Consider the following 124,718-nt stretch of genomic DNA (forward strand, 5'->3'; position numbering starts at 1 on the left):
TAGGAAATTATTTAAAGCAAAATTTGAACTATTTAACAAAATATCACAGCTGAAAAGTGAATGTAAAGTTAACAAGACAAGGTGACAAGAGCGTGAAAGGGACTGAACCATAGGGAGTGAAAGACAGATCAGAGTCTAACATGACTCCAAGATAGCGAGGAGTTATGGCAGTGTCACACAGAGATGGATATATCAGGTTTGGGTAGTTTATTTAATGGAGGAAATATTAAAAGTTCTGTTTTAAGAAGATTTTGTTTCAGATCACTGATATTTTGTAGGAGTGCAGGGGTGATGTCGGAGGAAGAGGTATAGAGCCGTGTCATCAGCATAGAAATGGCACTGGTAACCAAATCTCCTGATTGTTTGTTCAAAGGGGGATGTTTAGAGAGAGAAGAGGAGAGAGTCCAGGACTGATCTCTGAGGAACCCAACAGCAAGGGGAAGAGGAGAAGAAGTAGAGCCGGAAAAAGAGACACTGAAAGAACGAAAAACCAGGAACCAAAAACTTTTTTTTATATATCAACTGGCTCCAGAAAGTTAAACAGATTTGTAAATTACTTCTATTAAAAAATCTTAATCCTTTCAGTACTTATGAGCTTCTGAAGTTATGGTTGTTCTTTTCTGTCTAAGTTCTCTCTGATGACACCTGTCTCGGGAACCGCCCATTTTAGAAGCAAATCCCCATAGCAAACCTCTTCTAAACTGGGCGGTTCCAGAGACACCTGTCATCAGAGAGCACTTAGACAGAAAAGAACAACCTTAACTTCAGAAGCTCATAAGTACTGAAAGGATTAGGATTTTTTTTAATTGAAGTAATTTACAAATCTGTTTAACTTTCTGGAGCCAGTTGATATATATAAAAAAAGTTTTTTCCTTGATAACTCCTTTAAGGGTGCCAATAATTTTGTCCAGACCATTTTTGGAGTTTGGTGACATTATGTCCAATTTGTCCTCAGTGTACTCAGAGCCCCGCTTGTCCTCAGTGTACTCAGAGCCCCGCTTGTCCTCAGTGTACTCAGAGCCCCGCTTGTCCTCAGTGTACTCAGAGCCCCGCTTGTCCTCAGTGTACTCAGAGCCCCGCTTGTCCTCAGTGTACTCAGAGCCCCGCTTGTCCTCAGTGTACTCAGAGCCCCGCTTGTCCTCAGTGTACTCAGAGCCCCGCTTGTCCTCAGTGTACTCAGAGCCCCGCTTGTCCTCAGTGTACTCAGAGCCCCGCTTGTCCTCAGTGTACTCAGAGCCCCGCTTGTCCTCAGTGTACTCAGAGCCCCGCTTGTCCTCAGTGTACAGAGCCCCGCTTGTCCTCAGTGTACAGAGCCCCGCTTGTCCTCAGTGTACAGAGCCCCGCTTGTCCTCAGTGTACAGAGCCCCGCTTGTCCTCAGTGTACAGAGCCCCGCTTGTCCTCAGTGTACAGAGAGAGCCCTGCTTGTTCCCGGTGTACAGTGCCCTGCTTGTCCTGTCCTCACTTCCTGTATTTGGACTCCTCATAGAGACACACAGACAATAGCTGCAGGGACAAATATATAGACATTTTTTAACCAATGTATATTAGAAATATACATATAATGGAATTATCTACATTGTTCATGACAAGTACACTTTAGGATCAATGGAGACTACTGAGGAGGATTTAAATGAGTTTGTTTTTTTGTTTTTACTGATTTTGCGTTTATTTTTAGTAACATCGTTTTTCTTATTCTAGAAAATTCACAATTATATTAAGGCAATCACAGTTATACACACAGAGTCAAAGTCACATCCAGTGAAACATCTTATTACAGACACACATGCAGAATACTCACTGCTGGTTTGGAAGCGACATCTATCTCTTGAAGGTTCTAAAATCAACAGAAAAGCTAGAATTAGGAGCTAGAACCCGAAAAATCCATTATAGTAACATAGTTTGTAAGATTGAAAAAAGACAAGAGTCCATCGCGTTCAACCTATCATTGGTTTCATATAAAAGAACATAAAGTACAATAGAATATAGCTAAGGGGGGATGACATGCAGACATAGGCCCGGCCTGTGTGTGGGGCTTAGGGTGGAGCTTGTTCTCACATTTTTTAATTGTTAACCTCCTACCCTATATTTTTGTTCAAATATATAAAGAAAACATTCAGGCCAAATATCTTCTCCATTGGTGAATATTTAATGGTAGCTCAATGTCAGGGGGCATTCACACTAGGTTTTGTCACTACGGGAACCAGCCAGTATCTAATTCATTTCAATCGGTGACTCCGGTAGGCTCATTTTTGCCCCGTATCCGGTTCTCTGACCGGCTCATTAAAATGAATTGATTTTGGCGCTGGTCCGGCTGGGGTACTGGAGCACCCGGTTTTCTCCTCCCCCAGCCGTAGGCTGCAACCGTAATGTGAATGTACCCTCACTGAAGTTTTACAGATTCCAGATAGCAAGGATCAGCATATGGCTTGAACCACAATGTATCCAGTAAAATAATCAGACATTAGTTACATGACATTCCCACAAAATTAACCCCTTAAGGGCACAGAAAACCAAAATGTTGCTACTTTTAGAGGGCTTAAGCTGTACACTTTACAGTAAAACTGACGTGTTCTCTTTATTCTGTGGGAATTAACATTGGAAGAATGGTGCCAGGTGAGCCCAATTTAAGGAAACACTACTAAAAGGTGTGTGTTTCACATTATTAAGAAGACACTCTCTGCTGCCGAAAAGAGTGAAATAGTTTAATGCCTTGGACGAGGTATGAAAACATTGGATATTTCACGAAAAAGTAAGCGTGATCATCGCACTATTAAAAGATTTGTGGCTGATTCAGAGCACAGATGGGTTTGTGCAGATAAAGGCACTTTGAGGCCAAGTTTCCACTTGGTCTTTGTTCTGGCAGTTTTTGGAATACTACCACTGCAGTTTTTGAGCCGAAGTCAGAAATGTATTCAAAAGGAATAGGACATATAAAGGAAGGACTTACACTTCTCCTCCCTTATGGATCCACTTCTGACTTTGGCTCAAAAACTGCAGTGGCAGTTTTCCAAAAAAAAAAAATAAAAATGAAAAAAACAAGTGGAAACTTAGCCTAAGGAAGATCCATGCATCAGATCAAGAGAGCAGCTGCTAAGATACCATTACATAGCAGCAAACAGATATTTGAAGCTGCTGGTGCCTCTGGAGTCCCACGCACATCAATGTGTAAAGTTCTCCAGAGTCTTGCAACTGTGCATAAACCTTCTATTCGGCCACCACTAACCAACGCTCACAAGCAGAAACGGCTGCACTGGGCAGAAAAATACATTAAGACTAATTTTTAAACAGTCCTGTTCACTGATGAGTGCCGTGCAACCCTGGATGGTCCATAGGGATGGAGTAGCGGATGGTTGGTGGACGGCCACCCTGTTCCAACAAGGCTGTGACGTCAGCAAGGTGGTGGCGGAGTCATGTTTTGGGTCGGAACGTTGGGAAGAGAGCTATTCGGCCCTTTAGGGTCCCTGAAGGTGTAAAGATGACCGAAGCAAAGTATGTGGAGTTTCTGACGGACCACTTTCTTCCCTGGTATAGAAGGAAGAACTATGCTTTCCGTAATAAAATCATCTTCATGCAGAACAATGCACCATCTTATGCTGCAAAGAATACCTCTGCATCAATGGCTGCTATGGGGATAAAAAGGAGAGAGAGTCATGGTGTGGCCTCCATCCTCCCCTGACCTCAATCCTATTGAGAACCTTTAGAGCATCTTCCAGCAAAAGATCTATGAGGGTGGGAGGCAGTTTACATCCAAACAGCAGCTCTGGGAGGCTATTCTGACATCTTGCAAACAAATTCAAGCAGAAACTGTCCAAAAACTCACAAGTTCAAAAGACTTGTGAAGCTGCTATCTAATAAGGGGTCCTATGGTAAAATTTTACGTGACCTGTAAAATGTTTAAAAAGTTAAAATGTTAAATGTTTGATTGAAATAGCTTTTGATTTCAGTAAATCTGTTGCAAACACAACAAATGACAATTTTCAGTTCTTTACAATCTATAAAGTGTTTTGAAACTGACTGTGTGTAATAATTTGGAACAGTGCATTGTAAGTTTATGTTAAAAAAAATCCTGTTATCATTAGGAGGTTTGTTCAATAAAATTTGAAATGTTCTCTTAAAGGGGTATTACGGCGCTAAGACATCTTATCCCCTATCTAAAGGATAGGGGATAAGATGCCTGATTGCGGGGGTCACGCCCCCTCCCATAGGCTTGCATTGAGGGGGTGGAGCGTGACGTCACACGGGGGCGGAGCCATGACGTCACTATGCTCCGTCCCCGTGATCGCCAGTAATCAGACCCGGAGCGAGCACACTCCGGGGGCTCATTCTAATTGGGTGCGGTGTGGAAGATCACGGGGGTCCCCAGTGGCGGGACCCCTGCGATCAGGCATCTTATCCCCTATCCTTTGGATAGGGGATAAGATGTCTTAGCGCCGGAGTACCTCTTTAATAGTTGATAACATGAGAATTATGCTGACTGTTATTTCCATCAATTAGTTAGGTAAATGAGAAAAATATCATTTGCATAATCATTTGGAACATGATGAAGTGTGAGTTGGACTGCTGTAACCCGCCATGGCCATTACACAACATTTGGCAGCGTCTGCTTCTAACTGCCTCTCTATGGATGCTGGCACGGTACCTCTGCCAAACAGCTGATCAATGGAAGAACAGGTGCCACTGCCAACCCTCAACAATCACATATTAATGATTTACAATGATGATTAGTTATATTAATGAAATCCCAGTTATACACACAAAGTACAGATATTATTCTCATATACATTTACATACATACACATATACAGAATACTCACTGCTGGGTGACTTGATTTCATTTCTAGAAAACAGAAAACCTAGAATTAGGAACATGAACCTGAAGAATTTATAATAAGCGGTTTCATATAAAGGTATAATGAACGATTGCTAATGGGAGATGACACAGACACGAGCCAGCTTGTTATTGGGTGAAACAAAAATCAGTTGTGTGGGATGATGTATGGAAATCCGTCCCGTCACCCCCCCCCCCATAGACATGAATGGAGGGGGCATGGCGTGATGTCACTAGGGGTGTGTGGCCGTGACATCAGGTCCCCATCTTGGAGGCAGCGCCCGACACAGAATGACGGGGGGCTGCACCGAGATCGCAGGGGGTCCTATAATCATACATCTTATGTATAAAGCTGGAATACCCCTTTAACATTTCCATACATCAACCCGCACAACTGATCTTTGTTTCACCCCCCCTCCTTCCTTTTTATCAAGCATTACTCATCCTTTAGATAGTTCATTAATATCTGATCGAGTCTGACACCCAACTTTCCCCCCGCTGATCAGCTGTTTGTCAGAGCCAAGGCTCCAGCATAAAGTCAGTGAACAAATCCAAAAGCAAACAGCTCCATACATTGCATTGTGGCCATGTTGGGTTACTGCAGCTCTGATTGACAGCAGTAGCCCAGCGAGACCAATACACAATGTTGTTAGTTCTGATCGCTTCTGACTCTATATATGCTGGCAATGCAACTCTGCCAACAGCTGATTGGGGGGGATGTTGACCCTCAACGATCAGACATTAATTACTTATTCTGATTATTAAGCATATTAAAGGAAATCTGTCATCAGCATCACCCACACTAACCTGGATCTTCAGAGTAGACACCCTCCTCTACTGTGCTGATCCTCCATATTTCATTTCATGTCTCCTATCAGTGACAATTGTGTATGTGCTACACCCAGAATCAGCACAGGGGAGGAGGATCGGCACAGGGGAGGAGGAGAATCAGCCCAGGGGAGGAGGAGGAGGAACAGCCCAGGACAGGAGGAGGAGGAGGAACAGCCCAGGACAGGAGGAGGAGGAACAGCCCAGGACAGGAGGAGGAGGAACAGCCCAGGACAGGAGGAGGAGGAACAGCCCAGGACAGGAGGAGGAGGAACAGCCCAGGACAGGAGGAGGAACAGCCCAGGACAGGAGGAGGAACAGCCCAGGACAGGAGGAGGAACAGCCCAGGACAGGAGGAGGAACAGCCCAGGACAGGAGGAGGAACAGCCCAGGACAGGAGGAGGAACAGCACAGGACAGGAGGAGGAACAGCCCAGGACAGGAGGAGGATCAGCACAGGGGGAGGAGGATCAGCACAGGGGGAGGAGGATCAGCACAGGGGGAGGAGGATCAGCACAGGGGGAGGAGGATCAGCACAGGGGGAGGAGGATCAGCACAGGGGGAGGAGGATCAGCACAGGGGGAGGAGGATCAGCACAGGGGGAGGAGGATCAGCACAGGGGGAGGAGGATCAGCACAGGGGGAGGAGGATCAGCACAGGGGGAGGAGGATCAGCACAGGGGGAGGAGGATCAGCACAGGGGAGGAGGATCAGCACAGGGGAGGAGGATCAGCACAGGGGGAGGAGGATCAGCACAGGGGAGGAGTGTGTTTACTCTGAAGATCCAGGCAGGATTTTGGGTCTGGGGAACGCTCTTAGTGCACCAGGCCACATAATTTGCACAACTACAAAAACGGAATAATGGAGAACGCTTCAGAAAATGGTAAATCCTATTGTCACCAGTGTCACCCACACTACAAGTGCGATCCTGATGACAGATTCCCTTTCAGGAAAATACCGTAATACAGAGGAGGGTGGGAGGAAGTTATCAGTCTACATTAATCTCGCGCCAGTCCACAGGCATGACGCACACACCTCTACATGTATCCAGCGTGTCTGTGTGTCCTCGCTAAAATCACCGCCAGCTCTGACATGGCGGATATTTAAACTACAGTTAACATTTGTTACCACGCCCCTCTGCGGCAAGCCCCACTTAACTGGCGAGCACAGCAGAGAATGTGGGGGGGAAAAAAGCTAAAAACTTTTGCGCAAAGCAGGTGCTTGTGCAAAAATGTAGTTATTTTTTTCCACAAATTTTGCCAGATGCACTGCTGATTAATTCCCGACAGTACAAAGAGGACACTATATACATCATAGTCACAGCCTCTTCTTATATACAGTCACATACTATTCACCCCCTCACTAACACAGAACATTAGGCCAGTGTTTCCCAACCAGGGTGCCTCCAGCTGTTGTGAAACTACAACTCCCAGCATGCCCGGACAGCCCTTGGCTGTCCGGGCATGCTGGGAGTTGTAGTTTCGCAACAGCTGGAGGCACCCTGGTTGGGAAACACTGCATTAGGCAATGACACATATACAGAATACTTACTGACGAGCGACAGGTAGTCCTGTTTCTTTACTAAAATAAACAGAGAATCTAGATTTAGAAAACATTTTCATTGATTTCATATAAAAGAACAGAAGGAACATAAGTATAATTAAAGATTGTGGATGAGAGATGACATACAGATGGGTAAAACACAGGAGTGTGTAGGGTTGGTGTATATATGTGTGATAGACGTGCGAACCCTGTTTGACACCGTGGTCAGACTGGAAAGAACTACACAACTTCATCTGGAGCATACAGCAGCTAATAAGTACTGGAAGGATTTAGATTTTTTTTTATATAGAAGTAATTTACAAATCTGTATAACTTTCTGTCACCAGTTGATTTGGAAAAAAAAATTCCCCACCGGAGTACCCCTTTAACTCACACATTGCACTTTTACTAACATAATTGCATCTCATTTGAACATTTATTATTCTTCGTTATAAGTAAAGATTTATTAAAATCTGTTCAAAGGAATAATTGACCAGTTGCTCATAGCAACCAATCAGATTGCTTCTTTCATTTTTCAGAGGCCTTTTTTTAAAGGACATCTGCAGCGTGATTAACACAGGGGATAAGTGTTTGATCTCGGGGGGTCCGACTGCTGGGACCCCCTGTACCGGGTCGAGGCTGTCCCATGCAGGGGGCGTGCCGGCCGCAGCATGACGTTGCGGCCGGCACGCCTCCTCCGTACATCTCTATGGGAGAGGCGGGGAGGCAGCGTTCGTGCCTCCCCGTCTCCCCCATAGAACTGTATGGGGACGGGGAGGAGACGGGGCGTCACCGTCGACCTCTAGGTCGACGCTACGCGCCTTAGCGCTCACTATGAGCGCTTATGGTGGCGCCGCCATTAGGGAGATCTCCGGGGGTCCCAGGGGTCGGACCCCCCGCAATCAAACACTTATCCCCTATCCTGTGGATAGGGGATAAGTGTCATACCGCTGCAGTTGTCCTTTAAGAAGAAGCAATCCGATTGGTTGCTGTGGGCAGCTGCACCACTCTTCATCTACACTGGTTTTTATAAATTCCCCCCAGCGAAACCCTGGGAGAATATAGTGCAGTCAGATGAAATCAGAATGGAACTATTGGTGACATAATACACACCATGTTTAGAGGAGAAATGGCACCGCACATCACCCTAAAAACTCCAACAGTGAAGTTTGGAGGTGGGAACATTATGGTAAGGGGCGGCTTTTCAGCAAATGGAACTGGTAAACTTCACATAACTAAAGGAGGAATGAATGGGCACATTTTTCGAGACATTCTACTGCCACCAGGATGATGAAGATGGAGGGCGGACATTTCAGGAGGACAATGATCCCAAATACACAGCCAAGGAAAGTCTCAAATGGCTTCAAAGAAATATAATGAAGCTGCTTGAATGGTCCGGCCGATCACCTGACCTATATCCTATAGAGAATCTAAGGAGAGAACTAAAGATCATGATTCATAGAAGATGCTATTTACAATTGATCACCGAGTGATCACTAGAACCCTAAATTTACCACCCACTAAATTAATTGTAAAACCTAAAATATAACTTTTATTGCCAATCCATTTAAAATTCCAGTGTATATGTCTCCAGTTAATTGCTGCAATAACATATCTACTGCATGTAGCCACATGCTAGTGTTTGATGTGTGATTCCATTGCCTCGGCTGCAGTCCGACTGGCAATTTGAACTAGGAGCACACTGTAGTTAAAAACGATCACACATAAACCCTCCCCGACGTTTCACCACAAGCAGTGGCTTTATCAAGGACTAAAGGATCAATAAAGGGCCATTGACCCTTTAGTCCTAGTTCAAATTGCCAGTCGGACTGCAATGGAATGCAATGGAATCACACATCAAACACTAGCATGTGGCTACATGCAGTAGATATGTTATTGCAGCAATTAACTGGAGACATATACACTGGAATTTTTAATGGATTGGCAATAAAAGTTATATTTTAGGTTTTACAATTAATTTAGTGGGTGGTAAATTTAGGGTTCTAGTGATCACTCGGTGATCAATTGTAAATAGCATTGAGTAAATTAACCCTCCACCCATTGGTCCCTTTTGTTGTGATTCATAGAAGAGGCCCGCGGAACCTTCAAGATTTGAAGACTGTTTATGTAAAAGAATGGGCCAGAATCCCACCAGAGCAATACATGGGACTTGTTTCTCCATATAGGGGTCTTGAAGCTTCTGTACAAAGTATTAAATACTTATCAGTTAGCGTGTTTAATCCTTTCCCCCTGTGTCATGTCACATTATTACCACCACCTAGTGATATTCATGTCAATAGCACCTTTGGAGATATATTTAGTGAGAATAATAGTGACGTGCTTAAAGGGGGTTCTCCGGTGCTTTTCACATCTTTTCCCCTATCCAAGCTATCACGCCCCCCTTCCATAGGCTTGCATTGAGGGGCGGAGCGTGACGTCATACGGGGGCGGAGGCGTGACGTCACACGCCGCCAGCCCGGTGATCGCCTGTAATCAGACCCAGAGCGAACACGCTCCGGGGACTGATTACAAACGGGGTGCCGCGTGCAAGATCCTGGGGGTCCCCAGCGGCGGGACTCCCGCAATCAGGCATCTTATCCCCTATCCTTTGGATAGGGGAAAAGATGCGAAAGCACCGGAGAGCCCCTTTAATACTTATTTCACCCACTGTGCATGGGTGAAATAGCAGGTATTTTTCATTTTTTAACCCCTTACCAACACATTTATGTTAATTTTAGGGGGTGTTCAAAAAACTTATTTCATTTTATTTTATCTGCTGTATGTGTGGTACAGATAAATTGCGCTTTATAACTGCCCCACAAATATGATAGCTGAAGACTTCATTGCTGAATATCGATTCCTGACATTCATACCCTTACTTCACTGATCTCTGTACTCCTGACTCCAGCTCGCCTAACCACTAGCTTTCTGATCATGCACCACTGTGTATATACAATGTGATTCTGGTGTGGAACTGTCAGCAATACAATTCTGAACAATATACTGTATACAGTGGTCCCTCAAGTTACAATATTAATTGGTTCCAGGACGACCATTGTATGTTGAAACCATTGTATGTTGAGACCAGAACTCTATGGAAACCTGGTAATTGGTTCTGAAGCCCCAAAATATCACCCAAAAATAGGAAAATGTGAGGATTAAAGAAAAATAAGTAGATAACTAATATAGATAAAGCAAATCCTTACATATAAAAGTAATAAAGATCTGCTGGAGCTGTAATCACTGTCTATGTCAGTGTTTCCCAACCAGGATGCCTCCAACTGTTGCAAAACTACAACTCCCAGCATGCCCGGACAGCCGTTGGCTGTCCGGGCATGCTGGGAGTTGTAGTTTTGCAACAGCTGGAGGCACCCTGGTTGGGAAACAATGGTTTATGTAGAGGACAGGAGCTTCTACAGGGTCCTATACAGCACACACAGTGTCCCAAATGGAGCCGCCCTTACTTGGTGTCCAAAGGAGCAGCTAACCCTAGCACAGGTAAGGAGTAGTACAGAACTTGTAGTTCCTCCCTGTACTGCAGGGGGCGCTACCAGACAGCCAGTCAGTGCATACACTTCAGTAATACAGGTAAAGAGTAGTACAGAACATGTAATACCTCCCTGTACTGCAGGGGGCGCTACCAGACACCAGTCAGTGCATACACTTCAGTAATACAGGTAAAGAGTAGTACAGAACATGTAATACCTCCCTGTACTGCAGGGGGCGCTACCAGACACCAGTCAGTGCATACACTTCAGTAATACAGGTAAAGAGTAGTACAGAACATGTAATACCTCCCTGTACTGCAGGGGGCGCTACCAGACACCAGTCAGTGCATACACTTCAGTAATACAGGTGATTTACCAGTGAATGCCCATTCTGATTAGTCAGTTCCTCCAGTTGTGACAGGTATCACAGATCTGGACTGTCTGTAGCATTGTATGTTGAGTCTGGTTTCAAGTTACAATGGTCCAGAAAAGACCATTGTATGTTGAAACTATTGTATGTTGAAACCATTGTAAGTTGAGGGATCACTGTATCTTGGTGGGGATGAGGAGACGGCGCTGCATTACTGACACTTACCTCCATATAGGAGAATTCCAATGATGCCAAGAAGGAGGAGAGCAACAGACAGGAAACCGCACAAATACAGTAACTGGCTTTTCGACTTTTCTGGGTATAGTTAGAAAACAAAAGTAAAAATGTGAGATGAGGATTATCCTATTACAACTCAACATATGTGTGTATGTGCCAGCATCACTTTTAACTCCTTAAGGACCAGACCAATTTTCCTTTTTGCACTTTCGTTTTTTTCCTTCTCCCCTTCTAAAAATCCTAACGCTTTCAATTTTGCACCTACAGACCCATATAAGGGCTTCTTTTATTTTGCGCCACCAATTGTACTTTGTAATGACATCAATCTATCTAATTTAATAACAAAGTCTAATTGGTGGCGCTAAATAGAAGCCCTCATTGTGGTCTGTAAGTGTGAAATTGAAAGTAGTATGACTATAAGAAGGCGAGGACGAAAAAACGAAAGTGAAAAATTTTTAAATCCCTGCGGTTAAACTTTTCCTCATTAAATGACATTTGGTTCAGGTAATCACTTCATCAGTAATGAAGTGAAATGAGTTTTGCCTGTGTTGGAATTGTCCAGATACTGGTATGGAATGGCCGCTATACATGTAGGGGGACATTCATCAATGTTGGTGTGGGGTAGTATAGATTTTAACTGTGTTTGTTTAGTGCATTTTTTTGCGCAGCTGCTCAAAATTTACCAAAAAGGTGAACAGGACTTGATAAATTTGGTGCAACTATAGAAACTAGTGAGCTGAAAAGACTGGCTTAAAGGGGTACTCCGCCCCTAGACATCTTATCCCCTATTTATATTTGTTAACTGTTTTTATACTGTTTCACATTGTTCTTATATGGTCCCATTATTTGCCCTTGTATTGCTGAGTGAGAGGAGATCCATTCACTTACAGAGCCCCGTAGCTTAGTTTTACGTTGAGAACATCCTAGTTTGTTGAAGGGACCTGCTCTATCCCAGCCTCTCTCCCTAGAGATAGGAAATTCAGCTTAGTGCAGCCTTTGTTTCGGAGAGGCTATGAAGAGTTTTTCAGGCTTTGAGGACATGTCATGTTCTCAGGGACTTCTCCTTTGAACCCATTATGTCTCAGAGCATGAAAGCGCTTTAGGTTCATCAGCTCCTGAATCAGGATAATATCCTGAGCGAGAAAGGAAGGAGATAGAGGAGACAGACACTTTGGGGATAAAGGGTGGTATACCCACCCGAAACGCGTCTAGATGTCCATCTGATGGTGTGTCACCGTTTTTGTACCTGCTTTTATGCCAAATAAAGTCGATGTTGGAGTTTCGTATGCTGTACTTTCTCCTTCTTTTCAACTTTGGGGATTGGACATGAACCCCATAGCTATCCTAGGAACCTACAGGGCATCACCTTACAGGGTGTACATCAGGGCTGGCATTCTGCTAACTTACGGAGTTTAGGATTGCCCTGTGAAGCCCTTGTGCCACAATAGCCATGTCTTCTTGTGACAACACAGGTCCTATCCATACCACAGGAGTTTCTTCTGATTCCAAGCCAGCCTGTGAGTCCTTTTTGCGTCCTCCTCTACCAATATGCAAATAGATCATATCCACAGAATATGTTATATATATATGTCTGATAGTCGTGGTGTGACCTCTGGGACCCACATTTGTCTTGAGAAAAAGGGTCCTGAAGATCCGTATGACCTGATTGCAGCAGCCAGAGGTGGTCTGTATGCTGAAAAATGGCCCAGCAGACTGTTTTACACAGTTTATGTGGTTTATGAAATTAATAGTGCCACACTGCTTCTGTAACTTGGGATTTTGGGAAACATCATAACTCGCTGTGCTGGTGATCAGGTTATAGGTTATACAATTATTGTATATGTCATAATTAGAGATGAGCGAATTTACAGTAAATTCGATTCGTCACGAACTTCTCGGCTCGGCAGTTGATGTCTTTTCCTGCATAAATTAGTTCAGCTTTCTGGTGCTCCCGTGGGCTGGAAAAGGTGGATACATTCCTAGGAGACTCTTTCCTAGGACTGTATCCACCTTTTCCAGACCACCGGAGCACCTGAAAGCTGAACTAATTTACGCAGGATAATCCATCAACTGCCGAGCCGAGAAGTTTGTGACGAATCGAATTTACTGTAAGTTCGCTCATCTCTAGTCATAATAGTAGGGCTGGGCGGTATGACCAAATATGTGTATCACGGTATTTTTGTAACTTATGGCGGTTCCACGGTATGTAACAGTATTTCTTTCACCCCCCCCCAAATCATGTTACCCGCCAGCACTGTTCTGCTCCCCCACCCCCCCAATTAATGATCAGCCCAGCGGGGTACTACTCACATGTGTCACCCGCAAGCACTGCCCTCCTCTTTGCTGGGGGCCGCCGGCGCTGGAACTCTATACTGTACGCTAGTGGTCTCCAACCTGCGGACCTCCAGCTGTTGCAAAACTAAAAATCCCAGCATGCCCGGACAGCCAACGGCTGTCCGGGCATGCTGGGAGTTGTAGTTTTGCAACAGCTGGAGGTCCGCAGGTTTGAGACCACTGCTGTACGCTGTAGTCCTAGTCCTATGCCCGAACTGCAAAAGATAAAGAAAATGAACTGTAACTTAACTACGTCGGCCTTACGCTGGGGGCTGGAACGTCGGACAGTCGTCAGCCTATCACCAGCCGGAGCAATGTCCCTTCCCGGCCAGTGATAGGCTGAGCCCACTGTCATGTAAGAAGCCGACCAGAGCTCCTTACATGACAGTGGGCTCAGCGGGACATCGCTCTGGCCGGTGATAGGCTGACGACTGTCCGACGTTCCCGTCCCCAGCGTGTGGCCGACGTAGGTAAGTTAAAGTTTATTTTCTTTATCTTTTGCAGCCCGGGCATAGGTATACAGCGTACAGCAGTGGTCTCAAACCTGCAGAGCTCCAGCTGTTGCAAAACTACAACTCCCAGCATGCCCGGACAGCCGTTGGCTGTCCTGGCATGCTGGGAGTTGTAGTTTTGCAACATCTAGAGGTCCGCAGGTTGGAGACCACTGGCGTACAGTATAGAGTTCCAGCGACGCAGCCCCCAACAAAGAGGAGGAGGGCAGTGCTTGCGGGTGACATATGTGAGTAGTACCCCACTGGGCTGATAATTATTGGGGGGGGGGAGCAGAACAGTGCTGGCGGGTCACATAGGATTAGTTCCCCGATGTGGGGACAGCGCTGCGCTGGGCTGATAATTCATTCCCAAGGGGGAGGGGGCCAACCGGTATTGCGGTATGGGGGAAAATTCATATCGTGCAGCCCAAAAATTTGGGTATTCGGTATGAACCAGTATACCGCCCAGCCCTAATAATAGTGATCACCAGTCATGACATATTCCATAGTATTACTCCATCTACCCAGTATGGATACAACTCACCCCACACAATGCTCAGTGGCTTCCCCAGGCTGCTGTGATCCACATAACAGGAGTAGCTCTCGCCCTCTTTGGGAATCACTTCCGCAGTGACCCTGATCTGATAGGTGCCGTCAGGATTGGGGAGGATGTGTGTGCTCTTATATGTTGGAATGTCATCCATATTGTTCTTCATCCACTTCACATCCACTGGTTTGGGATGAAATCCATACGCCAAGCATTGAAGGGTAAGGATCCCATCTCTTTCCTGACCGGACACCTTCACCTCTGGCCGAACTGAAAGGGAAAAAGCAGAAAACATTAATGGCCTCCCTGTAGCCCAGATCTGTAGACATCTCCATGACTGTGAACACATCACTGCGGTGGGAATACAGATGAGGAGGAGAACCTGCAGGAGTGGACTGGAAAATGGCGGCAAGTATCATCCAAGCAAAATAACCTATTAGATGCCGCAGTTACTAGAGACTCTTGCACTTAAGGGGTACTTAGCAGTTATTCAGGGGGTACTTGCAAAAAAAAAAGTCAGTAATGACAGCCACAGCTCTGACCCCAATAGAGGTCTCTGACCCCAATAGAGGCTGTAGCAGCTCCGCTGTGGTGTGAAGGACGTTTCAGCAAGTGGATGGAGGTGTAGAAGACACAGAGAGAAAACTGCAACAACAATTTCTCAGTTACCGCTTCCCGTCTTGCAAGATAACATTACAGGCTTTTTAGCATATAGTCCAGATCTTAGTACAGCAATAAACTGCACAATCGTGGTCAGTAGCTCACAACTTAAAGAGCACCTGTCACCAAATTAAACTTTTAATCCAGTGTTCCTCGTGTAATTAGCAGACACTTTCCCATTCACTTGCTTTTAAAAGGGTACTCCGGCCCTAAGACATCTTATCCCCTATCCAAAGGGGATATGATGTCTGATCGCGGGGGTCCCGGCGCTGGGGAACCCTGCAATCTCTCATGCAGCACCCACCTGTCTCAGCTGCATGAAGCGATGATCGCTCCGTGTCTGGAGACTCACGACCACGGGGCCAGAGTATTATGATGTCACGACTCTGCCCCGTGTGATGTCACCACTCCCCTCCCATAGACGTGCATTGAGGGGGCGGGGTGCGACGTCACATGGGGGCGGAGTCATGACATCACAATACTCCGGCCCCGTGGTCGTGAGTCTCCAGACATGGAGTGATCATCGTTTCGTGCAGCTGAGACAGGTGGGTGCTGCATAAGAGATTGCAGGGGTCTCCAGCAGTGGGACCCCCCCGATCAGACATCTTATTTCCTTTAAAATTATCTACATAAATATGTTTAAAATGTAATAGAAGAAATGGCCACTAGGTGGCGCTGTTCTGTTCCCTGCCACAATTAATACAGGGAGTTTGGTCTCCTCCTGGCCTGGCAGGAGTCCGATCCTGAGGTCTTCTATTCATCACAGCGCTGCAACCATGTGAGGGTGGAAATGGTCCCCCAGCAGGCTTCAGTGAGGTCATGTCTGCTGGGAAACGCCCACTTTCTCTTGCTGGGAGATTGCACTATGTGAGCAAGAATATTGGTAAGATACACAGCTTTTTAAAGCTCTGAATTTTTTTTTAAAGGTGGGAGGGGTGTTAGGAGTAGTTAGGGAACATAGCCTGAGGTAGTTTAAAAAAGTTTATTTGGTGACAGGTGCCCTTTAAAAGAGAACTCCAGCCAAATGAAATTACTTTATAAAGTTATATTCCTTTTGCATGTGCAGCTGTTTATAAGTGTAATATTTGCTAAACACATGCCCTGTTTCTCTCAGCTTTTCCTTCTGGTAGGAAGTCAAATAGCTCTTAGAGGACACATGATGACTGTTGAGCAACACTTTGCTGGGTTCGGCGGCCATTTTGGGCCAGACACATCACACTCTCTTCTCTTTAGCTCTCAGAGAGCCAAGTGGAGTCAGTTTGTGATCAGCTGTGATTGGCTAAGGCCAAATACACCTCCCTCATCTATATTCACTGCTTCCCTTACCATGGGACCTGCTGAGCTTTCTGAAGGCAGCTTCTCCTTACAGCTACAAGCAGCAGCTAAAAGGGCATGAATAATAAACGCACAGCACTCAGCTTTGTATCTAAACATAATATGTGCCATACTAAGCTGCAGGAAATATGTGTGATAATATATTTGTAAAGTCAGTATGTGAGATACTGCCAGCTCTCAGCTGTGTATCTAAGGATGTGTATGATACTGTGTTTGACACGCAGTTGAGTGCTTGCAGTATCACACATAATAGGCTGCTGGCAGTATCACACATAATAGGCTGCTGGCAGTATCACACATAACAGGCTGCTGGCAGTATCACACATAATAGGCTGCTGGCAGTATCACACATAATAGGCTGCTGGCAGTATCACACATACTGACTTTATAACCATGTATCTGAGTATATTATCACACATAATATGCTGCTGGCAGTATCACACATATCATACTTATATACACTGTTGTAAACTCAGTGTTACACATACTAAGCTACAGGCAGTATCCCATATATCATGCTTGGATACACAGCTCAGACCTTGCAGTATTACACGATACAGTGATACTATCCAGAGCATTGTATCTAACTCGATTCAGTATAATACTGTGCAGAGTTGTGTATTTGTTTTCTGATCATTATAGATTATTGGGTTACATGAACATTACAACATTACTTCATATATAAATGGTTTGCATAAACTTTTTTCCAGGGGTAAAAGGGGGAAATAATAGAGATTTCTACCATTCTGAGGTGTATGTGCATGCAGCTGCTTAGGCAGGTTAATTGTAGTTTCTCAACAGTTCCAGACTGTAGGGCAGGGGTCCTCAAACTACGGCCCGCGGAGCACATTTACCCGGCCCGTGGGGTGTTTTTGCCGCAGAACATCCCTGTGTCCCGAAAGATGCTTTCAGGACACAGGGATGCCCCTATTAACTCCCTGTGGCCCCGCGTTTACTTTAAAAACGCGGGGACCACCGGGAGGTAGCGCATGCAGGGACATCACTGACGTCCCGTGCGTGCGCCCATAGCAACGGAACGCAGAGGAGCAGAGCAGCAAGAAGGACATGCGCTGGCTGCTTGGTAAGTGTTACCAATGGCACGTTAGCATCGGTGTTCCGACCACTGCTCCTCCGGTCCCAGGACCTACTGCTATGGCCGGACCGGAGGAGCGGTGGACGGAGCACTGAAGTGGGCAGTACACAGGCATACAGCCTCCAGCCATACACTGTATGGCTGGAGGCTGTATGTCTGTCGGGGAACTATACTGCACCTAATGTGGGGACTATACTGCACCTAATGTGGGGGGAACCATACTGCACCTAATGTGGGGGGAACCGTACTGCACCTAATGTGGGGGGAACCGTACTGCACCTAATGTGGGGGGAACCGTACTGCACCTAATGTGGGGGGAACCGTACTGCACCTAATGTGGGGGGAACCGTACTGCACCTAATGTGGGGGGAACCGTACTGCACCTAATGTGGGGGGAACCGTACTGCACCTAATGTGGGGGGAACCGTACTGCACCTAATGTGGGGGGAACCATACTGCACCTAATGTGGGGGGAACCATACTGCACCTAATGTGGGGGGAACCATACTGCACCTAATGTGGGGGGAACTATACTGCACCTAATGTGGGGGGAACTATACTGCACCTAATGTGGGGGAACTATACTGCACACCTAATGTGGGGGGAACTATACTGCCAACGTAATGTGGAGGGTCTATACTGCACCTAATGTGGGGGGAACTATACTGCCAACTTAATGTGGGGGAACTACATCCTAATGTGGTTGGAACTATACTGCCAACCTAATGTGGGGGAACTATACTGCCAACCTAATGTGGGGGAACTACAACCTAATGTGGGGGAACATACTGCCAACCTAATGTGGGGGAACATACTGCCAACCTAATGTGGGGGAACATATTGCCAACCTAATGTGGGGGAACATACTGCCAACCTAATGTGGGGGAACATATTGCCAACCTAATGTGGGGGAACATACTGCCAACCTAATGTGGGGGAACATACTGCCAACCTAATGTGGGGGGAAACTACAACCTAATGTGGCGGGAAACTACAACCTAATGTGGGGGGAAACTACAACCTAAAGTGGGGGGAAACTACAACCTAATGTGGGGGGAAACTACAACCTAAAGTGGGGGGAAACTACAACCTAATGTGGGGGGAAACTACAACCTAATGTGGGGGGAAACTACAACCTAATGTGGGGGGAAACTACAACCTAATGTGGGGGGAAACTACAACCTAATGTGGGGGGAAACTACAACCTAATGTGGGGGGAAACTACAACCTAATGTGGGGGGAAACTACAACCTAATGTGGGGGGAAACTACAACCTAATGTGGGGGGAAACTACAACCTAATGTGGGGGGAAACTACAACCTAATGTGGGGGGAAACTACAACCTAATGTGGGGGGAAACTACAACCTAATGTGGGGGGAAACTACAACCTAATGTGGGGGGAAACTACAACCTAATGTGGGGGAAACTACAACCTAATGTGGGGGGGGGGGACTACAACCTAATGTGGGGGGGGGGACTACAACCTAATGTGGGGGAACTATACTTCACTTCAAAATAAGATATATGCAGTGTGCATAGGAATTTGTTCATTTTTTTTAAACTATAGTCCGGCCCTCCAACGGTCTGAGGGACGTGAACTGGCCCCCTGTTCAAAAAGTTTGAGGACCCCTGCTGTAAGGTATAGACTGACAATAGTAGCCTTTGTATCTGCTCTTACTTAACAAAATCCAACCAGACGCCCACAGGTCCTGGATTGCAACAAAGGTTTCTTCAGTTTTCTTCACCGGTAGACTTCGTTTAGATACTGAAGAAATCTTGCTTTTTAAAACCACTTGAATAGTACTGGGAATCCCTGGGGATTTGACTCTATATACTGCACGTCAGACACATGCGACCCAAGACTATGGCCCAGATTTATCAATCAGTCTGAAACCCTAATTGTCCGTTTTTTCCCATAGCAATCAATCACAGCTCAACTTTTACTTTACAAGAGCTCATTAAAGGGGTACTCCACTGGAAAACATATTTTGAATCAACTGGTGCAAGAAAGTGGAAGATTTGTAAATGACTTTTATTTAAAAAAAATCTTAATCCTTCCAGTACTTATCAGCTGCTGTATGATCCACAGTAAGTTCTTTTCTTTTTTTTTTTTTTTTCCTTTCTGTCTGACCACAGTGCTCTCTGCTGACATCTCTGTCCATGTCAGGAACAGAGCAAATCCCATAGAAAACCTCTCCTGCTCTGGACAGTACCTGAAATGGACAGAGGTGTCAGCAGAGAGCACTGTGGTCAGACAGAAAGGAAATTCAAAAAGAAAAGAACCTCCTACTGCAGCTGATAAGTACTGGAAGAATTAAGATTTTTAAAATAGAAGTAATTTACAAATCTGTTTACCGTAACTTTCTGGCACCAGTTGATTTAAAAAAATATATATATATGTTTTCCAGTGGAGTGCCCCTTTAAGATATGAAAGTTGAGCTATGGGAAAAAACAGACAATTAGGGTTTCAGGCCGATTGATGTGTCGGCTTTATATTCACTTTCTCTTGATTCTATACTACACTATTGAATGCTTAGGCTTCTTTCACACTGTAAAATGTTACTGTTACTGCCCGTCAGAAGAGAACGCTGTTCTATCGGAATAACGGATGTTAGACAAATCTCATTCAAGCGAATGGGATCCTCTGTGCCCGGTATTACAACTGTTACTTTGTGGCTGAGCAGGGACCTTCCCCTTTAACCCCTTAAGGACGCAGGACGTAAATGTACGTCCTGGTGAGGTGGTACTTAACGCACCAGGACGTACATTTACGTCCTAAGCATAACCGCGGGCATCGGAGCGATGCCCGTGTCATGCGCGGCTGATCCCGGCTGCTAATCGCAGCCAGGGACCCGCCGGCAATGGCCGACGCCCGCGATCTCGCGGGCGTCCGCCATTAACCCCTCAGGTGCCGGGATCAATACAGATCCCGGCATCTGCGGGAGTTCGCGATTAAAATGAACGATCGGATCGCCCGCAGCGCTGCTGCGGGGATCCGATCATTCATAACGCCGCACGGAGGTCCCCTCACCTTCCTCCGTGCGGCTCCCGGCGTCTCCTGCTCTGGTCTGTGATCGAGCAGACCAGAGCAGGAGATGACCGATAATACTGATCTGTTCTATGTCCTATACATAGAACAGATCAGTATTAGCAATCATGGTATTGCTATGAATAGTCCCCTATGGGGACTATTCAAGTGTAAAAAAAAATGTAAAAAAATGTAAAAGTAAAAGTAAAAAAAAAGTGAAAAATCCCCTCCCCCAATAAAAAAGTAAAACGTCCGTTTTTTCCTATTTTACCCCCAAAAAGCGTAAAAAACATTTTTTATAGACATATTTGGTATCGCCGCGTGCGTAAATGTCCGAACTATTAAAATAAAATGTTAATGATCCCGTACGGTGAACGGCGTGAACGAAAAAAATTTTAAAAAGTCAAAAATTCCTACTTTTTTAATACATTTTATTAAAAAAAAAATTATAAAAAATGTATTAAAAGTTTTTTATATACAAATGTGGTATCAAAAAAAAGTACAGATCATGGCGCATAAAATGAGCCCCCATACCGCCGCTTATACTGAAAAATAAAAAAGTTATAGGTCATCAAAATAAAGGGATTATAAACGTACTAATTTGGTTAAAAAGTTTGTGATTTTTTTTAAGCGCAACAATAATATAAAAGTATATAATAATGGGTATCATTTTAATCGTATTGACCCTCAGAATAAAGAACACATGTCATTTTTACCAGAAATTGTACGGCGTGAAAACAAAACCTTCCAAAATTAGCAAAATTGCGTTTTTCGTTTTAATTTCCCCACAAAAATAGTGTTTTTTGGTTGCGCCATACATTTTATGATATAATGAGTGATGTCATTACAAAGGACAACTGGTCACGCAAAAAATAAGCCCTCATACTAGTCTGTGGATGAAAATATAAAAGAGTTATGATTTTTAGAAGGCGAGGAGGAAAAAATGAAAACGTAAAAATTAAATTGTCTGAGTCCTTAAGGCCAAAATGGGCTGAGTCCTTAAGGGGTTAAGAGCCTCCTTTACCAGATAGGGGGGTGTAATGCAACATAATGGGGGAGATTTATCAAAACCTGTGCAGAGGAAGAAGTGGTGCAGTTGCCCATAGCAACCAATCAGATTGCTTCTTTCATTTTCCACAGGCCTCTTTAGAGGCCTGTGGAAAATGAAAGAAGCAATCTGATTGGTTGCTATGGGCAACTGCACCACTTCTTCCTCTGCACAGGTTTTGATAAATCTCCCCCCAATATCCTTACCGTTTAGCCACTAGATGTCACATAAAACAAATGTATATAAAATGCAACATCCATTGCTCTATGGAGAGAAATTAGTGCAACATTACTATAATACAGTGCAACATTAGTAAAGAGCTGGTGTTGGAATTATGTGGTGGCCCAGTACAGGAGTTGCACCCCTGTACCCTTGCTGCCCTGTCAGACGGACTCTATGTCAGTGACCCCTGGGCCCTCTTTGCATTCATGTTTCCCTAAACAGTTAATAAGCGCCTATGTTATCCAATGGAATGCATATATATTGTTATGTACCTTTAAATACAGTGGTCATGTGTTGTAACCAGGGAAGGTACCAGTGACCATGTGACCTACAGGGTGACCTATGGGACCCCTCCAGAGTCTCCCCCATATAAACCCTGGGAGGAGATGGCTAGTCAGAGCTCTTTAGTGCTGAGTGGCAGTGAAGTCAAGTCCTGAGAGAGCGTCTGGTGTCCTGGGGAGGCCAAAGTCTACCACGCAGCCGCAAGTCTACCACCCCACAGGTGAAAGTAAACGCGGTGAAGTCTGTCTATACAGTCCCAGTCAAGTCAGTCCAAGTCAAGTCTGTGTGGCCCTGCATCAAATTGTCCAAGTCAACCATAAGTCCCAGGAAGCCCTGAGGTCTCTGAAGTCACATGTCACCTCCATGGGCCTAGCCAAACTGTATAGACTGTTACATCTGTCTGACTCAGTGAAGCTGTCGTTGTTCCGTATCTTGGCGTCGGAGTCATTATTTGCCCCCCGTGCCTAGCCCAGGATCCAGCGGTATACCTTCGGGTGGTGTAGAGGTTAAACCACACCCTGGCATCATGAACACAAGGGGTTAATGCCATCTGCCCCTAGGGTAACAACATCTGCCCTCATCCCAACCTCACCACGACTTTGTGTCCAACAACTCAGATAACAACACCAGGAAACCATGTAGTGGGACACTGCAAGGAGTGGATTTCCCATCTGGATCTGTGAGTGGACAATGGGCAATGCTTATTGGCTCCACTATAATGGTATGATGGTTATAGCTCTGTACACATCACACATCGTGAGAGAAGCAAAAGATGATCCAGCACTGGGTAAAAGTTGCAGCTTTATTGGGATCCGAATCCAACATACAAACTTGACACGATAAAACCGACACCCTCCCTCGTCATACGCGTTTCAAGCGCATGCGCGCTCTTCCTCAGGATCCCAATAAAGCTGCAACTTTTACCCAGTGCTGGATCATCTTTTGCTTCTCACACGATCCTATTAGCACCGAGCCAAGTGCGGACCCGCGCACGGGAACATTTTTTGGTGAGCAGTACAACACATTTGTATTACACATCACACATACATGGATATATGAGAGGAAGAGACCATGGACAGGACTGTGATTCTGGGTGCTCACCTCTCCTCTCCAGATCTTCCTTTCCATACTCCACATATTCCTTCAGCCACTTTATACAGTCATTCTCCAGGTTAAACCTCATTCTCTCCCCCGCTTGTTCCTCTGGACTGTTCCATCTCTGTGCGGTGATCTGAGCCTGGGCCGTGGTGGGGATATATGTCCATGTGTGTGTGTCCAGAGACATGAACTCTCTCCCATCATATCTGTGCTGATCATATACCCTGATGAAGCCGTCATCTCTCAGCTCACAGCCGACCATCATCTGGACAATATGGAGACCTGCAGAGAGCACAGAACATGTTACACAGAGCTTATATACTGTATAATGTATGAACAAGTGATAAGTGCATGTGTGTGACGAGTAATGTACAGGGTGGGAGGTGCGGGTAGGTAGTGCAATCCAAGCATCAGAATGGTTGGGGGGGGGGTTGAGACTATGAATGTGACATAATTGTTGGTGCCAGACTGGCTGATCTGAATAGTTCAGAAATTAGCATCTCTGGGATTTACAGAGAATAATCTGAAAAAGAGAAAATATCCAGGGAGCGGCATTTTTTTGTGGATGAAATACATTGTTGATGTCAGATGAGAATGGGCAGACTGGTTTGAGGTGACAGAAAGGCAACGGTAACCCAAATTCCACTGGTTACAACCAAGGTCTGCAGAATCTCGAGACCGCACAACTTATTCAACCTAGAAACATATGGGCTACAGAAGCAGAAGACCATGACGGGGGCTACTCCTGTCAGGCACCAAAATTGGGCACTGGAAGAGTGTAGTCTGGTCTGAGTAGTCTCCATTCCAGCTGTGCCATTCAGATGGCAGAGTCAGAATTTGGCATCAACAATATGAAAGCATGGGTCCATCCTGCCTTGTATCAGTGGGTCAGGCTCGTGGTGTAATGGTGCGGAGGACATTTTCTGGGCACACTTTGGCCCCTTAGTACCAATTGATCCTGATATAAATACGACAACCTACCTGAGTATTGTAGTGAGTATATTTTTACATAGATGTTGGATTTTATTCAGTATCAGTCTGGTGGCATTATTTAGTCGTTAGGCAGTTGTGATATGTAGTCAATATGTGGCGGTATTATTTGTCATAATACAGCACTCTTACTGGTAATATTGGGCTTATAGTAGGTTTTATGCAGTAACATTATGGTGGTAATATTTCACAATGTGGCGGTAATATGTGGTCATGGTATGGTAGTATTATTTGGCATTTATATTATGTTGGTCTTGCTACAGTGGGTTTTCTATAGTAACGCTATGATGGTGATATGTACGGTGATATTATTTGTTCCTTGTATAGTGGTATTATTTTATAATTGTAGGACTATTATTTGGAGGTATACACTTAGCTCCACTAAAAACCACCAAAGGGGTGTCACTAGTACCCAAATTTTCCCAATCACTTATTACTGCGAGCAACTAATAAACCTTATCTTTATTAAATAATACTGAAAAAAGTGAGATCCACACTTTAAAAACAACCAAAGTGTTACAATTGTCTGAAGGTGTATCACTGAACAAACAAGAGATGGCTGGAACCAGCTCAGCAATTATATATAGAAAGATTATATAGGACCCCTCTGTAGCGGAGGTACCACTACATATAGGAATGGCTCACACTGGAGGAGATTTATCAAAACCAGTCCAGAGGAAAAGTTGCCCAGTTGCCCATAGCAACCAATCAGATCGCTTCTTTCATTTTGCAGAGGCCTTGTGGAAAATGAAAGAAGCGATCCTTAAAGGGGTATTCCAGGCCAAAACTTTTTTTTTTATATATATCAACTGGCTCCGGAAAGTTAAACAGATTTGTAAATTACTTCTATTAAAAAATCTTAATCCTTCCAATAGCTTCTGAAGTTGAGTTGTTGTTTTCTGTCTAACTGCTCTCTGATGACTCACGTCCCGGGAGCTGTGCAGTTCCTTTGGACATATTCTCCCATCATGCACAGCTCCCGGGACGTGACATCATCGAGCAGTTAGACAGAAAACTTCAGAAGCTAATAACTATTGGAAGGATTAAGATTTTTTAATAGAAGTAATTTACAAATCTGTTTAACTTTCCGGAGCCAGTTGAAATATAAAAAAAAAAGTTTTTGCCTGGAATACCCCTTTAAGTACTGACTGATGCCAAGCACCCTGATCCCCATACCCCCAGTAGAAAGGGGACTGGCAAAGTGCGCCAGGCACTGTAGGAGCAGGGAAATGCTGCCCCACAGCCAAGGGACAAGTATTGGGCGGACGTAGCCCCCAGGCCCAGCGACAACCCATTGCTGTCTGGAGGAGCCACCATGTGTCCCCAGAGGGATGGAAACCCTTCACACTGGAGCTGTGCAAAAATACAAGACGTGTTGAGAGCCATGCAAGACAGTGACGAAGGCAATCGAGTAGGTGTCTGAGCCACCCCAGACCGAAACCCCGGAAAAGCGGTGCCAGGGACGTCACTCATCATTCCCTGCAGCCGCCGCTGGTCAGAGTGGCCGCAGCGCCGGCTGCTTGTTAAAGTTCAGCAGTCCGGCCGTGGCCACTTTAGAACAGCCACCAGCGGCGACTGCAGGGAATGGCAAGGGTTTTCGCCTTAGATTTAAGTTTTAAAAGTGCGTATTATACACCAATAAATACGGTAATAGTTGTCCTGTGGACAGATTCTCCCACTTCGGCTGTTGATCTTTGCGGCTCTTCCAGAGCTCTTTAATCCCCCTGTAAATACCTTATTTCTTGTATCTTCGGTAGCACAGGTTTGAGCTGTGTACGAGGGCAGAAAGTGGGCGTGGCCCAGCAGCAGCGACGTCATAAGAAGCCTGGCCAGGCCGCCTTCCGCCCTTCATCCTGTATGCTGCACTGCCTCTCGGGAGCGCGCATACAGGCTGAAGGCAGGGACGGCAGCCTCTGAGTCTCCTCCTCTCTGTTTGGCTATACACATGCCATACAGAGAGGAGGAACGTTGGAGTAAAGAGCTGCCGTGCCCTGCAGGGATGCACGCATAGCGCTCGCACACACCTGTCCGATTGACAGGCGGGAAGCTGCGCTTTAGTATGCTATTTCGGACTCAGCCGCCAGGCTGACGTGAGTCCGAAATCACTAAAACAGGGACTCCTAGGGAATATAAAAAACACATTAAATGATCATTTTTTTTTTTTTTATAGAATCCAGTTAGTAAATTAATTAATCTATATACAGTGACCCCCCCCCCCGACCTACGATGGCCCCGACATATGATGAAATCGACATACGATGGCCTCTCAGAGGCCATCGCATGTCGATGTCAGCATCTACATACGATGCTTTTTTATGTCGGGGCCATCGCATTAAGTGCTATCCGGCAGCGCCAAATGCTTAAGCTGCTGCCGGATAGCAGCTTAATGTTCCCCGTGTGGTGCGGTAAGCTCCGGGTCCAGCGCTGGTCTTCCGGTGTCTTCTCGGCCCTCTCCGATGACGTCAATACGCTGCTGCGCACGCCATCCAATAGGAATGGCGTACGCAGCGGCGTAATGACGTCGCTACGCAGGCCCAGTAAGGCCTTGCGGAAGACAGAAGAGGACCGGAGGAGAGAGCGGAGGACCGGAGGAGAGAGCGGAGGACCGGAGGAGAGAGCGGAGGACCGGAGGAGAGAGCGGAGGACCGGAGGAGAGAGCGGAGGACCGGAGGAGAGAGCGGAGGACCGGAGGAGAGAGCGGAGGACCGGAGGAGAGAGCGGAGGACCGGAGGAGAGAGCGGAGGACCGGAGGAGAGAGCGGAGGACCGGAGAAGACAGCGGAGGACCGGAGAAGACAGCGGAGGACCGGAGAAGACAGCGGAGGACCGGAGAAGACAGCGGAGGACCGGAGAAGACAGCGGAGGACCGGAGAAGACAGCGGAGGACCGGAGAAGACAGCGGAGGACCGGAGAAGACCAGGACAGCCCAGCGGAGGCCCGGGATCACCATCAGGAGCGGCGGAGACACCATCTCGAGCGGCGGGGACAGGTGAGTACAGCTTCCTATACTTTACATTGCACGAATCCCTCAACATACGATGGATTCGACAAACGATGGCTCGTTTTGAACGAATTACCATCGTATGTTGAGGGACCACTGTATATTAAACTATAAAATATTTTTTTTTAAATTTGTTGAGAGGTACTATTTAACTCCTTAAGGAGCCCATTTTGGCCTTGAGGACAGCTGTCCGGGCATGCTGGGTGTGTTAGTTTTGCAACATCTGGAGGTCCGCAGGTTGTAGACCACTGTCCTATACTTTACATTGCACGGATCCCTCAACATACGATGGTTTCAACAAACGATGGTCCGTTTGGGAAGGGATTACCATCGTATGTTGAGGGAGCACTGTACTAGTTTTTACAGTGCAGTGTGTAATTAAATGTAAACAGTGTAGTGTGTGTATTGTGTACATTAGTGTATACAGTATATTGGTCTCTCACCTCCTGTCTGGTTGAAGCGGCTCATCAATGTTTTCACATTCATTTTGGCCACAGCCTCATATTCTTTAGCGATCTGTGTATTCCTCTCCCAGTATCCAGGTTTCACTTTCTCCATCCACTGGACCTTAGGTCGGTATCTTCCGGTCTCTGAGTTATAATTCACAATCTCCCGATCATCCACATATCCTACTGAAGAGAACTCAGGCAGCCCGGACCCCGGAACGGAGACTGTGGTTCGGTAATAGCGCAAAAAGTGACTGTCTGAGAAAGATGCAGAGAGATACAGAGTGTTATATACTATAAACACATTGGGGAGAATTTATCATTGGTTTACTTTGTTTTTGTGGTGTAGATTAGAGATGAGCGAACTTACAGTAAATTCGATTCGTCACGAACTTCTCGGCTCGGCAGTTGATGACTTTTCCTGCGTAAATTAGTTCAGTTTTCAGGTGCTCCAGTGGGCTGGAAAAGGTGGATACAGTCCTAGGAAAGAGTCTCCTAGGACTGTATCCACCTTTTCCAGCCCACCGGAGCACCGGAAAGCTGAACTAATTTATGCAGGATAAGTCATCAACTGGCGAGCCGAGAAGTTCGTGACGAATCGAATTTACTGTAAGTTCGCTCATCTCTAGTGTAGATTTGCCGCACAATGTGTCTCAGTTGCTGTTTAGAGACATTTCATTGCAACTTTTGCTTTAGAACAGTGGTCCCCAAACTGACCCTCCAGATGTTGCAAAACTACAACTCCCAGCATGCCTGGACAGCCAACGGCTGTCCAGGCATGCTGGGAATTGTAGTTTTGCAACATCTGGACGGCCACAGTTTGGGGACTACTGCTTTAGAAGCTTTTTCTACAATAGTGTAGATATGCCATAGTCTACTTAAAGGGGTACTCCGGTGAAAACCTTTTTTCTTTTAAATCAACTGGTGGCAGAAAGTTAAGCATATTTGTAAATTACTTCTATAAAAAAATCTTAATCCTTCCTGTACTTATTAGCTGCTGAATACTACAGAGGAAATGCTTTTCTTTTTGGAATGCTCTCTGATGACATCACGAGCACAGTTCTCTCTGCTGTCGTTATTATTATAATAATAATAACGCTTTATTTATTGTTGTCCTTAGTGGGATTTGAACCCAAGTCCCCAGCACTGCAAGGCATCAGTGCTAACCACTGAGCCACCGTGCTGCCCTTAGTATACATTGCTATGTACGGTTGCTAAAATGGACAGGGATGTCAGCAGAGAGCACTGTGCTCGTGATGTCATCAGTGTTCCAAAAAGAAAGGAATTTCCTCTGTAGCATTCAGCAGCTAATAAGTACTGGAAGGATTAATATTTTTTAATAGAAGTAATTTACAAATATGTTTAACTTTCTGCCACCAGTTGATTTAAAAGAAAAAAGGTTTTCACCGGAGTACCCCTTTAACTTGCAGTGGTCATGAATTTATCACATGCAATATGCTACACAATTTGTCGCAAAGTCCTCAAGATGTCACAAATCTACACCAGCGCAGACCTGGCCTTTGGACAGCACTTTTTATAACAAGTCGCACATTTTGGCACACACAGGGTAAAAAGTTGCAGAGAAGGCACCATAGAAAGTGGAGTAGTGAATTAACAAAATGTAAACCAGCACCAAATTTATCACAGGCCCTGCACCATTTAATACACTTACACATTTCCACCACACAAATGAAAGTTCTTTAATATAATACAGTGATCCCTCAACTTACAATGGCCTCAACATACAATAGTTTCAACATACAATGGTCTTTTCTGGACCATTGTAAGTTGAAACCAGACTCAACATACAATGACAATCTGGACAAAGACAGTCCAGATCTGTGAAACTTGTCAATGGCCGAGAGAATTGACCAATCAGAATGGGCAATTTACTGGTAAAACCCCTGTATTACTGAAGTGTATGCACTGACTGGTGTCTGGTAGCGCCCCCTACAGTACAGGGAGGTATTACATGTTCTGTATACTTGACCTGTACCAGGGTTACCTGCTCCTTTGGACACCAGGTGAGGGTGGCTCCATGTTACTTTTTTAGGACTTTGCGTGTACTGTACAGGACCCGCAGAAGCTTCTGTCCTCTACATAGACCAGTGTTTCCCAAGCAGGGTGCCCCAGCTGTTGCAAAACTACAACTCCCAGCATGCCCGGACAGCCTCTGGCTGTCATGATGCATCTCAATTCTCATGCTACTGTCCAGATCTCTGTCATAACTAGGGTTGCAGCTAATGATTATTTTAATAATCGATTAGTTGTCGATAATTCCATCGATTAATCGGAAAAAAACGTCAAAATGTCAAATATATATATATTTTTTTGTTTCTACTTGAAAAATTATGTGCACTGGCCATATTAAAAGTTTCTAGCATGTGATGGGACCAAACAGCAGCAATTTATGATATATACCGTATTTTTCGTAGGTGAACAATTGAAAGTGAAAGTGTTATGGATTTTAAAATGAAAGGGGAAAAAAAAAATGTAGGAAAAACTAAACTGTCATTAAAGGGTTAAAAAAAAATGCAGAGATGATGAATTTCCCTAAAACACGTGCTTGTTGGAAACCATTGGGGAGATTTATCAAAACCTGTGCAGAGGAAGGGTGGTGCAGTTGCCCATAGCAACCAATCAGATTGCTTCTTTCATTTTCCACAGGCCTCTAAAGAGGCCTGTGGAAAATGAAAGAAGCAATCTGATTGGTTGCTATGGGCAACTGCACCACTCTTCCTCTGCACAGGTTTAGATAAATCTCCCCCCATGTCTCCATGAGGGGGAATAATGTGCACCGTGGCGGGAAAAAACAAAAAACAAATTCACAGCATAAAAAAAAAAAAAAGAAACTCGATTATTTTTCCAGGAAGTTGTGTCATTTCTTTATCACACAGCAACAACAACATCCATGAGGTACAATACTCATCTCACCCTCCATACTCACCACAATACACTGCAGGCCGGGGAAGGAGAAGCACAAAGACGGAGAACATCTTCACCTCCATCTTATGTATTGGGGGCCGCGAGCCGAGAACCGAAACAACTACAACGTCTATCGCAAAACCTGATTGGGCGGAGTTACCAGACAGAGGAGGGGTCAGAGCAAGTGAAAGCGAAAGTAAAAAGTTGTTTACAAGCTCAAGTTGGTTTCTCATTCGCAGTTTCTTAATCACTGAAGTTGGTTTCTTAGTCGAGCATTTTCTTATAGATGACTATGACAGAAAACCCCTTTATCCTCTTATTCCTCTGCAGTAAATCTGTATTTTTATACCTAATTGTTGAACTTATTCAAAAAGCGTTTTTTTTTTTGTTCATCCATTGTTTACTATCGTGTTTTTTTTATTTTTTTCAGCAAAAACACAAATAATCTAGATTATTTTTTTTCTGAATTCGATTGTTCCCAATCGACAATCGAATTCAGAAAAAAAAACATCTAGATTATTTGTGTTTTTGCTGAAAAAACAAAAAACACGATAGTAAACAATGGATGAAAAAAAAAAAAAAACACGTTTTGAATAAGTAACAGGAATTTAAGGGGTTAAACGCCGTTGGGCCGCTGACTTAAAGGAGAACTCCAGAATATAAAAATTGTCCCCCATACTGCAGGCAGTAAAAAAAATAAAGATGTACATACCTTACTCCGGTAACCGGCTCCGGTCTCCGCCGCGATCCTCTTCCTGGATGCTGGTGGTCGGATGAGTCATACTGCGCTCAGCCAATCACCAGCCGCAGCAAAGTCCTGACTCGGCCGGCGATAGGCTGAGCGGCAGTGTGAGAACGCTTCAGGACACAAAATTCTTCACTACACCGACACCTGCTGCCGGGGCCGAAAACGTCACACTGCCGCTCAGCCTATCGCTGGCCGAGTCAGGATTTCGCTGCGGCTGGTGATTGGCTGAGCGCAGTAAGACTCTCCGACCACCGGCAACCAGGAAGAGGATCGCGGTGGAGACCGGAGCCGGTTACTGGAGGCCCCGGGGGAGCGGAGGAAGGTATGTACATCTTTATTTTTTTTACTGCCGTCTCCTCTGTAATACCCAACTACTTCCAGACTGGCCCAAAAAGGGAATTGGCAAAAAAGCATGTACCATACTTGCCAACTACATACATTTTCAGCATTTTGAATAAGTAACTGATGATTTTAACCTGTTCAGGACAAGGGTGTACAGGTCCCGTTAAAGGGGTTTAAAATGTTCTCACCAGCAGAGAACAGGTTAAACCCGTGGGCAGCCAGAATTAACTCTTTAGACACCGCAATCAAAGTTGATCGTGGCATCTAAAATGAAAGTGAAACTGTCCCGGCAGCTCAGCGACATAATCGCAATGTCCCGATCAGCTTACCGGACGACAAGAGGGTCCTCACCTGCCTCTCCGTCGTCTGATCGGCGATCTACTGCTCCATGCCTGCTATGGCATAGCATTGATTAGTATATGCAATCAGAAGATGGAATGTTTTAGCACCCAAGCGAACGAACCCCTTCCTTAAAAGTTTAAATCACCCCCCTTTTCCCATTTTTTTAATAAAATAATGTAATAAAAAACAAAAATAATCATATGTGGTACTACTGCGTGCGTAAATGTCCGAACTATTAAAATTTAAGGTTAGCTAAACCGCACGGTCAATGGCGTACACGTAAAGAAAATACCAAAGTCGAAAATTGTGCATTTTTGGTCACTTCACATACCATAAAAATATTAATAAAAAGCGATCAAAAAGTCCCATCAAAACAAATATTGTACCGATAAAAACTACATTTAGGGGTCAGAAAATCACAATTTTAAAACTACAACACTTTTGGTGCATGTAGATAGGATTTTTTTTTTAAAGTTGTAAAGTAAAATAAAACCAAGATCGGTATCCTTGTGACCATAAGGACCTACAGAATAAAGACAAGGTGTCATTTTTACCCGAAAATTCCATTGTGTAGAAATGGAAGCCCCCAAAAGTTACAAAATGGCGTGTTATTTTTTTCAATTTCACCCCACAAAAATATATTTTTTGGTTTTGCGGTAGATTTTGTTATTAAATGACTGATGTCATTACAAAGAACAACTGGTGGCGCAAAAAATAAGCCCATATATGGGTCTGTATTTGCAAAATTGAAAGCGGTATGATTTTTAGAAGGAGAGGAGGAAAAAACAAAAGTGCAAAAACAAATATTGGCCTGAAATGGGCTTGGTCCTTAAGGGGTTAAACACCATTGGGCCACTAACCTAGAGGTGGAAATATGAAGAGTACGAGCCCCTCCATAATACCCAACTGTATCCACCCTGGGCCAAACAGTGGATTGTTAGGAAAAAAGGTGACAACCTTCCAGTTGCTTATGTGAATTACAAATAAGTAACAGATGATTTTAAGTGGTTAAACACCATTGGGCGTCTAATATATATACAGAAAAAACCTGAAACCACTTCCTGTAATAACAAATAATTAACTTTATTGAATCAATTCCCATTAGGCTCAGTTTCCACTTGGTTTTTTTCTGGCAGTTTTTGGATATCTGTCACTGCAGTTTTTGAGCCAAAGCCAGAAGTGTATTTAACAGGAATAGGACATATAAAGGAAGGACTTAGGCTGGTTTCACAGCTCGTTTTGTACTTACGGTTCCCGTATACGGCTGGGAGGAGGGGGGCGGGGCTTAATTGTGGCGCCCGCACTCAGCCGTATTCGGGAACCGTAGTTAATGCATGTCTATGAGCCGACCGGAGTGAACCGCAGCCTCCGGTCGGCTGCATTTTCGGCCGTATGCGGTTTCCCGACCACAGGCAAAAACGTGGTCGACCGCGTTTTTGTCTACGGTCGGGAAACCGCATACGGCCGAAAAAGCAGCTGACCGGAGGCTGCGGTTCACTCCGGTCGGCTCATAGACATACATTAACTACGGTTCCCCTATACGGCTGAGTGCGGGCGCCACAATTAAGCCCCGCCCACCCCTCCTCCCAGCCGTATACGGGAACCGTAGTTACAAAACAAGGTGTGAACCCTGCCTTACACTTCTCCTCCCTTATGGATCCACTTCTGACTTTTCTCAAAAACTGCAATAGCGGTTATCCAAAAACTGCCAGAAAAAAACCAAGTGGAAATCTAGCCTCAAAAACATAAAAACCGTCCTCAATATCTGGACAATTAAAATTTGCAGGTAAAGTCTGAGTGCAGCTGCGGAATCATGCCGCCATATCCCTGCTGAGACCATATACTAGGAATCATACCGCCATATCCCTGCTGAGACCATATACTAGGAATCATACCGCCATATCCCTGCTGAGACCATATACTAGGAATCATACCACCATATCCCTGCTGAGACCATATACTAGGAATCATACCGCCATATCCCTGCTGAGACCATATACTAGGAATCATACCGCCATATCCCTGCAGAGACCATATACTAGGAATCATACCGCCATATCCCTGCTGAGACCATATCCTAGGAATCATACCGCCATATACCTGCTGAGAGCATCATATACTGTATGTCCAGCCAGACCATATACTAGGACTCATACCGCCATATCCCTGCTGAGACCATATACTAGGAATCATACCGCCATATCCCTGCTGAGAGCATCATATACTGTATGTCCAGCCAGACCATATACTAGTAATCATACTGCCATATCCCTACTGAGACCATATACTAGGAATCATACCGCCATATCCCTGCTGAGACCATATACTAGGAATCATACCGCCATATCCCTGCTGAGACCATATACTAGGAATCATACCACCATATCTCTGCTGAGACCATATACTAGGAATCATACCGCCATATCCCTGCTGAGACCATATACTAGGAATCATACTGCCATATCCCTGCTGAGAGCGTAATATACTGTATGCCCAGCCAGACCATATACTAGGAATCATACCGCCATATCCCTGCTAAGAGCATAATATACTGTATGCCCAGCCAGACCATATACTACTTAACATCCTTGGAGAGATAGGGCTGTGAGAATGTTTGCGCACCGCGTCCCTGTGCTGTCCTTCTGCGGCTGCACATTGTTCCCCGACCCAGCAATCATACTCAATGCAGCAAAATATCCCGAGCCTGCGCGCTGACCATGGAATTGGGGCAGTGAGCAGCAGTCGGGGCACTTTAGATTTGTCTTCCCTCTGACTGAACGGATTTTAAGTATATGGTCTGGCTGGGGATACAGTATATGATGCTTTCAGCAGGGATATGGCAGTATGATTCCTAGTATATGGTCTCAGCAGGGATATGGCAGTATGATTCCTAGTATATGGTCTCAGCAGGGATATGGCGGTATGATTCCTAGTATATGGTCTCAGCAGGGATATGGCGGTATGATTCCTAGTATATGGTCTCAGCAGGGATATGGCGGTATGATTCGGAGTATATGGTCTCAGCAGGGATATGGCGTATGATTCCTAGTATATGGTCTCAGCAGGTATATGGCGGTATGATTCCAAGTATATGGTCTCAGCAGGGATATGGCGGTATGATTCCTAGTATATGGTCTCAGCAGGGATATGGCGGTATGATTCCTAGTATATGGTCTCAGCAGGGATATGGCGGGATGATTCTAGTATATGATCTCAGCAGGGATATGGCGGTATGATTCCTAGTATATGGTCTGGCTGGGCATACAATATATGATGCTTTCAGCAGGGATATGGCAGTATGATTCCTAGTATATGGTCTCAGCAGGGATATGGCAGTATGATTCCTAGTATATGGTCTCAGCAGGGATATGGCGGTATGATTCCTAGTATATGGTCTCAGCAGGGATATGGCGGTATGATTCCTAGTATATGGTCTCAGCAGGGATATGGCGGTATGATTCCTAGTATATGGTCTCAGCAGGGATATGGCGGTATGATTCGGAGTATATGGTCTCAGCAGGGATATGGCGGTATGATTCCTAGTATATGGTCTCAGCAGGTATATGGCGGTATGATTCCAAGTATATGGTCTCAGCAGGGATATGGCGGTATGATTCCTAGTATATGGTCTCAGCAGGGATATGGCGGTATGATTCTAGTATATGATCTCAGCAGGGATATGGCGGTATGATTCCTAGTATATGGTCTCAGCAGGGATATGGCGGTATGATTCCTAGTATATGGTCTCAGCAGGGATATGGCGGTATGATTCCTAGTATATGGTCTCAGCAGGGATATGGCGGTATGATTCCTAGTATATGGTCTCAGCAGGGATATGGCTGTATGATTCCTAGTATATGGTCTCAGCAGGGATATGGCAGTATGATTCCTAGTATATGGTCTCAGCAGGGATATGGCGGTATGATTCCTAGTATATGGTCTCAGCAGGGATATGGCGGTATGATTCCTAGTATATGGTCTCAGCAGGGATATGGCGGTATGATTCCTAGTATATGGTCTCAGCAGGGATATGGCAGTATGATTCCTAGTATATGGTCTCAGCAGGGATATGGCGGTATGATTCCTAGTATATGGTCTCAGCAGGGATATGGCGGTATGATTCCTAGTATATGGTCTGGCTGGACATACAGTATATGACGCTTTCAGCAGGGATATGGCAGTATGATTCCTAGCATATGGTCTCAGCAGGGATATGGCTGTATGATTCCTAGTATATGGTCTCAGCAGGGATATGGCGGTATGATTCCTAGTATATGGTCTCAGCAGGGATATGGCGGTATGATTCCTAGTATATGGTCTCAGCAGGAATATGGCGGTATGATTCCTAGTATATTGTCTCAGCAGGGATATGGCGGTATGATTCCTAGTATATGGTCTCAGCAGGGATATGGCGGCATGATTCCTCAGCTGCACTCAGACTTTACCTGCAAATTTGAATTGTCCAGATATTGAGGACGGTTTTTATGTTTTTGAGGCTAGATTTCCGCTTGGTTTTTTTCTGGCAGTTTTTGGATATCTGCCACTGCAGTTTTTGATTCAAAGCCAGAAGTGTATTGAAAAGGAATAGGACATATAAAGGAAGAACTTACACTTCTCCTCCCTTATGGATCCACTTCTGACTTTGGCTCAAAAACTGCAGTGACAGATATCCAAAAACTGCCAGAAAAAAAACAAGTGGAAATCTAGCCTCAAAAACATAAAAACCGTCCTCAATATCTGGACAATTAAAATTTGCAGGTAAAGTCTGAGTGCAGCTGCGGAATCATGCCGCCATATCCCTGCTGAGACAATATACTAGGAATCATACCGCCATATCCCTGCTGAGACCATATACTAGGAATCATACCGCCATATTCCTGCTGAGACCATATACTAGGAATCATACCACCATATCCCTGCTGAGACCATATACTAGGAATCATACCGCCATATCCCTGCTGAGACCATATACTAGGAATCATACCGCCATATCCCTGCAGAGACCATATACTAGGAATCATACCGCCATATCCCTGCTGAGATAGATAGATATGAGATAGATAAGAGATAGAAAGATAGATATGAAATAGATAGATAGATATGAAATAGATAGATAGATATGAGATAGATAGATATGAGATAGATAGATATGAGAGATAGATAGAATAGATATGAGATAGATAGATATGAGATAGATAGATAGATAGATAGATATGAGACAGATAGATAGAAAGATAGATAGATATGAGACAGATAGATAAATGTTTCACAAGGCCTGGAGATTTACTAGACACATAATGTTCTCCGGAACTCTAGGGAAGGTAACACTGTTTCTAGGAAGCGCGGTTCAGTGATGGACAGGAAGTGACGTAGTAATCGCTGCGTCTGAAGCAGAAGTGCTCGGTATTTGACTGCAGAGCCCGGGACCGCTGTTACCCTGGATACCGGGAAATTAAGTGAGGCGGGAAGGGGCCCGCAGGAGGCCGCCCCCGGTATGACAGGCCAGCCCCGGAGTGTGGGGGGAGCGGCGGGCAGGATGTTCGCGGGGCTGCAGGAGCTCGGGATCGCCAACGGGGAAGATCTAAAGGAGACGCTGACCAACTGCACCGAACCCCTGAAGGCGATAGAGCAATTCCAGGTATCGTCCTGTCACCTGACTGTCCCCCCCTGCTGAGACCCCTGTCACCTGACTGCCCCCCCCCCGCTGAGACCCCTGTCACCTGACTGTCCCCCCCGCTGAGACCCCTGTCACCTGACTGTCCCCCCCCCCCCGCTGAGACCCCTGTCACCTGACTGTCCCCCCCCGCTGAGACCCCTGTCACCTGACTGTCCCCCCTGCTGAGACCCCTGTCACCTGACTGTCCCCCCTGCTGAGACCCCTGTCACCTGACTGTCCCCCCTGCTGAGACCCCTGTCACCTGACTGTCCCCCCTGCTGAGACCCCTGTCACCTGACTGTCCCCCCTGCTGAGACCCCTGTCACCTGACTGTCCCCCCTGCTGAGACCCCTGTCACCTGACTGTCCCCCCTGCTGAGACCCCTGTCACCTGACTGTCCCCCCTGCTGAGACCCCTGTCACCTGACTGTCCCCCCTGCTGAGACCCCTGTCACCTGACTGTCCCCCCTGCTGAGACCCCTGTCACCTGACTGTCCCCCCTGCTGAGACCCCTGTCACCTGACTGTCCCCCCTGCTGAGACCCCTGTCACCTGACTGTCCCCCCTGCTGAGACCCCTGTCACCTGACTGTCCCCCCTGCTGAGACCCCTGTCACCTGACTGTCCCCCCTGCTGAGACCCCTGTCACCTGACTGTCCCCCCTGCTGAGACCCCTGTCACCTGACTGTCCCCCCCGCTGAGACCCCTGTCACCTGACTGTCCCCCCTGCTGAGACCCCTGTCACCTGACTGTCCCCCCCGCTGAGACCCCTGTCACCTGACTGTCCCCCCCCCGCTGAGACCCCTGTCACCTGACTGTCCACCCCCGCTGAGACCCCTGTCACCTGACTGTCCACCCCCGCTGAGACCCCTGTCACCTGACTGTCCACCCCCGCTGAGACCCCTGTCACCTGACTGTCCCCCCGCTGAGACCCCTGTCACCTGACTGTCCCCCCGCTGAGACCCCTGTCACCTGACTGTCCCCCCGCTGAGACCCCTGTCACCTGACTGTCCCCCCGCTGAGACACCTGTCACCTGACTGTCCCCCCGCTGAGACCCCTGTCACCTGACTGTCCCCCCGCTGAGACCCCTGTCACCTGACTGTCCCTCCGCTGAGACCCCTGTCACCTGACTGTCCCCCCCTGCTGAGACCCCTGTCACCTGACTGTCCCCCCCTGCTGAGACCCCTGTCACCTGACTGTCCCCCCCTGCTGAGACCCCTGTCACCTGACAGTCCCCCCCTGCTGAGACCCCTGTCACCTGACTGTCCCCCCCGCTGAGACCCCTGTCACCTGACTGTCCCCCCCGCTGAGACCCCTGTCACCTGACTGTCCCCCCCGCTGAGACCCCTGTCACCTGACTGTCCCCCCCGCTGAGACCCCTGTCACCTGACTGTCCCCCCCCGCTGAGACCCCTGTCACCTGACTGTCCCCCCCCGCTGAGACCCTTGTCACCTGACTGTCCCCCCCCGCTGAGACCCTTGTCACCTGACTGTCCCCCCCCGCTGAGACCCCTGTCACCTGACTGTCCCCCCCCGCTGAGACCCCTGTCACCTGACTGTCCCCCCCGCTGAGACCCCTGTCACCTGACTGTCCCCCCCGCTGAGACCCCTGTCACCTGACTGTCCCCCCCCGCTGAGACCCCTGTCACCTGACTGTCCCCCCCGCTGAGACCCCTGTCACCTGACTGTCCCCCCCGCTGAGACCCCTGTCACCTGACTGTCCCCCCCGCTGAGACCCCTGTCACCTGACTGTCCCCCCCGCTGAGACCCCTGTCACCTGACTGTCCCCCCCGCTGAGACCCCTGTCACCTGACTGTCCCCCCCGCTGAGACCCCTGTCACCTGACTGTCCCCCCCGCTGAGACCCCTGTCACCTGACTGTCCCCCCCGCTGAGACCCCTGTCACCTGACTGTCCCCCCCGCTGAGACCCCTGTCACCTGACTGTCCCCCCCGCTGAGACCCCTGTCACCTGACTGTCCCCCCCGCTGAGACCCCTGTCACCTGACTGTCCCCCCCGCTGAGACCCCTGTCACCTGACTGTCCCCCCCGCTGAGACCCCTGTCACCTGACTGTCCCCCCCGCTGAGACCCTGTCACCTGACTGTCCCCCCCGCTGAGACCCCTGTCACCTGACTGTCCCCCCCGCTGAGACCCCTGTCACCTGACTGTCCCCCCCGCTGAGACCCCTGTCACCTGACTGTCCCCCCCGCTGAGACCCCTGTCACCTGACTGTCCCCCCCGCTGAGACCCCTGTCACCTGACTGTCCCCCCCGCTGAGACCCCTGTCACCTGACTGTCCCCCCCCCGCTGAGACCCCTGTCACCTGACTGTCCCCCCCCCCCCGCTGAGACCCCTGTCACCTGACTGTCCCCCCCCCCCCCGCTGAGACCCCTGTCACCTGACTGTCCCCCCCCCCCCCGCTGAGACCCCTGTCACCTGACTGTCCCCCCCCCCCCCCGCTGAGACCCCTGTCACCTGACTGTCCCCCCCCCCCCCCCCGCTGAGACCCCTGTCACCTGACTGTCCCCCCCGCTGAGACCCCTGTCACCTGACTGTCCCCCCCGCTGAGACCCCTGTCACCTGACTGTCCCCCCCGCTGAGACCCCTGTCACCTGACTGTCCCCCCCGCTGAGACCCCTGTCACCTGACTGTCCCCCCCGCTGAGACCCCTGTCACCTGACTGTCCCCCCCGCTGAGATCCCTGTCACCTGACTGTCCCCCCCCCCGCTGAGATCCCTGTCACCTGACTGTCCCCCCCCCCCCCCGCTGAGACCCCTGTCACCTGACTGTCCCCCCCCCCCCGCTGAGACCCCTGTCACCTGACTGTCCCCCCCCCCCCCGCTGAGACCCCTGTCACCTGACTGTCCCCCCCCCCCCCCGCTGAGACCCCTGTCACCTGACTGTCCCCCCCCCCCCCGCTGAGACCCCTGTCACCTGACTGTCCCCCCCCCCCCCCCCCGCTGAGACCCCTGTCACCTGACTGTCCCCCCCCCCCCGCTGAGACCCCTGTCACCTGACTGTCCCCCCCCCCCCCGCTGAGACCCCTGTCACCTGACTGTCCCCCCCCCCCCCGCTGAGACCCCTGTCACCTGACTGTCCCCCCCCCCCGCTGAGACCCCTGTCACCTGACTGTCCCCCCCCCCCCCGCTGAGACCCCTGTCACCTGACTGTCCCCCCCCGCTGAGACCCCTGTCACCTGACTGTCCCCCCCCCCGCTGAGATCCCTGTCACCTGACTGTCCCCCCCCCCCCCCGCTGAGACCCCTGTCACCTGACTGTCCCCCCCCGCTGAGACCCCTGTCACCTGACTGTCCCGTCCCCCGCTGAGACCCCTGTCACCTGACTGTCCCGTCCCCCGCTGAGACCCCTGTCACCTGACTGTCCCGTCCCCCGCTGAGACCCCTGTCACCTGACTGTCCCGTCCCCCGCTGAGACCCCTGTCACCTGACTGTCCCGTCCCCCGCTGAGACCCCTGTCACCTGACTGTCCCGTCCCCCGCTGAGACCCCTGTCACCTGACTGTCCCGTCCCCCGCTGAGACCCCTGTCACCTGACTGTCCCGTCCCCCGCTGAGACCCCTGTCACCTGACTGTCCCGTCCTCCGCTGAGACCCCTGTCACCTGACTGTCCCGTCCCCCGCTGAGACCCCTGTCACCTGACTGTCCCCCCCGCTGAGACCCCTGTCACCTGACTGTCCCCCCCGCTGAGACCCCTGTCACCTGACTGTCCCCCCCGCTGAGACCCCTGTCACCTGACTGTCCCCCCCCGCTGAGACCCCTGTCACCTGACTGTCCCCCCCCGCTGAGACCCCTGTCCCCCCCGCTGAGACCCCTGTCCCCCCGCTGAGACCCCTGTCACCTGACTGTCCCCCCCCCCGCTGAGACCCCTGTCACCTGACTGTCCCCCCCCCCGCTGAGACCCCTGTCACCTGACTGTCCCCCCCCCGCTGAGACCCCTGTCACCTGACTGTCCCCCCCCCCCCCGCTGAGACCCCTGTCACCTGACTGTCCCTCCCCCCCCCCCGCTGAGACCCCTGTCACCTGACTGTCCCCCCCCCCCGCTGAGACCCCTGTCACCTGACTGTCCCCCCCCCCCCTCCGCTGAGACCCCTGTCACCTGACTGTCCCCCCGCTGAACTGAACCATCGCTGGACTGATCATACAGTTAATGCCCTCGTCACATGCCCAGTCCCCATGTTTATATGCCCTGACCACAGGTCTCTTAGGTGTCTCCCCCCTGGATGGATGTGCTCAGCTGTTTTCTCTCTTCCTGTCATCTCATGTGTTGTTTCGGTTTTCTCGTCTCACCCCGTCATGTTTATTTTTCCAGACTGAGAATGGCGTCCTGTTGCCGTCGCTGCAGTCGGCGTTACCGTTCCTGGATCTTCACAGCATCCCCCGCCTCGAATTCCACCAGACGGTGTTCGATGAACTAAGGGAGAAGTTACTGGAGAGAGTGTCCGCCATCGCGTCGGCAGGCAAAGATGACCACAGGTAGGGGGCGCTGCAGATCCGCCCGGTGCTTGTGGTTGAGTTTTTAGATTCTAGAAACCCATTTGGCAGCAGATTGTTACTCTGCTTTCCAAAACAGGGTTTAGGGTTGTAGCAGTGGTCTCAAACTGTGGCCCTCCAGATGTTGCAAAACTTCAACTCCCAGCATGCCCGGACAGCCAACGGCTGTCTGGGCATGCTGAGAGTTGAAGTTTTGCAACATCTGGAGGGCCACAGTTTGAGACCACTTGGTTATAAAAACATGGCTGCTTTCTTTCGCAAACAGCGCAGTCCACAGGTTGTGTCTGGTATTGCAGCTCCCCACTATTCACTTCAGTGCAGTTGAGCTGCAATACCAGACACAACCTCTGTTGTTTGCACTAAGCAACCGTACCATTCTGGACTTTCGGAAAGCCGAGTGTCAACTATGGCAACTCCAGAGATTAAACTGACTCAAGAGTTCCCCTTTTTAACATTAGATTTCCCGTGTTTAGGTTAAGCAGATCACATGACCTACATCGGTAGGTGCTGAATTGTCCAGCTGTTGGTAAACAACTCCCAGCATGCTCTGACAGCACAGGAATGCTGGGAGTTGTAGTTTACAGTTAGTGAGGCACGGGTTGGATATGGTAAATTTATTAAAGTAATTATTGGTAATATTATGTTTTTTTTTTTTACAAAGATATAGCAAATTGGAAGAACTATTAGAAAAGTCTTTCCCATTGGTGAAGATGCCGTCTATCCAGCCTGTCGTCATGTGTGTGATGAAGCATTTGCCCAAGGTCAGGTCACCATGTTGTGAAGCATTGCTGCTAATTTTCCTGTGACTTCTACTGACCCATATGTCTGTTCTCCTCATCTTTATATATGTACTGACCCATATGTCTGTTCTCCTCCATCATTATATATGTACTGACCCATATGTCTGTTCTCCTCCATCATTATATATGTACTGACCCATATGTCTGTTCTCCTCCATCATTATATATGTACTGACCCATATGTCTGTTCTCCTCATCTTTATATATGTACTGACCCATATGTCTGTTCTCCTCCATCATTATATATATATATATATATATTCTGACCCATATGTCTGTTCTCCTCATCATTATATATGTACTGATCCATATGTCTGTTCTCCTCATCATTATATATGTACTGACCCATATGTCTGTTCTCCTCCATCATTATATATGTACTGATCCATATGTCTGTTCTCCTCATCATTATATATGTACTGACCCATATGTCTGTTCTCCTCCATCATTATATATGTACTGACCCATATGTCTGTTCTCCTCATCATTATATATGTACTGATCCATATGTCTGTTCTCCTCATCATTATATATGTACTGACCCATATGTCTGTTCTCCTCCATCATTATATATATATATGTACTGACTCATATGTCTGTTCTCCTCCATCATTATATATATATGTACTGATCCATATGTCTGTTCTCCTCATCATTATTTATGTACTGACCCATATGTCTGTTCTCCATCATTATATATATATATATATATATATATATATATATATATATATATATACACTGATCCATATGTCTGTTCTCATCATCATTATATATGTACTGATCCATATGTCTGTTCTCCTCCATCATTATATATGTACTGACCCATATGTCTGTTCTCCTCATCATTATATATGTACTGATCCATGTCTGTTCTCCTCCATCATTATATATGTACTGACCCATATGTCTGTTCTCCTCATCATTATATATGTACTGATCCATGTCTGTTCTCCTCCATCCTTATATATGTACTGACCCATATGTCTGTTCTCCTCCATCATTATATATGTACTGATCCATATGTCTGTTCTCCTCATCATTATATATGTACTGATCCATATGTCTGTTCTCCTCATCATTATATATATGTACTGACTCATATGTCTGTTCTCCTCCTCATTATATATATGTACTGATCCATATGTCTGTTCTCCTCCATCATTATATATGTACTGACCCATATGTCTGTTCTCCTCCATCATTATATATGTACTGACCCATATGTCTGTTCTCCATCATTATATATGTACTGACCCATATGTCTGTTCTCCTCATCATTATATATGTACTGATCCATATGTCTGTTCTCCTCATCATTATATATGTACTGACCCATATGTCTGTTCTCCTCCATCCTTATATATGTACTGACCCATATGTCTGTTCTCCTCCATCCTTATATATGTACTGACCCATATGTCTGTTCTCCTCCATCCTTATATATGTACTGACCCATATGTCTGTTCTCCTCCATCATTATATATGTACTGACCCATATGTCTGTTCTCCATCATTATATATGTACTGACCCATATGTCTGTTCTCCTCATCATTATATATGTACTGACCCATATGTCTGTTCTCCATCATTATATATATATATATATATATATATATATATATATATATATATATACTGACCCATATGTCTGTTCTCCATCATTATATATGTACTAACCCATATGTCTGTTCTCCTCATCATTATATATGTACTGACCCATATGTCTGTTCTCCATCATTATATATATATATATATATATATATATATATATATATACTGACCCATATGTCTGTTCTCCTCCATCATTATATATGTACTGACCCATATGTCTGTTCTCCATCATTATATATGTACTGACCCATATGTCTGTTCTCCTCCATCATTATATATGTACTGACCCATATGTCTGTTCTCCTCCATCATTATATATGTACTGATCCATATGTCTGTTCTCCTCATCATTATATATATATATACTGACCCATATGTCTGTTCTCCTCATCATTATATATGTACTGACCCATATGTCTGTTCTCCTCATCATTATATATATATATATATACTGACCCATATGTCTGTTCTCCTCATCATTATATATGTACTGACCCATATGTCTGTTCTCCTCCATCATTATATATATACTGACCCATATGTCTGTTCTCCATCATTATATATGTACTGATCCATATGTCTGTTCTCCATCATTATATATGTACTGATCCATATGTCTGTTCTCCTCATCATTATATATGTACTGACTCATATGTCTGTTCTCCTTATCATTATATGTACTGACCCATATGTCTGTTCTCCTCCATCCTTATATATGTACTGACCCATATGTCTGTTCTCCTCCATCCTTATATATGTACTGACCCATATGTCTGTTCTCCTCCATCCTTATATATGTACTGACCCATATGTCTGTTCTCCTCCATCATTATATATGTACTGACCCATATGTCTGTTCTCCATCATTATATATGTACTGATCCATATGTCTGTTCTCCACCATTTTTATATTCGATTTCTAATGACCCATTTTTCTATATATCAGGTGCCGGAAAAGAAGCTGAAGCTGGTGATGGCCGACAAGGATCTGTATAAAGCCTGTGCCGTGGAGGTGAAGCGGCAGATCTGGCAGGATAACCAGGCTCTGTTCGGGGATGAGGTCTCTCCTCTGCTCAAGCAGTACATCCTGGAGAAGGAGAACATACTGCTCAGCAGTGACCTCTCTGTCCTCCACAACTTCTTCAGCCTCTCCCCAAAGACAAGACGTCAGGGGGAGGTAAGAGACCATGTCTGCCCCACAACACTGAAATCCTCCAATTCATTATAACACCTTCCAATGTTAAAGGGGTTATCCAAGTTTCAGTTTTATTATTATTTTAAAAAAAGGGTATGTGGTCACTTAGGCCTTGATTGGTTGTGTAGGTCATGTGACATCTGCTCCAAAAGGAAGACCGCGGTGCCGATGGGAGCCTGAACAGAACATCCGTGTGGGATTTGGAGAGGTGTGTAACGGCTAGTTTATTTTGAGGCCTGTGGAGCCCTTTAAAAACAAACTAAGACCTGAATAGCCCCCTTTACACTTGATACAGTCAAGACATGTAAGCCCCACCTTGGCACTGCCCCCCAAACACCCACCGGGACAGGGTTTGCATTAAATCCTTCTCTTTGAGATTTCAACTTGTGGGATTGTCTCGCTAAGATTGGGACTGTTGGCCAATTTTCAGGACTTTCAGGGTTCTCTCATAAGTCGCTCCGCGATACTTCATGATTCTAATTCCAGAAATACAGTGAAGATTCTGTCATATTCTGTGGAAAACCAGACGACTACTCACTTGTGCACTTTGATAAGTGTGATTGTCACTTCTGGAAATGCAGCGTCTTTCCCAGTGTTTCCCAACCAGGGTGCCTCCAGCTGTTGCAAAACTACAACTCCCAGCATGCCCGGACAGCCGAAGGCTGTCCGGGCATGCTGGGAGTTGTAGTTTTGCAACAGCTGGAGGCACCCTGGTTGGGAAACACTGGTCTTTCCTCGAACATGGTCACCAGTGGCTGCATTACAGGAGACTTACAAGAAAAGACTTGAATTTACAAAGCCTGAGGCTGCACTACTGAGAGATTTGGTGAGACCATGTTCCCTTATTTTAGGTGCATGGTTGTCATGCAGATGTTGCATTGATCCAAATTGCCACTTATAACAATATGTTTTTACAAGCTCTGCATTACATCTCTGCCCTAACAGAAAAGGGACATTTATGTCACCAGAGTCTGTCATGACTGCAATTTCGGGGTTTGGGTAGGTAAATACCAATCACCATGTCTCCTAATAGAGAAAGATATTAAAGGGGTAGTCTAGTGGTGAAAAACTTATCCCCTATCCTAAGGATAGGGGATAAGTTAGAGATTGCAGGGGGTCCGACCGCTGGGGCCCCCCGCGATCTCTGTACGGGGGGCCAGGCTCGCTGGCCAGATAGTGGGTGTCAACCACCGCACGAAGCAGCGGCCAACACGCCCCCTCAATACATCTCTATGGCAGAGCCGGAGGTTGCGCTCCGGCTCAGCCATAGAGTTGTATTGAGGGGGCGTGTCGGCCGCCGCTTCGTGCAGGTGGTCAACACGACCCCTTCCCGTGGGCTGTCGGGGCCCCGTACAGGAGATCGCGGGGGGGCCCAGCAGTCGGACCCCCGCGATCTGAAACTTATCCCCTATCATTAGGATAGGGGATACGTTTTTCACCACTGGACTACCCCTTTTTAAAACCAGATTTTCACATATTTAATTTGGATTAATGAAAGTTTTTACAATTAATGTATTTTACTCCAAAATCTAATAAGAATAATCTCTTATAATTATTTTGTCTCCATTAGGTTGTTCATAAACTGACTCAGATGATTGGGAAGAATGTGAAGCTGTATGACATGGTCCTGCAGTTCCTGCGCACTCTCTTCTTGAGGACCCGAAACGTTCACTACTGCACCCTGCGGGCAGAGCTTCTTATGTCTTTACATGACCTGGATGTCAGTGAGATTTGCTCGGTCGACCCCTGCCACAAGGTATCCCAGCTCATTACACAGCCCTTCAGTTTATCATTCATTTCTATCTGGTCCAGCAATCTAGATAAGTGGTCCCCAACCTGGCTCTCCAGCTGTTTTAAAAATAACAACTCCCAGCATGTCTGACAGCAAAGACACAGGTTGTGGAACACTGATCTAGACCATAATCAACCATATAAGGAGCACTAGCGGGGTATTTTGTTGCTCATAAGGGCTTGTCATAACACACAGGAGATTCTAACCCCTGACTGATGGGGCTGGTTACAGTTGAAGTTGCTAAAAATTAAATTGGAATTTATGTCCATATTTAAAGAGGGTTTCCAAAAACCTAATAGTTAACTCTATGCTACCTTGTGCATTAAAACCACAAAGGCCTGCATATTTACCTTACCTGCTCCCCTGTGTAGAAGCTGTCATCACAGTCAATAGCCGAGCAGGGGAGTGTGACGTCTTCTGTGATTGGAAGTTGTCAACTGCAGCGCCAGGGGTGTGAGGGAGGTAAGGCACTACCCTGCTGTTGATTGATACTGGCAATTTATTGCCTCCAGTGTCCATCAGGACCAGTAACCATATCTTTGGTGGTCTATTCTGCAAATATCATCTAAGGTGCTCATCAGAGGCTCTTGCTGCTTTCTTCTCTCCCCATGTTTGTTGACCTCACTTTTTGCTGCTGTGTATAAACACAAGCACAACAGGAACTGAGCACATGTTGAGATCATTACCATTACAGCAAGGACAGATTGGAAATAAAAAATACCAGCAGTCCTAGTGCAAATTCCCCTTGCTATACTGAAGCTTTCTCACGTAAAGTGATTATAAGGTCACCAGGAAGTCAGTTCATGGGGAAAGAAATCTGTTATATACCATTATAAACTATAGAATAGGGGGGAGCAATATATATATATATATATATATATATGTATATGTATGACCTATGTGTCGATTTAGTATTGCGCAAAGGAAGAAATACTTGGTCATGAATATACCATTATAAACCAGAAAAAAAAAAAACTTATGCACAAATACTGAGGGGAAATGAGAGGAGGAACCTGGGGAAATTCTTCTGTAGAGTTCAATTGTTTCTTTTTATTATGGTGCAGTTCACCTGGTGCCTGGACGCCTGCATCCGAGAGAAGTTTGTGGACGCAAAGAGAGCTCGAGAATTACAGGGATTTCTTGACGGTGTGAAGAAGGGTCAAGAACAGGTTCTGGGGTGAGGACACTATAATGTTATTTGGCTTTAAAGTGGTGCTCTGGGGAAGGTAATAAAAATAAAAATGTCCCAAAGCCACCACGATATCTTTTCTGTGTCCCCTATAGTTATCCATGTGATTTTGGCATCTCTTGTGGCTCCTGTTGTCTCCTTAATAGTCTTTTTTCTTGCTTACAGTCCAGACTACAACTCCCAGCAGTCACTTCAGATCTGTGTAATGGCTGCCAGCCAATTGCTTTTACTATCTGTGTGCATGCTGTGTTGTTATAAACACATTGTACATGTCTTTGCTTTCAAATTATCCTTCCCTCCCGCAATAAATCTTGATATTCTCTGAATGGCAGCAGTCAGTGATAAGATCTACAGCAGGAAAAGAGCAGTGTTATGTATGTACTGAGGAGACTTCTCCCGGCTTGATCCTCACACAGAGAGGGGAGGGGAGCTGTGCCTGTGAAGCCAGAAATCATGTGGTGGTTGTCTTGCAGGAGGGTGGTGGCTAGTCTCAGTGAGGGGTTTGCACAAAGACAAGCAGGATCAGATTATGATGTCTTTCTCTCAATCCCTGCATGTAAGTGACAGCTGAAAGAGGGGAAACTGCTCTATATAGCTAATGAATGATATTTAGACAAATAAATAGGTTGGTGAGAGGGAAAGGATGGGCTAGGTGTTTAGTTCCCTGGAGTACCCCTTTAAGCCGCAGTACTATACCGGCATTGTGCTATAGCCCTATGTGGGGAATTTCTTCCCTACATTATAATACATTATATGTATTATAGATATGTATAATAATAATTTTATTTTCTGTTTGGCAGAGACTTATCCATGATCCTGTGTGACCCCTTCGCCATCAACACTTTAGCTTTGAGCACCATCCGGAATCTACAGGAGCTGATCAGCCAAGAATCTTTACCCAGAGTGAGTAACACACCCACATTGTTCCCCATAAAGGGATTTTCTTTTTCAGGACTTGGACAGACACAGTGCCAAATATTTGGTAGTTATTGTACCTGATATTGCAGTTTGTTACATTTACCTCCTAAGGATAAACTCTTTTTTATAGCAGTAGTTGTCAGGGAATAGACAAAAATTATCTGCTTTTTCAATACTTATTGGAATACCAGACCCAGACCATGGACAAGAGTGGCACTAGTTAGAATCCATGCTGTACATTTAAATTCTTATTGTAAAATAAATATAACTTTTATTACTTCTCACTGTTTGTAGACCATTAACTTTTTCTGGCCAGCAGATGTCGCCGTTCTTTGAATTATAAAGCCAAACACATCTTTCTCTCTGTTTTAAATTGACATCTGTCGGCATTTTATGTGACTTTGACTGTTGTAAATACATGTACATTGGTTTTGCATTGCAGGACAATCATGAATTACATCTGCTTCTTAGAATGCTTTCCCTGGGGCATGGAGCCTGGGACATGATCGACAGTCAGGTGTTCAAGGAGCCTAAGCTGGTAAGTTGGAGCAGAGCAGTGGAAAGGTGAGGGGATCTACAGATCGTGGAGAGGGGGCAATTGTTCCGTGTACGAGTCCAATTAATCAGAAATTAACTTGAAAGGTGGCTGAGCGTGTTATGGTTGCCTCAGCACCTGTTACACCCCAACATGTTGCTCTAATACTGAAGCCCAGATAGTCTTTATCATCCTGCTCTCACAATAGCCACTTATATTGGTGACCATAAGTTTAGTCATTTTCTTTATAGGATGCGGAGCTGATAACCAAGTTCTTGCCTCTCCTGATGTCCTTAGTAGTGGATGACTACACATTTAATGTAGAACACAGGTTACCGACAGAAGAGAAAGTGCCAGTCACCTACCCCAGTACCCTGCCGGATTTCTTTACAAAGTGAGTAGGATCCTGGGTTAAAGTTATATTTATGCCTAGTTTAGGGCCAGGATAGTGGAGTGTGACACAGTTATGCTCTATGATGTCTTGCACAGCACTAGGTATAATGAAGTATATACATTTTGCTTTGAGTGTTCCTATCTGAACTAAATAAATTGTGTTATTACAAAGGGAGGTATATAGAAAAATACACAGCGAATCAAAGACAGGAATCATCCATGTTTTAGACAAAGTGCTCTACTGCTGGGTCCCTCACTGATCACTAAAACAGTGGTTCTGTGCCCCCTATAATTCTTCCTAAACGAGTACAGCAATTGGCTGTTTTTCGTAAGTCCCTTAGGCCCTGAATGGAAAAGCATGCACATGTGACCACCGCCCCATTCTAGATGTTTTCTTTGATGGTGCAATAAGGCAGAATAGAGCCTTGCTTTGTAATGATCATGGGGCCCCCAACAATCATATGTACATCACATATCATGTAATGGTGCATTCACACCACCAATTGTACAAGTTCTCCCACTTAAAAAGATGAGGCTGTAATTTCCATCATAGGTTATATCCTCAACTATAAGAGACATAATGAGAAAAAAAATCCATAAAATCACATTGTCTGATTTTTAAAGAATTTATTAGCAAATTATGGTGGAAAATATGTATTTGGTCAATAACAAAAGTTAATCTCAATACTTTGTTATATACCCTTTGTTGGCAATGACAGAGGTCAAACATTTTCTGTAAGTCTTCACAAGGTTTTCACACACTGTTGCTGGTATTTTGGTCCATTCCTCCATGCAGATTTCCTCTAGAGCAGTGATGATTTTGGGCTGTCGCTGGGCAACACGGACTTTCAATCCCTCCAAAGGTTTTCTATGGGGTTGAGATCTGGAGACTGGCTAGGCCACTCCAGGACCTTGAAATGCTTCTTATGAAGCCACTCCTTTGTTGCCCAGGCGGTGTGTTTGGGATCATTGTCACGCTGAAAGACCCAGCCACGTTTCATCTTCAATGCCCTTGCTGATGGGAGGTTTTCAATGGCCTCATTCATTCTTTCCTTTACACGGATCAGTCGTCCTAATCCCTTAGCATAAAAACAGCCCCAAAGCATGATGTTTCCACCCCCATGCTTCATAGTAGGTATGGTGTTCTTTGGATGCAACTCTGCATTCTTTCTCCTCCAAACACGACAAGTTGAGTTTTTACCAAAAAGTTCTACTTTGGTTTCATCTGACCATATGACATTCTCCCAATACTCTTCTGGATCATCCAAATGCTCTCTAGCAAACTTCAGAGGGGCCCGGACATGTACTGGCTTAAGCAGGGGGACACGTCTGGCACTGCATGATTTAAGTACCTGGCAGTGTAGTGTGTTACTGATGGTAGCCTTTGCTACTTTGGTCCCAGCTCTCCACAGGTCATTCACTAGGTCCCCCCGTGTGGTTCTGGCATTTTTGCTCACCATTCTTGTGATCATTTTGACACCACGGGATGAGATCTTGCGTGGAGCCCCAGATCGAGGTAGATTATCAGTGGTCTTGTATGTCTTTCATTTTCTAATAATTGCTGCCACAGTTGATTTCTTCACACCAAGCTGCTTGCCTATTGCAGATTCAGTCTTCCCAGCCTAGTGCAGGTATATAATTTTGTTTCTGGTGTCCTCCGACAGATCTTTGGTCTTGGCCATAATGGAGTTTGGAGTGTGACTGTTTGAGGTTGTGGACAGGTGTCTTTTATACTGATAACAAGTTCAAACAGGAGCCATTAATACAGGTAATGAGTGGAGGACAGAGGAGACTCTTAAAGAAGAAGTTACAGGTCTGTGAGAGACAGAAATCTTACTTGTTTGTAGGTGACCAAATACTTATTTTCCACCATAATTTGCAAATAAATTCTTTAAAAATCAGACAATGTGATTTTATGGATTATTTTTCTCATTATGTCTCTCATAGTTGAGGTTATAACCTATGATGAAAATTACAGGGCTCTCCTCTTTTTAAGTGGGAGAACTTGCACAATTGGTGGCTGACTAAATACTTTTTTGCCCCACTGTAGCTGTACTGTGGTTAGTTTTTAATAAAGATCTACATGATGTTTGTCCGGCAGGTTTCTGCAGGAGAACAGAATTGCCTGTGAGATAGGACTGTATTACCTGTTACACATCACAAAGCTGAGGAATAAGAACGCTCTTCTCCGCCTGCTGCCCGCCATCAGTAAGTGCCGCTTTTCCCTCAGCCATGTTTAGTTTTGTGCTCTGCTTCTACTATAGATTTATGTATCATAGAAGCCACATTTACTACCATCCTAATACCCTGACTATAGCAATATCCTTATGGGATATACAGTGACCCCCCCCCCCCCCCCCCTCCGACCTACGATGGCCCCGACATACGATCATTTCAACATACGATGGCCTCTCAGAGGCAGCATCAACACACAATGCTTTTATATTTCGGGGCCATCGCATAAACGGCTGTCCGGCAGCGCAGACTGCTTCAGCTGCCACCGGATAGCCGTTTACGGTGCCCCGTGTGGTCCACTGACGATCACTTACTTGTCCTCGGGGCTCCGGTGCGTCCTCTTCGGGATCCCCTGCATCGCCGGCGCTCTCCATCATCGTCATCACGTCGCTGCGCACGCCGTCCCGCCATCCAATGGGAGCGGGGTGCGTAGCGATGTGATGGCGGCGACGTGAGAGCGAGGATCCCGGGGAAGCAGAGGCCTTGCCGGAGCGTCGGGGACGCGGCGACTGCGATGGAAGGCGACATCCAGGGAAGCGGTGGCGGTCCGGAGCGGCGGTGACACGTGAGTATAACCTCCAATACCAGTGGTCTTCAACCTGCAGACCTCCAGATGTTGCAAAACTACAACTCCTAGCATGCCCGGACAGCCGTTGGCTGTCCGGGCATGCTGGGTGTTGTAGTTTTGCAACATCTGAAGGTCCGCAGGTTGTAGACCACTGTCCTATACTTTACATTGCACGGATCCCTCAACATGCGATGGTTTCAACAAACGATGGTTCATTTGGAACGGATTACATCGTATGTTGAGGGACCACTGTACTGAAAGCTTAATACAGATTATCAGTATAAAATCCATAATGCTGACAGAGTCCTTTGACAGATTAACAGGAACCATTCTGATAATCCGGCTCCACGGCTGCTCTTTGCCTCCGATGATTATGAGGACATCCTTTTACTAACCATTGATTTTTGTTTCCAGAAGAGACATTCAATGACACAGCGTTCACAGATATATTCTTGCACCTGTTCACCAGTAACCTGACGCTGCTGTCTGAGGAGTTTGGTTCTGAAGAATTTTGCACCCACATCTTTGATGGTTTCTTCCTTGTTTCCCTCAGCAAGTAAGTGTCCCTTATGATCATTGATAATGTAATATAGTGTCTCCAACCTGCGGACCTCCAGATGTTGCAAAACTACAACTCCCAGCATGCCCGGACAGCCAACGGCTGTCCGGGCATGCTGGGAGTTGTAGTTTTGCAACATCTGGAGGTCCGCAGGTTGGAGACCACTGATCTAATACTCCAGAGAACATTCAGCCCAGAGACCTGCAGGTTATAAGGTGTGTGGAGTCAAAATGTACCTCTGATATGGCATTCATGTACAAAGGGTCTTCATTCTGGAAGTCAGTGGTGGTCTGAGGACACAGGCCCAGATTCATCACACTAGGTGAGAGGAAAAACTGGACAGATTTTGCCGATAACAACCAATCACAGCTCAGCTTTCACTTTACTAGAGCTCATTTAAGATATGAAAGCTGAGCTGTGATTGGTTGTTATGGTCAAAATCCCTCCAGTTTTTCTCTCAGTTTGATAAATCCGGGCCATAGACTTTAAAGGGGTACTCCACCCCTAGACATCTTATCTCCTATTCAAAGGATAGGGAATAAGATGTCTGATCGCTGGGGTCCAGCAGCTCGGGATCTCGGCTGCGGCACCCCAGACATCCGGCGCACGGCAGGTATGCGGGAGGCTTGTGAAAGCACGCCCCCCTCCCTTGGACTTGCATTGAGAGGGTGTGGCCGTGACATCACGAGCCTCCGGCGCTGCACCAGATACTCTAAACGAACACCTTGTGCAGCAGGGAGATCGCGGGGGTCCCACCGCTGGGGATCAGTCCTCTTATCCCCTACTCTTTGGATAGTGGATAAGAGGTCTTGGGGCAGAGTACCCCTTTAAAGGGGTACTTCGCAGCTCAGCATTTGAAACAAACTATTCCAATCGCTGGACCCGCCCGGTCCCCTTGTGACATCACGCCTCGCCCCCTCTATGTAAGTCTATGGGAGGGGGCGTGACATAGACTTGCATTGAGGGAGCTGGGCGTGACGTCATGAGGGGGTGGGGCTATGACGTTACGAGCTCCCGCAGCCAGCGTTTGGAACAGTTTGTTCCAAACGCTGGGCTGCGGAGTACCCCTTTAACGATTGGATCTTCTCACATACATGTATTACATATCAGTAGATCAGTTATGTGACATTTCTTCTTTAACCCAAATCATTCCACAGCTATAGAAATGTGAGCTAACAGTGGGTTCACCCGCACTAAACCCATTACACGGTGTTATAGGGTGCGTGAACCAAATTACAATGAGGTATCACGTACCTGGATCTGCGTTCTGCTTCTGGAGGTACAGGGTGTGTTAGACGGCTTTGGTAATCTGGTTTTGTGCAATAGAGGTGAGGCTCGGCATACCCAGCTTCCCTGCCTCCACCCCCTCTCAATAAGCCTGCCCACCTAATGAATATTCATGGGACCCCTTAGCCTATGTGAGCGCAAGGTGGGTGGGATTATCTGTACCGAGGGGTATGCTGGGTATGCCGGGTCCTGCCTTCATTGCACAAAGCTGGTCATTTTCAGATTAACAATTCTGGCTTATACATCAGGTATCTCCAGAACCGGACAGCGAATCCAGGTTAGTGATACCTCATTGTAATCCAGTTCACCCGCACTATAACCCCATGTATTAGGTTTAGTGTCTGTGAACATGCTTTTTATATCACATTTGTCACCAGGTATTGCCCATCTCTGTAGGTCCCTATAATCTACTATAGTGACTCTTTGAGGAGTTCTATCCCATTTCATTTTCTGAGGATTTGTCAGCACTTTTTGGGACTATTGATGCCCATTCAATTTATCGATAGGATTCCAGAAGTAGAGTTCTACAAAAAGCTTCAGAATTGTTTCTGAATTGTTCCCTATGTGTATTAAAACAGACATGTAAGGAGCGATGACAGGTTCTCTTTAAATGGGCACTGTCACTTAAAAAAACTTTTGATCCCTTGGGGTCTCAGTACTGCCGCATCGGTTCCCCCGATCGGCACCGGTTCCCTGCAGCACTGAAACCCAGACTAATTAAAACCATCTTTAAGTGACAGGTACATATTAATGAGAGAACATAAGTATATGCCTCACCCTACCCCACCAGTCCTATATTGCAATATGCACATTATAACCAAAATCATCTAAGATCTGAGAATGTCAATAGTTCTTCCCCAGTTTACTTAACATGGCAAACACCACATCACGTCACTTTCCTTCTGCATGGAACATTTCTCTGGCCCAAGCAGAGTAAATGTTTGTCCAGTGTCCTGTTTTTATCAGGCGGCCCGAGTATGTCGCATACAGGGGAGGTCCGGCTTCTTTGTATAAGGGGTATGATCCTCGTCTCCTCCTGTAAGGGCAGATAATGTGGATTGTTTTTCTTAAAAACCCTGACGGCCATGAAGGCTGGGCATTGGATTCATTTAGGGAATTGTATAACTACTACTAATTGCCTTGTATATTGTCATCAATAAAGCTTTACAAAAAGGAGTGATCTTATGATAACCAAGCAGGGCTTAAAGGGGTGCTCTGAAGGAAGAAAAATACATTTCAAATCAACTGGTGCCCCAAAAGGTATACAGATTTGTAAATTTCTTCTATGTAAAAATCTTAACCCTCCCAGTACTTGTCAGCTGCTGTATGCTCCAGAGGAAGTTGTGTAGTTCTTTCCAGTCTGTCCACAGTGCTCTCTGCTGACACCTCTGTCCTTGTCAGGAACTGTCCAGAGAAGGAGCAAATCCCCATAACAAACTTCTCCTGCTCTGGACAGTTCCTGACCGCAGCTGATAAGTACTGGAAGGGTTAAGATTTTTATATAGAATTAATTTACAGATCTGTTTGACTTTCGGGCACCAGTTGATTTAAAAAAAAATTGGGGGACACCAATACTGATGGGTATATGCTCTTGCCACTGGGAGGTGCAGACACTAGGAAAAAAAAAAGTCTGCTCCTCCCTGGCAGGATATACCCGCCCACTGGAAGTGAGGTAATCAGTTTTAGCTTAGTGTCAGAAGGAGGCAAAACACAGGTCTGGGAGCTCCCCAGTGCCATGTTCTATACTATGGACGCATACAAGTAAGCCAGACAGTGATCTGCGTGGTTTCCTCTGCCCCCTGTCATTCGTCACATAGGTGATGTATCTGCGGATGGAGTACCGGTACCTCACTGATGTGTGAGGTGTACGAAGGAGTGACCCAGCGTGTCCTATGGACCCTATACGGGGTGATGGGGATACCATTCACGGCCCCTCAGTCTCCCCCATTCTCAGGGCGGCGGGGATACTATCCATGGCTCCTAGGCCTCCCCTCCCTCCCACATGCGACAGAGGGGCACAGTGATCAGTGATCGCCTGACTGTCGCCCCCTTTTTGCCAACACCTGGAAGTGTTCTTGTTCAACCAGACTGTTGTCTGCATGGCTTCCACCGCCGTTGGTCTCCCATCTCAGGGCTGCCGCGGGCATGGACAGGTTCCCGTACCTCGCTGCCGGTGTGAGGAATCTGGATGTGGGTCCCTGCAGTTACACAGGACGGATGCCAGTCAGCCAGACTTCGTCTGCTTGGTCTCCTGCACCTCCAGGTCGCCCGTTAGCTCGGCTGCACTCCGATACCCCATCCTGTGCATTCAAGAATCCTTTACCAGTCAGCCTGATGTTGTCTGCATGGTTTGCTGCTACGTCAGGTCAACTACTATACATTTTCCACTCCCAGAATGGGAGTTCAGGTAACCCACTGCCGGGGTTTAGTTCCTAGTGAGTCACCCCATGTTGTTCCATGGGCCTTATACAATATACCACATACTAGTCCGCTGGGTTCCCTGCTTTACCAGGTCCCTCTCTACATGCCTGCCCCTCTCATAGCTGAGGGCCACTTTCAATGTGTGGCTCTGAATGCGGGACCCGGTGTGGCCATGGTCCCTGTGTCATATAGCCAGACTGTCTACATGGTTTCTAATCCACCAGATCACCTCCCCCTTTCCTGCCGCCCCTGCAGCCCGGTGACTTTCTTTCCATGTGAAGTTCCACACAGTGTCTCTGTGGGTTCATTGCTCCTGTTATACCAATCAGACTGTGTCTGCTTGTTTCCTGTCCCACAAACCTCCTTCATCTCTTACATCTGCGGCAGTAGTTCTGGTGTGTGGCACCATTAGGAGATGGGATGTGGATGTTTCCTACAGGTTCCATGGCCTTTCACAGCTACAGCAGCACTCTGTTCCCCTTAGAGTTCCACATTTGCTGCTAGGGGCATGGTTGTGACACACCGTTGGGTGCTGAGCCTGTCCGTGTCCCTCTGCACATGTCGTGCCCACCTTCCTTCTATTGGTGGGGTGTTCCTCGGGCCTTTCTGTACTTTGGTGTCCACAGCTCTGCGACGGTTGAACACCTCTGTCCTGGCATGGGGCCTGGTGTGGCATCATCAGTTCAGTGCTCCCCCTTTGCCGTCAGGTATCTCCCTGGATTCCTGTGTAGGGTGGCTCAGGCGTTTGCTCTGTTGCCTTACACACGACCAGACTGGCTCCATTAACGCCCATCGGGCCCAAGGTTTTCAAGGGTATGGGAATCAGGGGGTTTGGCATGGTCAGTATCTGAGTTTCATCCCGACCACCCCTGTTTTCCCCCTCCACTAGGGGGATTATTTCTCTGGGCGCTTTCTACTACTGATGGAGCCATCTCTCTCTTCCCACTATATAGGTGGGGTATCTGGCTGGGCCCTTGTTTTTTGCTGAAAGCATTCGGAAGAGCTTTGCACTGTCGGCCTGTGTGCTTACTGCCCACTATTGCAGCCTGGCTCTCTTTTTGTTTCTTGGTTATCTACTGCTGTTCATGCAGCCTTGGCACTCTCCTCTGTAGGGGGGATTATTCAATCATCTGTGGCTCGGCGACAGCCGGTCTAGTCACCATCTGTCGTTTCGGTCCTACCATTGCTCTCCTTCCCCCTCGGCACACTCTCCCTGGTAGGGTGTGTTCCTCCTTCCCTTGACAGTGTCAGTTGCACTACACTGACACCACGGTCTTCTGGAGTAACCTGCCTGAGTGTCCCAGCCGGGTTCCCTTTTGTTTCCACCTCCGTTCCCATCCTGAAGGGTTGTTGATTCAGTTTGCTATGTTCCGCTTGGACTGCTAGGGCCCAGTACCGGTTGGTCTCCTTGTCTTGGACACTATCCTGGGACGCTGTGGCATGCCTTCTTTTCTAGGTCGGCCGTCTTAAGTCTTGGTCCTTAGTGATGTTTCAGGTCTCAGGCATGTGTAGCGATCCTGCCCAGACTTCTCAGCGTTCCCATTTGTGGGGCGGTCTCTCTGTGCCGCATTTCTTCTTGTCTCAACACGGAAGTTTGTCACCCGGAGCGTTTCGCGGATGTTGAGTTTCTTTACCCTTCAGGTGTAAGTCTACCAGGAGACTCAGGAACCTCTTTTTTTCCCCATGTCAGCCGCTCCGGTGTTCCAAGATGCTCCTTTTCAGGGTCTTCCACTCCTTTTTTTTTGGCCGTTTATTCTTCTGTGTCCATCTTCCAGGTGACCCAGGAACCTCCAGTTTCCAGGCCTATCGTTCCGGTGTCCCAGGATGCCCCTTTTTTTGGACGTTCCGCAGTTATTTCCTTCCGTCTCTCATCGGGGTCCATGTTCTCTCAAGATGGAGGGCATTACGGTCGTCCGGATTACACCAGTCGAGCTATTTAGCTTCCCAGGGGCTCGTGGCAGTCCCCTGGATTGGGGTTTTTGGGTCTGCAGGTGTTCAGTTCATCGATCTTCTGTACCAAGCCTCTCTTGAGACGGTTTCCGTCTTTCTTTTTTCCAGTGGCCCTCTGTCTGTCTGATTCTGTGTTCCTTGGAGTTGTTTTCCTACTTCCTTCCAGGATGGCCCATCTGGCTTCCTAGTCGACCTTTTTCTTCTCTCTCTCTATGTGATGTAGGTTTAGAGTCTCTGCAAAGCACGGTCCCTTCCTTTGGCATCAGAGTCCATCTCCATGGACCCGCAGGCCTTATGAACGAGTGGGTTCGGTCTTGGACTGTTTCCCTTTCTCTAATTGTTGTTTTCCCACCCTTGGGGACTGCTTTGGTACGTCCCATCAGAATAGGTGTCCCCCAATTAAGAGCGACCGAGAAAAGGAGATTTTTTTTTTTGTACTCGCCGTAAAATCTTTCTCTCGTAGTCTTCATTGGGGGACTTTTTTTTTTTTTTTAGTATCAGCACCTCCTAGTGGCAAGAGCATTACCCATCAGTATGTGTCCCCCAATGAAGGCTACAAGATAGAGATTTTACGGTGAGTACAAAAAAAATCCCCTTTTCTTCATACAACCCAGCAGTGAGGAGTAATCTGGGACTGATTGCTATGTATATCTGATTCGGCCTTATAAAAGGCTCTGACTGAACAGTGTATCCATAGCATCTCTACTAGCTCACCTCTCTGTAGCATTGTGCTGCCAGGGGTAAGTAGTGCGGCAGCAGTCGGGCAATATTAAGGATATTTTTTTTTCAAAAATACATGTTAATGTTTAATCTCTTTTGAAGAAAAGTGGGTTATGGTGTAGTACTGAACACTGTGCCACGGTGGCAGCGCAAAAAACTTGGACATGAACTATACATTACTCTCTACTCATGATTAAGTTGGTAAATACTTTAACTGTGGTGTAGTGATATCTGCTTCTAGGAAAGCTGGGTGACTAATAAGCCTGGCATTACAGCTTCTACAAAAGCGTTTTCCAATGAGTTTTGCAACAGCTGGAGGCACACTGGTTGGAAAACATTGTTCTACAAGGTCAGAATCAGATAACTATAAGAAATTACTGCGCATGAAAAGTACGTCATAAAATACATTGAAATACATTTTTAATTGTTATTGAGTTGTATAATATATAAAAATAAAAAATCTTTGTCTACAGGAAAGAAAACATTCACAGACATGTCCTCCGTCTGCTGCTTCACCTCCACCACAAAGTGGCACCTTCCAAACTGGAGTCTTTACAGAAAGCATTGGAACCTACCAAAACGGTAAGTGCAGGGGTGTATATTATCCATCGTTATTATGTCATCTTTTAAAGTAAGAAAATTGACCCAGGTACTCCTGCTTCTTGTCTTACAGAGTGGAGACGCAGTCAAGGACCTTCACAACCAGCTGAGTGAAAAGCTCCAGCAGAAGAAACCCAGCCCTCCTGCCGCAGAACCGGAGCCCGCAGCCATGGACTTGGCCCTACACAACATGCCCACACCTCCGGTGGTTTAATATGGTACCATAATTACTGTATAGTGATGGACAATGCTAAATGCTTCGTATCCCAAACCATGAAGGTAAAGGGCAGAGCAGATGTCTTATCCTATGGGCCTGACGGGCTGGAGATTGCTGCACATTGTACCCGAGCCCTTTGGGTGAAGCTCTTTCTTACATACTGCTCAGTGGCCCATGGAAGCGTTCTGTGTCCCTGCTGATACTACAATAGCATTAGCCCCTGCCTGTGTGTTGGATGACTGGTATATTGGTAGCTGCGAGTAAGTCTGCACAGACCACATCTGGCCTTTATATTTTTATTTTTACTGAATGGAAATAAAAGTGTTGTGTTTTTTTTTTCATACAATATTACAACTTCTTCAAGAGCTTTATGCCGAGAAAAATGTCCTGTTGCTTATTCCAGGGCAGAAAAAAACTAAAAAAGAGAAATTCCAAAATTTAAATAACTGATCTATGCAGTAATGTGCCTTCCTAGCCAGTGATTGGCTGACAGGTCCTGCAACGAGGGCTTGTGTCTGGTCTGGCTAAGGGGGTCTCTCAAAGAGATGGTCTTTTGGAGATGTTTTTCTGTATTGACATGATATTCTTTTCTACAGCCTCACCTATCGGAAGAACACAACCACCACCACTTTTTGTAAATTGTTTATATATACATTAAAGGAGTATTCCGGGATGTAAAAATTGTCCCCCATACTCCCGCCAATAAAAAAAAAAGACACATACCTGCCGCCGCTCCCCTGGTGCCTCCAATAACCTGCTCCGGCCTCTGCCGCAATCCCCTTCCTGGTTTCCGGTGAGTCATACTGCACTCAGCCAATCACCGTCTGCAGCAAAGTCTCACCTCGGCCACGATAGGCTGAGCGGCAGTGTGAAGTTTTCGGCCCAGGCACTGGTCTTCTTCCTGGTGCTGGGACCGAAAACATCACACTGCCGCTCAGCCTATCGCTGGCCAAGGTGGGACTTTGCTGCAGCCGGTGACTGGCTGAGTGCAGTATGACTCGTGACTGGCTGAGTGCAGTATGACTCACCGGCAACCAGGAAGGGGATTGCAGCAGAGGCCGGAGCAGGTTACCAGGGGAGCGGCAGCAGGTAAGTATCGCTTTATTTATTTTTTTTACCGCCGGCAGACTGAAAGACAATTTTTACATCCCAGAATACTCCTTTAATGGCCCACTGCATTAAAGTATATTCAAGTTACAGAAAGAACAGGGTGGATTTTAGGACTCTTAGGCTGGGTTCACACAACGTTCTTGCAATATAGTTCCCATATCAGGTTTTTAATAAAAAAAAATAAAAAAAGATTCCTCAAAACCTGACTAAACTGTATCAAAATGTGTGTACAAACTTTAATCCATATACGGTTTCAAAAATGATGTCCGGTTGCATCCGTTTTTTTAAGAAAAATAAATGTATACGTTTTTAACTTTTCACTCCATTATGAATAAAGTTTCACTTGTTTGCACAGTTTTTTTTTCTTGGAATTTCAATCAAAATCAAAAACTGTATGGTGAAAACCGGATGGAACCATACGCACATACAGTTCTGTACGGTTCCCATTGACTCCCATGTTAAAAATGCATACGTTTCAGTATGGTTTTTCACCCGGACCAAAAACCGTGGTAGGCTACGATTTATTGCACGGGAAAAAAATTGACAAAACCGTACAGGATGCATCTTTTGGTTTTCAATGGAGAGTCAATGCATACGGTTTCGTACGGTCTTCAAATTGAAAACTTATATGGGAACTGTACTGCAGAACCGTGGTGTGAACCCAGGCCAAGCTGTAGAAGTTAGGCACAGCCACACTAGTATGGAAGTCGCTATAAGGGGTCACTACATTCTGCTGATTGTGGGGTCCTGGGGCTGATCATACATTGGTAACCTATACTATCCTATCCTGGAAAACACTGGGGTCGTCTATAGAGGGCAGCACAGCTCAGCTCACGGCAGTCTACATTTGTCATTAAAAAAGAAAAGTAGTATCTGATTTAGAAAAGTTTTTTTTTTCCTCCACTATTTTACAGATAACTCTATTTTCTGTGTTATTTATGTGCACCATACTATAAAGCAGAGTCCTAAAAAAAAAAAAACATGGTGCATAACACTGCATATTCATTATAAAAATAAATAATAATAAAAGGAACCAATCCCAGCACCAGCAAAACTATATCAGATCCCAAAAAAAAAGAAAGAGAATGAGGAGGCACTCACGGTTTCATGGTGCAGCAGTTTTCTTTATTTTCAGTGCAGGGTTGGAGCAGTGCAGCATCCGCAGGACACCATTGCAGGAGCACAGGTGCATTGACAATTGGGGCGTGAAACAATAGTCACTGCACCTGTGCTCCTGCAATGGCGTCCTGCAGATGCTGCACTGCTCCAACCCTGCACTGAAAATAAAGAAAACTGCTGCACCATGAAACCGTGAGTGCCTCCTCATTCTCGATTTCTTATTTATGGATTTAGCATTTTATGCTCTGGTGGATTGAGCACCTCGTTTGGTTCCAAATAGTTGGTTGCTTTGCTGCAGTGCTGAGTGTTTGGCAGATAGCCAGAGCCTGCTAGAGAATGATTAAAACCATAGACGCCAGTGCCGGTCTTTGTCTACCTTTCTCAAAACTACATCAGAACTTAAAGGGGTACTCCAGTGGAAAACATTTTTGTTCTAAATCAACTGGTGCCAGAAAGTTAAACAGATTTGTAAATGACTTCTGTTTAAAAATCTTAATCCTTGCAGTACTTATCAGCTGTTATATGCTCCACAGGAAGTTCTTTTCTCTTTGAATTTCTTTTCTGTCTGACCACAGTGCTCTCTGCTGACACCTCTGTCCATTTTAGGAACTATCCAGAGTAGAATCAAACCTCTTTTGCTCTGGAAAGTTCCTGACATGGACAGAGGTGTCAGCAGAGAGCACTGTGGTCAGACAGAAAGGAAATTCAAAGAGAAAAGAACTTCCTGTGGATGATACAGCAGCTGATAAGTACTGGAAGGATTAAGATTTTTAAATAGCAGTAATTTACAAATCTGTTTAACTTTCTGGCACCAGTTGATTTAAAAAATAAAAAATGTTTTCCAGTGGAGTACCCCTTTAACTTTCCCATGATCCTCTGCTCGGATCCATTTTTCTTGCATGTGGATGGAAAGGGAAGATCTATAAAGCTGATGAGTTAGAACAGTGTTTCCCAACTAGGGTGCCTCCAGGTGTTGCAAAACTACAAGTCCCAGCATCCCCGGACAGCCAAAGGCTGTCCGGGCATGCTGGGACTTGTAGTTTTGCAACACCTGGAGGAACTCTGGTTGGGAAACACTGAGGTATACAACTATGTACAGGTCATCCTGACACATAAAGATCCATATACCCTGATCCAGATACTTCATAATAGTCTTCATGAATGCATCTGTAATAATTAACCTGTAGCTTAATGATAAGTTACTACAGTGGCGCCAGCATATGGCAGGTACGGAAAATACCGCTAACTGTACAAACACCATTAAATGGATGCGTAAAATACTGCAATGCGCTAGATGAGGAACTCTGGTTCAAAGGTTCCATGCACAGAGCTCCTGGCACTTGTGGAATCTGCCAGTGTAAACAAGCGGAGCTGCAGTATAAAGCATGGAGTATATCCTGATCAGTAGTGTGCGTCTGTACTATTTAGTCCTCATCAATGTCTTCCTCAGTTAATAGTATTTTGGGAATGTCTGCTGGAATTTCCTGTTCCCCAAATTTGTCCTGAAATGAAATGGAGAGATCCACAATTCTGTCTAGAGGATGAGTATTGTTCCCTATGACATCTCCGGAGAACCTCAGGACCGAGTCTGAGGAACCACCTGGAAGATCCTGACCAGGCAACATGAAGTTCTTCTTCAACAGACTCTTACTAAAGGTCGGGCCTCGAGGTGTACAGGCAGCCAGAACCCTGGGGTCCTTCATTTTGGTTGGATCTCCTTTATTGTTGCCCAGAGGTGGAGGACCCAGCACGCTCCAGTCTATACTATTATCAGGGGTAAACTCGAACTTAAGTTTGGGGATGAACACAGCATTTTCATCCGTACTTCTTGTCAGTACCAGGACTCCTTGACTCTGTCTTATAATGTCATTGGTTCTTGACCAGACACGTTGGTTTGGTTTTTCTTGGTTTCCCACTTCTGTAGCACTTTTTTGATCTTCAGGTGAATTTAGCCCAGGGGTGGTGTTGCTCTTCTTGCCCAACAATTCATCTTCTGAATTGGACAACGTGTTGTTTTCGCCTACAAGTGACGCAGTATGAGCCTCTGTACCGTCGTCTTTTACATGGTCGTGACTTGACGGAAGATGTTCTTGAGCTTCTGAGGTTGGTTCTTCTGAAGAACCTTCGACCACATTGATATCAGGACAGCTAGATTGGGCATGCTCTGTTGGTGGAGCTTCAGGATGACCTAGTTTTGCCACATGGTTCTCTTGGCTTCGGGGTAAAGATTGTGAAGGTGACTCCTTGTGTCCTGGAAGCTGCTCTTGGACATCTCTAGTCTGCGGAAAAGTAGACTCTGTGACGAAGGTCTCCATATCTTCTGTCTGTTTAGATGCTGGATGGTCGGTCACTGGTGAGGACTTCAGATCATTCTGTACACTGGATTCTTCTGCACTGGCAGCATCGTCTTGGACTGTCTGCCCAGAATTCCTGTCATCATCTGGGCTAGCTTCAGGTTGGACAGGTGGTGGTTGGCCATCTTGGGCTGTCTGGCCAGAGCTCCTAACATCATCTGAGCTACCTTCAGTTTGGACTTGTGGTGGTCGGCCATCTTGGACTGTCTGGCCAGAGCTCCTAACCTCATCTGGGCTTCCTTCAGGCTGGACAGGAGAAGGTCGGCCATCTTGGACTGTCTTTCCAGAGTTCCTGTCATCATCTGGGCTACCTCCAGGCTGGACAGGAGAAGGTCGGCCATCTTGGACTGTCTGTCCTGAGTTCCTCTCATCATCTGGGCTACCTCCAGGCTGGACAAGAGAAGGTAGGCTATCTTGGACTGTCTTCTCAAAGTTTCTGTCATCATCTGGGCTACCTCCAGGCTGGACAGGAGAAGGTCGGCCATCTTGGACTGTCTTCCCTGAGTTCCTGTCATCATCTGGGCTACCTCCAGGCTGGACAGGAGAAGGTCGGCTATCTTGGACTGTCTTCTCAAAGTTCCTGTAATCATCTGGGCTACCTTCAGGCTGGACAGGTGGTGGTCGGCTATTATATACTTCACTATCACCTCTTCTGGATTCATCACAACCTTTATCATCCAGAAGCAGCCGATCCATTTGCTGACTCACTTCATGGCCTCCCGTACTTTCATCCACCTCCAGAATCTTCGTCCTTCCAGACTGGATAATATTCTCTCTAGAGGAAGAATCCATACACATGAATGTGACACAGTCCATAATCTATATGTCTGTATCTGAACATAAGATGGCGGTCATCCTTCTTACCGTCTGCTGGTAATTCCCATCCTCTTCCTTGAAGACTCGGTCTGTCTCACTGATGATCTGGGCAATAGGTTCTGCCTATAACTCCTAGGCGGCTGTTTGGTAATGGTTGTCGGACAAAGAACCACGTTGTGTTTCTCATCTGTTTTAACCCAAAAGAAGAACACTGTTAGATCGGGCACCCAAGAACAGCACACGGCTTATGTCATAGGAAGCAACTGATCATTCAAATGAATACAGCAATACCAGATATGAACCATGGAGAAGAGTTGTGCTGTATGTAATGGGGGAAAAAGTAAGTAAGTAGTTAGGGAGTTATGGTAAGTACGTAAGTAGTTAGGGAGTTATGGTAAGTACGTAAGTAGTTAGGGAGCTATGGTAAGTACGCAAGTAGTTAGGGAGCTATGGTAAGTAGGCAAGTAGTTAGGGAGCTATGGTAAGTTTGCAAGTAGTTAGGGAGTTATGGTAAGTACGCAAGTAGTTAGGGAGCTATGGTAAGTACGCAAGTAGTTAGGGAGTTATGGTAAGTACGCAAGTAGTTAGGGAGTTATGGTAAGTACGCAAGTAGTTAGGGAGTTATGGTAAGTACGCAAGTAGTTAGGGAGTTATGGTAAGTACGCAAGTAGTTAGGGAGCTATGGTAAGTACGCAAGTAGTTAGGGAGCTATGGTAAGTACGCAAGTAGTTAGGGAGTTATGGTAAGTATGCAAGTAGTTAGGGAGTTGTGATAAGAACGCAAGTAGTTAGGGAGTTGTGGTAATGGTAAGTACGCAAGTAGTCAGGGAGTTATGGTAATGGTAAGTACGCAAGTAGTTAGGGAGTTATGGTAAGTACGCAAGTAGGGAGTTATGGTAATGGTAAGTACGCAAGTAGTTAGGGAGTTATGGTAATGGTAAGTACGCAAGTAGTTAGGGAGTCATGGTAAGTACGGTAAGTAGTTACGGAGTTATGGTACGGTAAGTAGTTTGGGAGGTACGGTACGTAAGTACTTTGGGAGGTACGGTATTTAAGTAGGGAATTACTTCCACGATAGTTCCATACCAATGATCAGTGTTTCCCAACCAGGGTGCCTCTAGCCGTTGGCTGTCCGGGCATGCTGGGAGTTGTAGTTTTGCAACAGCTGGAGGCACCCTGGTTGGAAAAGGCTGAACATTATAATTAATTTAATATTAAGCCACTGCTAGATTACAGACAGCAGATTATAGCCATTCAGAGCACTGGATGCTGACTATATCAATGCGATAGTACGTATCACTGTATATACTGCATATTTTTCTGTCACTCTTTACCTGACACAGGAAGTCGAGAGGTCAAAGTCTTCACTTTTTCAGGTTCCAAAAGTTTTAACCTTTAAAAAAAAAAAAAAAATTATATATTCTATATAGACTTCTGTTAATGCTATACAGGAAGCCAAGAGATCTTAACTAAAAAGAGACAGAGCAGAGACTGTGATTTATATGATGCATGGGGGACTATGATTGCTCCAAAGCAGCTTAAAGGGTATCCCAGAAAGTTATACAGATTAGTAAAATACTTCTATATAAAAGTCCTAATCCTTCCAGTACTTATCAGCTGCTGTATATGCTCCACAGGAAGTTGTGTAGTTCTTTCCAGTCTGACCACAGCGCTCTCTGCTGACACCTCTGTCCATGTCAGGAACTGTCCAGAGCAGGATAGGTTTGCTATGGGAATTTGTTCCTGCTCTGGACAGTTCCTGACATGGACAGAGGTGTCAGCAGAGACCACTGTGGTCAGACAGAAAAGAACAACTCAACTTGTGTATTATACAGCAGCTGATAAGTACTGAAAGGATTAAGATTTTTTTTTTAATAAAAGTAATTTACAAATCTGTTTAACTTTTTAGCACCAGTTTATTTAAAAGAAAAATATTTTCCAGTGGAGTACCCCTTTAAGACCATGTTCACATGGCAGAAATTTAGCAGAATGTCCACCAGGAAAACACAGGCGAACATTCTGCAAAGAGCAGAGCACTCCGGCACTAGGTCCGGCCGTCTTCATAAAGGGCAATGCATTTTCGAGCGGGTTCTGCCTAAAGAATTGACACGTCAGTTTTTTCGGCGAAGACCGGGTTCAGAATTTCCGCCGCGTACATGGCGCAGCAGAATACAATGGGACTCTGCTGCAACGGAATTGCCAGATATTCTGCAATGTGAACCTGGCATTAAAGGGGTACTCCGGTGGAAAACTTTTTTTTTTTAATTTTTTTTTTTAATTTTTTTTTTTAAATGAACTGGTGCCAGAAAGTTAAACAGATTTGTAAATTACTTTTATTTAAAAAAAAATCTTAATCCTTTTTTTTTTAGTACTTTTTAGCAGCTGTATTGTTTACTTTTTTAATTTCTTTTTTGTCTTGTCCACAGTGCTCTCTGCTGACACCTCTGTCCGTGTCAGGAACTGTCCAGAGCAGCATAGGTTTGCTATGGGGATTTTCTCCTGCTCTGGACAGTTCTTGATACGGGCATCAGGTGTCAGCAGAGAGCGCTGTGGACAAGACAAAAAAGAAATTAAAAAAATAAAGATTTTCCTCTGTAACAAACAGCTGCTAAAAAGTACTGAAAGGATTAAGATTTTTTTTTAATAGAAGTCATTTACAAATCTGTTTAACTTCCTGGCACCAGTTGATTTTTAAAAATGTTTTCCAGTGAAGTACCCCTTTAACTTTCCCATCATCCTCTGCTCGGATCCATTTTCTTGCATGTGGATGGAAAGTGAAGATCTATAAAGTTGATAAGTTAGAACAGTGTTTCCCAACTAGGGTGCCTCCAGCTGTTTTCCACCGGAGTTCCCCTTTAAGGGACAATGAAACCTTGACTTACATAGGACTGTAGGTAAAAATTCAGCTCTGCTACATCTGTATATGTAAGAAGAGCGTCTCTATATGGTAACCAAGGAAAACATTTCCTTGTATGCATTTAGTCCATTATGTAAGTTATCTGACTATGAAAAGCTGGGTGACTACCATTATGGTCATTATGATTTTCGGAAAGTTGGGTGACAACGCGTGTTGGTGCTAAGAAAGCTGGGTGATCTCTATGAAAGCTATAATGGTGGCCATCTGCTACCCATAGATCAGTGCTCTCCAAGCTTAGGACCTCCAGCTGCTGCAAAACTACAACTCCCAGCATGCCCGGACAGCCGTTGGCTGTCCGGGCATACTGGGAGTTGTAGTTTTGCAACAGCTGGAGGGCCGCAGTTTGGAAGCCATTGCTATAGATAGCGTGGGTTGCTCCTATACAGGAGAAAGATGGTGGGAAAGACTCACACAGAGGTAATTCCTCCCCTGGGTCACTGGGTATAATGGGAATTAGCAGATTATACAAGTAAATATGGGGCGGGCAGGGAGCAGGCTACGGGACCTTTGCTCTCTGTTAAGTAATTCATAGGTGTAAATACACAGGATTATATAATAAGGAAGTAAAGTCCCCGCAGCGACACAGAGAAATGCTACCATCTCGCACCTGGTTTGTGTGATCTGGTGATACCCACAGCAGCACAGTGTATTTCAGGACACCAGGTATTCTATAAGGACAATACTATGTGTGATAAACCAATAGGGACCAAGCAGCACAGAGTATGGGAGTGAGGAGTGAGGTGGTTAGTATAGTGCTAAACAGCTTAAAGGGGTACTCCACTGGAAAACTTTTTTTTTTTCTTTTTTTTTTTTATCAACTGGTGTCAGAAAGTTAAACAGATTTGTAAATTACTTCTATTAAAAAATCTTTATCCTTTCAGTACTTAGCTGCTGTTATGATCTACAGGAAGTTCTTTTCTTTTTGAATTTCCTTTCTGTCTGACCACAGTGCTCTCTGCTGACACCTCGGTCCGTTTTAGGAATTGTCCAGAGCAGGATAGGTTTGATATGGGGATTTGCTCCTACACTGAACAGTTCCTAAAACGGACAGAGGTGTCAGCAGAGAGCACTGTGGTCAGGCAGAAAGGAAATCCAAAAAGAAAAGAACTTCCTCTGTGGTTTACAGCAGCTGATAAGTACTGGAAGGCTTAAGATTTTTTTAATAGAAGTAATTTACAAATCTGTTTAATTTTCTGGCACCAGTTGATTAAAATTTTTTTTTTTCCAGTGGAGTACCCCTTTAAAGGAAATCTGTCACCAGTGTCACCTGCACTAACCTGTCAGTACCGACAGATAGTGCAGGTGACACTGATGACAACGGTACCTACCTTGTCTCCATGGCGGGGATCTTTGGTAATCTCCTCTGTCAGCTCCGCATGGGCGGTGATGTCATTAAGCTCCGCCCATGCCCTAAGCCGGCTGCCGGGACGGGAGCTAACGGAGGAAATCACTGAAGATCCCCACCACGGAACGGGACAAGGTAAGTATCGTTGTCATCAGTGTCACCTCCACTATCTATCGGTACCGACCAGTTAGTGCAGGTGACACTGGTGACAGTTTTCCTTCAAAGGAGTACTCCGGAGGGAATAAAAAATGTTTTCAAACTGTTGCCAGAAAGTTATACAGGTTTGTAAATTACTTCTATATAAAAATCTTAATCCTCCCAGTACTTATCAGCTGCTGTATGCTCCAAAAGGAAGTTGTGTAGTTCTTTCCAGTCTGACCACAGTGCTCTCTGCTGCCACCTCTGTCTGTGTCAGGAACTGTGTTTTTAAAGATCCGTTATATGTTCCGTTATAAAAACGGAGGGTGCTGATCTTAGGGCAAGGTATGATTAGGTAACCAGAGACAAATTTAAAGGGGTTATCCATTTGATTTTTTTTATATCAACTGGCTCCAGAAAGTTAAACAGATTTGTAAATTACTTCTATTAAAAAATCTTAATCCTTTCAGTACTTATGAGCTGCTGAAGTTGAGTTGTTTTTTTCTGTCTAAGTGCTCTCTGATGACACCTGTCTCAGGAACTGTCCAGAGTAGAAGCAAATCCCCAAAGCAAACCTCTTCTACTCTGTGCAGTTCCCAAGACAAGCAGAGATGTCAGCAGAGAGCACTGTTGCCAGAAGGAAAAGAACAACTCAACTTCAGCAGCTGATAATTATTGGAAGGATTGAGATTTTTTTAATAGAAGTAATTTACAAATCTGTTTAACTTTCTGGAGCCAGTTGAACTAAAAAAAAAAAAAAAAAAAATTTTCCTGGAATATCCCTTTAAAGGTCACATGCTGATAATGGAAGAGCGATATTATCCTATGGCTTGTATATCCAGTCTATGTGGACGTCCACTTACCCCGACCTCTTCAGTTTCATTGGTATCAGCACATGGGGCGTTCGACATTTCATCTGTGGCTCTTTCCGTATTGATGGAACGCTGTGTCTCTCTCTGACTACCCCGGCGTTCACGCTACTCGCTCCTCTCTGAGGGGAACAAATCAGACTCCTTATAATAGATAACCAAACCCCAATATGTCCAATGGTATATGGAGGGGGGTCAGAGGTCATCACTGCATGGGATCCTATCAGACGGTGCTATGGGACTGGACACACACAGCATCCTAGGTTAGTGTTTCCCAACCAGTGAGCCTCCAGCTGTGTCAAAACTACAACTCCCACCATGCCCAGGCCTACGGGGAGTTATAGTTTTGACACAGCTGGAGGCACACTGGTTGGGAAACACATTCCTAGGTAAGGGTGCGTCCACACGACCGTCTGTCCCTGTTTTTTTTTTATCCCTGTTTCGGTTCCGTTCTTGCAGGCTGTACACGGATTAAAAACGGTTTAAAAAAAATTCCCATTCATGTCAATGTGATTTTCTTTTACAATCCATTTACATCAGTTTGTACCCGTCTGCGCTCATTTATATTATTTTGATGGGAGAAAAAACGGCACATGCAGTATTTTTTCTCCCGTAAAACAAACGGAAGAAAAAACGGAAACAGTAAATTTAACATTGAAGTCTATGGAAAACAGTTGAGCCTTAAATGTCATCCGTTTGCATCTGTTTTTTCAATCCGTCTTTTGATCCGTTTTTACTTCTGAGCATGCTCAGAACAAAAAAATTATTTTTGGGTTTATTAGCTGAACAATAATGGATCCAAACAGATAACATCGTCTTGCATCCGTTATAGTCCGTTTTTATTTTTGACGGGAGAAGAACGGGACGGGTGTAGATGGCCGTGTGAACGCAACCTAAAGGTCTATTCACACCAATACCAGAAATCTCTTTTACGTTTCCACGTTTTTGCAATACAGTTTCCCGTATTAGGTTTTTGATGAAAAACGGATTCCTCAAAACCGGACTAAACTGTATCAAAACGGGTTTACAAATTCTAATCCGTATACGGTTTGAAAAATAATGTCCGGTTACATCAGTTTTTTAAGAAAAAAAAGGTATACGTTTTTAACTTTTCACTCCATTATGAATAAAGTTTCACTTGTTTGATTGAAATTCCAAGAAAAAAAAAACTGTGCAAAGTCATAAACCGTATGGTGAAAACTGGATGGAACCGTAAGCACATACGGTTCTGTACGGTTCCCATTGACTCCCATGTTAAAAAAACATATACATTTCAATACGGTTTTTCACCCGGACCAAAAACAGTGGCAGGCTACGGTTATGGGTACGGGAAAAAAACTGACAAAACTGTATAAGATGCAAAACGGATACAAACTGATGCATCTTTTGGAATACGGTTTTCAATGTAGAGTCAATGCATACGGTTTTCAGTACGGTTCTGTACGGTTTTCAAATTGGAAATGTATACGGGAAATGTACTGCAAAAACGTGGTGTGAACCCGGCCTAAGACATGTGATCAGCGCCGTATTTATCCACGTAATAAATCTGCCGCAGGTACACAGTTTCCACCACATGAAGTAATGGAGTAAACAGACGTTCCCCTACATCACTTTTCATGAATACCCCCCATTGTTTTCAGTGGGGTTCTGCTGCACTCTGCACACTAATACGTTTCCAATGCGGAAATTCTAATTCCGGATTCCGCCGAAAAACTGAACATGTTCGTTCTTTCAGTGGAATCCGCTCGGATATGCATTGCCGTCAATGGTGACGGGCATGTCCTAGCGCCAACACATCAGCGTCTGATGTGCACAGAATGTCCGCCCGTATTTTCTTCAGGTGGACAAAACATAGTGTAAAATACTTCTATTTAAAAATCTTAATCCTTCCAGTACTTATCAGCTGCTGTATGCTCCATAGGAAGTTGTGGTGTTCTCTCCATGTCAGGAACTATCCAGAGCAGGAGAGGTTTAAAATGGGGATTTGCTCCTGCTCTGGACAGTTCCTGACATGGACAGAGGTGTCAGCAGAGAGCACTGTGGTCAGACAGAAAATAACTACACAACATCCTCTGGAGCATACAGCAGCTGATATATACTGGAAGCACTGGATTTCTAATTAGAAGTAATTTACAAATCTGTTGAATTTTCTGGCACCGTTTGATTGTTTTTCACCGGAGTACCCCTTTATTGTTGGTTTACAGGAACACCGTCATCCACTAGAAACCTTGAGGGGCCCAATACTTTGTTGCATAAGCCTTGACAATGCGGATCCCTTACAGATGATAGCAGACTGTAGGGCACCCACATGGTGGTATAGCACTTGCCCAGGCTGGACGATGCCCCATAAAGTCGTTCTTAGAAGAGCTGGAGCCACCGGATCAGACTCGGCATCCACATTGCAACGCAAGAACTTGGTGACTTTTTGCCCTGACTGAGAATAACCTCTGGGGCATCTAATCTCGGTGACATGTGGCACGATGCCCTCTCTGGATTGTGAAACACTTCATTTGTTCCAGTCATTGGCTTTATACCTTCCTAGTATTAATAACTCTGCGCCCTGTCGTCTCACTAACCTTTGCTTTCAGGGATGGATTCAGCATGGGTGCTCCTCCTGACAGTGATCGGGTGCCAGCTGCGGGCGCTCCTCCTGACAGTGATCGGGTGCCAGCTGCGGGCGCTCCTCCTGACAGTGATCGGGTGCCAGCTGTGGGCGGTCCTCCTGACAGTGATCGGGTGCCAGCTGCGGGCGCTCCTCCTGACAGTGATCGGGTGCCAGCTGCGGGCGCTCCTCCTGACAGTGATCGGGTGCCAGCTGTGGGCGCTCCTCCTGACAGTGATCGGGTGCCAGCTGCGGGCGCTCCTCCTGACAGTGATCGGTTGCCAGCTGCGGGCGCTCCTCCTGATAGTGATCGGGTGTCAGCTGCGGGCGCTCCTCCTGCCGGTGTCCGGGTGCCAGCTGCCGGCGCTCCTCCTGACGGTGTCCGGGTGCCAGCTGCCGGCGCTCCTCCTGACAATGTCCGGGTGCCAGCTGCGGGCGCTCCTCCTGACAGTGTCCGGGTGCCAGCTGCGGGCGCTCCTCCTGACAGTGTCCGGGTGCCAGCTGTGGGCGCTCCTCCTGACAGTGTCCGGTTGCCAGCTGCCGGCGCTCCTCCTGACAGTGTCCGGGTGCAAGCTGCCGGCGCTCCTCCTGACAATGTCCGGGTGCCAGCTGCGGGCGCACTGGTGCAGGCAGTGGAGGAAGATTTTGCTGGGGTCTTTGCTTTGCTGAGGGAATTACATGGGCACATTATCAATAATGTATAGGAGAAACACTTTTTTTTTTAAGTGCACCAGTCTATCTAGTATATACATAATTACATATCCCTCAACAGAAGGAAATGCCTTATTATTAGAATTAGAATTAGATGTCATATTTTTGACCTATGAGCCTTACAGTCTTATCCTTTAAAGGGGTACTCCGGTGGAAAACATTTACATTTTTTAAATCAACTGGTGCCAGAAAGTTTAAACAGATTTGTAAATGACTTCTATTAAAAAATCTTTACCCTTCCAGTACTTATTAGCAGCTGTATGCTACAGAGGAAATTATATTCTTTTTGAATTTCTTTTTTGTCTTGTCCACAGTGCTCTCTGCTGACACCTCTGTCCGTGTCAGGAACTGTCCAGAGCAGGAGAAAATCCCCACTGCTGCTCTGGACAGTTCCTGACACGGACAGAGGTGTCAGCAGCACTGAGGACAAAACAAAAAAAAAATTTCAAAAAGAAAAGAATTTCCTCTGTAGCATACAGCTGCTAATAAGTACTGGAAGGGTAAAGATTTTTTTAATAGAAGTAATTTACAAATCTGTTTAACTTTCTGGCACCAGTTGATAAAAAAAAAAATGTTTTCCACTGGAGTACCCCTTTAAGACTGTCAAGACCATTGTTTCCCAGTCAGGGGGCCTCCAGCTGTTGCCAAACTACAACTCCCAGCATGCCCGGACAGCCTCTGGCTGTCCGGGCATGCTGGGAGTTGTAGTTTGGCAACAGCTGGAGGCAAATACTGCTCTAAGCTCAGAGAGTGACCAATGGACTAGCTGGACATGTATGTATCCATATTGTTTCTTGTATTACCGCACTCTGGGTGTAGGTGCGGACAGCCTGCTGGGTGGGGTCTGGTTGGTGGCTGGGGGTAAAACGCTTCTCTTCATATACGGAGAGGGTCTTATCAGTGAAGAATTCTTAGACGCTGCATTGATGGCCTGGAAGATAAAAATAAAATAAAAATATTATAGAAGTGATCACCAGTGTAACCTGATCCCTCAGTATTCACCAGTCAGCGCCTATTATGTAATAAACATATAACAACCTGATAAAAGGTCATAATCTGTCTACATAACGCAGGGCATAACTCTCCAGCTGTTGCAAAACTACAACTCCCAGACGTTGGCTGTCCGGGCATGCTGGGAATTGTAGTTTTGCAACAGCTGGAGGCATGCTGGTTGGGAAACCCTGATCTACTCAGTCTTAAATGGGTACTCCGGTGGAAAACTTCTTTTTTTTTTTAAGTGAACTGGTGTCAGAAAGTTAAACAGATTTGTAAATGACTTCTATTAAAAAAAAAAAATCTTAATCCTTCCAGTACTTATTAGCATCTGTATGCTACAGAGGAAATTCTTTTCTTTTTGAATTTCTTTTTTTGTCTTGTCCACAGTGCTCTCTGCTGTCACCTGATGTCCGTGTCAGGAACTGTCCAGAGCAGCATAGGTTTGCTATGAGGATTTTCTCCTACTCTGGACAGTTCCTGATACGGGCATCAGGTGTCAGCAGAGAGCACTGTGGACAAGACAAAAAAGAAATTCAAAAAGAAAAGAATTTCCTCTGTAGCATACAGCTGCTAATATGTACTGGAAGGATGAAGATTTCTTAATAGAAGTAATTAATTTAACTTTCTGACACCAGTTGATTTAAAAAAAAAAAAATGTTTTCCACCGGAGTGCCCCTTTAAGGATGAGGCTGTAAGGCTGATAGGTCTAAAATGTGACTTATCAGTCTTATTTCTATCTTGAGCATTTTACAAACCTCTGGATACGGCCGGCAGTGTAAAGAATTGGGGATGTCCTCCTGTTGAGGGATATGTATATACTAGATATACTGCTGCACATTGGTGTAAATGCCATGAGGCAGTAATCCCCAACCTCTCAGACCCTACCGGAGGCTGTCAGGGTATGCTGGGAGTTGTAGTTTTGCAAGAGATGTAGAGCCACATATATATATAGAGCTAGAGATTTAGTCAGATAGACGGCAGCTTGAGTATACAGTCATATATCAAGCTCTGTAGCTGCCTATATACACTCACTCATAGTATACACTCACACTTAAAGTGTACACTCTCACAGTATATACACACACTCACAGTATACACTTACACTTATTGTATACACACACACTCATAGAATAAACACACACTTATAGTATACACACACACATATAGTATACACACATAGAATACACACACATATAGTATACACACATAGAATACACACACACATAGAATACACACACACACATATAGTATACACACATAGAATACACACACATATAGTATACACACATAGAATACACACACACATAGAATACACACACACACACATATAGTATACACACATAGAATACACACACACACATATAGTATACACACATAGAATACACACACACACATATAGTATACACACATAGAATACACACACACACATATAGTATACACACATAGAATACACACACATATAGTATACACACATAGAATACACACACACATAGAATACACACACACACATATAGTATACACACATAGAATACACACACACATATAGTATACACACATAGAATACACACACACATATAGTACACACTCACACTTATAGTATACACACATAGAATACACACACACACATATAGTATACACATAGAATACACACACACATATAGTATACACACATAGAATACACACACATATAGTATACACACATAGAATACACACACACACATATAGTATACACACATAGAATACACACACACACATATAGTATACACACATAGAATACACACACATATAGTATACACACATAGAATACACACACACATAGAATACACACACACACATATAGTATACACACATAGAATACACACACACATATAGTATACACACATAGAATACACACACACATATAGTACACACTCACACTTATAGTATACACACATAGAATACACACACATATAGTATACACACATAGAATACACACACACATATAGTACACAATCACACTTATAGTATACACACATAGAATACACACACACACTTATAGTATACACTCACACTTATAGTATACACACATAGAATACACACACACACTTATAGTATACACTCACACTTATAGTATACACACACACACATAGAATACACACACACATATAGTATACACACATAGAATACACACACACATATAGTATACACACATAGAATACACACACACATATAGTACACACTCACACTTATAGTATACACACATAGAATACACACACACACTTATAGTATACACACACTCTTAGAATACACACACACATATAGTATACACACACTCATAGAATACACACTCACACTCATAGAATACACCTACACTCATTCATAGCATACACAGTAGGCTGATACATCTCTATACCTGAGTCTTGTCCTCCATGTTCCCCCGATCTCCCCTGTGCACGGACGCCGCCATTGAGCGTCTCCTTGTTGCTCAGGAAACCAGACAGAACCAATGGAGCGCCGACACCAGCCTGAGAGCGAGAGAGAGAGCGCCGACACCGGCCTGAGAGAGAGCGCCGAGCGCATGGATCCCGGGATCAGCACCAGAGACAGAGGCTGTCACCATAGTAACCGCAGAGCCTGACTATACTGCAGTGTTCTCCAAACAGGGCGCCTGCAGCTGCTGGGAAATTACAACTCCCAGCCCACACTGGGAAAACACTGCTATACAGGATATACACCAGCAGCTACAGTACCAATCTATATATACAGGGTACATACACCAGTGTCTGTGTATACAGTCTATACAGGGGTATATACACCAGTCACTATAGATACAGTCTATACAGGGGTATATACACCAGTCACTATAGATACAGTCTATACAGGGGTATATATACACCAGTGACTATAGATCCAGTCTATACAGGGGTATATACACACCAGTGACTATAGATACAGTCTATACGGGGGTATATACACCAGTGACTATAGATACAGTCTATACAGGGGTATATACACCAGTGACTATATACACACAGTCTATACAGGGGTATATACACCAGTGACTATATATACAGTCTATACAGGAGTATATACACCAGTCACTATATATACAGTCTATACAGGGTATATACACCAGTGACTATAGATACAGTCTATACAGGGGTATATACACACCAGTGACTATAGATACAGTCTATACAGGGTATATATACCAGTGACTATAGATACAGTCTATACAGGGGATATACACCAGTGTCTATATATACAGTCTATACAGGGGTATATACACCAGTGACTATAGATACAGTCTATACGGGGGTATATATACCAGTGACTATATATACAGTCTATACAGGGGTATATACACCAGTGACTATAGATACAGTCTATACAGGGGTATATACACCAGTGATTATAGATCCAGTATATACAGGGGTATATACACCAGTGACTATAGATACAGTTTATACAGAGGTATATACACCAGTGTCTGTGTATACAGTCTATACAGGGGTATATACACCAGTGACTATATATACAGTATATACAGGGGTATATACACCAGTGACTATATATACAGTCTATACAGGGTATATATACCAGTGACTATAGATACAGTCTATACAGGGGATATACACCAGTGTCTATATATACAGTCTATACAGGGGTATATACACCAGTGACTATAGATACAGTCTATACGGGGGTATATATACCAGTGACTATATATACAGTCTATACAGGGGTATATACACCAGTGACTATAGATACCGTCTATACAGGGGTATATACACCAGTGATTATAGATCCAGTATATACAGGGGTATATACACCAGTGACTATAGATACAGTTTATACAGAGGTATATACACCAGTGTCTGTGTATACAGTCTATACAGGGGTATATACACCAGTGACTATATATACAGTCTATACAGGGGTATATACACCAGTGACTATATATACAGTCTATACAGGGGTATATACACCAGTGATTATAGATCCAGTATATACAGGGGTATATACACCAGTAACTATATATACAGTCTATACAGGGGTATATACACCAGTGACTATATATACAGTCTATACAGGGGTATATACACCAGTGACTATATATACAGTCTATACAGGGGTATATACACCAGTGACTATAGATACAGTCTATACAGGGGTATATACACCAGTGACTATATATACAGTCTATACAGGGGTATATACACCAGTGACTATATATACAGTCTATACAGGGGTATATACACCAGTAACTATATATACAGTCTATACAGGGGTATATACACCAGTGACTATATATACAGTCTATACAGGGGTATATACACCAGTGACTATAGATACAGTCTATACAGGGGTATATACACCAGTGACTATATATACAGTCTATACAGGGGTATATACACCAGTGACTATAGATACAGTCTATACAGGGGTATATACACCAGTGACTATAGATCCAGTCTATACAGTGTATATACACCAGTGACTATATATACAGTCTATACAGGGTATATACACCAGTGACTATAGATACAGTCTATACAGGGGTATATACACCAGTGACTATAGATACAGTCTATACAGGGGTATATACACCAGTGACTATAGATACAGTCTATACAGGGGTATATACACCAGTGACTATAGATACAGTCTATACAGGGGTATATACACCAGTGACTATAGATACAGTCTATACAGGGGTATATACACCAGTGACTATAGATACAGTCTATACAGGGGTATATACACCTGTGACTATAGATACAGTCTATACAGTGTATATACACCAGTGACTATAGATACAGTCTATACAGGGTATATACACCAGTGACTATAGATACAGTCTATACAGGGGTATATACACCAGTGACTATAGATACAGTCTATACAGGGGTATATACACCAGTGACTATAGATACAGTCTATACAGGGGTATATACACCAGTGACTATAGATACAGTCTATACAGGGGTATATACACCAGTGACTATAGATACAGTCTATACAGGGGTATATACACCAGTGACTATAGATACAGTCTATACAGGGGTATATATACCAGTGACTATATATACAGTCTATACAGGGTATATACACCAGTGACTATAGATACAGTCTATACAGGGGTATATACACCAGTGACTATAGATCCAGTCTATACAGGGGATATATACACCAGTGACTATATATACAGTCTATACAGGGGTATATACACCAGTGACTATATATACAGTCTATACAGGGGTATATACACCAGTGACTATAGATACAGTCTATACAGGGGTATATACACCAGTGACTATAGATCCAGTCTATACAGGGTATATACACCAGTGACTATATATACAGTCTATACAGGGGTATATACACCAGTGACTATAGATCCAGTCTATACAGGGGTATATACACCAGTGACTATATATACAGTCTATACAGGGGTATATACACCAGTGACTATAGATCCAGTCTATACAGGGGTATATACACCAGTGACTATAGATACAGTCTATACAGGGGTATATACACCAGTGACTATAGATACAGTCTATACAGGGTATATACACCAGTGACTATAGATACAGTCTATACAGGGGTATATACACCAGTGACTATAGATACAGTCTATACAGGGGTATATACACCAGTGACTATAGATACAGTCTATACAGGGGTATATACACCAGTGACTATAGATACAGTCTATACAGGGGTATATACACCAGTGACTATAGATACAGTCTATACAGGGGTATATACACCAGTGACTATAGATACAGTCTATACAGGGGTATATACACCTGTGACTATAGATACAGTCTATACAGTGTATATACACCAGTGACTATAGATACAGTCTATACAGGGTATATACACCAGTGACTATAGATACAGTCTATACAGGGGTATATACACCAGTGACTATAGATACAGTCTATACAGGGGTATATACACCAGTGACTATAGATACAGTCTATACAGGGGTATATACACCAGTGACTATAGATACAGTCTATACAGGGCTATATACACCAGTGACTATAGATACAGTCTATACAGGGGTATATACACCAGTGACTATAGATACAGTCTATACAGGGGTATATATACCAGTGACTATATATACAGTCTATACAGGGTATATACACCAGTGACTATAGATACAGTCTATACAGGGGTATATACACCAGTGACTATAGATCCAGTCTATACAGGGGATATATACACCAGTGACTATATATACAGTCTATACAGGGGTATATACACCAGTGACTATATATACAGTCTATACAGGGGTATATACACCAGTGACTATAGATACAGTCTATACAGGGGTATATACACCAGTGACTATAGATCCAGTCTATACAGGGTATATACACCAGTGACTATATATACAGTCTATACAGGGGTATATACACCAGTGACTATAGATCCAGTCTATACAGGGGTATATACACCAGTGACTATATATACAGTCTATACAGGGGTATATACACCAGTGACTATAGATCCAGTCTATACAGGGGTATATACACCAGTGACTATATATACAGTCTATACAGGGGTATATACACCAGTGACTATAGATCCAGTCTATACAGGGGTATATACACCAGTGTCTATATATACAGTCTATACAGGGGTATATACACCAGTGACTATAGATCCAGTCTATACAGGGTATATATCATTGGGATGTGTATACTCTATATCATTGTGATCTGTATACTCTATATCAGTGGTCTCCAACCTGTGGACCTCCAGATGTTGCAAAACTACAACTCCCAGCATGGCCGGACAGCCGTTGTCTGTCCGGGCATGCTGGGAGTTGTAGTTTTGCAACATCTGGAGGTCCGCAGGTTGGAGACCATTGCTCTATATCATTGTGATGTGTATATTCTATGTTATTGTGATCTGTATACTCCAGCAGGGTGGATGGGGCTGTATACAGGATGCCTCACATCACCCCCTCCCCGCGCTCCACGTCCTCATGTTCTGCTTTTCCTCTCAGGTCACTGATCGGCTCATTGATCCGCCGCTGGACGCTGTGCAGACTGTTTGCCATGTGGAATAGCAGAGCTGCGCAGATGTCTGGAGCACATGCCTGGCGTATGATCTGCCTCCTGTCTATCAGGATGGTCCATGCCAACCGCCGCCAGAGGTGAGTGCGTCTACATCTTGGCAACTGCTGTTACCATGGAAACAGGTTTCTCCATCACTTATCTCTGTGAGACCCTTCCAGGCCTTCGAGCCTTTGACTCCACATCAGCCTATATCTCTATATGACACCATCACAGCTTGGTACCTGCTCAGAGGGGTGCGACACAGAATAACGCAATGCCATACTACCTAATCTGTAGCTATACGAAAGTCAGCCCTGGAATGGACGGGGTTAAATATGCTGCATCCTGTGAAATCAGTCATTTAGGACGGAGTCACGGCGCGTGATCTCTCTATACTGGCACCATGGCGCGGCTTGTGCCACGAGATAAAGTCACAGGCTTAATGGGATTTATCATTGGGTATACACTGGTTTTGTTGTGTATGTTGGGCGCATATTTTGGCGCAGTTCAGTGGTTGCGCCTTTTTTTGCGCCTTTCGATGTAGACATTTTCCAAATCTCCCAAATTTTTCTCCTGATTTCTAAAATATTTTAGGCCCCTTTCACACTACAGGTATCATCCTGGAAAAAAAAACCTCCGTTATTACTCCTGGCAAAAAGTCCTGAAAATGGCCGTCCAAAAATCCCATTTATGTCAATGAGATTTTTTGAACATCCTTTTGCATCAGTTACGTCCGTTTTTACTAATGTCAGTTATTTTTGCCGGCACAAAAGATGGTGCATCCGCTAATTTTTGATCCGGCCAAATAAAAATAAAAAAATGGTGAAAAACCGGACGTTAAAATTTTAAGTCTATGGGAACCGGATGTTAAAAAAATTAAATAAATAACATCCATTTTCATCAGTTATTCTCGGGTTTTTTTAACATCCGTTTTTTGTACTGAGCATGCTCAGTACAGCTTTACAAAAAAAAGGGTTAAAAATCTGATTTAATAAAAATGGATGTAACTGGTAATAACGGATGATAACGGATGAACAACATCAGGTTTTTTAGGAAAAAAAACATAAAAAATAACGGATGATGGTCATCAGTTATCATCAGTTATTATATCCGGGTTTTTTTTCATCCGTTATTGTAAAATAATGGCAGTAAAAAAGCAGGATGATCCCTGTAGTGTGAAAGGGGCCTAAATTGTATAAAAATTGTATAAAATTCCATATTGTTATCTCTCCATACACTGTTGTATTCAGGAAGTGCAAAGGTTGACATTTTGCTCTTTACTGCCATCACTGGTGGATTACGGTATGTATTTTAGGGATGCACGGAACTTTGGTCACATAGCCTTTCCTCAGCTGGAAGGTTTTAAAGGGGTACTGCAGCCGAAAGTAACTTATCCCCTATCCTCAACATAGGGGATAGGTAGCTGATTGCGAGGGGTCTGACCAATCTCCGGAATGGGCCCTGGCTCTGACTGATGAGCGCGTGCGGTGGGTGGCACAAGCTCCATTGATTTCTATGGGAGCTACAACGAGACCAGCATTCAAGCATCATCGCTTTCCCACAGAAATGAAAGGAGCGCGGTAGACGACACGCGCTTCTCACTGAGCGAGACCGGGTCCCATCCCAGAGATCATGGGGGGTCCCAGCGGTCAAACCCCCTCTGTGATCAGCTACTTATCCCCTATCTTGTGCATAGGGAATAAGTTAATTTGGGCTGCAGTACGCCTTTAAAACCTTCCAGCTTAGGAAAGGTCATGTGACCAAAGTTTCATGCATCCTAAGTTCCATGCATAGGTTAATTTCGGCTGCAGTACCTCTTTAAGCAGTGGTCTCAAACTGTGGCCCTCCAGATGTTGCAAAACTTCAACTCCCAGCATGCCCGGACAGCCAACGGCTGTCCGGGCATGCTGGGAGTTGAAGTTTTGCAACATCTGGAGGGCCACAGTTTGAGTCCACTGGTTTTAAGGGAGAAGTCTCCTAGTCTAGCCCTCTCTTCCCAGACGACTGGAGCCATGCTCAACTAGTTAGTCTGACCCTAGCCTAGAGAAGTGTAAGTATTTAGTCTGACTCTAGAATTAGCCTAAGGCTGCATTCACACCACGTTTTTGCAATGCAGTTCCCGTATCAGGTTTTTGATAAAAAACGGATTCCTAAAAACCTGACTAAACTGTATCAAAACGTGTGCACAAATTTCAACCCGTATAAAACGTATATGTTTTTAACTTTTCTCTCCATTTTGAATAAAGTTTCACTTGTTTGATTGAAATTCCAAGAAAAAAACTGTGCAAAGTCAAAAACCGTATGGTGAAAACCGGATGGAACTGCACGCACATACAGTTCTCTACGGTTCCCATTGACTCCCATGTTAAAAGAAAACATATACGGTTTAATACGGTTTTTCACCCGGACCAAAAAACATGGTAGACTACGGTTTTGGGTACAGGTAAAAAAAACACAAAACTGTATAAGATGCAACCAGACTAAACCGGATGATGCGTTTGACATATGGTTTACAATGTTAAGTCAATGCATACAGTTTTCTATATGGTTACATACAGTTTTTAACTTGAAACCGTATATGGGAAATGTATAGCAAAAACGTGGTGTGCATGCAGCCTTAGGTCAGTTTCCCTGGTTTCCAGCTAAGCCTTCTGTGAAGCAAGTAAACCATGTCCTGGCTCTGCAAGTGAGTCTATATCCAGTTTCAGTTGCTAATATCAAACTTGAGTCAGCTCTGGGTTGGTCGCGGTGATCACAGAATTCAGGAAGATCTCTCAAGACTGTCTCCAGTCCACGCTGAAGAGAGAATAGCTGTCTAGCCAGAAGAGAGAATAGCTGAGCAAGGACTCTTCTGCAAATTCTTCACTCTTTGAGTTACTGCTGCGGGCTTACACATCACGATAATCTGTATCCTACACCATGCGATAGGGCACCGTAAGATATATATATATATATATATATATATATACATACTGTGTATATATTTGTATGTATATATTGTGTGGATGTACAGAGTGAAGTTTCAGTATAGATAACCCCTGATTTGTAAGTTATCCAAGTGTCTGGATACAACCCCAGACACATTATGTAAAGTGTACCCCAGCGTGAAGGTCTTACTACAATCGTGTAAACCCCCATTTACAAAACGTGCAAGGGTCCCCACTGTAGTGTTGAGCGCGAATATTCTCAATTCAGATTTTTATCGTGAATTTCAAATATTTGCTATATTCGCGAATAAGGTGAATATAGTGCTATGTATTCGTAATTACCAATATTCATATTTTTTTTCCCCACAGAACACATGACAGTGATCTCATCCCTCCCGGCTTCCAGCTTGTGGTCTAAAGAAGACTCCTATACTGTTTACTGTATTAGACTGGAGAGCGAATATTCACGAATATCGTCACTAAAATTAGATAAATGTCATAGACCCATTATTACTTCTGTATAGACCAAGAATATTAGGATATAGATAGATGGATGGATAGATAGATATGAGATAGATAGATATGAGATAGATAGATATAGATGTGAGATAGATAGATATGAGATAGAAAAATATGAGATAGATAAATAGATATGAGATAGATAGATATGAGATAGATAGATATAGATGTGAGATAGATAGATATGAGATAGAAATATATGAGATAGATAGATAGATAAATAGATATGTGAGATAGATAGATATGAGATAGATGATAGATATGAGATAGATAGATAGATAGATATGAGATAGATGATAGATAGATATGAGATAGATAGATAGATAGATAATAGATAGATAGATATGAGATAGATATGAGATAGATAGATAGATAGATAGATAGATAATAGATAGATAGATATGAGATAGATATGAGATAGATAGATAGATAGATAGATAGATACAAAGCAAATAAAAACGGCACAACCAATATCCAGAAAAAAAGTGAGGTTAGGGGTGCCCACATAACTGGAACCTGGGTCCGTCGGTTCCTCAATCCAGACAGTAGCAAAATATGATGCAGCACTCCACAAGTTGCAAAGAAAAGGGTGGTTTTATTCCATCATGTGCATAGACAACGTTTCCCCAATCTCACACTGGCTTGAAAAAGCCAGTGTGAGACTGGTGAAACGTTGTCTATGCACATGATGGAATAAAACCACCCTTTTCTTTGCAACTTGTGGATTGCTGCATCATATTTTGCTACTGTCTGGATAGATAGATAGATAGATAGATATGAGATAGATATGAGATAGATAGATAGATAGATAGATAGATATGAGATAGAAGATAGATAATAGATAGATATGAGATAGATATGAGATAGATAGATAGATATGAGATAGATAGATAGATACGAGATAGATAGATAGATATGAGATAGATAGATAGATATGAGATAGATAGATAGATACGAGATAGATAGATAGATATGAGATAGATAGATATTAGATAGATAGATATGAGATAGATATGAGATAGATAGATAGATAGATAGATATGAGATAGATAGATAGATAGATACGAGATAGATAGATAGATATGAGATAGATAGATATTAGATAGATAGATATGAGATAGATAGATATGAGATAGATAGATATGAGATAGATAGATATGAGATAGATAATATAGACAGATAAGTAGGTAGTTATAGTCACATTTTAATATGAATGTCACATGACGCAGTTCCGCATGCGCATTTACGCAAAGCGAAAATAACCGCCAATATGTCGAATATGCGAATTCTGCGAATATAGGACGAATATTCGTCCATATATCCGCGAAATATCGCAAATTTTAATATGGCATATGCCGCCCATCACTAGTCCCCTGGGGGACATACATGGTTGGCCATTCGCAAAGTCATCTGTGACCACACTAGGGAGGGACTATTACCCATCCTCCTGGTGGGCATGACATTGTGACCTGTATACATCATATACAGTATATATATATATACATAGTGGATTCCTATAGTAGAGATGCTGGTATTCTGCTCCTGGCAGATGGATGATAGGGACAGGGTGGAGGCAGTGACAATGCTGCAGAATACAGGGGGCAGATGCAGCTTCTGGTTTAAATACATGTGCGTCCCCCTCCCTCCTCCGCCCCCCGGAGGGCTCTGCATCATTCATGCCTCCATCTCTTTACATAGCAGCCTCCTCAGTCATCGGATCCTCGATCTCCTCATCCGCAGCTCATTCACCTCTCTATTGTCTGCCATGCCAGGGGAGCTGGAGTCAGAGCTGCCGCAGATCGACCCCCGGATCCTCATCTTCCTCCTGTACATGGTGATCCTGCAGGAGCTGGTCAGTGGATGGATGGAGTATAAGAAGCTGGCGTGTAAACCCAAGAAGAAGCCTGGACCAGTGTGGTCCTCCAGGTGAGTCCCCTCCATGATGCAGGAATTCTGCTCCCTCCTCTGTGTATATCCCATGTCACAGTCTGCACTGCTGTATACGTGAGATCAGTAGGGTTCAGTTCAGTATCCAACCAGTCCTCCAAATCCCGGAATGTTGCACCATATATTATACCAATGTTTCCCAACCAGAGTGCCTCCAGCTGTTGCAAAATTACAACTCCCAGCATGCCCGGACAGCCAACGGCTGTCCGGGCATGCTGGGAGTTGTAGTTTTGCAACAGCTGGAGGCACCCCTGGTTAGGAAACACTGACCAATACTATATATTCCAACATGCTGGGAGATGTAGTATTGCAACAGCTGGAGGCACCCCTGGTTGGGAAACACTGACCTATACTATATACTACTATATCGTCCAACATGCTGGGAATTGTAGTATTGCAACAGCTGGAGGCACCCCTGGTTGGGAAACACTGACCTATACTATATACTCCAACATGCTGGGAGTTGTAGTATTGCCACAGCTGGAGGCACCCCTTGTTAGGAAACACTGACCTATACTATTTACTACTATATAGTCCAACATGCTGGGAATTGTAGTATTGCAACAGCTGGAGGCACCCCAGGTTGGGAAACACTGACCTATACTATATACTATTATATAGTCCAGCATGCTGGGAGTTGTGGTTTTGCAACAGCTGGGGGCACCCCGGTTGGAAAACATTGACCTATACCATATACTACTATATAGTCCAACATGCTGGGAATTGTGGTATTGCAACAGCTGGAGGCACCCCTGTTTGGGAAACACTGACCTATACTATATACTACTATATAGTCCAACATGCTGGGAGTTGTAGTTTTCGTTTGGGGCAGCTGCTGAGCCACAGGCTGTATCAGGGCATGCTGGGAGTTGTAGTTAGTAATTAACTGTAGCTCCCAAATTTAATTAAAAAAAAGCGACCAAAAACAAAAATGGTCCTGTTGAAAACTACAGATCGGGGCACAAAAAATGATCCCTCATACGGGCCGGTAAATGAGGAAATAAAAAAGTTATAGGGGTCAGAATAGGACAACATTTCCCCCGCACATGGGTATCCTGTGATGTCACGCATATATAATTGATTATGCAAATTAGCATGGTCGGTATTTTTTTCCTAGAAATGTGGCGACCCTGGATATCAGGTACCGTACAACACAATGTGTCGTGCTAAAATACATGATGTATGCTGCTATGCATGGCGCACAAAGGGTTGATAATCCCTCCGTTCCCCTATGTTGGTACCCCGGGTATATCGGGTATATAGACTACAGCAGCTTATTCACCCTCATTCGCTATGTGAGCGGAGGCGACAAGCAGCAGCCATTTCTATGTCCTGTAACTCCTAAGGGTTCTCTTTAATCCAAAAGGGTGGGGTCTGCATGCTGGGACCCCCGCTCATAACAGACCCCCTATCACCGTCTGATGTCAGGGCCACTGTAACGTTTCCTCACACGCTTCTCGGCCTGTAGTATCTGTTCTTATCAGTGGTTTAGTCTCTGCCATTGATGTAGGATGGATGCTGCATGGAGGAGCAGGTGTACCGGGGCGTTCCAGGGCTGGTGCCACATAACCAGCTCAATGGCTGCCCTGATGTGACCTGTTTCCTCCGGGTCTCGCCATGAGGTAGAGGGGTGTAGAGCCGAGGTACTTCTGTGCCTCGGGGAGTGGTGACCCTGAGGTGCCAAAACTCACTGGGAGTGAACGCTCTGCACCATTACTCTTCACCTTTGCCCTCACCCTTGGTGTCCCGGCCTTCTGAGGATCAGGGACATTTTTATAGACCCCGCCGGATGACCGGGCAGTATATCTGCACTCGTCCACTTATTTATTATTTTTGGGTTTGTCACTGCGCCACGTTTGTGTCTTTATTTGTACACAGGATTGTCAGGATGCGGTGGCCCTTCTGGGTGTCCCTCCTGGCGGTCTAGGGGAGGTGTGTGTGGCCATTAGATTCCTCACCTCCCTACAACCCCTGGACATCTTGGCTTCGGTTGAGATGCCATCAGTATACGGCTCCTCGGCTGATACTTTGGTTAACGCCTGGGTTGAAGCCAGGAGCATTTTCGGCCCCTTAGAAGCTTCAGCGAAAAGGGGCATCGAACCTGGATCCTTGCAGTTGCCTTCTGGCCCGGAGGTGAAGGGTAGGTTTATTGGGGGCTTCTCTCCTGTCGGAGAAGGGCTTAGCGATAGACCGCATCCTTTGTGCACGTTTTTTTAGTGTGACACGTTTGCACTTTTTCGTGCACTTTGGGTGATAGAGAGCACGCGCCTCGGCTCTTAAAAAAAAACCACACATAGAAGTCACTGCTTCCTATATAGTAATACCGTATATAAAGTAGCGTGCAAAAGTTTGCATCCCCTTCCTGAGTATTGGTGGTCATTTATCTGGTACACACCCACCGGCTAACCTAGATTTAATAGGGTTCTGACATCTATCCCAGAAAGGTGTGCGCTGCAGATCGTACGCAGAGGATACAATTTAGGGAATTGCATTTATAGCGGATGCTGAATATGTTCTATGAGGAGAGACTCAGCACCAGCAGAATATACAGCCAATATGTATAGTACCTGAAAAGGATATACCGGGCTCTGCTGTACATGAAATGTCCTATTGTAATATATAAGAGATGATCCAGATTAGATAGATATAGATATGAGATAGATAGATATGAGATAGATGTGAGATAGATAGATATGAGATAGATAGATATGAGATAGATGTGAGATAGATAGATATGAGATAGATAGATATGAGATAGATAGATAGATAGATAGATAGATATGAGATGATAGATATGAGAGAGATAGTTATGAGATAGATAGATAGATAGATAGATAGATATGAAATAGATAGATAGATATGAGATAGATAGATATGAGATAGATATGAGATAGATAGATATGAAATAGATAGATAGATATGAGAGAGATATAAGATAGATAGATATGAAATAGATATATCTATCTATCTCATATCTATCTATCTATTTCATATCTATCTATCTTATATCTCTCTCATATCTATCTATCTATTTCATATCTATCTATCTCATATCTATCTATCTATCTATCTCATATCTATCTATCTATCTATCTATCTCATATCTATCTATCTCATATCTATCTATCTCATATCCATCTATCTCATATCTATCTATCTATCTCATATCTATCTATCTATCTATCTCATATCTATCTATCTATCTATCTCATATCTATCTATCTCATATCTATCTATCTCATATCTATCTATCTATCTATCTATCTATCTATCTCATATCTATCTATCTATCTATCTCATATCTATCTATCTATCTCATATCTATCTATCTATCTCATATCTATCTATCTAATAGCTATCTATCTATCTCATATCTGTCTATCTCATATCTATCTATCTATCTCATATCTATCTATCTATCTCATATCTAGCTATCTCATATCTATCTCTCTATCTCATATCTATCTATCTTATATCTCATATATATATCTATCTCCTATCTATCTATCTCATATCTATCTATCTCATATCTATCTCATATCTATCTATCTCATATCTATCTCATATCTATCTCTAATCTATCTCTCTCATATCTATCTATCTATCTATCTATCTATCTCATATATATCTATCTCCTATCTATCTATCTATCTCATATCTATCTCATATCTATCTATCTATCTCATATCTATCTCATCTATATCTATCTATCTCATATCTAACTATCTCATATCTATCTATCTATCTCATATCTATCTCTATCTATCTCATATCTATCTATCTATCTATCTATCTATCTATCTATCTCATATATATCTATCTATCTCATATCTATCTATCTCCTATCTATCTATCTCATATTTATCTCATATCTATCTCATATCTATCTATCTCATATCTATTTATCATCTCATATCTATCTCACATGTATCTCATATCTATCTATCTTATATCTATCTATCTCATATCTATCTAAGATAGATAGATATGAGATACATGTGAGATAGATATGAGATGATAAATAGATATGAGATAGATATGAGATAAATATGAGATAGATAGATAGGAGATAGATAGATATGAGATAGATAGATATATATGAGATAGATAGATAGATAGATAGATATGAGATAGATAGAGATAGATATGAGATAGATAGATATGAGATAGATAGATATAGATGAGATAGATATGAGATAGATAGATAGATATGAGATAGATAGATAGATATGAGATAGATATGAGATAGATAGATAGATAGATAGATAGGAGATAGATAGATATATATGAGATAGATAGATAGATAGATAGATAGATATGAGATAGATAGATAGATTAGAGATAGATATGAGATAGATATGAGATAGATATGAGATAGATAGATATGAGATAGATAGATAGATAGATAGGAGATAGATATATATATGAGATATAAGATAGATAGATATGAGATAGAGAGATAGATATGAGATAGCTAGATATGAGATAGATAGATAGATATGAGATAGATATGAGATAGACAGATATGAGATAGATAGATAGCTATTAGATAGATAGATATGAGATAGATAGATAGATATGAGATAGATAGATAGATATGAGATAGATAGATAGATATGAGATAGATAGATAGATAGATAGATATGAGATAGATAGATATGAGATAGATAGATAGATAGATATGAGATAGATAGATAGATAGATATGAGATAGATAGATAGATAGATATGAGATAGATGGATATGAGATAGATAGATATGAGATAGATAGATATGAGATAGATAGATAGATAGATAGATATGAGATAGATAGATAGATAGATAGATAGATAGATAGATAGATATGAGATAGATAGATAGATAGATATGAGATAGATAGATATGAGATAGATAGATAGATAGATAGATATGAGATAGATAGATAGATATGAGATAGATAGATAGATAGATATCAGATAGATAGATATGAGATAGATAGATAGATAGATAGATATCAGATAGATAGATATGAGATAGATAGATATGAGATAGATAGATAGATAGATATGAGATAGATAGATAGATATGAGATAGATAGATAGATAGATATCAGATAGATAGATATGAGATAGATAGATAGATAGATAGATATCAGATAGATAGATATGAGATAGATAGATATGAGATAGATAGATAGATATGAGATAGATAGATATGAGATAGATAGATATGAAATAGATAGATATGAGATAGATAGATAGATAGATATGAGATAGATAGATAGATATGAGATAGATAGATAGATATGAGATAGATAGATATGAGATAGATAGATAGATAGATAGATAGATAGATATAGTACTGTATGTTCTTCAGTCATTCTGGGCAGATACAATGCAGACATGCTGAGGACGAGGATCTATATAGGATCCCTGCGGATTATAGTATCAGTCCACGCTGACTTATATGTTGAGATAATGTAGTGCAGACATGATGTCACACCCAGACATTATTAACCCTGATTTGCTGGCACGTAGGTGTCATTTGATGCAATGCAAGGTGACAATCCCTGTAGGAGCTGTAATTGCGGCCATGTTGCTTGTCATATACAGCATTTACAATATACACCATTCTAGCCCCAAACAATCTATATGTTGTGCAATGGGCAGCAATGTCATCTAATGGGGTACAGACCTAGAAGAAAGAGACCCCCCACTTATCAAAACTATACGTATACACAATTAGTATCCTTTAAGGCAGTGGTCTCCAAACTGTGGCCCTCCAGATGCTGCAAAACTACAACTCCCAGCATGCCCGGACAGCCAACGGCTGTCCGGGCATGCTGGGAATTGTAGTTTTGCAACATCTGGAGGGCCACAGTTTGGAGACCACTGCTTTAAGATACAGGTCTAGGGCAATGAATGTTATCTTCCCCCTAGTGAAGGAAGTTTTAGTCACACTTTGGCCTACGAGACAGTCAGGTGATATAGGTTAAATAAGGGGACGGCTATTAAGCTGAAAATGTCCCCATTCCCATGGGATTATGTGCGTCCGGTCTAAGGATTTCAGTTAATTTCATAAACTGGTTAACTGGTTACAAACAATAGAAGCAATGTCTCCGTCCCCCAGTCAGCTTCTATAGATAATCTTCTGGTTCAGATGATGGAAAAACAGAAAATGGGCGGCCAATTCTTACTAAAAGTTTGTTTTCCCAAATCCATTTGGCTTTCCTTTTGCAGTAAGAACGTGAGGGAAAGGTTGTCAGTCCCCATCCAGATCCCTGTTCTACCCTTTTGGCCCACCCATAGCAGTAGGTCCTGTTATATAACTATATGGGGGTAGTATGTGGCCCTACATCTATATATGGGGCCTACTACTATATATGGGGCATTATAGGACCTACAACTATGTATGGGGGCCTACAACTATATATTGAGCATTATAGGACCTACAACTATGTATGGGGGTCTACTACTATATAGGGGGCATTATAGGACCTACAACTATGTATGGGGGCATACTACTATATATGGGGCATTATAGGACCTACAACTATGTATGGGGGCCTACTACTATATATTGGGCATTATAGGACCTACAACTATGTATGGGGGCCTACTACTATATAGGGGGCATTATAGGACCTACAACTATGTATGGGGGCCTACTACTATATATGGGGCATTATAGGACCTACAACGATGTATGGGGGCCTACTACTATATATGGGGCATTATAGGACCTACAACTATGTATGGGGGCCTACAACTATATATGGGGCATTATAGGACCTACAATGATGTATGGGGGCCTACTACTACATATGGGGCATTATAGGACCTACAACTATGTATGGGGGCCTACTACTATATATTGGGCATTATAGGACCTACAACTATGTATGGGGGCCTACTACTATATATGGGGCATTATAGGACCTACAACTATGTATGGGGGCCTACTACTATATATGGGGCATTATAGGACCTACAACGATGTATGGGGGCCTACTACTATATAGGGGGCATTATAGGACCTACAACTATGTATGGGGGCCTACTACTATATATGGGGCATTATAGGACCTACAACTATGTATTGGGGCCTACTACTGTATATGGGGCATTATAGGACCTACAACTATATATGGGGCCTACTACTATATAGGGGGCATTATAGGACCTACAACTATGTATGGGGGCCTACTACTATATATGGGGCATTATAGGACCTACAACTATGTATTGGGGCCTACTACTGTATATGGGGCATTATAGGACCTACAACTATATATGGGGCCTACTACTATATAGGGGGCATTATAGGACCTACAACTATATATGGGGCCTACTACTATATAGGGGGCATTATAGGACCTACAACTATGTATGGGGGCCTACTACTATATATTGGGCATTATAGGACCTACAACTATGTATGGGGGCCTACTACTATATATGGGGCATTATAGGACCTACAACTATGTATTGGGGCCTACTACTGTATATGGGGCATTATAGGACCTACAACTATATATGGGGCCTACTATATATAGGGGGCATTATAGGACCTACAACTATGTATGGGGGCCTACTACTATATATGGGGCATTATAGGACCTACAACTATGTATTGGGGCCTACTACTGTAAATGGGGCATTATAGGACCTACAACTATATATGGGGCCTACTACTATATAGGGGGCATTATAGGACCTACAACTATATATGGGGCCTACTACTATATAGGGGGCATTATAGGACCTACAACTATGTATGGGGGCCTACTACTATATATTGGGCATTATAGGACCTACAACTATGTATGGGGGCCTACTACTATATATCGGGCATTATAGGACCTACAACTATGTATGGGGGCCTACTACTATATAGGGGGCATTATAGGACCTACAACTATGTATGGGGGCCTACAACTATATATTGGGCATTATACAACCTACAACTATGTATGGGGGCTTACAACTATATATGGGGCATTATAGGACCTACAACTATGTATGGGGGCCTACTACTATATAGGGGGCATTATAGGACCTACAACTATGTATGGGGGCCTACAACTATATATTGGGCATTATACAACCTACAACTATATATGGGGGCCTACTACTATATATGGGGCATTATAGGACCTACAACTATGTATGGGGGCCTACTACTATATAGGGGGCATTATAGGACCTACAACTATGTATGGGGGCTACTACTATATATTGGGCATTATAGGACTTACAACTATGTATGGGGGCCTACTACTATAAATGGGACCTATACCTAAATATGAGGGCAGTATAGGGACCTGCAGCAATATATTGGGGGAAATGTAGGGGCTTACAACTATATATGGGGCAGTATGGTGCACATAGCTATATATTTTGGAGCAGTATAGGGGCCTTCAACTTCATATGGGGGCATAGAAGAGAGAGGGCTTACAACTATATATGGGGGCAGTATAAGGGCCTACTATTATATATATGGGTGAAGTATAGGGGCCTACAACTATATATGGGGGCGGTATAGGGGGTTACCACTATATATTGGGGCAGTAAAGGGGCCTACAACTATATATAAAGACTGTATATAGGCCTACAACTATATATGAGGCAGTATAGGGGCCTACAAATTTATAGGGGGTAGTATAGGGGCCTACAAATTTATGGGGGGCAGTATAGGGGCCTACAACTATATATGGGGCAGTATAGGGGCATACACATATATTGGGCCATTATAGATGCATACCACTATATATTGGGGCAGTAAAGGAGCGTACAACTGTATATGGGGCAATTTGGGGGCATACAAATATATATGGGGCAGTATAGGGGCGTACAACAATAGATGGGGCAATTTGGGGGCATACAAATATATGTGGGGCAGTATAGGGGCCTACAACAATAGATGGGTCAGTTTTGGGGCATACAAATATATATGGGGCAGTATAGGGGTCTACAACTATATATGATGGGAGTATAGGGGCCTACAACTATATTTGGGGGCAGTATGGGGGCAAAGTTGGGGTGAGGGAAAGGTTGCCAGACCCCATCCAGATCCATTTTGTACCCTTTACAACAGTATTCCCTTAACTGTGGCCTACACGCTGTTGCAAAATGTCAGCTGTTGACTGTCGGGGCATGATGGGAGTTGTAGTGTCGCAACAGCCCTAGAGCCTTTTGTTGGGGAACACTGCTTTACCAGAGAGACGTGATGACATTGTTGGACACTACAAATCTTTTATACTTATAGACAGAATATACGAGCTGAGGTCTGACAGCCCTGTTCCCATGCTCTTGCTGGGGGGACAGGAGGATGGCTGCATGGATTTCCCTAAATGATGACCTCTGCCGAGCCCAGCCGTAACGAATACAAGGTAAATAAATTATACAAGGGCGATATTATTTTATTAATATTATTATTATTATTAATATTATATCTGGAAAATATGGCCACCTAGGCTTTCCTGGATGTACTGGGAGACACACTGTTGGGAAACACTGGTCTAGAAATCATCCTTCTTACTAGCTGGGGGCAGTATGGGGGCTACCACTATATGTGAGGGCAGTATAGGTACCTACAATTATACACTGCTTAAAAGAATAAAGCGAACACTTAAAAGCATGGGGGCAACATGGGGGCCTACAACTATACAGTCATGGCCGTAAATGTTGGCACCCGTGAAATTTTTCAAGAAAATGAAGTATTTCTCACAGAAAAGGATTGCAGTAACACATGTTTTGCTATACACATGTTTATTCCCTTTGTGTGTATTGGAACTAAACCAAAAAAGGAGGAAAAAAAAGCAAATTGGACATAATGTCACCAAACTCCAAAAATGGATGTGATGCTCCTTTAAACTCACCTGGGGCAAGTAACAGGTGTGGGCAATATAAAAATCCCACCTGAAAGCAGATAAAAGGAGAGAAGTTCACTTAGGGGGAGATTTATGAAAACCTGTCTACAGGAAAAGTTGCTTAGTTGCCCATAGCAACCAATCAGATCGCTTCTTTCACTTTTCACAAACCTTTTCAGAAATGAAAGTAGTGATCTGATTGGTTGTTATGGGCAACTCAGCAACTTTTCCTCTAGACAGGTTTTCATAAATCTCCCCCTTAGTCTTTGCATTGTGTGTCTGTGTGTGCCACACTAAGCATGGACAACAGAAAGAGGAGAAGAGAACTGTCTGAGGACTTGAGAACCAAAATTGTGGAAAAATATCAACAATCTCAAGGTTACAAGTCCATCTCCAGAGATCTAGATTTTCCTTTGTCCACAGTGCGCAACATTATCAAGAAGTTTACAACCCATGGCACTGTAGATAATGTCCCTGGGCGAGGATGGAAGAGAAAAATTGATGAAAGGTGTCAATGCAGGATAGTCCGGATGGTGGATAAGCAGCCCCAAACAAGTTCCAAAGATATTCAAGCTGTCCTACAGGCTCAGGGAGCATCAGTGAAATGAAGCGCAATGGCAGGAGACCCAGGAGGACCCCACTGCTGACACAGAGACATAAAAAAGCAAGACTACATTTTACCAAAATGAACTTTAGTAACCAAAATCCTTCTGGGAAAATGTATTTTGGACAGATGAGACGAGGATAGAGCTTTTTGGTAAAGCACATGATTCTACTTTTTACCGAAAATGGAATGAGGCCTACAAAGAAAAGAACACAGTACCTCCAGGGAAATATGGTGGAGGTCAATTATGTTTTTGGGTTGTTTTGCTGCCTCTGGCACTGGGGGCCTTGAATGTGTACAAGGCATCATGAAATCTGAGGATTACCAACAGATTTTGGGTCGCACTGTACAGTCCAGTGTCAGAAAGCTGGGTTTGCATCTGAGATCTTGGGTCTTCCAGCAGGACAATGACCCCAAACATACGTCAAAAAGCCCCCAGAAATGGATGGCAACAAAGCGCTGGAGCGTTCTGAAGTGGCAGCAATGAGTCCAGATCTAAATCCCATTGAACACCTGTGGAGAGATCTTAAAATTACTGTTGGGAAAAGGCGCCGTCCAATAAGAGACCTGGGGCAGTTTGTAAAGGAAGAGTGGTCCAACATTCTGGCTGAGAGGTGTAAGAAGCTTATTGATGGTTATAGGAAGCCACTGATATCAGTTATTTTTTTCCAAAGGGTGTTTAACCAAATATTAAGTTAAGGGTGCCAATAATTTTGTCCAGCCCATTTTTGGAGTTTGATGACATTATGTCCAATTTGCTTTTTTTCCTCCTTTTTTGGTTTAGTTCCAATACACACAAAGGGAATAAACATGTGTATAGCAAAACATGTGTTACTGCAATCCTGTTCTGTGAGAAATACTTCATTTTCTTGAAAAATTTCAGGGGTGCCAACATTTACGGTCATGACTGTATATGTGTGCAGTATGGGGGCCTACAATTATATATGGGGATAGTATAGGGGCTGACAACTATATATGGAGCAGTATGGTGCGGAGTTGGGTGCTGTAATGGCCACAGAAATCCAACACTACAGGGTGACACCAGGACTTTCATTTACTGGAGAATGACCTAATTTTCGGGTGACACTCTCTCTCCAATATTTGCCCTGTCCCTGGTAAAGATAAGCAGCGACACGTGAGCAGCTGCTCAAATACTATTGTGCCTGGAATACATGGAGCATAAATCCTGGGTGACTTGTCTTTGGTTCCCCGGATGATTCCCATCTCTGTGGTTGTTTAGTTCTGAGTTGGCTTCATTATTGTCAATGTTTGACGTCTCTAATGTCATTTTGTTAGCAGCCAGGTGGCACCCTGGATGTGCACATGTCTCTCAGGCTGTTGTCTGCCTCCTGCCATACTGGAAGGAGGAACAATCTGATACAACACGAGGGAGAGGAAGCTGGCGGCCGGCTCAGCGACACTTCTGCTGATCATTTCTTACTGGAGCCTAATCTACGGAGAGTCCATGGCAGGCTATATAAACCTGACCACAACATCCTCCGGCCGCATGTGTCCCGAAATGCTGGGTTATCGCACTAAACCCATCCTGCCCGGTCCCCAGCATATGCAGCTCTTCAGAGGTTATGTAAGAAGGAGTCCATGCTGGTCGTAGGTCTACACTTGGAAGGGGTGCCCATTTTGGTTTATGGAGCCCTGCAGACAGCAATAGTTGCAAAGACCCTAGTGTTCCAATAATTGTTATTCTGGTGTCATTTCACACCTCCTGCAGGATAGGAGGACTCATTACATGAAGACCCTTCGATCCGCTGTGGGCCGTTCCCCCTCTTGGGTTTGGTAACATTTCTGTGATTATGGGTCTCATGCGGGTTTATGCAGCTCATAGCAAATTGGGGATTGGGCCCATAGCACCTGCATATACTGCATCTTTTGTATGTTCACCTTTTGCAACTACTGTGGTTGTAACCCTTCATTGCCATATGGACCTGCTTAACCAACCTATGGTCTAGTCACTGTTGTCCCCTATGACATAACTTCTCATTGGAATTAAAGGGCACCTGTCATCACTTTCAAGTCTTTGGGGTGTTCCCCAGTGGCTTCTCCCACCCCACCAGCCTTGACTGATCTTTTCCTATACCTAGACAGGGAGAGATCTATCGATCAAGACTGTTGGAGTGAGGAGAAGCCATTGGGGACCACCCTTAACAACATGGTGCTAGAGTTGGATCCGAGCCCCTTTCACAGTTCACCCTCCCAGACATTGTAACCTCTGACCACCAGGTCCCTGTGTCCTGCACTGCTCTCAGTCCCTCCCTCCCACTTTATGGTTCCTCTTGCCCAAAGTCCCTCTTTAGTACTACGTGGGTAAGACTGAGCGTTTGTACCAATAAGGAGGTGATCTGAAGGTTTGGAGACTTTGAGGGTCCCCACAACATGGAGGACAGGGGGAGGTGGTATTGCAGTGATCTATATATTTTTTTATTGTATACCTGGAAGTTAACACTACATTGTCATTCTCCCCGCAGTTACACCCGATCATCATCACGCATGAGCCTCTCGCCCCTTACAATGAACACAGTCCGGAGGGACCGCACAAGGGACTCCCGCAAACCTGGGAGGATCTTCCGCAAAGCCTAAAGGATGAAGCCGGAAAGCTGGATGAAATGTTGAGCTGCGGCTCCGCCTCCTTGTCTATTTTGCCAGTTTGATGTACAACTGGGATCAGCACTGCAACATGATTGATGGTGTGAGCTGAAGAAGACATGTTTGGGCTCTAAAGGCGAAAGTGTTACGACTGCAGTTGAGTCTTTCAGACTTTGCACAGTAAATGCATCACAGGCCCTAAGGACGTGACAGTGGCATAAAGCACCTTGTGCCTCCTACCTGTGTAAGGTCACTGGTTCCTATTGACGTGAGAAGCTGAAGGCTAGCTTGCAGAGTGGTCTCCTATGTATGAGAGCTGGCATGGATGGACCACCCTCAAAGAACCCCTAGTTTTGTTGGTCATGTATATATTGTGCTGTACTTCAAGAACTTTGTATTTTTCAGTAATTGAATAACCTGCAAAGGATTGTGGGAGTTGATGGAATTGATAAAAAAAATTATAAATAAGACGAAAGATTTATACACTTTGTTACTGATTAATTTGCTACAATTTGTGCTAATAGGGTTCATGGATTCAATGGTTAGTAGAAGCTTCTGAACCTTTAAGGAATAAGGTGTGGGAGAGACGGTTTTATGGGAAATGAGGCCTTGGGCAACAGTATAAGCACCTGCTCACCACATTATATATACTTATTAATATATACTGTACACACAAACTCAGCTATAACATATATATATATTATTAGTGAATTTAGAGACAGAGCAAAGTCTAGAGAAGATCAAGTCCAGTGTATTCCCATCCTTGTGTGTGGGAGAGTCAGTAAGCTGTAAAAGGGCAAAGGAGGAGGTTAGAGAGAGAAGCCGAGAGGTAGAAGAGGAGATTGGGGTATCAATGGGTCTGTGGTATCAGCAGTAGATCCAGTAATGTGTGAGGTGCGGCCTCCATAGATCTGCAGTATCAGTAGTAGATCCTGTAATGTGTGAGGTGCGGCCTCCATAGATCTGTGGTATCAGCAGTAGATCCTGTAATGTGTGAGGTGCGGCCTCCATAGATCTGTGGTATCAGTAGTAGATCCAGTAAGGTGTGAGGTGCGGCCTCCATAGATCTGTGGTATCAGCAGTAGATCCAGTAATGTGTGAGGTGCAGCCTCCATAGATCTGTGGTATCAGCAGTAGATCCAGTAAGGTGTGAGGTGCGGCCTCCATAGATCTGTGGTATCAGCACTAGATCCAGTAATGTGTGAGGTGCGGTCTCCATAGATCTGTGGTATCAGCAGTAGATCCAGTAAGGTGTGAGGTGCGGCCTCCATAGATCTGTGGTATCAGCAGTAGATCCAGTAAGGTGTGAGGTGCGGACTCCATAGATCTGTGGTATCAGTAGTAGATCCAGTAATGTGTGAGGTGCAGCCTCCATAGATCTGTGGTATCAACAGTAGATCCAGTAAGGTGTGAGGTGCGGACTCCATAGATCTGTGGTATCAGCAGTAGATCCAGTAAGGTGTGAGGTGCGGACTCCATAGATCTGTGGTATCAGTAGTAGATCCAGTAATGTGTGAGGTGCGGCCTCCATAGATCTGTGGTATCAGCAGTAGATCTAGTAATGTGTGAGGTGCAGCCTCCATAGATCTGTGGTATCAGCAGTAGATCCAGTAAGGTGTGAGGTGCGGCTTCCATAGATCTGTGGTATCAGCAGTAGATCCAGTAAGGTGTGAGGTGCGGCCTCCATAGATCTGTGGTATCAGCACTAGATCCTGTAATGTGTGAGGTGCGGCCTCCATAGATCTGTGGTATCAGCAGTAGATCCTGTAATATGTGAGGTGCAGCCTCCATAGATCTGTGGTATCAGCAGTAGATCTAGTAATGTGTGAGGTGCAGCCTTCATAGATCTGTGGTATCAGCAGTAGATCCTGTAAGGTGTGAGGTGCGGCCTTCATAGATCTGTGGTATCAGCAGTAGATCCTGTAAGGTGTGAGGTGCAGCCTCCATAGATCTGTGGTATCAGCAGTAGATCCAGTAAGGTGTGAGGTGCGGCCTCCATAGATCTGTGGTATCAGCAGTTGATCCAGTAATGTGTGAGGTGCGGCTTCCATAGATCTGTAGTATCAGCAGTAGATCCAGTAAGGTGTGAGGTGCGGCCTCCATAGATCTGTGGTATCAGCAGTAGATCCAGTAAGGTGTGAGGTGCGGCCTCCATAGATCTGTGGTATCAGCAGTAGATCCAGTAAGGTGTGAGGTGCGGCCTCCATAGATCTGTGGTATCAGCAGTAGATCCTGTAATGTGTGAGGTGCTGCCTCCATAGATCTGTGGTACCAGTAGTAGATCCAGTAATGTGTGAGGTGCGGCCTCCATAGATCTGTGGTATCAGCAGTAGATCCAGTAAGGTGTGAGGTGCGGCCTCCATAGATCTGTGGTATCAGCAGTAGATCCAGTAATGTGTGAGGTGCGGCCTCCATAGATCTGTGGTATCAGCAGTAGATCCAGTAATGTGTGAGGTGCGGCCTCCATAGATCTGTGGTATCAGCAGTAGATCCAGTAAGGTGTGAGGTGCGGCCTCCATAGATCTGTGGTATCAGCAGTAGATCCAGTAAGGTGTGAGGTGCGGCCTCCATAGATCTGTGGTATCAGCAGTAGATCCAGTAATGTGTGAGGTGCGGCCTCCATAGATCTGTGGTATCAGCAGTAGATCCAGTAATGTGTGAGGTGCGGCCTCCATAGATCTGTGGTATCAGCAGTAGATCCAGTAATGTGTGAGGTGCGGCCTCCATAGATCTGTGGTATCAGCAGTAGATCCAGTAATGTGTGAGGTGCGGCCTCCATAGATCTGTGGTATCAGCAGTAGATCCAGTAAGGTGTGAGGTGCGGCCTCCATAGATCTGTGGTATCAGCAGTAGATCCAGTAAGGTGTGAGGTGCGGCCTCCATAGATCTGTGGTATCAGCAGTAGATCCAGTAAGGTGTGAGGTACGGCCTCCATAGATCTGTGGTATCAGTAGTAGATCCAGTAAGGTGTGAGGTGCGGCCTCCATAGATCTGTGGTATCAGCAGTAGATCCAGTAAGGTGTGAGGTGCGGCCTCCATAGATCTGTGGTATCAGGAGTAGATCCAGTAAGGTGTGAGGTGCAGCCTCCATAGATCTGTGGTATCAGCAGTAGATCCTGTAATGTGTGAGGTGCGGCCTCCATAGATCTGTGGTATCAGCAGTAGATCCTGTAAGTTATGAGATGCGGCCTCCATAGACCTGTGGTATCAGCAGTAGATCCAGTAAGGTGTGAGGTGCGGCCTCCATAGACCTGTGGTATCAGCAGTAGATCCAGTAAGGTGTGAGGTGCAGCCTCCATAGATCTGTGGTATCAACAGTAGATCAAATAGATCTGTGGTATCAGCAGTAGATCCAGTAATGTGTGAGGTGCGGCCTCCATAGATCTGTGGTATCAGCAGTAGATCCAGTAATGTGTGAGGTGCAGCTTCCATAGATCTGTGGTATCAGCAGTAGATCCAGTAAGTTGTGAGGTGCGGCCTCCATGGATCTGTGGTATTAGCAGTAGATCCAGTAAGGTGTGAGGTGTGGCCTCCATAGATCTGTGGTATCAGCAGTAGATCCAGTAAGGTGTGAGGTGCGGCCTCCATAGATCTGTGGTATCAGCAGTAGATCCAGTAAGGTGCGGCCTCCATAGATCAGTCTGTGGTATCAGTAGTAGATCCAGTAAGGTGTGAGGTGCGGCCTCCATAGATCTGTGGTATCAGCAGTAGATCCAGTAAGGTGTGAGGTGCGGCCTCCATAGATCTGTGGTATCAGTAGTAGATCCAGTAAAGTGTGAGGTGCGGCCTCCATAGATCTGTGGTATCAGTAGTAGATCTAGTAATGTGTGAGGTGCGGCCTCCATAGATCTGTGGTATCAGCAGTTGATCCAGTAAGGTGTGAGGTGCGGCTTCCATAGATCTATGGGATCAGCAGTAGATCCAGTAATGTGTGAGGTGCAGCCTCCATAGATCTGTGGTATCAGCAGTAGATCCTGTAATGTGTGAGGTGCGGCCTCCATAGATCTGTGGTATCAGCAGTAGATCCAGTAATGTGTGAGGTGCGGCCTCCATATATCTGTGGTATCAGCAGTAGATCCAGTAAGGTGTGAGGTGCGGCCTCCACCGATCTGTGGTATCAGCAGTAGATCCAGTAATGTGTGAGGTGCGGCCTCCATAGATCTGTGGTATCAGGAGTAGATCCAGTAAGGTGTGAGGTGCGGCCTCCATAGATCAGTCTGTGGTATCAGTAGTAGATCCAGTAAGGTGTGAGGTGCGGCCTCCATAGATCTGTGGTATCAGTAGTAGATCCAGTAAAGTGTGAGGTGCGGCCTCCATAGATCTGTGGTATCAGTAGTAGATCTAGTAATGTGTGAGGTGCAGCCTCCATAGATCTGTGGTATCAGCAGTAGATCCAGTAAGGTGTGAGGTGCGGCTTCCATAGATCTATGGGATCAGCAGTAGATCCAGTAATGTGTGAGGTGCGGCCTCCATGATCTGTGGTATCAGCAGTAGATCCTGTAATGTGTGAGGTGCGGCCTCCATAGATCTGTGGTATCAGCAGTAGATCCAGTAATGTGTGAGGTGCGGCCTCCATATATCTGTGGTATCAGCAGTAGATCCAGTAAGGTGTGAGGTGTGGCCTCCAAAGATCTGTGGTATCAGCAGTAGATCCTGTAAGGTGTGAGGTGCGGCCTCCATAGATCTGTGGTATCAGCAGTAGATCCAGTAAGGTGTGAGGTGCAGCCTCCATAGATCTGTGGTATCAGCAGTAGATCCAGTAAGGTGTGAGGTGCGGCCTCCATAGATCTGTGGTATCAGCAGTAGATCCAGTAAGGTGTGAGGTGCGGCCTCCATAGATCTGTGGTATCAGCAGTAGATCCAGTAAGGTGTGAGGTGCGGCCTCCATAGATCTGTGGTATCAGCAGTAGATCCAGTAATGTGTGAGGTGCGGCCTCCATAGATCTGTGGTATCAGCAGTAGATACAGTAATGTGTGAGGTGCGGCCTCCATAGATCTGTGGTATCAGCAGTAGATCCTGTAAGGTGTGAGGTGCGGCCTCCACAGATCTGTGGTATCAGTAGTAGATCCAGTAATGTGTGAGGTGCGGCCTCCACAGATCTTTGGTATCAGCAGTAGATCCAGTAAGGTGTGAGGTGTGGCCTCCATAGATCTGTGGTATCAGCAGTAGATCCAGTAATGTGTAAGGTGCAGCCTCCATAGATCTGTGGTATCCGCAGTAGATCCAGTAAGGTGTGAGGTGCGGCCTCCACAGATCTTTGGTATCAGCAGTAGATCCAGTAATGTGTGAGGTGCGGCCTCCATAGATCTGTGGTATCAGCAGTAGATCCTGTAAGGTGTGAGGTGCGGCCTCCATAGATCTGTGGTATCAGCAGTAGATCCAGTAAAGTGTGAGGTGCGGCCTCCATAGACCTGTGGTATCAGCAGTTGATCCAGTAATGTGTGAGGTGCGGCCTCCATAGATCTGTGGTATCAGCAGTAGATCCTGTAAGGTGTGAGGTGCGGCCTCCATAGATCTGTGGTATCAACAGTAGATCCAGTAAGGTGTGAGGTGCGGCCTCCATATATCTGTGGTATCAGCAGTAGATCCAGTAAGGTGTGAGGTGCGGCCTCCATAGATCTGTGGTATCAGGAGTAGATCCAGTAAGGTGTGAGGTGCGGCCTCCATAGATCTGTGGTATCAGGAGTAGATCCAGTAAGGTGTGAGGTGCGGCCTCCACAGATCTTTGGTATCAGCAGTAGATCCTGTAATATGTGAGGTGCAGCCTCCATAGATCTGTGGTATCAGGAGTAGATCCAGTAAGGTGTGAGGTGCGGCCTCCACAGATCTTTGGTATCAGCAGTAGATCCAGTAAGGTGTGAGATGCGGCCTCCATAGATCTGTGGTATCAGCAGTAGATCCAGTAAGGTGTGAGGTGCGGCCTCCATAGATCTGTGGTATCAGTAGTAGATCCAGTAAGGTGTGAGGTGCGGCCTCCATAGATCTGTGGTATCAGGAGTAGATCCAGTAAGGTGTGAGGTGCGGCCTCCATAGATCTGTGGTATCAGCAGTAGATCCAGTAATGTGTGAGGTGCGGCCTCCATAGATCTGTGGTATCAGTAGTAGATCCAGTAAGGTGTGAGGTGTGGCCTCCATAGATCTGTGGTATCAGCAGTAGATCCAGTAAGGTGTGAGGTGCGGCCTCCATAGATCTGTGGTATCAGGAGTAGATCCAGTAAGGTGTGAGGTGCGGCCTCCATAGATCTGTGGTATCAGCAGTAGATCTAGTAATGTGTGAGGTGTGGCCTCCATAGATCTGTGGTATCAGTAGTAGATCCAGTAAGGTGTGAGGTGCGGCCTCCATAGATCTGTGGTATCAGCAGTAGATCCAGTAAGGTGTGAGGTGCGGCCTCCATAGATCTGTGGTATCAGCAGTAGATCCAGTAAGGTGTGAGGTGCGGCCTCCATAGATCTGTGGTATCAGCAGTAGATCCAGTAAGGTATGACGTGCGGCCTCCATAGATCTGTGGTATCAGCAGTAGATCCTGTAATGTGTGAGGTGCGGCCTCCATAGATCTGTGATATCAGCAGTAGATCCAGTAAGGTGTGAGGTGTGGCCTCCATAGATCTGTGGTATCAGCAGTAGATCCAGTAAGGTGTGAGGTGCGGCCTCCATAGATCTGTGGTATCAGCAGTAGATCCAGTAAGGTGTGAGGTGCGGCCTCCATAGATCTGTGGTATCAACAGTAGATCCAGTAAGGTGTGAGGTGCGGCCTCCATATATCTGTGGTATCAGCAGTAGATCCAGTAAGGTGTGAGGTGCGGCCTCCATAGACCTGTGGTATCAGCAGTAGATCCAGTAAGGTGTGAGGTGCGGCCTCCATAGATCTGTGGTATCAGCAGTAGATCCAGTAATGTGTGAGGTGCGGCCTCCATAGATCTGTGGTATCAGCAGTAGATCCAGTAAGGTGTGAGGTGCGGCCTCCACAGATCTTTGGTATCAGCAGTAGATCCAGTAAGGTGTGAGGTGCGGCCTCCATAGATCTGTGGTATCAGCAGTAGATCCAGTAAGGTGTGAGGTGCGGCCTCCATAGATCTGTGGTATCAGCAGTAGATCCAGTAAGGTGTGAGGTGTGGCCTCCATAGATCTGTGGTATCAGCAGTAGATCCAGTAAAGTGTGAGGTGCGGCCTCCATAGATCTGTGGTATCAGCAGTAGATCGAGTAAGGTATGAGGTGCGGCCTCCATAGATCTGTGGTATCAGCAGTAGATCCAGTAATGTGTGAGGTGCGGCCTCCATAGATCTGTGGTATCAGCAGTAGATCCAGTAATGTGTGAGGTGCGGCCTCCATAGATCTGTGGTATCCGCAGTAGGTGCAGTAAGGTGTGAGGTGCGGCCTCCATAGATCTGTGGTATCAGCAGTAGATCCAGTAATGTGTGAGGTGCAGCCTCCATAGATCTGTGGTATCAGCAGTAGATCCAGTAAAGTGTGAGGTGCGGCCTCCATAGACCTGTGGTATCAGCAGTAGATCCAGTAATGTGTGAGGTGCGGCCTCCATAGATCTGTGGTATCAGCAGTAGATCCAGTAAGGTGTGAGGTGCGGCCTCCACAGATCTTTGGTATCAGCAGTAGATCCAGTAAGGTGTGAGGTGCGGCCTCCATAGATCTGTGGTATCAGCAGTAGATCCAGTAAAGTGTGAGGTGCGGCCTCCATAGATCTGTGGTATCAGCAGTAGATTCAGAAAGTTATGAGGCGCGGCCTCCATGGATCTGACTTGTTTCTCTAGAACATTCCACAGATGTTCGATCGGATGAGAAATGGGGAATCTGTACAATGGATAGGTAGGTAGTACATGTCACAGTAACCTCTACATGAAGCCAGGACACAAGGTCTCCTGCAGAACTTTGCCCATCACCCTGCCCCCACACTTTTTCCCATAGTGCTTTCTGATGCCATCTCTTCCCCAGGTAAGTGGCGCACACACACACATGGCCATCCATCAGACCAGGGTGACTTCCTCCATTGCTCCAGTTCTGATGCTCTGTAGACACTTTCAGCAGAGGACAAGGGTCGGCGTGGACGCTCTGACTTATATACCCCAAGCTGTCCTTGTGTGATCGGACTCCTTTCTATCATAGACAGTTTTTCAGCAGTTTGCTCTACAGCACCTCTTGAGTGTGATTGGAACAGGCGAGCTAGCCTTCACCCCATGCACATCAATGAGCCTTTGAAGGGTTTTCTGGGGGATATTTTTATTCTTCCATTATGTCTGGGCTGCCACAATTAAAATAATAAACTTTGACTTACCTCCCGATGCTCTCCCATGTCCACCGGTGCAGTCTTTTTCCTGCTTTTGGGGCCCGTCCTGTCACAATCAGTTAATTGCTGACCGCAGGGGCGTGGCGCCTTGGCTTGTGATAGGATGAACAGCATTGTGACGTATTGGGCCCGGGCACCTGGAACAAGGCAGGGCTGGTTACATCACACTGCTGAGGCGCGACACCGCTGCGGCTGGCGATTAGCTGACCTGTTGGGCCCTAAAAAGCAGGAAGACTCCATGTCAATTGGAAAGCTGCAGAGGCAAGTCAAACTTTATTATACCATTATATATGTATAATAGAATAATAATAATATTTTTGCCGGAGTACCCCTTTAATAATGGCTCCGAGACCACTTACTAATCAATCTCCTAACAAGCTAATGCTGCAGTCTCGCGTATTACAGATTTCCGACAATATTGGGAGAGGGGGTTAAGAAGGTCCTCCAACACTTAGAGCAGTGTTTCCCAGCCAGATTGCCTCCAGCTGTAGCAAAACTACAACTCCCAGCATGCCCGGACAGCCGTTGGCTGTCCGGGTATGCTGGGAGTTGTAGTTTTGCAACAGCTGGAGGCACCCTGGTTGGGAAACACTGACTTAGAGGGTGAAGCATGGGCACTTACTCGTATACATCATCACCTTTGAGTTGTGTACACAGTAATAACCAGTCACTGTGATAATGCCATTGCAAGCCTCATTACCCAGACAGCTGCCGTGGTCTCGGGACTTCGCGATGGTCGCGGAGGAGGAGCAGCGCTGGATTACGGATTTGTCATGTGTGATCTGAGGCCAGCGTGCAATGTTTTTGTGCCTCTGAATCAGCTGCCATCTGTTCCCTTCATGTTTATGTACCAGCACTAAGAGATCCAGATCCATGTGAATTACCCCCTCCAAAAAAAAATGACATTACAAGGGGGGTGTATAGGGCCTAGGAGCGAAGTCCATACTGCTGGAATGACATTCACATCATACTGTAGAGCCGTGTGGCTCTCAAAAACTACAACTCCCATCATGAGAAAGCAAAGGGGGGAATAATCACCAGATCTTTCTGTCCTGGGGGGGAGGGGGGGGCATCAACAGACATCATGATAGAAGGCCATATCATGATGGTGGAGGTCAATGATGTTTTGGGTTGTTTTGCTGCCTCTGGCACTGGGTGCCTTGAATGTGTACAAGGCATCATGAAATTTGAGGATTACCAACGGATTTTGGGTCGCACTGTACAGCCCAGTGTCAGAAAGCTGGGTTTACGTCTGAGATCTTGGGTCTTCCAAACATACATCAAAAAGCCCCCAGAAATGGATGGCAACAAAGTGCTGGAGAGTTCTGAAGTGGCAGCAATGAGTCCAGATCTAAATCTCATTGATCACCTGTGCAGAGATCTTAAAATTACTGTTGGGAAAAGGCGCCTTCCAATAAGAGAGACCTGGAGCAGTTTGTAAAGGAAGAGTGATCCAACATCCCGGCTGAGAGGTGTAAGAAGCTTATTGATGGTTATAGGAAGAGTGGTCCAACATCCCGGCTTAGAGGTGTAAGAAGCTTATTGATGGTTATTGATTTCATTAATTTTTTCCAAAGGGTGTACAACCAAATATTAAGTTATGGGTGTCAATAATTTTGTCCGGACCATTTTTGGAGTTGGTGACATTATGTCCTATTTGCTTTTTTTTCTCCCTTTTTTGGTTTAGTTCCAATACACACAAAGGGAATATACATGTGTATAGCAAAACATGTGTTACTGGAATCCTTTTCTGTGAGAAATACTTCATTTTCTAGAAAAAAATTCAGGGGTGCCAACATTTACGGCCATGACTGTATCTTATTATATTGATTTATTTTTACAACAATATCTTTTGCGCTTCCTGTCTTCCTAAAAGACTCTACTCTGGCATCTTGAATAACAATATTACTGTAATAACATTTTACCACCAATGCAATACAGCAACACGCAGCACTTTACACAGCCACTTTTCCTTTTGGTTTGAAATTGACTGTGCTGAGGTGATTTCCCCCCGCTGTTTATTGCTCAGACAATTTTATCATATGCCGCGTGACATTTCATAAATTTGGCACACGTTAGCACTTTCACAGCTGAGATCATTCACTGTAAAACACGTCCGCCACAGACAATAATGATAAATCCCCCCTGTATTTACATATAATGATGTTGTAGACAGAGTAGGGACTGTGCGATGGGGACTCGACTGCCCCCAATTTATTCAAATATGGATATTTGAGTCCCTCTACATTGCACAGCTTTACATCATATGTTATATTATAAGAGGTATATAGACGATTTATTTTTTGATTTGGGTGGGCACCGGAAGTGAGGCCCATAGGGTTGTTGATTCTTTGTTGTTACTTTTAACCAGATTAATAGTAGTAATAAAAATAATAATAATGATAATAAATCAGCATATATCTTTGCACTGTAAATATAGTTTTATTATCAAATATAATTGTGCCACCATTAAAATTACAAACATCCTAAATAAACATTGGCCCATAGTTTCGATGGACCTGGTATTAAAGGATAACTGCAGTGAAATAAACGTATCCCTTATCCTGCAGAAGTGTCTTATTTTGGGGATTCTGACCGCTGGGACCCCCCTCGATCTCCCAAATGGGGCCCCGGTATTGCCATACGGTGAGCCGGCTAATGCGCGCATCGTTGAACTCACTGACCTAGATGGAAACCCCCTCCATACAGCTCTATGGGAGAGGCGGTGATGCACGAATGCTGCACTACATGGAGGAGGAGGTGTGTTGGCTGCGGCAGCATGCTGCGGCCGGCACGCCTCCTGCACGGGATAGCCGCGGCAGAGCCGGGGCCCCTGTGCAGGAGATCGCGGGGGTCCCCCCCGTGATCAGACACTTATCCCCTATTCTGTGGATAGGGGATATGTTTATTTTACTGCAGATTTCCTTTAAGAAAAATTGACTTGTAAATGCAGTATTCAGCATGTGGGGCATACAATACAAACAGTACACAACCATGAGAACAAACATACATAATATATCAGTATTGACTATTTAATACTTCCGATTACATCATTAGATATGTATGTATTTATTTGTTTAGGTGACCTCATTTGATTTGTATGTACTTATTTGTTTAAATTATTCAAGTTATGACTGATGAAGGGGCCAGAGCGGTCAAGAAACGTGTAAGAGATTTTTATGTATTGCTATGTGCTGTTTAACATATTGCATCACTTCCGATGACATCATTATTATGTCTTTTTTGCAGGTTTATATTATTCAGGTCATGCTTGATGAAGGGGCCAGAGCGACCCGGAAATGCGTTACATGAATATAGTAAAAGTAGTTACTTGTATCCATTGGAACATGATACTTTGGCCCTGGTTATCGGACACACTTCCCGGAATTGCACTTAGGTGCCTATTTTTTATGTGTTGTATACAGGAGATCTTCGCTTGTTCAGCTATAGAATGTACAGAAGATGCAGGTGAAGTGTCACAACACGTCCTTGTCCTCCTAGTAGAATATGGAATTTGAGGTGTGACGTGGGTTTTCTTGGAAACTCTCTGCCATAGAGCAATGATCCCTGAGATCACTCACCGTGTAACCTGCCAAGTGATAGCGACGGCGTGCAGACTGCGTGACCATGAACACTGCATCATAGATACGGCAATAACTTCTCCAAATTCTACCGTACCCGGGACAGTCCGAGGGTTGCATAAGAGATTATCCTTTATTGCTGAGTCGTGTCATAGTCGAGATTACTGAGGAATAACTACACTGATAACTCATGGTAAACAACATATTACAGGCAAGAAGGCCCAAATAATAGTATCGGGAGTGAATTTAGAAGGTCCTCTTATAAAGACAGGCCCTGTCCAAATGACCTATTAGGCTGTATGGACCTCCAGAAGTAGGGACACACCTGCGTAAGTCAGAAGAGGAACGCCATTTCCCCTGGTGGCCCCTGTCCACCTGTGTCTTACATGGCCATCCATTTGACATGTAATACCGCTATATCCCATGGTGGCCCAACAAGCTGAAATGGCAACTTTCAAATTAGAGGGGTTGCCCAAATATTATGCAGTCATGTCATGTAGTCACAAAGTCCATTCATGCTGTTAAAGGGGCCGTCGAGTTTGGGGAGCCCATTCTCGTACACCTCTAAGTTAAAGGGGTTCACCACCTCTAGACACAGGGTAGGGGATTACATGTCTGATCGCTGGAGGTACGGCCACTGGGACCCCTCGTGATCTCCATTCATAAACAAGCAAGCCAGGGGCTAGTACACAGCCGTAACGCCCCATAGACATAAATGGAGGGAGCGTGATGACAGTGGTCGGCCATCATCTGGTGTGTCGCGCCTAAGATCGCAGGGGGTCCCAACAGCCATACCCCCCCCCCCCCCCGGCAATTAGACATCTTATCCCCTATGCTTTGGATAGGAGATAACAACATGTTTAAGGGTGGAATACCCCTTTAAAGCAGTACTCCGCACTTCAGACATCCGGTACATGGTGTCAACTTCGCTCCATGCCGGATGACTGGTGATGCGGGGCGGAGGCTCGTGACGTCACGGTCACGCCTTTTCAGTGCAAGGCTATGGGAGGGGGCGTGATGTCACGAGCCTCCGGCGCTGCACCCGATCCTCTAAACGAACGCCAGGTGCAGCAGGGTCGTGGGGGTCAGATCAGACATCTTATCCTCTTTGGATAGGGGAAAACATGTCTAGGGGCGGAGTACTCCTGTTCTGCATTAGACAATGTTCACACACAGAATTTTCATGAGAAATTCCGTTGGAAAATTCAGCTCGGAAATTCAGAACAATTTACTGCACATTGAATTGAATGGGAATTCTGCAGAAACATTGAACAAGTCTTTACATTTTGAGGAAATCTGGGGGGAATCCCATTGAACTTAATGGGGCTTTGAATTTTCGGCATACAATGACATTTCGGAAATACAATAAATATATCATAAATTTCACCTCTCAAGCTCTTTATAGCCATGTGATATCCATAATACCGACACATACTGTACTGTATACATCACATATGAGATATTTATAGAAACCAGCTGCAGGATATCTAGACCTCACAGTATTGATTTATGTATTGACTGACTTGTTGATGTATCCAGTCACTATACTGTAGGTGCATGAAGTGCAGTGTTATTACACCTGCTGGGAGAGGTTTACTACCGTCACGTACATGCAGCCCAGGTCACAGCAAGGACATAAGCAAGGAGAATGCAATGTTCCAGGAACCAATCTCTCTTCTATATGTAATGAGGTCCTGTATACCCTACTCTACTTAAATATGGACATTCAGAGCCACATCCTTATCAAAAGGGGCAGTATTATAGTAGTTATATTCTTGTATATAGGAGCAGTATTATAGTAGTTATATTCTTGTATATAGGAGACAGTATTATAGTAGTTATATTCTTTTATATAGGAGCAGTATTATAGTAGTTATATTCTTGTATATAGGAGCAGTATTATAGTAGTTATATTCTTGTATATAGGGGCAGTATTATAGTAGTTATATTCTTGTATATAGGAGGCAGTATTATAGTAGTTATATTCTTGTATATAGGAGCAGTATTATAGTAGTTATATTCTTGTATATAGGAGCAGTATTATAGTAGTTATATTCTTGTATATAGGAGGCAGTATTATAGTAGTTATATTCTTGTATATAGGAGCAGTATTATAGTAGGTATATTCTTGTATATAGGAGCAATATTATAGTAGTTATATTCTTGTATATAGGAGCAGTATTATAGTAGTTATATTCTTGTATATAGGAGGCAGTATTATAGTAGGTATATTCTTGTATATAGGGGCAGTATTATAGTAGTTATATTCTTGTATATAGGAGCAGTATTATAGTAGTTATATTCTTGTATATAGGAACAGTATTATAGTAGTTATATTCTTGTATATAGGGGGCAGTATTATAGTAGTTATATTCTTGTATATAGGAGGCAGTATTATAGTAGTTATATTCTTGTATATAGGAGCAGTATTTTAGTAGTTATATTCTTGTATATAGGGGGCAGTATTATAGTAGTTATATTCCTGTATATAGGAGCAGTATTATAGTATTTATATTCTTGTATATAGGAGCAGTATTATAGTAGTTATATTCTTGTATATAGGAGCAGTATTATAGTAGTTATATTCTTGTATATAGGAGGCAGTATTATAGTAGTTATATTCTTGTATATAGGAGGCAGTATTATAGTAGTTATATTCTTGTATATAGGAGGCAGTATTATAGTAGTTATATTCTTGTATATAGGAGCATTATTATAGTAGTTATATTCTTGTATATAGGAGCAGTATTATAGTAGTTATATTCCTGTATATAGGAGCAGTATTATAGTAGTTATATTCTTGTATATAGGAGGCAGTATTATAGTATTTAAATTCTTGTGTATTGGAGGCGTATTATAGTAGTTAAATTCATGTACATATGGTACAGTATTATTGTAGTTATATCTTTGTCCACAAGGGGCAGTATTACAGTAGTTAAATCCTCATCAATAGGCTAGGGTTACTATTAGAGTAGTCATTGTTATTGTTGATAGAGTGAAGTATTTTAGAACTTAGGGCTGGTATATGATGTGTAAATTTTCAGACACTTATGTCACAACAAGTCACTAGGTGTGAAAAGTGACAGCTTGTCCTAATAATTGTCATTTCCCTCCCCCCCATACATTAGTGCATTATACAACAATGAGCACAGAGGCTTTCAGCTCCGTCCTGAGACATGATGGGAGTTTGTGTTTCCCATTTCTGTGACTTCCCCTTTAAGGGCATTAGTGGTTGTTACTCAACATTTAGGAAAATAAAATGGACATTTAGACTGAAACATTTGCACATTTTATTTTTTGCCATATGCAGCTGCTCAGAAAACAAGACTTTGCCTGCCAAATGTTAGAACTGGAGGGGATACAACAGGAAAGCACAAGATTCCCTCCGTAAGCGAAAAGAGAAATGTGAATCGTAAAAAAGGAAAATGCAGCGTGTGATCAGTCCATGAGTTATATTGGGGTATATGAGGATACGGTGTATATATGGATACTGTCTTAGTATAGTCTTCAAACAATACAGCCAGCTAAGATGGTTTATACTCACAACTATACACCACCTACTGGTCAGGAGGGGTACTGAATGGTTTAAAATGTCATCTGTAAAATAAGGGGGGCATTTATCAAGGGACCCTAATCAGCCTTTATATTTCTGAAGACTTTTTGTCGGGGTATGTGTTTTTTTTTTTTTTTGTTCTTGAATCCAGCGAGTGTTTTCTGGGAGTGGTTTCCCTGGCGCACAGGTTACGCACTGATTAATAACATGCGACTATTGCAAAAGTTGCACAAGTCGTTTTGTGCAACAATGGCCACTCTAGCCGTAGTCCTGTTATTTTATACTGTATAGTTACTTTTATTATACTCTATAGCCCTTTTATTGTATAGTTCTTTTATTATACTTTATAGTTGTTATGTATAATTCTTTTATTATACTTTATAGTTGTTATTGTATAGTTATTTTATTATACTCTATGGTTCTGTTATTGTAGAGTTATTTTATTATACTTTATAGTTGTTATTGTATAGTTATTTTATTATACTCTATGGTTCTGTTATTGTATAGTTCTTTTATTATACTCTGTAGTTGTTATTGTATAGTTATTTTATTATACTCTATGGTTCTGTTATTGTATAGTTATTTTATTATACTCTGTAGTTGTTATTGTATAGTTCTTTTACTATGCTTTATAGTTCTGTTATTGTATAGTTATTTTATTATACTCTATAATTCTGTTATTTGTATAGTCTAAAATTCTTTTATTATACTCTATAGTTTGGTTATTGTATACTTATTTTATTATACTCTATAGTTTGGTTATTGTATAGTTATTTTATTATACTCTATGGTTCTGTTATTGTATAGTTATTTTATTATACCCTACATTTCTATTATTTGCATACTATAGTACAGTTCTATTGTTTGTAACCTTTTATATGTTTCTGTATAATATTCATCCCTTTCTTGTACACAGTCGTCTTTCTCCCTGTGTTCCCCCCCCCCATGTCATAGTCTTTTGCCCAGGGGCCCCCATAGACTTTGATCCCACCCTCCTATGAGATCTGAGAGTACATGAGGCCTATCATGACCTTTACATTGAGCCGCACACTACGTCCACAGAATGTGTTGCAGTCCCTGACCGCCTCCATCCCTAGCAGTGGATGTTATGTATCAGGAGCGGCTTTGTGTCTGTGTTTTCTGTGTAGTCATTGTGTTGAGTCTGCAGGAATCGTCTCTGTGTGCCAGGTGCTGTACTCCGCGCCGGGTCATGTCACTTGGAAAATACCTGAGCTGGCTTTTTACTTCTTCTTGGGCCTCGACCAAGTAAACAGAGTCATCAGGTTTCAGGGACACGGATGATCCCAATGGCCAAAGCGTCCGGGAATAACGCCCATCCCAGCAGAGACAACCCTAAGGAAACTCAGTTCTGGATATTCAGATATGGACTTTTCATACTGGAACAACTCTGACGACAATCTAGTCATGGCTGATCCCTGTGATCAGCTGATCTTTGTGGGGGGGCTTGTTTTCCCTGTGGGTTTTTCATTCCCTAGTGACCCAATGGGTCATGAAGAACAAGCTGCTATGAGTAACAGGAAGGAACCATTGGGGGTGTTCTGTGGTAAAGGGGTAATCAACTGGTGCCAGAAAGTTACAGTGACCCCCCCGACCTACGATGGCCCCGACATACGATCATTTCAACATACGATCACTCTCAGAGGCAGCATCAACATACGATGCTTTTGTATGTCGGGGCCATCGCATAAACGGCTATCCGGCAGCGCAGACTGCTTCAGCTGCCACCGGATAGCCGTTTACGGTGCCCCGTGTGGTCCGCTGACGATCACTTACCTGTCCTCGGGGCTCCGGCGCGTCCTCTTCGGGATCCCCTGCGTCGATGGCGCTCTCCATCATCATCATCACGTCGCTGCGCACGCCGTCCCGTCATCCAATAGGACCGGCGTGCGTAGCGACGTGATGGCGGTGACGGAGAGAGCGAGGATGCCGGGGAAGCAGAGGTCTTGCCGGAGCGTCGGGGACACCTCGGGGACGCGGTGACAGCAATGGAAGGCGACATCCAGGGCAGCGGTGACGAGCGGTGACGGTCCGGAGCGGCGGGGACACATGAGTATAACTTCCAATACCAGTGGTCTTCAACCTGCGGACCTCCAGATGTTGCAAAATCACAACTCCCAGCATGCCCGGACAGCCGTTGGCTGTCCGGGCATGCTGGGTGTTGTAATTTTGCAACATCTGGAGGTCCGCAGGTTGTAGACCACTGCCCTATAGTTTACATTGCACGGATCCCTTAACATACGATGGTTTCAACAAACGATGGTCCATTTGGAACGGATTACCATCGTATGTTGAGGGACCATTGTACACAGATTTGCAAATTGCTTCTATATTAAAATCGTAATCCTTCCAGTACTTATCAGCTGCTGTATGCTCCAGAGGAAGTTGTGTAGTTCTTTCCAGTCTGACCACAGTGCTCTCTGCTGCGACCTCTGTCCATGTCAGGAACTGTCCAGAGCAGGAACAAATCCCCATAGTGAACCTCTCCTGCTCTGGACAGTTCCTGACACGGATATCAGGCTGTCCAGAAATGCTGCTTGGTAAACGCTGCTGTATACAGTAAAATGTGGACAGGGCAGAACCTGCACAGAGAGGAAATCCTATTCTTGTGGGAACACGTTTCTGGAGATACTTGTTATGCAAGTGAATTGTTATGGTGAACGGTACAATCATGGCAGAGACAAGAACTACGACCAGGAATGGAACGGTGGTACCATTACCACCAAACTGTTACTGAATAAAACCACTATACAGACCCCGACATTCCCCATATACAGTGACTATATAGAAGTAGACACAGCTTCTACACAGGCTCTGCAGGGTATATAAGAGATAAAGTGCAGTTGTATTCTTTTCTCTTTCTTCTCTTTCTGACCCAGATAGCCATGATGGCTTCTTTAGCCACAACACTTCTCTGCAGAATTTGGCGCACAAACATCTTAGGCTCATCACTTTTCCAGCACCCTTCCAAACTCTAGACAAATTTAATCTATATTGCCCAAAATAGTAATAAAGCCTCCTTCGACTCCCTGCACAGTAATGGTGCTCAATAGGGTGCTGGTTAAGTAGGTAGTTTCCTCTATTTGGTAAGTCTTCACCATTAGTCCCCACCAGGTAGACAGGTCCCCATTAACTAGGTAGGGCCCCCATTAGGTAAATACTGTAGGTAGGTCACCATCAGGTAGGTACTGTAGGTAGGGACCCATTAGGTAGATACTGTAGGTAGGGACCCGTTAGGTAGATACTGTAGGTAGGCCCCCGTTAGGTAGATACTGTATTTAGGCCTCCATAAGGTAGATCGGGTAGATAGGCGCCCATAAGGTAGATATTGTAGGTAGGCCTCCATAAGGTAGATACTGTAGATAGGCCCCATTGGGTAGATACTGTAGATATGCCCCATTAGGTAGATACTGAAAGTAGACCCCATTAAGTTAATACTTTAGGTAGGCCCCCATTAAGTAGACACTGTAGGTAGGCCCCCGTTAGGTTGATACTGTAGGTAGGCCCCCATTAGGTAGATACTGTCGGTCGGCCCCCTTTAGGTAGATACTGTAGGTAGGCCCCCATTAGGTAGATACTGTAGGTAGGCCCCCATTAGGTAGATACTGTAGGTAGGCCCCCATTAGGTAGATACTGTATGTAGGCCCCCATTAGGTAGGTACTGTAGGTAGACCCCCATTAGGCAGATACTGTAGGTAGGCCCCCATTAGGTAGATACTGTAGGTAAGCCCCCATCAGGTAGATACTGTAGGTAAGCCCCCATCAGGTAGATACTGTAGGTAGGCCCCCATTAGGTAGTGTGTATTGACATTTATGGTGACTAATGTAACTGTTTGATGTATGATTAAAGGAGTAGTCCAGTATGGAAAAACGTATTCCCAATCCTAAGGATAGGGGCTAAGTTTCAGATTGCGGGGGGGGGGGGGGGGGGGTCAAACCCCCACAATCTCCCGTACGGGGCCCCAGCTCTCCGGCCAGATAGCACGTGTCGACCACCGCACAAAGCAGCGGCCGACATGCCCCCTCAATACAGGGCTATGGCAGAGCCGGAGATTGCCAAATAATATTCAGCAGCTAATAAGTACTGGAATCCAATCTGCACAGAATACGGTACATGTGAATAGACCATAAAGGGGTACTCCGCTGATCAGCGTTTGGAACAAATTTCTGGTGCCGGAAGCTCGTGATGTCATAGCCCCGCCCCTTTATGATGTCACCCCCCGCCCCCTCAATGCAAGTCTATGGGAGGGGGCGTGACGGCTGTCACGCCCCCTCCCATAGACTTGCATTGAGGAGGCGGGGTGTGACGTCATGAGGGGGCAGGGCTATTACATCACGAGCTCCCGGTACCGGCTGCAGCATTCGGAACAGTTTGTTTCAAACGCTGAGCAGTGGAGTACCCCTTTAAGTAGAGACAAAATAAGTTATTTACTGTAGAAACATATGAAGATCACAAGACGAGGGCGAGTACATCTGTGGGTAGTTGGGTTGTATGTGCCGACTATTGCGCAGTCAGTAGATCTCCAGTCATCGCTGTGGGGGACCGATTCGGCAGAGTCAGCTGTGGTTGTTGTGGTCGGACCGCGTCCTCCCCGAGACAGACATGACCGTACAGGTTATACGACAGATCATTGTGCAGCACAATCCGCCTTGACTGGCATGTTTTTTGTCAGTTCTGTCTTTTTCTTTTGCTGATTTGAGCCGAATTGAAATGAGTCCAAAGTTCATGTTATAGTTTTGTCCGTATGATGTGAAGATTTACTCACGAGACATAAAATCGCCATAAAATCAGGAATAACAGACACGGACAGAGCTCAGACGCTGCCTTTCTTTCTCTATGGATGTTCTTCATTGACCGTTGCTGTAGATATTTCTATGGACGCCCGATATCTGCCGCAAAAGGGTGGATTGTACATGAATTATTTTATTCTTCTTAGGAAGTTTGCTCCAATATTTGCACATTTAACAATGATTTGCACAATCATGGTAAATACTCCATACTCCATATGTAATCTCCTTACTACTGGGGTGACACACTGTAACAAACCTCCTCCTCATGTAATCTCCTTACTACTGGGGTGACACACCGTAACAAACCTCCTCCTCATGTAATCTCCTTACTACTGGGGTGACACACTGTAACAGACCCCCTCCTCATGTAATCTCCTTACTACTGGGGTGACACACTGTAACAAACCTCCTCCTCATGTAATCTCCCTACTACTGGGGTGACACACCGTAACAAACCTCCTCCTCATGTAATCTCCTTACTACTGGGGTGACACACTGTAACAAACCCCCTCCTCATGTAATCTCCTTACTACTGGGGTGACACACTGTAACAAACCTCCTCCTCATGTAATCTCCTTACTACTGGGGTGACACACTGTAACAAACCTCCTCCTCATGTAATCACCTTACTACTGGGGTGACACACTGTAACAAACCTCCTCCTCATGTAATCTCCTTACTACTGGGGTGACACACTGTATCAAACCTCCTCCTCATGTAATCACCTTACTACTGGGGTGACACACTGTAACAAACCCCCTCCTCATGTAATCTCCTTACTACTGGGGTGACACACCGTAACAAACCTCCTCCTCATGTAATCTCCTTACTACTGGGGTGACACACTGTAACAAACCCCCTCCTCATGTAATCTCCTTACTACTGGGGTGACACACTGTAACAAACCTCCTCCTCATGTAATCACCTTACTACTGGGGTGACACACTGTAACAAACCTCCTCCTCATGTAATCTCCTTACTACTGGGGTGACACACTGTAACAAACCTCCTCCTCATGTAATCTCCTTACTACTGGGGTGATACACTGCAACAAACCTCCTCCTCATGTAATCTCCTTACTACTGGGGTGATACACTGCAACAAACCTTCTTCTCATGTAATCACCTTACTTCTGGGACGACACACTGTAACAAACCTCCTCCTCATGTAATCTCCTTACTACTGGGGTGACACACTGTAACAAACCTCCTCCTCATGCTGCTGGTTGAGCGAGTGGTTCGGATGCCGGTTGTCTAACTTTCTTGCGGCAGGCAGAGCGGTGCCCCCCATCAAGAGGGCGCTCTAGGCGGCTGCCTATTTTGCCTATAGGCAGAGCCAGCCCTGAGATGGAGGTTAGGGAGTTGCACCAGTTGGGTGCAAACTGGACCGGAGCTCTTCCCTCCAGGTACAGTGACCCCTCAACCTACGATGGCCCCGACATACGATCATTTCAACATACGATCACTCTCAGAGGCAGCATCAACATACGATGCTTTTGTATGTCGGGGCCATCGCATAAACGGCTATCCGGCAGCGCAGACTGCTTCAGCTGCCACCGGATAGCCGTTTACGGTGCCCCGTATGGTCCGCTGACGATCACTTACCTGTCCTCGGGGCTCCGGCGCGTCCTCTTCGGGATCCCCTGCATCGTCGGCGCTCTCCATCGTCGTCATCACGTTGCTGCGCACGCCGTCCCGTCATCCAATAGGAGCGGCGTGCGTAGCGACGTGATGGCAGCGACGGAGAGAGCGAGGATGCCGGGGAAGCAGAGGCCTTGCCGGAGCGTCGGGGACACCTCTGGGACGCAGCGACAGCGATGGACGGCGACATCCCGGGCAGCGGTGACGGTCCGGAGCGGCGGGGACAGGTGAGTACAACTTCCTCTAATAGTGGTCTTCAACCTGCGGACCTCCAGATGTTTTAAAACTACAACACCCAGCATGCCCGGACAGCCGTTGGCTGTCCGGGCATGCTGGGTGTTGTAGTTTTGAAACATCTGGAGGTCCGCAGGTTGTAGACCACTGTCCTATACTTTACATTGCACGGATCCCTCAACATACGATGGTTTCAACAAACGATGGTCCATTTGGAGCGGATTACCATCGTATGTTGAGGGATCACTGTACTGGTATTGGTCAGTACATCACATACTGGAGACCAGGCTACAGACTGCGGGGGGCTTCCGCCTACACGGGGTCTGATCAGGAGGATCATCATGTGCTACACATGGGATTATGTGCCGTATCCTTATCTGTCGGTTATACAGGAAATAACTGGATTCACGCCCATTGGCGCTCAGTCACTGGCGCTCATCATCAATTTAAGCCAGAAATTATACAAACTGGGAACAACGATGAATGAATAAGAGGGGGAGGGGAAGTGGGGAAAAGTTTGACGTCAGTTCGTGTTCTGTTCCAAATCTGATTTTCCATGACCTACATAGAAGGACACAGAACTAGTATGGGGGGGGGGGGGGGGGGTTCACCAAAACCAGTGCAGAGGAAAAGTGGCCCAGTTACCCATAGCAACCAATAGTGCGGAGGATTCCCGGAATGTGGTTCATGTCCTCGGTGACCCTGGTCCTAGTAGTCGTGGTCACTAATATACCGT

At 44.9% G+C, this 124,718-nt stretch overlaps 4 protein-coding genes across 5 annotated transcripts; 1 reads left to right on the forward strand and 3 right to left on the reverse strand.

The window, feature by feature from the left end:
• Window positions 1-1,733: 1,733 nt before the first annotated feature.
• LOC130290514 (class I histocompatibility antigen, F10 alpha chain-like) lies at window positions 1,734-30,964 on the reverse strand. Its single transcript, XM_056538256.1, has 8 exons — window positions 30,815-30,964; window positions 27,865-28,125; window positions 23,435-23,713; window positions 14,662-14,934; window positions 11,281-11,370; window positions 7,207-7,236; window positions 4,816-4,838; window positions 1,734-1,835 (listed from the first exon to the last, which is right to left on the reverse strand). Exons 1-8 carry the CDS (start codon window positions 30,873-30,875, stop codon window positions 1,773-1,775), a joined length of 1,080 nt encoding a protein of 359 aa, XP_056394231.1. The 5' UTR covers window positions 30,876-30,964; the 3' UTR covers window positions 1,734-1,772.
• A 6,595-nt stretch (window positions 30,965-37,559) lies between these two features.
• Window positions 37,560-62,132, forward strand: NELFB (negative elongation factor complex member B). The gene is made up of 13 exons (XM_056538255.1): window positions 37,560-37,862; window positions 42,204-42,367; window positions 43,047-43,146; window positions 45,747-45,977; window positions 47,566-47,751; window positions 48,852-48,964; window positions 49,777-49,879; window positions 50,337-50,432; window positions 50,681-50,823; window positions 52,924-53,030; window positions 54,040-54,181; window positions 61,036-61,144; window positions 61,236-62,132. Exons 1-13 carry the CDS (start codon window positions 37,719-37,721, stop codon window positions 61,374-61,376), a joined length of 1,779 nt encoding a protein of 592 aa, XP_056394230.1. The 5' UTR covers window positions 37,560-37,718; the 3' UTR covers window positions 61,377-62,132.
• Window positions 62,133-64,674: 2,542 nt separating this feature from the next.
• On the reverse strand, window positions 64,675-74,990 carry LOC130290850 (uncharacterized). Of its 2 annotated transcripts, XM_056538983.1 has the most exons (5): window positions 74,623-74,990; window positions 72,041-72,168; window positions 68,112-68,170; window positions 66,827-66,965; window positions 64,675-66,737 (listed from the first exon to the last, which is right to left on the reverse strand). In XM_056538983.1, the coding sequence occupies exons 1-5, from the start codon at window positions 74,647-74,649 to the stop codon at window positions 65,033-65,035; spliced, it is 2,058 nt and encodes a 685-aa protein (XP_056394958.1). In that variant the 5' UTR covers window positions 74,650-74,990; the 3' UTR covers window positions 64,675-65,032. The 2 variants fall into 2 exon arrangements, with proteins under 2 accessions (XP_056394958.1, XP_056394960.1); XM_056538985.1 differs by lacking the exon at window positions 72,041-72,168.
• LOC130291469 (glycine and tyrosine-rich protein-like) lies at window positions 74,966-78,890 on the reverse strand. The gene is made up of 4 exons (XM_056540205.1): window positions 78,748-78,890; window positions 76,163-76,290; window positions 75,026-75,313; window positions 74,966-74,984 (listed from the first exon to the last, which is right to left on the reverse strand). Exons 1-4 carry the CDS (start codon window positions 78,799-78,801, stop codon window positions 74,966-74,968), a joined length of 489 nt encoding a protein of 162 aa, XP_056396180.1. The 5' UTR covers window positions 78,802-78,890.
• Window positions 78,891-124,718: the final 45,828 nt, after the last annotated feature.

This window comes from Hyla sarda, chromosome 9, assembly GCF_029499605.1.
Source record: "Hyla sarda isolate aHylSar1 chromosome 9, aHylSar1.hap1, whole genome shotgun sequence".
In the NCBI taxonomy this organism is placed as follows: domain Eukaryota; kingdom Metazoa; phylum Chordata; class Amphibia; order Anura; family Hylidae; genus Hyla; species Hyla sarda.

Coding starts and splice junctions, on each gene's coding strand:
- LOC130291469 (XM_056540205.1), bottom strand. CDS start 78,801: ATGGCGGCGTCCGTGCACAGGGGAGATCGGGGGAACATGGAGGACAAG. Junction 76,291..78,747: donor ACATGGAGGACAAGACTCAG/GTATAGAGATGT, acceptor TTTATCTTCCAG/GCCATCAATGCAGCGTCTAA. Junction 75,314..76,162: donor GCACCTACACCCAGAGTGCG/GTAATACAAGAA, acceptor TAATTCCCTCAG/CAAAGCAAAGACCCCAGCAA.
- LOC130290850 (XM_056538983.1), bottom strand. CDS start 74,649: ATGCTGAATCCATCCCTGAAAGCAAAG. Junction 72,169..74,622: donor ATCCATCCCTGAAAGCAAAG/GTTAGTGAGACG, acceptor TGTTCCCCTCAG/AGAGGAGCGAGTAGCGTGAA. Junction 66,738..66,826: donor ATGGGAATTACCAGCAGACG/GTAAGAAGGATG, acceptor TTCTTCCTCTAG/AGAGAATATTATCCAGTCTG.
- NELFB (XM_056538255.1), top strand. CDS start 37,719: ATGACAGGCCAGCCCCGGAGTGTGGGGGGAGCGGCGGGCAGGATGTTC. Junction 43,147..45,746: donor TGATGAAGCATTTGCCCAAG/GTCAGGTCACCA, acceptor TCTATATATCAG/GTGCCGGAAAAGAAGCTGAA. Junction 49,880..50,336: donor GCCAAGAATCTTTACCCAGA/GTGAGTAACACA, acceptor TTTGCATTGCAG/GACAATCATGAATTACATCT.
- LOC130290514 (XM_056538256.1), bottom strand. CDS start 30,875: ATGGAGGTGAAGATGTTCTCCGTCTTTGTGCTTCTCCTTCCCCGGCCT. Junction 14,935..23,434: donor GGAAGATCTGGAGAGGAGAG/GTGAGCACCCAG, acceptor TTTCCCTTTCAG/TTCGGCCAGAGGTGAAGGTG. Junction 7,237..11,280: donor TGGAATTCTCCTATATGGAG/GTAAGTGTCAGT, acceptor TGTTTATTTTAG/TAAAGAAACAGGACTACCTG.